At 44.1% G+C, this 144,179-nt stretch overlaps 1 long non-coding RNA gene across 1 annotated transcript; it reads left to right on the top strand.

Annotated features, from left to right (window-relative positions):
- The first annotated feature begins 34,535 nt into the window (after nucleotides 1-34,535).
- LOC146783899 (uncharacterized) lies at nucleotides 34,536-99,279 on the top strand. The gene is made up of 4 exons (XR_014970822.1): nucleotides 34,536-34,871; nucleotides 90,423-90,574; nucleotides 92,328-92,390; nucleotides 98,662-99,279. It is a non-coding gene; the product is annotated as an uncharacterized LOC146783899 (long non-coding RNA).
- The last annotated feature ends 44,900 nt before the right edge of the window (nucleotides 99,280-144,179 follow it).

Raw genomic sequence — 144,179 nt, 5'->3', positions numbered from 1 at the left:
TTTAGTTTTTTATTTTATTTTATTATAATGTTGGCACAATATTCACTCACAGAAGTCTTGGTTAGAGCAGGGAATGTCTTGTAGGGACTAGGAAACTGATATGCACTAGCAACAGGGCTCTAGCCACAGTCCCTCTCTTTCCAATATTTACTTATCACCCCTTGCACCTTTGGTAGAGGAAGAAGGTGCCAAAGTTGTCTCATATGCGGATGACACACAACTGATTTTCAATTGTGACAAAGGCACTGACTTTGACGAAACAAATATCAGATCTTGTCTCACAAAGGTATTCAATTGGCTCCAGATAAATCAGTTGAAGTGTAATCTCGATAAAACAGAAGTCTTGTTTTTTTGACAACCTGAAACATATAATTGGAGCACTTGGTGGCCTAAGGATTTGTCATCTCCGCTCTCAGCCAAGGAGAAAGTAAAACACCTGGACATTGTCATCGACAATGCTCTTTCCATGTGTTCACAAATCCAAACTTTAACGGGCGCCTGTTTTGGCACTCTCCACATGCTGAAAAAACTCCTGCCACTACTATCACTGGACAGTAGGAAGAGTGTGGTCCAAGCCTTGGTGACATCAAAACTAGACTATGTCAACAGTTTGTACCTTGAATGCCCGACTATATATTTCTCCGTAGAATCCTAAAGATCCCACAGTCTACACCCGCGGAAATTGCACATTCAGAACTTGGGATTCCATACATTACAGACCAGGTGAAGATCAGGCCGGTTATGGCATGGCTCAGAATTTGGGACAACCCTGAGGCGGAACTGAGTAGGGAAATTGTCACAGATTGTTTGCAAAGGGATAAGGGGATGCAAATCCCCTGGCTGAAATATGTCAAAACAACACTAGAGTCTATAGACCAGCATACTCTCTTTAGCAATCCATGTACAATGTCTATGACCCGGAAACCACAAATTAAAAAACTTTTGTTGGAAAAACTGGAAACTGACAGAGCAGCGCCCGCATTATTAAAGCGCTCAGTAGCGGCTCATTGTTTGCTCAAGAATGGGGAAGGGATGGAACCATATTTATTTCTGATGTACAATCAACAGGACAGGTTTTTAATGTGTCGTTTTAGGCTCAATATGTTACCCAATATTTTATCATATCCATCTGGTTTTACTGTAACTATTGAGCAGAAGGGTGCCTGCGGCTGCGACAATATGTCTCCGCAGGACACCCTTCATTTTGTATTATTGTGTCCTTTTTATCGTATTCCTCGGCACACGTTCTTGGTTGATATTTTAAGAGAGGGAAAATTTCGCCATGCCAAATCTGCATTACTGTTTCTTCAAAGAGCAAATGATATGCGCACTTTATGTTCAGTGATAAGCTTTTTAAAAGTAGCAGTAAGGTTAAGGAACACAAGAGATTAAGCAATGATGTATATAATATTTTACCCCTTTGTACGAATTGTATCAGTCTGGTTTGGTGTTGCTTTTTATTCTATTGGAGTTCAGAAATGTAAATTATATGAATTTTTTATCAAATGTATTTTTATGATGATTTTTAATTATCGAAATAAAGATTTACTGAACTGAACTGAATGCCCGACTATCTTGTCCAGGCCCAGCAAGTGGTGCAAAATGCGGCAGCCAGAGCAATTGTGAGACCCAAACCCAGGTCTACTATGACTCCCAACCTAAGGTCCTTCCACTGGCTGTGCATGAAAGAAAGGATCACATTCAAAGCTATGGTGATCCTTTTGAAAGCCTATTATGGAACAGGAGCCATATATCTAAACAAACACGTAATCCGCTATAATCCAACTAGATCCCTGAGATCTTCAAATGCAAATCTCACCCTCATACGCAAAATATGCTTAGCGCCTATGGGAGGAAGATCCTTTGGATTCCTGGGCGCACGGATGTGGAACAGCCTGCCAGAAACACTGAGAACAACTACAGATTTGCTAACTTTTTAGAAGAATCTTAAAACCTGGCTTATTTAAAAACGAGCTCTTTATCAGCGATCCGTCACCTACCCGCCTCGTAGCGCAAGGGCACTCTAGTTTGAGTAGCTGCACTATATCAAATGTGAACTATTTATTTCAATAATTACTTTTCTTTTACTGGGTGGCAGTAGACACTCAATGAATAACACATTGAGCTGATTTCTCGCATGGTTTTTGTTCGCAAGGGCATCCCTTGTGCACAGTTGTTACATAGATGACCGCCAAAAATGATCGTGGTGGAGGTGTGGGGGACAGTAAGGCATGATGGGAGAAGAGCAGGGGGTAGGACCGAACATATTTGAAAGGGAAGAAAGGAGCAGAAAACTTTGGGAAGAAAAGCCTGTCTACTAAACATGGATGATTCTGGCAACAGCAAGACATAGGGTTTCAAGCACTGGGCTACATGCTTTTGTTTTTTAATGTTTGGATTTTTTTAGGTCTTTTGTTAGACAAGATCTTTGATTTGACTAAATATGTATATGTAATATATTCAGTAATAGGGGCTTTCAGTCAGCTCTCTTCACCCATTGCCTGTTGTTGAGTCATTCCCATTTTGCTTCTCCCCCGACCGCAAACTGCACGGGTCATTGGGTCAACAGACTTCAGCCATTGGCAAACTTCTCTCTGAGTGGGATTCTGCTCTTTCAGAAGGAGCGCATCCACACACAAAGTAGTTCCTTTCAGTGCCAGGGACTACTTTTTGATACTAAAACATTTTTTTTTTTTTTACAAATTTGTTTTCAATAAACTTCACTCGCTCCACATCAGACAGACGGTCATTTTTAAAGCTCTTTGTGTTGTTTACAAAGCATTGCATGACCAAGGACCTGATTTTTTGGGAAAGAGCTCCACCTGGTATAATCCGGGTAGGTTGCTACGTTCTGCCTCTGCCATACTGGTGGTAGTCCCCAGTTTCAGGCGCATGAATTGGGGTGGTGGAGGCTATGTATTGGGAGCATTAAAAGGCTGAAATACTCTTCCTCTGTATAACAAAGCCAAGCTGAATCTTTTGGTTTTTAGGAAAGCCTTGAATGCATGGCTGTTTTCCTTTAAAGAAATCTCTTTCTGAGGCCTCCTTTTCTGCACCAAGACACATTTTTGGCAAACAAGCGCGCAAGAAAAATAATTAAAATAATCATTTTTTTTATGTTGGTGAGGGCCCTGCAGCTCCCCCCACAGTAACATCTTACAAAGACCATGACAAAACAAGACATGCGTTGACAAAACCGGACCTCTTGCTTTTTCCATTGCTTGTGATAGCAAAGAGTTTGATTCTGTCAGACAAGAAGCTCAGGGTGCTGGCATTTTCCACCAATGAAAAAGGTTCAATGTTAGAAAGCTGAGGATGCAGAACAGGGTTAAGCAACACACTCCCGTCCCGGAGTATCAGAGGAGGAGAAAGTGCAGAGTATGGCCTGGTGCACTTTTGTACCTTAGCAACTGTTTGTGATTGATAGAAAGTATGAGACGACTGTATATTAGAAGAACAGTTGAGGTTGGTTGGCAGCTTCACATGTCATGGTTCAGCCATCCTTACCTTTGGGGCTAAATGTAGAAGAGATATCTTGGTCACATGGGCAAGCCAGAAGGTAAATTCAGGTAAATCATGAACTTTGTGTGAATTACTTCAAATTAGCCCTTGAGTATATCGCCAAAATGCTGACGGTGTGTTTACATGCTGACTCAGCATGCCGATTAGGGCATTATTCACACAGTGAGGAGAAGTAGTATGGTGGATAGCTGCAGGGCACAAGTCCTTAAAAAAGAAGTGGAGGGACTAACCAGGTTGGGCACTATGCAAGTGAAATCATGACGTGCGCCATCACAGCGCATGTTGTCACGACATATGACATTGCACGTGACATCACAGGAAGTAACCTCACTGGAAGATACATTACAAGAAGTGACATCAGATATTAAGACCTCACACATATGTTTATTAGGTATATCATGAGTACATTTAATAGCGTTATGAGATTTATCAAATTAGATTTGGCGTTAGGGTTGTGCAAAAAAGGTGGCGCAATCCTGATGCAAAATCTGGGCCTCAACTAATACACTTATTTTTTTAAGCCCTGCCATTTAGAAATTGGCAACAAGGAGAAGCATGGTAGTAGTTTTTTTAAACGTAATTGGTTGCAAAGTCTACATTTTAAAATATTTGATTGGGTTAGGGCAATTGCTGTAAAGGTGCCCGGTAAATCTCAGGGAATAGTAATAATGATGCAATAACTCTGGTGGTTAATGCACTTGCTGGAGAGATCTGTGGTTTGTAAATTCCCAGATTTGAATCAAGGTAGTAGAAAAAGTAAATGTGTCTCCTGCAAAGCACATCATGTAACATGCAGATGAGAAATTTTAATTTTATGTAGATAGGTAAGTGGGTTACTGCTTTCAACACAGAGATCCTTTTGTTTCCTGCATTTCATAAATTGTAATCCTTGTAAAGTAGCACAGGGAGCTATGAAGGACATGTGCCTTCTACACCTTGTAATCCTGTCTCATGTAACTCATCTTGTACATTGATTTACACATGTACATGATTTATTGTCAATGTATAATGTGTATGTTATGTAAAGAGCTCTGACACCCTGCATTGAGTTGTGTAGCGCTATAAAAGAAATAAAATAGTGCTACTGAAATTGTTATTTGTGTAAATACTGGGACAGACCAGCACACCTGACATTATTACAGTGCAGCATCTCTTATATACAAATACTGAACAAAGGCAAAAGCATGCCTCTCTCAAGTACCTGTGAAGAGATAACAAGCTGTGGGCCTTTGCTTCCTCTCCTGGCATTTACATTTAAGTGTGAGGTTCCCGGCAGCATCCAGTCAGGATATTCAAACAAAAGGAGGCCTGATGGCCCCTTAGCTTCGGCCCAGCTGGAGGTGAGAAAAATCCTCCTTGATTCCTGCACGTTTCTGCTGGAAATAGAAAGCAGACAATGTACAGGCACTGCTGAACGTGTCCCAGTGTCTTTTTTTTCATTTTTAATTTCTTTATTAAGTTTTGAACACAGTGTACAGAACTTAAAAGACAAATGTTACCACTTGACAATTCTGACTGGACATATAATCCGAACATTCGATAGTAATGGTGTTTTGACACTATACATTGACTGACTACATTCTCAGTTATACATGCAGTTTGAAATTTATGGTCTAGGCATGCTTAGGTGTGGTAGGGGTCGGGCTACAACCCTCTCGCAAGTCCCCTCTGTCGTCCGGTCGGGCTCCCGCGTCACCCTCAACAATGGCCGCCTGCCCCAGAAGGTACGCCTGTAGGAGGGACCATATGTCGCGTGGGCAGGAGGAGGGCGGTAGCAGCTCGGCGTAGGTGTGTGTTAGACCTGGCACCTTGGCGTGAGTCTCTCTTCCACTTTTTGTCGCTGTGCCTCATGTGTTTTTATGGTGTTGGCCGCTCAGAGCACTGTGCCACTGCCAACCAGTGCCACAGTGCAAGTGCTCCCTATGTAAAATATAAATGTTGGTTGGATTCCATGATTGGCTTATTTGGTTTACTATCAGACCCCAGTAAAGTACACCAGGAGTGCCAGGGCGTGTAAAGACAAATGCCGCTGGTGGGCTTGCAGCACTGGTTGTGCCACCCACAGAAGCGGCCTGGTAAAATGTGTCTAGGTCTGCCATTGCAGAACCTGCGTGCAGTCTGGTACTGACATGCTGACTGGCAAGTGCACCCACTTGCCAGGCCCTAAACCTTCCCTTAACTTCATGTTAGTCACCCCTATGGTAGGCCCAAGGGCAGGGTGCATTGTAGCATAAGGTAGGACAAGCCCTGATGTGTGTGGCATGTCCTAATAGTGAATTACAGCCAGAATGGGCTGTTAAGATTGTTACATCCTATGATCCTAACAGACCCAGGGAACATGGTGGAAAATCGAGTTTAGTATGCCTGAACTCAGAATAATAAGGTACATCTTTTAGTAAGGTTTATTTTAATATTCTGCGTTTGCAAATGCCACTTTTAGAAAGTTGGCCTTTGCTTGCCTAACCATTTCAGCCCGCCTCTGCGTGATGTGTATCTGCTGTCTGGCTTGTGTGAGTGACAGGGCTGGGGAAACCCAGATGGGCAGGGCTAGGTAGCCTGGTGGTGAATAGAAAGATTGACATATAGGTGGGTGGGAGGAGTACACCAGGACTCTGAATAGGGCTGTGCTCTGCCACCACAATGCTGGCTCCGCCCCCTGTGGAGCGTCTGATGGCTCTGCCCTGCACCCTGAAAGAAGAAGCCTGCATTGCATCAACAAAGTGCTCCAGAACTGGACTGAACTAGGCAAGGGCCTCCCTGGCCTGAGAGAACAAAGGATTTGTGGTATAAATGTAGGAGCCCTGCTCCTAAGAAACTAGATCCTGTCCTGCCAAGAAGAAACCTCTGTCCGACCTGAAGGAACTGGAAAAGCTGCATGGAGGAGTACTGGGGATTGGCCTGCAGTGGTTGCCTTGCTGCTGAAGAAGAGGAAGAAAAGACCAAAGAAACTTTTATTTGACTTGTGCTGAAGATCTCCAAGGGCTTGTGAGTGAGCTTGCCCCCTGAACGAAGTCCCAGGACCAGTGGACTTCACCGCCGTGAGATCGCCTTGGAAAACGGACCGTTTTCCCCGCATCTTCGACTCGAACTGCTGCGTACGTCTCGCTGATCGCAGCATACCCCCTGCAAGCTGGTATCCTGCTGTCCGGCCTGAACAAAGCATCTGAGGCCCCTCTACGAGCCGTAGCTCGCACAGCAAAGGAAGGTATCGTCCGGCCTGAGCAACGCGACTAACAGGCCCCTACGAGCCGTAGCTCGCACCGTAACGGAAGGACTGCGAACCGTACTTGCTTTTATCCCCTACGAACCATACTGCCCAGCGTACGCTCCTTTACCCTTCTTTGGAAAGGCTGCGGTGCGTACGGTAGTCACGTACACCTCCCCTGTGCGGAGCGTACTGTTCGCTTGTACCCAGCGCTTTGAATCAAGATTGCCGATCTCATGGTACGGCGAGAACGCCGCGACGAACATTGAACGCACCATACCTACGCACCGTCCCCTGAAGCCCTGCACGCCCAAGGTTTAATGTACCGTAGTAAGCACCGCACCAGGAGGACAACGCACCGTACATCGCGCTTGATGTCAGCGCCGCATCCGTGACAAACTCACCAAAAGTAAAGGTACTGTGGGAGGCTGTAGGGGATCTGGCAAGATTACGCCCGATCTTGTATTGGAGGCAGCTCTGGTCTACACCAGAACTTAAGCATTATGCTGAGGGCTTTGCAGCAGTGATTAAGGCTGATGTTTTTCACAAGATCCAATGGTTGACCAAACGTAGATCATTGTTATGTACGCTTGGGCTAAAGATGCTATGGGATACCCCACATGAAGCTGTCTTCCCTAGTAAGCAAGCAATTAAGGAATTGTATTGGGCCTATGTGTCCGAACAAGCATGGAGAAAATCTGATGCAGGTTCTATGTCCGGTCGTTTTTTGGAGGTTAAGTCCCTCCCTATACTAGAATCATTTTGGGACATTATAACTAACCCAAGGGACAGGAAACTTTTTTTTCAACTGAGGATAGGCGCCCTCCCCTTAAGGTCTTTAACCGGGAGATGGAGGGGGTCTACTGATATTACCTGTCCCGCTTGTGGAACAACAAAGGAGTCCATTGGGCATTTCTTGTTTTCCTGCAAGGCCTATACTGCCCCTCGGCGCATTTGGTTAGCACCGGCTTGCAGAAATTTAAACATTTCCAATGGTACTGTAGCTATGAGAATCATCTCCACTAGTTCCTGTCTCCAAATGACTGTTGCAACCGCCAAATTCTTGGGTTGGGCATGGTCCATTAGACAGAGTACCATTGCCTAGGAGTTAACCGTCTAGAAGAATGTGATACTGGGATTGTGCTAATTTATTGTAACTATGCTTATCCTTTTTAAATTGATTGTTTTTTATGATGTATGATATTAACAATTATTGTGTGTCCTGCTTTTATGAGAAATTCTCGAATAAAGCTCTTTGAATGAATGAATGAATGAAAGGTACTGTGCCTGTTCGCACCGTAGGGCATACGCTTCATCCCGAAGTGCCTACAGTGCGTGTGAGACCCGTTCCCAAGCAGTTTTTACCACGTACGAAGCGTACGGATAGTAACGAAGCGCACAGAACTTTAAAACTACCCTAAAATCAAGGACTCTTTGTCTAATAAATATTGTGGGCCGTTTAAACGTTATCTGGTCTTGTGATGAGCCTAAATTATATATATAAAGTGTTATTCTTCTATATATCCCAGTGTGGAGTCCATTTGTGGGGTTGTCACTGAGTTACTGTGTGTGTGTTCACAAATGCTTAACCTGAACGCTCTGAGATAGGCCTTGTCTGCTCGCGCCAAGCTACCTAGAGGGTGAGCAGGGGTTATTGTTGGAGTGTACCCCCCTACCCTGACTAGAGGAAAGGTTCCCTGCTTGACACAAGTACCTACCTGTGCCAACCAGAGAACCCGGATTCTGACATTGGTGGCAGTGGTGGGATTTCGAATTTGCATTTGTGATACATACACAGTGATTGGTGAACGCCACATAGTGAAGGCAGACCAATAGCGCAACCACTTACTTTTAATTCACATTTTTTGGGAAATCGCCAGTTGTTAAAGAAATCATGCCTGGTTCAGTTGTTGTGGAAAGGGCAGCATCCCTCATCTCTGAAACTGAAGACGTGGAATGGGAAGAAGAGAGATTAGAGAGCTACACCAAGGCCCAGCTGATGGGCTTCTGCAGAAAATTCAAAGTCCCCACTGTTGGATGTAAGCTCAAAGTAGATCTTTGCAAGGTGCAGAGGGCCTGGATGGAGTCAAGAAAAGACTCTGATGAGGTGGAGGAAATTGAGCAGGCAGAGAGCATCGCTAGCTTGGGCAGAGGCCTGTCGCCAGAGGAGTTGGCCGACAGGAAGGAAACCAGAGCTCATGAGACAGAGATGGCGAAACTAAATGGACAACTGGCAATGGAAAGAAAAAGGCTAGAGATGGAAGAGAGGAGAAGCCAAATGGAGCTTGAGATGAAATTGATGGAGCTGGAGTTGAAAGCCCAGGGCTTGGGAAGCACTCCCTCTGGTGGCAGCACACCCCCAGTGCAGGTAGAGTCCAGAGTGTACATACCCAAAGATGTAGTGAAGGAATTTTTTTTAAATGATGACATAGGGCAGTGGTTCAAAGCCTACAAAGTAGCCATGTCCTCCCACCGGGTCCCTGAGAAGGATTGGGGAGCAGGGTTGTGGGGGCGGTTCTTGAGTGAAGGGCGGGACACACTGCTAGATTTGCCCTCAGACGTGTATAACTCTTACCCCCATATGAAGGATACTTTAATGGCTAGGTATGGGCTAACTCCTGAAATGTATAGGCAGAGGTTCAGGGGTTGCACTAAGATTCCCAATTGTACGTATGTGGAGTATGAGACTTTTTTTTTGCAGAGCACTGGATGGTTGGGTAAAGGGTAGCAAGGTTGATCATTTTCAAGGGCTTCTTGATTTAATGGCATGGGAGCACTTGTCCAGTAATTGTTTTCCTGAGCTACGCCAGCACCTGATTGATAGTAGGCTGACGAACTCTAGAAAGCTTGCTGAGGAGGCGGACTGCTGGGTCAGTACCAGGGTCCACAAGGGTCACGTGGGAGACTCTGCCAAGGGTGGGCAGGGTCCCCAGCAGAAGAGTGGGGGGGACAAGGGTAAACAGAGGGAGTTCCAGAAGAAGCCCCAAAGTAATCCCCAAGGGAACCAAGGGAAGGGTTCTCAGCCTCCCCCACCCCAGAAACCGACCGGGGCCCCGACAGGTACCCCTGTTCAAAGAGGGCCCCCAAACTGTTACAGATGTGGTGAGCTGGGTCATTTTGCCAATGATCCCAAGTGTCGCCAGTTTGGTAAGCCAGCACCCCCTGGTGCAACACCCCGGCAGACGGCTAGTGTAGCCCTGGGTGGAGAAATGGGTGTCAAAGGTGGGTGGGGTTCCGTAGAAATGTCCCTGGTCTCATTAGGAGACCGTGAAGTGGTCCCCGAAACCCAGCTGCCTGAGAACACTAAGAAATACAGGCAGTGGGTGACCATAAATGGCCATAGGGTTGTGCAAAACATAGGGTCGTTCAGCCAATCTTTAAATTTGGGCGCCCTTCCCTGGCCCCATGTGCAGGCGACTCGTCGTTTAGCTAGCAAGAGTGCAAAGGAGGCATATCTTCGCATTGGTGCAGCCAGGGCCCCGGTATAGCCCAGGAGTGCAACTAGGGGATCGTCAGGAACATGTAGCCCAGTCATCTGGTCAAGTGCCGTAAGCACCTCCAGCCAGTAGTGTCTGATGGGGGGGACAGACTTAAGCCAAATGGCGGAAATCTGCCCCTTCCCTCCAGCAGCGGTCGCAGCAGTCAGTATTGCACAGGTGAAGGCGCATCAGTAGTGCAGGTATGTAATAGAGGCAATATAAATATTTGTAGTGAATGTTGCGAAGCCTACTGCTGGCAGATATATTTCCAGTCTGTTAGCAGCAGAAGGACCACTGGTCATCTGAGAGGGAGGAGCTAAGTTCTTCCCAGCACGCCCTAATGGGGGGGGGGTTCATGTATGCAGTCGTTTTGGGTGGTGCGGTACAGCAACGATACTACATTTGTGGGGGTGTCTTTCTGGAAGAGAGTACGTCGGAGTCACGATGGGGAGCCCCTGTGGGAAACACGGGGTTAAAGCCCTAATGTCCTGCTGCAGGTGGATATAAAACAAGCGCTCCAGGGGGGTAGGTGGGGCATCGCCACAGAACTCGTCGCTGGTGCAGAATTTACAATTTACGTATAGCTCACCCCAAGTCCGAACAGGAAGTTTCCGAAGGAGTTGACAGCTACCACCTTCCTTTGTGACCGGGATGTCGTGTCTGCAATGGAGGGGCAGCAGGGGAGAGTATAGTATAGGCATGTGGAGGCGCCTGGCTAGGTCTCACCAGGCACTTGTGGTGCAGTCTGCTGTGGTAGAAGATAGATGTCTCGGAACAGCAGGGGCGCACAGATAGGCGGAACAGGGGGTCAGGTACCTGTCCTCAACTCCAAGGTGGGGCGTGTAAGGAGGTGGATTCACCCAATATGCAGCTTTGTGGGCCTGCGCGCAACTGAAGTATAATTCTAGGTCAGAGACTTCAAACCCTCCAGCGCTGTAGGGTCGGGTGAGAATGTCCCAATGCAGTCTAGGTTGCTTTCAACCCCAGGTGAGCCGGATGTGTTGGGTTTTCAGAGCTTTAAAAAAATGTCTGCTGGGGGTGTATGGGATGTTGATGAATAAGTAAAGCAATTTGGGCAGAACTATCATCTTTATAAGCGAGGTTCTTCCAGCGATCAGGATCGGTATGGCGATCCATCTAGTGATTTTATCAGTGAGGAGATTTAGAGCGCATCCATAGTTAGCTGCCATCAAATCATTACGGTTGCGGGTTATTACTATTCCTAAGTAGGTAACAGTGTTGTCACACCATGAAAGGGGGTAGTCAGGCGTGAACTGTGTGGTGGCATATGTGAGGGGAAGAATCTGAGATTTCACCCAGTTTATATTGACCCCAGAAAGGTGTCCAAAGAGGATAAGTAGCCTTAAGATGGGATTGAGGCTCTGTTCCGGGTTGCGGAGGTATAAGGTGATATCATCGGCGTATAGCAAGATTAATATTTGCCGCTCAGGGTAGATAAGGGTTTGTTCGCAGTAATGTTGGTGGATTTTGGCGGCCTGGGGTTCAACCGCGAGGGCAAACAGGAGTGGGGACAAGGGGCACCCCTGTCTAGTGCCTCTGGCTATGGAGAAGGTAAAGGGTCTGGTGCCATTAATCACCACGTTGGCCCTTAGGCCTGTATGTGGAGGTGAATCCATGCCAGAAACAGAGTGCGGAATCCCATGCGGTTGAGAACAAATGCCAGATAGTCCCATTCCAGGGAATCAAATGCCTTGGTGGCATCAGGAAAGACAGCCGCCGCATTTGTGTCAGGGTCGATTTCTTGTAGCACAGCAAACAAGGTACGAAGGTTGTGAGAGGTCCCTCTACTGGGAACAAATCCTGACTGGTCATGGAGGACAAGGGCAGTCATGAGGGCACTAATACGGTTTGCTATCAGTTTTGCCAAAATGTTGGCATCTACATTAATAAGGGAAAGGGGCCTATATGATTCGCATTGCGTCGCCGGCCTCCTGGGTTTCAGGAGGGATAATATGACCGCCTCTTGCATGCTCTGGGGGAGGATGCCCGAATCACAGGCCTCTTCATGTAACTGTCGCAAAGCGGGGATGAGTATAATGCGGAATGTTTTATAAAATTCGGCCGTGAGGCCATCAGGACCAGGGGCCATCCCAGACTGTAGCTGCATGATAGCAGCAATAATCTCATCCTCATGATGTGCAAGGAGAAATTCTCGTTGAGTGTCTCCAAGCCAGCCAATCGCTGTGTCTTGGAAGAATGAGGTGAAGTAGACAGGTTGTGTCCTGTGTGAGGTGTATAGGGTGCTGTAGCAGCATTTGAAAGTAGCAGCTATGTCTGAAGTGTTTCTGTGCGTGTGGCCTTCTGCATCAGTGATTTTGAGGATGGTGTTGGAGAATCTAGGCGGATGAGCGAGGGCTGCGAGCACTTTACCTCGTCTATCTCCCTCCCCATAACGGCGGGCTACGTGGTATTTCTTCCTGAACTTGCACTCTCTATTGGCTGTCTCCAGGTATTCTGTGAGTAGGTCTCTCAGACGAGATTGCAACTCAGGAGTAGGGGAGGATTGTATTTGTGTTCCGATATGTTTGAGGTCTGTTTCCAATTTACAAAGTGTGGTGCGAATAACCCTCAGGATTCCCCCACTCTTGGCAATGCAGATGCCACGCACGGTGACTTTAAAAGCTTCCCATATAGTGGAAAATTGTGTGACTGAGTGCTCATTACGGGGGAAAAAATCTGCAATTTCTTGCTCAAGTTCGGACTTGAACACAGGATCCAGCAGTGCTTGCGTGGGGAATCGCCAACACAAGTATTGTGAGTCTGCATGGGGTAGTGAGCGTGAGCAGCACCAGCGAGTGGTCAGAGTAGGTGCGTGGGAGGTGAAGGGCCCGGGACATCCATGTGGTCAGTCCTTTAGAAATAAGCCAGTTGTCAATTCTAGACCAGGAGGAGTGGGCGGAAGAGTAACAGGAGCCTTCTCTATCGTGCGGGTAGAGATTTTGCCAGGCATTGACAAGGTTATGGTCTGAGATGATGTGGTTAAGGGCGTGATGTGAATTGGAATAGTGGTGAGGTTGTGGGTGCGATCGATCTCATGCCGGGTCCAGGGTGACATTAAAATCTCCGCCCCACATAAAGTGCGATGAGCCGGTGTCCAAGATCTTCCCCCACAGGACGCGGACAAAACTCAGGGTTGTCAGTGTTCGGGCTGTAGCAGGAGATGAACATTATGGATTGGGCGACCAGTCTGACCCATGAGATGCTGTATCGGCCCTGCGGGTCAGTATAGGACCCAATAGGAGTGTAGGTAAGCGTGCGCTTAATTAAAATGGCGGTACCGCGTGCGTAAGTGGAGTATGAAGAAAAACAGCGATAAGCAGCCCATCTGGATGCAAAGGAGGAGGGTGCCGAGGGATGTAGGTGTGTCTCCTGGAGCGCAGCGCAGTGTATATTGTTTCGGTCAAGGTAAGTAAGGATGTGTTGGCGCTTGCGCGGGTCACCCAAGCCTCTCACATTCCACGTTAGGAAATTATAGCAAGAGGGACCAGGATGGTTCTCCATGGAAGCATGTTGGAGATATGAAAGAGACTGTAATAGTCTTGTCAGATGGGACAGCTGTATGTGCGGCGTCCTTATGTGTCGGGTGATCAGTCAGTTGCAGTAAATGAAACACCCCCCCACATCAGCAGCCCAATCCTGCGGTGGCATAGTCCCCTCCCCCTTCCGCAAAAACCCATGAGCTAAACTCCCAACAGGGGAGGGTAAAGAATATGCGGTAGTGGTACTAAGCCGAACCAGTGTAGGGGTTCCCTGATGGGTAGAGGCTAAAGGGCAAACCAGGGGCACCTTGCACAAGCGAGGGTGCTCGGGGGGTAGTAGAGAGTGTCATCATGCCAGTTAGCCTATGGGGGTGGGCAAAGTTTGGAATCCGCTGTGGCATCAGCCGCAAAGGTCCATCATGGATCTTGGAGCAGTTCTCGATAACAGATGCCGCAAGGCCAGCGCTAGGTTGAGGGGGTCTGCGACTGCCACAGTCTCCTGACAGAGATCATATAGAGCAAAGACATGGGAGAGGAAAGGGCCCAAGGAGTGACGCGGCCCACATTCTGCCCCCGAGGCATCTCCAGGATTGGTGGGATGGTAGGAGGGAAATGTCTGGTCTGTGGGTCGTTGAGGCAGAGGAAGGGCCAAGTGTGGGAACAATTGTTCAATGGGAATTACTTCAAGGGGTTCAAGGGTTGGTGCCGCCATCACTCTACATCAGAAACTTCAATGGAGCCAGCCAGCTGGCCGGATGGGGAGGCTCGATCCCCTGGTCATCTGGGCAAGGACTTCAGGAAGTTGTTGACTTGTTGGGGGTACGCAAAGAAGTGTTGCTTCCCCAGGTGTGTGACCTTGAGGGGTGCGGGAAAGAGCATCACGTAAACAATGTTCATTTGTTGCAGCTTTTTCTTGACTGGGAGGAATTTTCTTCGTGCCCCCTGGATGGCCATTGTGAAATCCGGGTACAGCGATACCTCTATGCCCTCAATGCGCAGTTGAACCTGTTCCCTGGACAGATGTAAGGCAACATCTCAATCCCGATAGTGAAGTAGTCTCACAATGATTGGGCCAGGGTGGGCACCAGGAACGGGCCGGGAAGCCAGCAAGCGATGTGCCCTCTTGATGATTAAGACCGCCGAAAAGGCCTCCCTGCAGAAGAGCGTGATCAGCATGTGTTCCACGTAGTCCTCCATTTTGCCCGTAGCGGTTGATTCTGGCACACCAAGGATTCGCAGGTTGTTGCGCCTTGAGCGCGATTCGAGATCTTCATTTTACTTTTAAGATCTACTCCATATCAAGAGTTTTGTTTGTGGTTGCGGTGGAGGTGTCCTCTAGATCGGAGACACGGCGCTCCGCCTCTTTGATACGTTCATCATGCCGCTCAACTTTGTGCGAAAGACTGTCCAGGCGAGTGTTCATAGTCTCCATTTTAGTTTCGATGGAGGTCAGGCTTGACTGCATCACTAAAAGGAGTTCTTTCAAGTCCAGGGTGAAGGTGGTGGATCTAGAGGCCGGGGCCCCATCTTGTCCGTCTTTGGTTTCCGCCCACGTCCTGGTAGATTTGTGGTCCTCGAAGGTGATCTTAGGCTGCCGCCCGTCGGGTTTCCCCATGATGGGGGGATCAAGACAGGAAGAGATCCACGGGAAAGCGGGCAATATGGGAGGGTAGGCAGCTGCAATATGTATGGCTGGGAGGGTTCAATGGGTCCCAAGGCCAGAGAGGAGTGGTGACTGGAGCGGCAGGCTTCGCTGGGTGTCTGCAGAATGGGGAGTAGCGCTAGGTGGGGGAGCACAGCCCACAGCAATTGGTGTCCACTCCGCTCTACGGAGCAAGCAGGAGAGGCAGGAAGTCGTAGCGAGAAGTGGCTGCAGCGTAAGGTCTTCAGGTGGCCAGGGTCTCCCATCCCCGGCGGCCTCTCCGCTCAGCCAGCGGCTGGGGGCCAGGCGGGAGTGAATCTGGAGGGGACAATCGTGGCAGCCACCAGGAAAGGGTAATCGGCTGCGTCGGCCCTTCTTTAGGTCAGGACGTGTACCAGTGGCGGCTGAGTAGATCCGGCGGTCTGGCCAGGGGTCCGCCGAGCACCAGGCAGAGCAGGGTGAGGCACCTGAGGGTGGCATACTCCTCGGTCAGGCAAGCTGGCTGTGCGAGGGCTGCAGAGCAAATGGTGTGTGGCACAGTGATGGGTGGCAGCCGCAGAATGCAACGGGCCCGGCTGGCCACGCAGCGTCTCCAGTTTAGTAGAGAGGGGCGGCATGTGCTGTAAGGGTATGCAGCTCACAGCGAGGCACAACCATGAGCACTTCTACCAGTAGAAGGGTAACCCAGCGGCCGCTGTCAGCAACAGTGGAAGTCACAGATGGTGGTTAGTCCTGAGCTGCCAATGTGAGTCTATGTGCCATTATGAGCGCAAAATAGCGCCAAGAACACAGGGCGACAGGATGCGCCATCCACAGCAGTCCGCCACCTCCAGCTGGCCCCAGACTAGGATATGAGTGGTGGCGGGGTGGAGATGTGGTCAGCAGTTGGCTCGTGGGCTGGAGGTGCTGCAGCAGTGGATCTCTGGAAAAGCGGCCCGCCTGCAGGCCAGGCAGGTGAGGGGGGACCAGGGTAGTCGCTATGGGGCGACCCCAAAGGCAAAGCACACTCACCCTGTGATGCAATGTGGAGTTATCTGGTGACTCCAGGCCGAAGTGGCAAAGCAGGCCCGCAGGATCACGGGAGGCCGCAGAAGGCCGCGTAGCCACGGGCGCCTCCGGGCCGGCCATCCGGGGGGGCGGTCCCAGTCCTGGGTCCACGGCGGTGAAGTCAGACAGCAGAATTGCCGGCAACCGCTGGCAGTCACAGTAATCCGGTGAGATCCGGACTGCAGTGGGCCAGGGGGCAGTCGCCGGCGTCTCAGGTCCCTTCCGGGTAGGCCACCAGGACAAGTCATGGGTGCAGCGGTTGCAGGCTGCAGGATACGGGCACCGGCTGCCGATCAGGCAAGGCGGGTCAAAAGCAACCCCCAGGCGCACAGAACGGCCCCCAGGGCAAGAACACTCACCTAGGGTTGGGTCGGGTAGGCTCCGCCGGCCACAGCAGGGTGCAGGCACCGCAGGATCACTGAGGGCCCCTCCTCCGCCGTTGGCTGAGCAGTGTGGCCTGTCAGCAGGGGCCCAGATGGTTGTAGGCAGCCGCGCGACTGCGGTGGCATGGTGACTCGGTCTCCACCGGGACTTCAGCGCCGGCAGCGGTGTACGGCAATGGCAGTCGTCATCTTAGCCCAGCTGGCCCGGGAAGCAGCTTGATGTGAAGGTGCGGAATTCAGCTGTGGTTTTTAGCAATTGTGGCAGCATCTGGTAAAGGGGATGTTCTGCTGTGCGGGCTATGCCATTTCCAGCGATAAAGGGCACCAGGTGAGAAGGATTATGATGGATCATGCCCCGAGCAGCAAGAACCTCACGCAAGTGTGGCCATCTTGCTTGACACCCTCTTGCGCCCCCAATGTGTCCCAGTGTCTTGCACGGGACACGTTCAGCATATTTCTGTGGGGCCCAACTTTTTTGCAGGGGGTATGGAGTCCACCCAGTGAAAATAGTGGGTGGACGCCGTGTACCAGAGTGTACGCCCGACTTTTACCCTGATTAGCTCCTTGTTCATGTGCCACGATGAAAGGCTGACCTTTTTTGGTGCATTCTCGGTCTCTTTGGTGACTTAGAGGCACTCTGTGGAATAAATATCTGTTGAATGGATTCGCCCAGCAAACGGCCATGACAGGACAAAAATTATGTCGGAAAAGGCACACAGTAGGTCAAAGGTAAACTGTTAACAAATAAAAGGAACCGAGTTACTATCTGACATATATTGCGCCGAGACTGCAGTATGGTTTATGTCACTATCTCTTTACTTCCTTCCCTCCCCCTACCCAGGTGACAATGACAGCAGTGTGTACAGCTGGGTCCATATGACTGTGGTGTGTATTTCTAAAAATAAACTGTTTCCATTACTATCATTAAATAAACTATATGTTGAAAATAATAGAACTTAAGTCACAATCTAACGTTTCCTTGTTTGACCAAAAAGTGAATTTTCTATATAAATGGCTATCTTTCTAGTTCCAAGGAAGGGCCTAAACTAATTATTCTCCACCCCCACACCCCCCTTCATGAAATAAAAAAACTGACTAGCGTAACATTTCAGGATTTAGTCTGTTCGAATGGAGCAGTAGACTGCAGCTTTGCAAAAATTAATAGCCACTGTTTTACCTATGATTCACTTGGTGGTATGCTATGGATCTGGTCTGGAGATAGTAGCTTAAAGAACTGTTTATTTCATGTTAAAATATGCTTTCACTATATTAGGGCCAGTTCAGGGGATAGATTGACCTCTTCTTTCAACCGAACCGAGAATAAAACATACCGTGTATTTGTAAAGCCCGGGTTTACACGTGGGCATGTTGTTTCTGAATAACAGATGTTTATTGTTATCCAACTCAATGGTACTCAATATGTCGACTTCAGAAGGATATATGGGTGGGGAGTCCCACAGTGATTTGAACCTTCGATCATGAGGTTGAACACAGGTCCTTCAGTGTATGCATTCGTCCACTGAACTACCAGACCCAGCCTTAAAAGATTATTGGTGTCACTCAGCAGCGGCCCGTGCAGGTAAGAGTGGTGGCCCGGTGGGGGGGGGGAGATTTCGAGGGACGATGTCCAGGAAAAATTAAATGAATGCTTTATTTTCCCTCATCATCGTCCGTCAAAACCCCCTACTCCCCACCGGTCCGCACCGCTCTTACCTGCACAGGCCGCGGCTGGTATCACTATGAGGCCCTGAGTACTATATGGTTACTATTGGCCACAGTAAATAGTTTGCAAATTCCAATGTTTTCCCTTATTCACTAAGGGATGTATTGAAATCTGCACTTGATACTCCTCTTCGTGCCGTATGGTTGATCTGAGGATGTGCAGGGGTGGCACAGGTGAAGTCACAAGGCAGCATTGACATATATACATTGCCACTGGAATTATGCGACAGGAGTAGACCAAACTATGTGGCAGGACTGACTAAATTATGAGGGGAAAAAAAAAAGTCAGATCATGCAGCGTAACGATCCACATTTTGTGATCCGTATTACTTCGTTATTAGGACATGTTTGCACATGGTACGGTCTGAGCAAACGATTCACCATATTATTATCACTTTAATGCCAAAGTGCAGCAATAAGCAATTGAAAGACCGGTCAACCTTCGCAAAGAGCCTTCTACTGCGCAGGAACTTGTCACCACGTTTTTTTTCATTTGAAACCCGTTTGAGTTAGAAACTTTCTTTTTTGTATAAATCTGCAGAAGATGATGGGTTATGTGGCAAAAGAGGCAAATCCTTAATTATGTGGAAAATGCCTCAGCAGAACAATCGCAAATTTACAGTAGTCCTGAACATATAGCCCTCTAAGGCCTGTAAATTTCAGTGTGTTTTATTTAAAGAAAGAAGAGCCTTTTCACACCAGCCAGCACACTTCCCCATGCTGACGTAGCGACTGAAAGCCAATGCATACGAGAGCAGTGGGTTTGCTTTGTAATGCAGGCAGGGCAGGCCAGTTAGAATGCTGTGAGGAGACTGCCTGGCCAGCCCTTTGGCCCCAGTTCCTGATTATAAATCCACCTTGCTGGGGCAGAAATTGTGATCAGGACACCTGTAAGGGGCATTTTGCTCCTTGAAATTCAGCTCCATCGGTTTCTTGAATCAGGTTGAGCGAGTATACAATATGTAATTAGATTTTTAAAAAATATATATATAAATCTGATTAATTTGGCCTCGGCTTATTTATACAGTGTATGTACTTCTGATAATTGTCCTCTGCTTCAGAGTACGGCAGACTGTCTACAATGTCACTGCCAGCCGTGTCATGGCGTCTCGCTTGTAAATCTGCCAACCCTTTTACGACAAATCAGCCCTCTCAGGGCCAATACATCACGGGGAAATATCCATTTTCAAGAATCTGAAATTACAGGCTTGAAATGCGCACCTTCTGCAATTGACATCTCTAAATTGATGTTTGACTTCCAACTTTTCTGTTTCCAAGACAACCAGCTTCCAAATGTGCGTTTTTGTTGTCAAGGACATTTCCTCCCAATCACATTTCGCTCATTCGTTACAATTGATTATTCATGTATATGTATGCAAGAGCTTTCTGAATATGCTCCCCGTCACCAGGCGGAGCCGTGAAATTCACAATACGTACGTTGTCCTTCAGAACTGCACTTGAATCAGACATTTTCCTTTGCCTAAATCATTGAAAATGTTTACACACCTCTGAATATTTTATTTCAGAGCTAATGCAAACCCAATGACACTTCACATGCCCAGAAAGTGAGATGGGTGAGTTTGTTTGAAGACAGACTTGCAAAAACGTTACATATACCTTTTGAAAGCGACATAACTTGCCTAGGGAAGCACAAACATTCCAGCAGCCATTATTTACCATGGTGATTTATTCATGGGAAATTCACGTAAGTTCTATTTACATAATTACGTAAATTTTCTGGAAAAGTAATCAACATTTTGTGGAAAATTATGTGAAATACAAAGCCAGCAGTTCAATCAATCCATCAATCAGGAAATTTGTAGAGCGCACTACTCACCCGTAAGGGTCTCAAGGCACTGGTGGGGGGAGGGGGGCGGTGCTGCTACTGCTCGAATAGCTAGGTCTTGAGTAGTCTCCTGAAGGTTAGTAGGTCTTGGGTCTGTCGTAGGAGGATAGGGAGGGTGTTCCAGGTCTTGGCTGCGAGGTAGGAGAACGATCTGGCACCGGAGGTCACTCTTCGGATGCGAGGGACGGTAGCTAGGGCGCGGTCGGCGGAGCAGAGCTGGCGGTTCGGGGAGTAGAAGGTGAGTCGTCTGTTGAGAAATGCTGGTCCGGTGTCGTGGAGTGCCTTGTGTGCGTGGGTGAGGAGCTTGAAAGTGATCCTCTTGTTGATGGGCAGCCAGTGCAGGTCTTTCAGGTGGGGTGTGATGTGGCTGTGTCGAGGGATGTCGAGGATCATGCGGGCAGAGGCGTTCTGTATGCGTTGCAGTCGTTTCAGCAGTTTGGCCGGGGCTCCCGCGTAGAGGGCTTTTCCATAGTCCAGCCTGCTGCTGACGAGGTCCTTGGTGACCGTTCTTCTTGTGTAGCTGGGGATCCACCTGTAGATCTTGCGGAGCATGCGGAGGGTGTTGAAGCAGGAGGAGGAGATGGCGTTGACTTGCTTGGTCATGGAGAGTGTTGAGTTGAGGATAAACCCCAGGTTGCGTGCCTAGTCGGTGGGTGTTGGTGCTGCTACCAGGGCGGTCGGCCACCAGGAGTCGTCCCAGTCTGAGGGGGTGGAGCCGAGTATGAGGACCTCCATCTTCTCCAAGTTTAGCTTCAGACGGCTGTTTTTCATCCATTCGGCGACGGCTTTCATTCCTTCACGGAGGTTGGTTTTGGCGGTGAGTGGGTCCTTGGTGAGGGAGAGGATCAGCTGTGTGTCGTTGGCGTAGAGGATGATGTTGAGTTCGTGTAGTCTGGCGACATGGGCGAGCGAGGCCATGTAGATGTTGAACAATGTCGGGCTGAGGGATGATCCTTGGGGTACGCCGCAGATGATCTTGGAGGCTTCGAATCGGAAAGGGGGATGGCGGACGCTCTGGGTTCTGCCGGAGAGGAAGGAGGTGGTCCAGTCCAGTGCTTTGTCTCGGATTCCTGCATCGTGGAGGTGTGTGCGTAGGGTGCGGTGGCAGACCGTGTCGAAGGCGGCTGATAGGTCCAGGAGGATGAGGGCCGTGGTCTTGCCGTTGTCCAGCAGGGCCCTGATGTCATCGGTGGTGGCGATGAGGGCCGTTTAGGTGCTGTAGTTGCTGCGGAATCCGGACTGGGATGGGTCCAGGATTTTGTTCTCTTCAAGGTAGCGGGTCAGCTGTTTTTTGACAGTTTTCTCGATGACCTTCGCCGGGAACGGGAGCCGGGAAATGGGCCAGAAATTCTTGAGGTCCCTCAGGTCTGCCTTAGGTTTCTTGAGCAAGGCATTGATCTCGGCGTGTTTCCAGCTCTCTGGGAAGGTCGCAGTCTCGAAGGAGATGTTGATGGCTTTGTGGAGATGGGGTGAGATGGTGGCGCTGGCTTTGTTGAAGATGTGGTGTGGGCACGGGTCTGATGGGGAGCCGGAGTGGATGGTGTTCATGATTTTGATGGTGTCATCGTCGTTGATCCGGGTGAGCAGGGGGGTCGCTGTGGGTGGTGACCGTGGGGCTTGAGGTGTCGTTGGCTGTCGTGGTGGTCTGGATGTCGAGGCTGTTGTGGATGTCTGCGATCCTGTGATGGAAGAAGGAGGCAAAGGAGTTGCACAGGTCTTGCGATGGTGGGATGTCGTTGGTGTTGGAGCTGGGGTTGGAGAGTTCCTTCACAATGTTGAAGAGCTCTTTGCTGTTGTGTGCATTGTTGTCGAGGCGGTCCTTGAAGGAGGTCTTTTTGGCGGATCTGATGAGGTGATCGTGTTGGCGCATGGCGTTTTTATGGGCTGCGTGGTTCTCCGGTGTCTGTTCATGGTGCCATTTCTTCTCTAGTTTTCGGCAGGTTTGTTTGGAGGTCTGAAGGTCTGCGGAAAACCAGCTGGCGCTCTTGTTGGTGCGTCTGTTGGAGGGTTCCTTGATCGGAGCGAGGGTGTTGGTGCAGCCGTCGATCCAATGCCTGAGGTTGCTGGCAGCGGCGTCGGGGTCGTGGGGTCTGTGGGTGGGCTTTGGGCGAGGGCGGTATTTAGCTGGTCTTCGGTGATTTTAACCCAGCTGCAGCGGGAGATCTGTTGGGTGCGGTGGTGCATGGTGGGTTTCCGAAAGGTCAAGTGGATGCAGCGATGGTCGGTCCAGTGGAGTTCGGTGGTGTGGCTGAAGGAGACGTGGGAACTTGCAGAGAAGATGGGCTCAAGCGTGTGGCCGGTGGAGTGGGGAGGGCATAGTGACAAGCTGGTTGGCGAGGTTGTCGATCAGGGTGGTAGAGCAGTTGGTGCTATACTTTAAAATAGTGCAAACCTGAATGTCATTTATGTGCTATCGGGGGTTACAGCTGAAACCCCTGGCACAGGATGCCTTTGCGACTCCCTGCCTTAGAGCAGGCAAAGTCTGTGCCAAGAACACAAGGGCTAAGGGCTCTGACCTCCTTGTTTTCTGCGCACGTTTTTACTACACTAATAATTAATAATATTGTACTATTCACTATTATTGTAATGAAAATGGAGCACCAGCAGCTGGACTTAGAACTTCACTGACAGCTGAGGTAAGTGAAAATGCTTTTATATTCATGTTGTGTGCATACTTGTGAGTGAGAGTGGGTTTGTGTGACAGTGGACATGTGTATGTGAGAGCAGGTGATGTGCCAGCATGTGTGTGTGAGTGAAAATTATTGAGTGAGAGTCAGTGACATGTAGTGAGTGAGAATACGTGAGATTAATTGTGGGGTTGAGTGAATCAGAGTGAGTAAGAATGAGTGAGTGAGAGTAAGAGACTCTTCAAGTGAGAGTGTGTGACAGCCAATGAATGAATAAGAATGTGTGAGCAGTGTTAGGGAGTATGAGTAAGACGAAGCATGCACAAGAGAAAGAGAGAGTGACAGTAAGTGTGTCAGTGAGAATGAGTGAGAATAAGTGAAAATGGGCAAGAGTGAGTGAAAGTGAGTGAGTAGGTATGAGTGAGTGAGTGAGTCAGAATAACAATGGATGTAAGTGGAAGCAAGTGTAATGAATGAGCAAGAATGAATAAGTCAGAGTGAGTGCAAATGTAAGAGAATGAGAAAATATGAGTGAGTCCGAATATGAGTGTGTGATAGTGATTGAATGGAAGTGAGTGAGACTAAAAGTGAATGCAAAAATGAGTGAGGGTGAATGAATGTGTGTAAGTGAGTGACAATGAATGAGAATGTAAGTGAGAATGTGTATGAGTGAGTGAATGTCAGGGAGAATGTGGTACTATTCCTGCAAATCCGCCATTGTTCTTGGCATACTGAAGGTAATTCTTGGCTTATAGAGTCACCAGAGGCAAAATACTGGTACTGGCATACTGGACGCAGTTCTTGGCGAGTAGGCACCTCTGACAAAATACTGGCACTGATAAAGTGGAAGCAATTCTTGGCAGAATGGACAGCATAGTAAAATACTGGTACTGTCATATTAGATCTAATTCTTATCACATGGAAAACCTTTGGAAAAGGCTGAAACTGGCAGAGTTCATGAAATTCTTGCCATGAGGCAACCATGGCAAAATGCTGGTGTTAGCACATTGGAGGTAATTATTGGCATAAGGAAGGATGACAATGGCTTAAAGGAGGGAGCAATCATGACAAAATTCTGGCCCATGTACTCTTTTGACATATGGTGTCAAAAGAATGAGGTAAACTCCCGGGAGCATCTGGCTTCATTGGCTTGGAACGCCATAAAAGACTTGAATATTTAATAAATGCCCCTTCAGAGGCTATGAAATTTGAGCAAATTTATGTGAAAATTGTACATCAAAATGCACTATGAGTTCCCTTAAAAAAACATTCTCAGAGGGAGAACTCCACTAGATCCCAACCCCACCCCCAGCCCCAGAAGAAGCCAGGCACACTCAATGTATTCATTCACTATAGTTCATGGTAAGTATTATGCCCCATGAAAACAGATATTTGTCTGTGTTATTGTGTTATATTAATAATACATTTATTACGGAACTTCAGAGATGTCAATTCCTGTAATTAGGAATAGAGCTATTTGACCTCACTTCCTGGGAAGATTCAGAATCAAAGGTCATATGATGTCACTTCTTATGATGTTATTGAGGACAAAGGTTGTGCAATCTCACTTCTGATACCCCAGGCATTTTGGTGAATTTGTAGACATGAGTGCAAAAATGCAGGTGACTCAACAGGGCAGCTACCTGTGTTCTCTTGGTTGTTCTGTGGATTCGCAGTGAATTCTACTGTAACTGGTATGTAACTAAGTGACATGGATTAGTAGCACAGTTTCAGGAATTTTGCATGACAAGCGTAATGCAAAATTACCAAAATGACATGAGATTACTTTGGAAGAATGGAAATTTCAACCAGGTTTTAGTAATATACATTCTTAGATAGACATGTGAATTGGCAAATCTCATTTATGGTTATCTCACACTTTTTTCACTTTAGAAAATATCTGAAAACTCTTCTTCTTAAAGAAGCACTACACCTTCCGTCAATGAAAAGACACCCCTCCTTCAACCCTAAGCAATGCTTCATTTATGAAAAAATATAGATTCTAAATGGTGTTCTAAATAAACTTGGCCTGGTACAAGCTCTATCTTCTAAAGAAAGTCAAACTGTTTCTTCTGGAAAGTGACTTCTGAACTGCTGATCGAGCCTTCATACTCTCACACCTGGATGATGGTAACGTACTACTCCATAGTCTCCCAGACTCCATACTGGCACTCTTTAGGGGCATCCTACATACAACACAATGTCTCATCCAGGGCCCAAAGCAATAAGATCATATCACCCCATCTTAGTGGGACTCCATTCACTCTTCTTGCTGATCTGCACCATCTTCAAAACCAGCAACATCATTTAGAAAGCCATCGTGACCAGCACCACTGCCTATCTTGCAGAGAAGCTCACCATCTTTGGTGGTGTTTGGAACACCCTCAGGCAAGACTCTATCAGACTGCGAAGTGTTGAACACTAACATTTCTGAAGAGTACGACACCAAAATGCATTAACCGTCCACAATGCATTGTGAATTGAATTTATGCTTGTCCTTGATCATGCACAGCGCTCTGCTGCCCTTTAGCTAGGTTCGCCTTATAGCACTACCATATACATACACACATACTGTTGGACTTTGCACTTTCTGCAAGATCATTCCCAAAGTTTTGCCTTCACCCTCCTGTTTTCAGAACCAGTCTTTGCTGGCTTTTCAGGCTCTGTGCATACCACTGCTAACCAGTCCTGAAGGGCTAGTGCTCTCTTCTATAAACATGGTGAAATTGGTTTACACCCAACTGTCACATTTAATTTACTTTTAGTAATGTGGTAATACATGTACCCAGGGCCTGTACATTAAATGCTACTAGTGGCCCTGCCACCCACTTAAATAGCCCTTTAAATATGTCGTAGGCCTCCCATTACAGCCTGTGTGTGCAGTTTGAAACTGCCGTTTTGACTCAACAAAATGAACCTTCTGTTAGGTCTAAACCTTTCTTTTTCATACATACAAGTCACCCCTAAAGTGAGCCCTAAACTGTCTGGAGGGCAGGGTGCAGTGTATTTAAAAAGCTGGACATGTACTCAATTTTTACCTGTCCTGGTAATGAGAAACTCTTAAATTAATTTTTCACTACTGCAAGCCCTACCCTCTCCCAAAGGATAACATTGGAGTTGCCTTATTGCATTTAATAAGCTCTAACTTCCAAATGGTAGCAGGTTGATAGTTGAGTTTGGTATTTAAAGAACTGTAATTTAAAGCACTCTGTAATAGTAAAGTCAGATTATTAGCCAGAATTCTGAAAATGCCACTTTTGGAAAGTGGCCATTTTCTTACCCTAAATTTGTGTTTCACTACAGCAAGGCCTACCTCTCCCACATAATAACATTGGGTTGTCTTATTGCATTTAATAAGTGCTAATTTGCAATTGGTAGCAAGTAGGAATGCCATCTTTGTTGTTTGAAAAATTGTAATTTAAAATCTTCTTTAATGGTAAAGTCGGATTTTAAATTACAATTTTGAAAATGCCACTTTTAGAAGGTTGGTATTTTCCTGGCCTAACTACCTGGTGCCTGCAACCTGTTCCTGGGTCACATGACTAGGTATAGCTGGCAGTTGGACTTTATTTATTCCTCACAGAGAGCCACACAATAGTGGGATTAGGTGTACCTTCACAGTAAGAGCTTGTAATCACTAGCATTGTTCATGCAGCCACCTTGGAGCCAGGGCAGGTGTGGCAGAAAACTGGAAGACTTCAAAGGGAATTCTCTAGAAATGAAAACTTCAAAGAAGGTACCAGGTACAAAAATAGAACCTTCAGACCCAATCTTCAGTACACCTCTGGACCTCTGGAATACTCAGAAGGACTGCTATGCTCCTCTGCCGGAAGGACTGCTACTCTGCTGTCCTGCTGCCTGAGTGACAGGACTAGACATGCATCTTGAACCCAGGACCACTGGAGTGGCTACAAGGGCTAGTTGGCTTGTATGCTGATCAGAGCCTCATAGACAGAAAGGGCTCCAACCACCAGGAGCCCAGCACCTGGACTCTGTCTGCTGTAAGACCTACCCTCTAGCTGGTACCACCCCAGTCCTGGGTCCTGGGAAGTGGGCCTGAAAGTGCTCTGCCAGCCCAGCTGTGGCCCTGTAAGAAGAACCAATGCAGCACAATGCATCTCCTCACAGCTGCATCATAACCACCCAAAACATCCCTAATGCCTGACTTTACATCAAAGCTCTCAGTCTCCTCCGAACCTCCACTGAATGACACATCCTCAATGCAGGCCTATGCATCGCAAGCCCCACATCTTCTTTGTAACTGCCTGTGCACTACTCATCTTCGAAGCAGAACTTCACATTGCAAGCCCCTCATTGACGGCATCATTGACGATGACACAGAATGTTACATCGCAGCCTCGCAGCTCCTCAGACCTGCTGCTGTGCGACGCAGCCTCGAAAATAAAGATCACGCAACGTTCCAAAACCGGGATTAAGGCACTCTTGTTCAGACATCTTAACTTGGTCCCTGTATCTGTGCCGTGTTCTATTGCAGTTGGCCTGAACTTGTGACTGTGTCCCGGTCCAGTGCGACCAAATAACCACAGTTGACACTTTGTGCTTCTAGGCACTATTTTGTTCTTAAAACTTTGAAATTGCATATCTCCAGTTCTACTGATTAAATATTTGTCTTTCGGGTCTCAAATAATTTATTACATTTGTATCTATGTTTCTAATTAGAGAGGGACATTTCTTGTGTTATGTTTTTACTTTATTGCTCTATAAGTGCTGCATACATACTTTAAACCTTGCCTTCAAGTTAAGCCTGTCTACTTTGTGCGAAGCTACCAGAGCACTAAGCATAGGTTAATTTAGGGTTTGCTTGTGTTTTATCCTCACAGAGATTGTGTTCAGTGCTTGAGTAGGGTTACATCCCCTTCAATCATTAATCCAATTTACAATACATACATACCTACATAAATACACACATACATACTTGAAGGGGTTCACATTTTTTCCTTGAAGGCCTCTGCAGGCAGGAGAAAGCTGAATACCAAAGCTGCCTCTTGTTAATTCCATCTCATGCCTCTTTCTTCAACCACCCTAAACATCCTGATTCTTTATTTCACTCTTACAGATTCCTTTAATAACCTACTTTATCCCTTTGTCGCTGTTTCCCTAACTTTGTCTTCCTCTTTGTTTTTACTTTCTCACCCTTTCTCTCTCTTGATTTGGTTCAAAGTCTACTTTAGAAAAATGAGTCTTATTTATTTTTTTGTTTTGAAAGGTTTTATATAGTGTGAACATGACCCATCAGGGTATCAGAGCACTGCACATGAAAGCAAGCAATATAACCGGGAGAAGATAAAGAATAGCCTAGGTCATGGGAGGTAAACAGCAGTATAAAATGCATTGTAGGACATTACAAACAGTGCAGTAAACAGGAAGTACAGTATGTGTGTGTGGCTATAGGACTATTATTGCAAGTAGCTATTCAGGAGCAACACTTTGACTTCATTTTTGAATGTGGCGATCAAGAAGTTAGTTCTGATTTCTGGAGGATGATAGTTCCATATTCTTGGGGCAAGACCAGCAAAGGATCAGTTGTAAGTCTTAGTCACTGTATGAAACTGTGTTAGTGGTCCGGGGGGAGAACCCCTTCTCATGCAGAAACCACAATTCTTCCCAGGGTGAAGTCACACCAACCCTAAATTACCTGTGCTCAACCATCAGGTAGATTGACACAGAACAGTCAGGCTTAAATCAGAGGCAGTGTGTGAAGCATTTGTGCAACACTTAAAACAGTAACACAGTAGAAACACAACACAAAAGGATTCCACAACAGATTGAGAAAGATAGGGTAATGTTTAATAAGTAAAACAAGACCAAAATGACAAAAATCAAATTGGTAGAACAGGAGTTATCCAAGTTTAAAGATGTTAGTAAAAATAGCACCAAAAGGCACAAAGCGCCAAGTGTGAATATCTGGTCACATTGACCTGGGACACAGTAACAAGTTCAGGCCAAGCAGGATGGAGCGCTGATCGGCTTTAGGAAACCAGTTAGGCCAGCTGAACAAAGTACTGTAAATTCTGGTTTGCGGAGCATTGCGGGAAACTGCGTCGTAGATGCATCACCCAGCTGAACCGATGCGTCGGTTTTGAGGTACAGCAAGGCTGCCGTTTGAGGTCCTGCGTCATCATTGAGGATCCTGTCAATGACAGCTTTTCAGCGCTGTTCAGGGGAGCTAGAGAGAGGAGCAAATATTTGTAGATGGAGCAAGCATGAGCAACTGAAAGGGGGAGTTTCACCACACTATCAATAAAACCGGTCATTCCGGTTCTGCCTCTCCCTGACCCTGTGCATTCCACATCCTCATTAAAGCTGTAGAGTGAAGAAGTCTAAAGCACTCATACACAGGCCACTTGTGGTGACTTGTGCACCCTGTTCACCTGGGCCCCCTACTAGGCACTGACCTACAGCTTCTATGCCTCTATGCCTCTATGCCTCTGAAAAAAGCCACAGACCAACAGTGTCAAGCTACTTCACTGCAGTTGAACCTCACAACTCTCCCTCCAATGCCGGGCCAGATAACACAATAGCACTGAACAAGGAAGACCTCCTCTCCTTGCTTCAAGTTTTCAACAGAGAACTCAGGGAATAATTAAAAGCTGACCTCACCACCTTCCTTGAAGCCCTCAAATCTGACATTAATTCCAAGCTCTTCTCACTACAATGTGGACTCTGGGCACCCACACCATGGATCTCAACTCATAGCACCAAGCCCTGGAGCGTCACACTGAGCAGATGGAAGACACCATAGAACAACTACGAGACCAGCTTACCACAACCCTTCTGAAATGTGAGCATTTAGAAAATCACTCAAAGTGAGACATTTGTAATCTAGAGGAAGTAGTCAAAGACCCAAATCAGGAGGCCTTTTTGGTAGGCCTGTTTTCTGAGATCCTGGGGGACAGCTCCACTGTGATTAAGGTGGATCAGGTGCATAAAGTTAGTGCATCTACTCCTGGAGAGGGGAGGCGCCCCCACGATGTTCTAGTGAAACTCCACTCATTCAAGGTAAAGGGCTCGATTCTACAAGTAGCTCATAAACTTGATACTGTCTCTTCAAAGGGACAACTTGCTGCCTCTTTCAAGACATTGCTGTTGCCACTCTATCTCGCAGACCTGAATTTCAACCTGTCACTGATAAACTCCATCAGGACCATATCATATACCGATGGACCTACCCCTTTGACTTTTCATTTGAGTGTCAGAATAAACTTCACCACTTCGTGACGTTCGTCCTGTACACCAAGATCTTTCCCTAGTGTGGAGGACTCGGGGGAGACATTCACAAGATGGGCAACTAGCTCAACTAAAGGGCAATGGCTAACACAACGCCATTCGAAAAGACACGGAAAACATGGATCTATTAGCAGGAGGACAGGAGCTATGAGTGTCCACTCTTAGCAAAGACCTTTGCAAAGACTGCTCTTTTAGGCCACCCATTACAACACTACAGTCATAAGCTTAACGGTTACTAGCTCACTTATGAACATGGTTGACCCTCTTGCTACACCCAGTGATACTTCACTGCTAATCAGTCTTGAACCAAGTTTGCAACCTCTAGAATACTTTAGCAGTTCAGAATCCAAACACGGAATTCCAATATGTTAGATCTGCTTTCTAATTGTTTTCTATTCTTGTTTATGTTTATGGTACTTGAGGGAATACTATATCATCTGATGTGTGGGGGGCGGGGGGCAGAATCTGCAGCCTGGTCTGACGTTCCCACATTTGCATGAGGGTGAGGTGGTGAGAGATTCTTACCAGATGTTTTTTGGGGACTCCAGCATATATTGGTGACAAACTGCTCATATGGTGTTAACAACGGTATCGGGGAATGTTAAAGGATTAAACTCAGAGGGCAAGTGGCATAAACTTTGGAAATATCTTTTAGACTAGAGGTAGGATATCATAGCATTACAGGAAGCACACCTTAAGCGTAAGGAAGACTAAAGATTACATCACAAAGCTTATCCTTCCATTTATAAGTTTTCTGCATCCACCAAACACAATAGAGTCTCCCTCCTTTTTCACTCCTCTTTAAAGTTGGAGCCAGTGGGTAGTGAGGTGGATAAAGAAGGTCGACAATCGTGATGGTTAAGGGCATTATCAGGGTTAGAATGTCTATGGTGGCCTCGATCAATGCGCCCAAAATGGGTCTGGTGTCCCTTTTCCACTGACTCATTTTCCTCCTAGGTGGATTTGCTGAAGGGCTGATCATTTTGATGGGGTACTTAAATCTTACATGGGTTCTAGACTTAGACAGCTCCCACTCAGGGGCCTTTCCCAAAGCTCTGAAATAAGCCATCCTTGATATGGGCCTGGTAGATGCATGGACAACTATCCATCCCACAGATTGAGATTACATAGTCTTTTCCCACTCCCATTGCACAAATATTCAGCTGGACTATGTTTTCTCACTCAAGCCCTATGCCACTCTTTTTAAGAGGCCAGATTCCACTCTATTTCACTTACTGCCCACGCTTCAGTGGAGATAATGTTATATTGGACTGCCCCACGGCCCAAGTTCTGAAAGTGGTTCTTTCCACTGTCCTTGACATGGGACTGCCACTTCCAAGAAGAGCTACGTAAAACTGTGAAAGACTTTTTCTCACTAAACGATCCCCACAGCACTTACCTTTCCATTACTTGAGATGCAATCAAGGTGGTAACACAAGGGAAATGCATTTCATTGATGTACACTTTGTCTCAGCAGAAAGCACAGCATAGGTTATCCCTTAAAGCTGAATTACAGGCTGCTGAGCATACCCATAAGGACTCCCACGCTTTAATACTGCCAAGGAAAGACACAGCTTTACGGAGTAAACTTTATGCTGGATACACGTATAGAGCCCAATTGACTTTATTACGCCTCAAAAAAGCAACAATTAAACAGGGGAATATGGTGGGGTCACATTTAGAGCAACAACTTGGCCACCTTCATACTGGCTCTGGGGCTATGGCTACTTCCAAAGAGGATAAAGCTGGGGCATTTTTAAATTTTTACAAGCAACTATACACTTCTGAACCTCCAGATGAGTCAGCTCAGATCTGGAGAGTCCCATTAGCAAAGGCCAAGCATAAGCCGCCATTAATGCACATAAACTCCATAAATCGTCCCGACCCGATGGACTCACTGCTCAATTCTACAAAATGTTTAGCTCCAACTTGGTACCCCATTTGACTGCCCTATTTAACTACATAGCGGAGTCCCACCGAGTGACCCTACAATGGGTGAAACACTGATATCAGTCATACCTAAACTGCGCAAGCACTCCCAGGCTTGTGCATCATATCGCCCTATTGCACTATTGAACCTAGATGTCAAACTTTATTTCAAAATCCTGACCACTAGATTAGAAGATATCATGCTGGACCTGATCCACGCGGATCAATCTGGTTTTATGAAATAGCGCCAGATGCATGATCATTTGCGGAGGTTTTATTCACCTGGTCAAAAAAGCTACTAAAAACACATCCCATTAGTCTTTTTTGCACTCAATGCTGGAAAAGCTTTTGACCAGGTGGATGAAACCTTCCTGTTTCACACCCTTTGAAAGTTTTGCTTTGGGGAAAAATTCATAGACATGATCCCAGCAAACTACGCTCATGCGCAATCCTGAGTAATGGTAAATAGGGGGGTTTGGATGTCTTTTACTTGGAACGCAGCACAAGATCGAGGTGGCCCTTCCCCAGCTCCCATTTGCTTTATGTACCGAGCCCCTGGCAGCCAAGGTGTGGGCGACGGCGTCCATCCAGGGCCTTACGTTTGGCTTAGTGGTAAATAAAATATCTATGTTTACAGATGACATCTTGGTTTCACCCCCGGACATCCTTGACGGCCCTGCAGGCTGAACTGGCACATTACAAGGCAGTGGCAAGTTTTTGCATTAATCTCCACATTATTTCCTTTTAAACCCTAACTCTCCCTGCTACTAAGATGGAAGTGCTACAAGCTCCTCTCCTTTCCATTGAGCCAAAAAAGACCTAACATACCTCGGGATTAAGAGCACACCTGAAGTGACTGATGTTAACTGGGCAAACTACCTTGCACTTCTTCAACAGCTTAAGGCAGATCAAAAACAGTGAGCACCCTTATATTTATCCTAGATAGGCTGTATAAATGCGATGAGGATGACTGTCTTGCCGAGGTTATTATATCTCTTTCAAGGACTCCCCATTCTGATTGACCAAGACTTTTTCTCAACACTTCGGACCTTGGTTACACAATTTTTTTGGCAGGACTGCAGGTCCCAGCTTCCTTATAAAATGTTGACTCTACCCAGAAATGCTGGTGGCCTGGCATTTTCCAGACTTTCCATTATACTACAAAGCGCCCAACTATGGGTAATATCAGAGTGGTCATTGAGGGAGTCAGATAAACACTGGCTACATATGGACCGAGCTGTAGGTGATAGATCCATTTGGGATGTCTCATGAAAACCAAAGCCAGACAGACCACTTATCGCCTATCTGAGTAAACCAACCAAGACCACCCTTACTGTGTGGGATGAAGTGAATCGCTCTGCAGCATGGGCGACTTTTTCTTTGCCTTACACCCCTATCCACTTTAATTCGGCCTTTCCACCTGCACTTCAGCCCGTGCCTTTTGACCTCTGGATGGACGGGGGCTGTCTTACCGTATCTAACCTTTTTCACAGCTGGGAAATCCTCACCTTTAAAAATTATCAAAGAGACTTTCCCTACCAGATGCTGAATGATATCGATAAAACATTTGGTACTTCAGTCTGAAATGAAGTTGGCAGCCACTAGAGACCTCTCTCTCATTGAAACGCTTGTTAGAGGGACCAAGGGCCAAAGGGTGACATCTTCTTTCTATACTCACTACTTACCACTATCTGTGTAGCTAAACCCCGCCACATACCCAGATTCAATCATTTGGTAGGCATGAGGGAGGCACACTACAAAGTGCTGTTTGATTGGTATCTGCACCCTACCAAACTCAAAAAGATCTACCTGACTACGGTCGACTTGTGCTGGAGGAGTTGTGTGCTCCTTGGGGCTTTAAACATATACGGTGGGACTGCCCCATTATTAAACCCTTCAGGGCCAAAATGTTAGCCAAATAAAAGAAGTTCTGAGTATCCAATTCCTAATAAGCCTGAGTTCACCCTTCTGGGACTACGCAACCATATACTAAATCACCAAACCTCTGGAGTCCGTGTCATCATGTGGCCGTTTCTGGGAGCAGCTAAGACTGCTCTGGCTACCTCTTGGAAGAAGCCTGAGGCTCCCTGGTTGTCCAAGTGGCATGCACAGCTCTGGCAAGCTTTAACCATGTAACAGATGGCCATCATTCCCTCATCATTCCCTTACGAAATTATAAGAACTGGAGCCCAGTATTCTCTGTTTGCACTCTTGCAATTTCCCTTGTGCCCGTGCCCGAGTAGCCACTACTACCACCATAGGATCAGCTTGGGGGAGTGAAACTACAACCCCCAAGCTGCAACGCGAAGCGCCCAGGAGGCGCGTCACTAGCTTGTCACCGCCAGCGCCGGAGGTGCCTTAAATCCCAGGCAGGGCTCACGCAGCGTGGGAGCCCAGTACTCTCTGTATGCACTCTTGCTGTTTCTCTCGTGCCCGTGCCCGAGTAGCCACTACCACCACCAAAGGATCAGCTTGGGGGAGCGAAACTACAACCCACAAGCTGCAACGCGAGGCACCCAGGAGGTGCGTCACCAGCCTGTCACCACCAGTGCCGGAGGCACTTTAAATCTGGGCAGGGCTCACGCAGCGCAGGTCACACACGGGCATGCCCCGGCCGCGCCCGGGCCGCGCCCGGGCCAAGGGCGGGCCCGTCTGCACCCGTCCGCGTCAGGACGTGGCAGGGCAGGGCCAGCCTCCATGCCTGTGCGATTGAACACGACGGTAAGGAGCCTTCTGTTTGTTTTGACCACTGCTACCACCATCAAACATGGGCAAAAGGAAATTACCTATGTTAGGAGGAAAATTACCCCCTAAAACTGCCCCGATAACAAATTACCTAAAAAGTGCAGTGGGCATTATTGACAGCGAAATCGTACAAGTTGAGGAACAACTGGCGGCTACCAAAACTGCACTTAATGCCGCGATAAGGGACAATGTATTAGAGGGCGAGGTTGTACGACGATTATGTGCGCATGAGAAGGGTGAAAAGGTCAAGGAGAAAGGACGTAGCAGAAGTATTGACCCTGATTCTGAACACTCTTATGGACAATCAAAAGGGCAACTCAGCCCCTGTGTGTTTACCTCGCCATTAGAGATTTAATTGTTGATTAACGTTACATTACCAATATCCCCTCCGGCTAAAAAGAAAAAGAATCAATCGGCAACTGTCACCATCTCTTTGATGGAAGAGCAGGTTGAGGGGCAGGCAAATAAGCATACCCCCACCCCTACGATAAAACTTAAATCTAATAAAAGGAGGGTTACCAAATCTGCTTTTAAAAGGGATGATTGTAAAAAGGATAGCCAGGTGTAACCTGATCATGAAAAGTTGTTTACAAAACTCCACAGTAAATTAGATAACATCGAAAGACGTCTTATGACTGAAATTAAACCGCTACAGAAAGATGTGGCTTTTTTAACAGATCTGGTTCTTAATAATCAATCGCCAAATACTAAAAATAAAATATCTGGTCCTGGATTAGATCGAAATTTACCCAGTAGAGACATGGAGGAAAGGGACTGTGTAACCATAATAGACAAGGCTGTACATAGAGAGTTACACAAGACAAATATGCCAAATTTGACCAAAGAAACTTTAGCGCGACCGGTCTTAGGTCGGAGATCGGATAAACAAGTTACATCCCATGATAACCCTCATTCTGCAAGGGAACTCAATACTCCGCCCCTCTCTAGTAGAGCACTACTTGGTGAGGATGAACTTAATCGTAAAGTACTGTTTAATCTTCCGCCTCAGGCTACACCATATGTCATTGTTTTAAAAAATGTTCCAAAAGTTAAATACAAACCAGAGAGAAGCGTACGATATTTTAAAAAACCAAGTAGTTCACTGGTTTGTCAGAAATAGTGTTGTCGGGGCGCATATCCTCTATCAAGACAGAATCATGCTAAGGAGAGTTGATTGGGTGGGCGATTCTAGAAAATCATGTGATGGAGAGTGTGTAGTGGTTAACTTCCGAAATCGTAAGTTGGTGGGCAATTTGTTAAATCAGTTTGTGGATAATTATAATGGATTTTGTCTAGCTACAAATGATCGTATATGGCGGTCCCACTACTTGGTGAGGATGAACTTAATCGTAAAGTACTGTTTAATCTTCCGCCTCAGGCTACACCATATGTCATTGTTTTAAAAAATATTCCAAAAGTTAAATACAAACCAGAGAGAAGCGTACGATATTTTAAAAAACCAAGTAGTTCACTGGTTTGTCAGAAATAGTGTTGTCGGGGCGCATATCCTCTATCAAGACATAATCATGCTAAGGAGAGTTGATTGGGTGGGCGATTCTAGAAAATCATGTGATGGAGAGTGTGTAGTGGTTAACTTCCGAAATCGTAAGTTGGTGGGCAATTTGTTAAATCAGTTTGTGGATAATTATAATGGATTTTGTCTAGCTACAAATGATCGTATTATGGCGGTCCCACTTGTTTTCTTTACAAACCTATTCCAAATAAACACTCTATAAAACAGATCTACCAACTGATGTTAAATTTCCCTCTGTATAACAGATTCTCTCCACTCCGCAGATCTAGCGAAGTAGACTGACTTAGATGGATAAGGGGTGACCATTGGAGACTGAACTTGGGTGATAACGTTAACTCTTGCTCTCCCGATATGTATATAACTACACAACCAGAGGGGACGGGTGAAGTGGATCATATGCCTGTCAGTGAAGATATCCCCAATGTAATAAATTTGACCATTAATAACGAACTAGAAAATCAAGTGGCCTTGGGTTCACAAGAGGATATGGTTAAATTACATACTCATCTTATTAGACATCCACTAAAGGGTGAACAGGAGAGCGGTGGGCATTCGTTACCCACTGGCAAAACATTTACATTTATGACCTGGAATATAGCGGGCGTTAAAAGTAAACTTAAGGACGAGGATTGGCTAAAAATGTTAGATGGATATACGATCATCCTAATCCAAGAGACATGGTGTACTGAGCGTTTCTTTATAGATGGCTTTCAAACGATCAGCACTTATGCTAGGCCGTCAAGTATGGGAAGAGCAAAAGGTGGCCTCGCTATTCTGATTGCGATCACTTCACCTCTAACCTTAAATAAAACCTTTGATTCGTCCGAATACTACCAATTTTTGGAACTTCGCTCGCTAGAAAGCCAGGCATTTGTTGTAATACATTTTTATAATAATATTTTTGATAAAACAAAGTGTAAAGTAATGACATCCTTGGAAAATGATCTGGATACATTTTTGAAGGATGTCAAAGGGGATTATAATCTTATTTGGGCGCGCGATTTTAACTGTGTTAAGTTTCCTCATGAGGTGGGTGAACCCTGCCGGTATTATTATGTTTTGGGGGACAGGATTCCACACTTTGCACTTTCCACACGATGGGTAAGGTGAGACAATTAACTATATGATGCATAAATATGATCTATCTGTCTTGGAACCAACAGGCCCTGATGGAAGATATTCGGTACCCTTGTTTGTAGGAAGTAGGTCGTCCTCTAACATAGATCATTTTATTCTATCCTTTAACTGCTGTAACCAGGTGATTTCTTCTTATATTGCAAACAACCTCTTTAGTGACCATAATCCATTAACTGTCACAATCAGGCTAGATGTTTCCTCTAGAACAAGAGGCAAACAACTGGATGAAGAAATTACTACTTATGGCAATAATGGAGTCTCTAGTAAATGGACAGGAGTGAATCCAGTAACTTTTATGGAACAGTCTATAGGAAAATCACAAGGTGATATTGACATTTGTCTCGAAGCCTCTTCCACTGTCCCGGCAAAGGTAAATGCCTTCTGTAACATCACCACCTCTATTGCCAGGGATCTTACAACTAAAAGGAAAAAGCAAACGTGCAATATTAACCCTAGATGGTTTAACCACCTATGCTCAAAATTAAAAAGAGACCTGAAACTGGCGCTTAAACAAAAACTAAGAGATAATACTAGTATTCGTACAGTGAGGAAAGATTATCATCATGCCCTAAAAGAAAGGAAAATAGAGATACATGAGGGGTGTGGGAAAAATTAACCCCAAGCAGCAGCGATGAATGATCAAGTGCTATTCTGGAAAACTGTAAATCATCCTTTTTTCAATGAGAATATATATACACTAAAATGATGTACATTGTGCAGAGAGTCCAGTGAGACCCAGGTTGGTATACAGAGGCAAAAATAGATAGTACAACTGCTCTATTTGTGGTAGTGTGGGTGAGCAGTTAGGCTTATCAGAGGGTAGTGCTTAGCATTTGTTGTCCTAACAAAGGCAAGAAATGAGATAGACACTCAGTCAGCAATCTGCTTCCCTCCCTGCGAAGCTCCGCCAGGTATCTGCTGCCTCTACAGGTCCACTGACCCTTACTGGTTGTGTTTGAAGCCCTTTTTTGCACTTGAAGACTCCTGTTTGCACCTCATCCCTGGTGGGCTAGTGGGGAGCATCTTTGCTCTGTTGCTAGTCTGCCTTCTGTCCTTTGCTTTCAGCCTCTGCTCTTTCTGCCTCTTTTTCTCCTCTGCCGTATTTTTGTCGTTTTTCCCACTTTGCATTTGCTGATACCACTTTGTCAATAACACATGAGTAAATCCAAAAATCGTCTGTAGCTGGTTGTATTTTTCAGTTGGTCTATTTGTAAAAAAAAATCAATAATTAACTGGCAGGACCTTGGTAAAGTCCTTGAAATTAGTGGTTAGAATTTAAAAGTATTTTTCTTTAGTTTGGACAAAGAGTATTTATTTTGTTAAGGTTTTTATCTCTCCCAAAAAGTTCCTAACTTCAGTAGAAATAATAACTGACACAGCGAACCAGGCTCAGGAGCTCGACCTGCCCCCTTACTTGGAGTTATCCTACTCCTCGTTACGGGCTTTCTGTAAAGGTTATGGTATTAAAACTGGTTCTCATGCTACCATTGATAAGCTTAGAAGACTTTTGGCAGAATGTGACAGGGATCATGCAGTGGATGAAGATGTGTCCCCTGAGGATCAGATTGATGGTAACCCTTCTGAGGAGGTTGCACAGTCCCTGCACTCAGACACTCAGAAGGAGCCCTCAGAAGAGGAGCTTGCTCTAGAAAGATCGGCCAGGAGGTTAGCTTTAGAAGGTTAACTCCTGGAAATAGAGAAACAGAGAAAAGAGATGGGCCTGGAGGCAGCAATTCCATAACTAGGGATGGATTGTCCCCAAAATGAAGATTGTGATGATATCACTATGTGGTTTATTGCTTTCAAGAGAGCTTGCATCAGTAGAAAGGTAGCCAAGAAGCATTGGGACTCTCTCTTGTGGGAACTGTTCTCTTGTAAATGCAGAAATAGAGTCCTGACATTGAATGAGGCAGATGCTTAGTCTGATGACCTAATGAAGGGTGCCCTGATCGAGAGTTTAGAGCTCTGGACTCACCACTGAAGAATATAGAATCACATTCAGGGAGACTCAAAACACCCAGATATGGTCATGGGTTGATTTTGTAGACCTTGCAGTTAGGACACTAGGTGGCTGGTTAATAGATAACAATGTGCAAGACTATTATGGGCTTTATAAGTTAATCATGAAAGAACATCGGTTGAGTAATTGTTATGAGGAGAAGTTGCATCAGTTCATGGTAGACCTAGGTCCAATTTCCTCTCAAGAGTTGGGAAAGAAGGCAAACCACTAGGCCAAGGGTGACCAACACTACCACTGGTGGAGATGACAAAAAGAAAGAGGCTAAAAAATCCCCCCAAAGGGAAGAATCATGACCAAAAAGATAAAAACAAAAATGAGCCTTCTAAAGGTCCCCAAAAATCTGTTCAAGGGGGAGGGCCCTGAAACTCTTCACAGTGTAAGGGTGGGTACCAGGGTAAGAACTGGTAACCCAAAAAGGTGTCATGACTGTCAGGCTCTTGGACACTGAACTGGAGGCATTAACTGTAAAAACAAAAAAAATGCCTCTAGTGCACCTGCAGCAAATGCAATAGTAGGTCTCCAGAAGGGATCACAGGTGGGCCGTGACCATGTCAAGGAGCTCAATCAGGCAACTCCAGTCACAGAGGGTAGGGTGGAAGTAGCTACCTTGCTGTGTGGCCCACTAATCTGTAGCAATAAAGACAACAGCCACATAGTAAAGGGGTTAGAGTTGAAGCTCTGATAGAAACTGGTGCCAGTGCCACCATGGTGATTTAGCAACTTGTATCCTCAAACCAGTACTTACCTGGAGAGACGTATACAGTCCTCAATGCTGCTAATCAAGCTAAGGTGTATTCAATGGCGTTAGTGTCCTTAGAGTAGGGATGTGTTACTGACCACAAACGGGTGGTGGCATCTTCTGCGCTTCCACTACAGTGTCTGATATGGAGTCCTCAGCATGGGCTGAGATAGAAAGAAAAACTCATGCAGAGGGTGTGTGTAAAAACAAGAGCACACAGTAGGATCCAGGGTGAAACTGAAGCATTGGAGCCTGAGACTAAGGCCTAACCTTCCAAGAGAAAAGGCAAGAAGGCTGGGAAACCAGCTTCCCAACAGAACCCAGACCAGGCCCTCTCTCCTCATGGAGAAGACTTATCAGCCCTAGGGGGAACTGAGCCCCAGCAGTTTTGACCTTACATGGCCGAGCTCTTGGACCCAGGGGGACGGGGAACAACCTTTACAACGCAACTTTTACAACGCACTACACTTACAACGCATTTTTTACAACGCAAAATCCATTACAACGCATTGCATTACAACGCATGACACTACAACGCATTTTTAAAAACTACCTTTACAATGCATTCCATTACAACGCATACTACCTTTACAACGCATACCATTACAACGCATAATATTACACTACACTATCCAACACTTACCCTACTGTTGCACCCCCTGGAGTTAGAATAGTAATTTTTACCCCTATACTATCCAACACTTACCCTACTGTTGCACCCCCTGGAGTTAGAATAGTAATTTTTACCCCTATACTATCCAACACTTACCCTACTGTTGCACCCCCTGGAGTTAGAATAGTAATTTTTACCCCTATACTATCCAACACTTACCCTACTGTTGCACCCCCTGGAGTTAGAATAGTAATTTTTACCCCTATACTATCCAACACTTACCCTACTGTTGCACCCCCTGGAGTTAGAATAGCAATTTTTACCCCTATACTATCCAACACTTACCCTACTGTTGCACCCCCTGGAGTTAGAATAGTAATTTTTACCCCTATACTATCCAACACTTACCCTACTGTTGCACCCTCTGGAGTTAGAATAGTAATTTTTACCCCTATACTATCCAACACTTACCCTACTGTTGCACCCTCTGGAGTTAGAATAGTAATTTTTACCCCTATACTATCCAACACTTATTAAGTAATTTTTACCCCTATACTATCTAATACTTACCTTAAATGCAATTTAATATTATGCGTTGTAATGGTATGCATTGTAAAGGTAGTATGCGTTGTAATGGAATGCGTTGTAAAGGTAGTTTTTAAAAATGCGTTGTAGTGTCATGCGTTGTAATGCAATGCGTTGTAATGGATTTTGCGTTGTAAAAAATGCGTTGTAAGTGCATGCGTTGTAAAAGTGTGCGTTGTAACGACATACATCCCAGGGGGACCCTCTAGGGAAGATCTGTGCCAAGGGCAGAGGACCTGTCCCACTCTTGAAAGTCTGATACAGGTAGCTACTGATCAGGAAAATGGAGATGTCAGTGGCTCCCACTGGATCAATTGGGAGGAGGGACAACTGTACACTGAGTCCAGAGACCCCAAAGCTGGTGCCTCTAGTGGAGTGGTAGTGCCTCAGTAGCTTAAAGAGATTCCCCTCACATTGGCCCATGACATCCTTCTAGCCGGGCATCTTGGCCAGACCAAAACATGGAGTAGGTTGGTGAACCACATATATTGGACAGGTATGCCCTAGAAGGTGATGGAGTTTTGCAACTCCTGTGCCTCCTGTCTGTCCAGTGGCAAGACCTGTGGCTACATTGAGGCCCCCTTAATTCCACTTCCAGTGGTTGAGGTTCCCTTTGAAAGTGAACGGATTGGCATTGTTGGGGCCATTGTCATGAAAGAGATTCATACTGGTAGTAGTGGATCATACTACCAGGTATCCTGAGGCTATTCCCCTTAGAACTACCACTGCCCCTGCATTGGCTAGGGCTCACCTTGGTGTCTTTACCAGGATGGGTTTTCCGAATGAGGTGGTATCAGACAGAGGTATAAACATTATATCTGCTTACCTAGAACACAGGTGGACTGAGTGTGGAGTGACCTACAGGTTCACTTCCCCAAATCATCTGCAGAACAATTGTGTTGCTGAAACGTTCAACAAGACATTGAAAGGTTTGATTGGCGGACTCCCTGAAAAACTCAGAAGGAGATGGGATGCCTTACTACCGTGCCTGCTTTTCATCTATGGAGAGATGACACAAAAGGGTGTACAGTTTTCTGCCTTTAAAATTCAGTTTCGTCATCCTGTAAGGGAACTATTGTGCGTTGTGCAGGAATGATGGGAGAAGTCTCTCAAAGAATCTAAACAGGAAATTGTGGACTATGTGCTTGGCCTTCGTTCCAGAATGGCTGAGTATATGGAAAAAGCAAACAACAATCTTAAGGCGAGCCAAGAGCTCCAGAAGCTCTGGTATGATCAAAAGCCGGCCATGGTGGAGTTTTAACCAGGGCAAAATGTGTGGGTTTTGGTTGGAGTCCATGGCTCCTAGGGCCCTCCAGTACAAATGGACTGGACCCTACCCTATCCTTGAGAGAGTAGGGGAGGCCACATATTTGGTGGACCTTGGCACTTACACAAATCCCAAAAGTGTCATCCATTTAAACCACCTTAAACAATATCATGACAGGGCTGAAGTGACCATCCTGATGGTCACAGATGAGGAGCAGGAACCAGACAATGAACCACTCCCTGACCTACTCTCAAACAACCCTAAAGATGAGTCATTTGATGGAGTGGTCTTGTCAGATACCCTCACTGCCCAAGAGCAGACTGATTGCAGACAAGTCCTGAATCAGTTTGCTGAGATCCCTGGTCAGACCAACTGGTATACACATGACACTCACCTCCAGTCACAGATCAGGGTTGAATCTATCATTGTTCTTTAGCTTACTTCACTGCTCCAGTTCAGACCCAGCAATGTACAAATCCGTCTTGACCCTGTTCCTTATGGGAACAGTCCAACCCCAACTGCCAAGCCAGGTCTTGCCTGGACCAGAAACAAGCATCCTGGGACAGGTTTCGGGGTAACACCCCTCATCAGAGGAGCTAGCTTGAATCCAGTGGCAAAGTGAGCAAGAGACCCATGTCTGGGCATAGCCTGCTAACTTAGGGTGAACAAAGCAAACGCAAGGAGATGATGGACGGAGTGCTGAAACTTTTCAGGCACTCAACCCAGTCACAGATCTGGGTTGAATCCATCATCGTTCTTTAGCCCACTTTGCCACCCCAGTTCAGACCCAGCCATATGCAAATCAGTCATGACCCTGTTCCTTATGGGAACAGTCCAGCCCAAACTGCCAAGCCAGGCCTTCCCTGGACCGGAAACAAGCATCCCGGCCCGGTTTCAGGGTAACACCCTTCATTAGCCCGGTTAGCTTGCATCCAGTGGCAAATGGAGCAAGGAACCCATGTCTGGGCATACCCTGCCAACTTAAGGCAAATAAAGCAAACACAAGGAGATGATGGACAGCCTGCTTGTCAAATTCATTTGACAGGCAGTCTGATTATATTAAGGAGAGCATCAAAGCTGAAGTGAGCAAGATGTTGTAATTGGGAGTCATTGAACCATTTGAGAGCCCCTGGGCCAGCCCAGTTGTTTTAGTCCTCAAACTTCACACACAGGGTGGAAAGAAAGAGATTAGGTTTTGTGTGGACTATAAGCGCCTTGATTCAGTAACCAAAACGGATGAACACCCAATTCCCAGGGCTGATGAACTGATTGACATGTAAGGGGCAGCCACATATCTGTGAATTTTTAAACTAATATCAGGATTCTGGCACATAGGTCTGACCCCTGGGGGCAAAAGAAAAGTCTGCATTCTCAACCACAGATGGGCATTAACAGTTACTGTTATGCCCTTTGGAGTAAAGAATGACCCTGCCACCTTCCAAAGTTTGGTGAACAAAGTCCTTGCTGGGTTGAAATCCTTTAGTGGTGCTTTTCTTGATGATGTTGCTGTTTTTATCTCCACCTGGCAAGAGCACCTGATCCACTTTGGCAAGGTAATTAAGGCTCTGAGAAGTGAAGGCCTCAGTAATAAGGCAAGCAAGTGACAGAAAGGGCAGGGCTCGTTTGTGTACTTGGGCCACCTTGTAGGTTGCGCGCAAGTTCAACCCTTATAACCCATGATCAAGACAATTCTGGACAGGGTAGCTCCAACCACCTAGACCCAAGTCAGGGCATTCATTGGCTTGACTGGGTACTACTGGAGGTTTGTCAAGGGATATGGGTCCATTGTGGCACCCCCCACAGAACTAAACTCCAAAAGTTGCCCAAGAAGGTTAACTGGACAGTGCCCAAGTTTTTGCCGGGAACATGAAATGATTTTGAATGAAAGTGCACTAAGTCCCTGCTAACCAATTTTCAAGTAATGTACCACGATTCGCACAACTTCAGCAACCCCTGTAAGTCATCGCTAGTAAATGGTACCCCTGGTGCATAGGGCATTTGGCCTGAAGAGTGTCCACTAGGGCTGCAGCACGAATTGTGCCACCCTATGGACCCCTCACCAAGAGAATGCAAACTGCCATTGCAGGCTGTGTGTCTTGGTGCAGAGAAAACTAAAGAGTCAACATGGCACACATCCTTGTGTGCCATTCGCACAGACACTACATGAAGTATAGGTAAGTCACCCCTACTGCATATCTTCCTGCCCTATGGCTGGGTGCGCTATATGACATGTGTGGTCATATCTGCCTGAGCAGATATGACCCTACAATACCTAAGTCCTTTCTTAAATATTGCAAGTGTGCAGGGAAGACTTACAGAGTATATGGGCTGGAAACCTGCCATTATGGGTTGCCCAGCACCATGGTGGCTTCACTGTATCCAGGGATGTTTGATACCAAACATCTCATCTTAATAAATCCACACTGATGCCAGTGTTGGATTTATTGAAAATGCACACAGGTCACCCACCAAACACTAGTGTAGGCTCTGAATATTAATTCAATTTCAATTCAATCAGCTTTATTCAATTAAGATAAATAATCATAAAAGCACAATACAATTTTGGAGACAATATATGCAAACATTAGTTTATAAAATTCATAGAATAGGCGTGCAAGTCAAAGCAAATAGAATTAAAAAAGTGTGAATTACATCATGATTGAATTTCTACATTTTAAAACAAGCTTTAAAAATATTAAAATTGAGACAGTCAGCTGTTCTTCTCCTAATGTTTGTAATGCAGGACCATATTGTCTTAAGCCCCTATTTTTTAAAATTGGCAAAATCCACCTATGCCTATTATGAGAGTAGAATTTACAAAAGAACAAAACATGGATAGTTGATTGAAAGGACACATCATCACATGGGCATTTACATAGCTCCTTTGACCAGCTGTTATGAACAGGAAAGGTAACGAGCCTATGAAAACTGCCCCATCTCAAACAGGTCAACAGAAATCTATTATGTTCTCTTGTAAACATATTTAGATAGGGCTGAAGTCTATCAACTGCCACCATTAACTGATGCGCTTGTACCGAAACATTTTGGAATTCTGTGTATCTTCTCTTACTATCCAAATAGTGTAGACAGCTAATTTTAAGTTCTTTCCTATTTACATCTAGTAAACTAAGGGGCTTCAAAAAATATTCAGGGTGGCCAAGGTTACCAACAAAATGTTTAATGTACTCTAGCCAACTAATCTTCCGCACCCCATCCAATTTACCACAGTCTATGAATATCTGTCTGTTGAGCTTCAGCGAGTTGGAGGTCCAGATTCTGTACCACTGGAGTACAGGTTGAATTTTACATATGTCCACTATATCAGACAAGCCCAATTCAGTCTGGCAAATATAGGTAGAGGTGCTATCCGGGACAATCAATAAAAATCATAAAAACCTGTTCTCAATACATTGGAGTGAATTAACATTCTCGTGACCCCAAATATCTGCCCCATAAGTAGCTATTGCGATGCATTTTGCCTTATAAATCAGAATTAGAACCTCTGGATCCCGTTTCCCCAGCTCCTTACTAAAATTAAAAAGTGCGGCTACTGCTTTAGAAAACAGTAGCCTCCTGACCTTAATAGCCTGTGTCCATGTCCCCCTCTTATCAAAAAGTATTCCCAGGTAAGAAAAGGTTTTCTAAGAGTCAATACGTTTCTTACCTATTGAAATGGGTCTAAAATTTGTATTTCATGTCCCACATTTCATCACAAAGGTGTTAGAGATATTAACATTTAATCCCAGTTTGGCCATGTAATCAGCAAAACAATCAACTAGCCTCTGCATACCTACCGGGGTACGAGACATCAGGACCGCATCATCAGCATACGTTAATGTATAGGTCTCTTACCCACTTGTGGAAGGTCCTGACACTCTTTCCCCAGCGTACTTCCCAAATCATTAATATATAATATAAATAGGAAGGGTGCTAGCACACATCCTTGTCTCACACCCCTTCTCACCCTAAAGTGCTTAGTGCATTCCCCTCCCACCTCATAGCAAATCCTAGCATTTGCTCCCGCATATAGTTATCTCAAAAATGAAACTATCGATCTTTCCACCCCCATATTAGTTAAAATTCTCCAGAGTTCCTCGTGAATTACAGAATCAAATGCTGCAGTTAAATCTACAAACGTTAAATACAACCTTCCCCTTTTGGCTTTGGTGTATTTGCCAATCATCATGTTCACATTTAACTCCTGGTCAATTGTGCCCATGCCTTTGTGGAAGCAATACTGTAGGTCACTAAGGATCGAATGATCTACCGCCCAGTCTTGTAGCCTTAGTAACAAGACTCTGTCGATAATCTTAATTGTTGAATTGAGTAAAGATATCGGCCTATAACAGGCTAGGTCTGACCTGTTCCCTTTTTTAAAGATGGGGACCAGGGTTGATTCATACCAGGAAGATAAGGGGCCGATTGTGCTGCAAGAGTTTAAAACTTGAGTTAAAAGAGGACCCCATAGTAAAATATTATGTTTAAAAAGATCGACTGGAATGCAATCCGGTCCAGGTGCCTTTCCTCCCAGGCTCAATTCGATGGCTAGATTAACCTCACTCAGCTCAAATTTCAGATTCATATCCTCTGTAGATTGTGTAATAATCGGATTGACATTTATCAAAAAAAGATTCCTTTCTGTGTATTACTCTTTTAGTTGGTGGCCATGAGGCCTACGCATTTAGATCAATAACCTTTGATTTTTGACTGTGACACCGGACAAATATTATTACTCCAGACTAGAATTTACTTTTTGTTACTCTCAAAAATTTATTTTTCATCGGAAAACACTTATATTCAATAAAATCATATTTTAAAATTGCATTCAATATTTACTCTGATTGGGTGCTCTGGTACACTCTTATATATGCTATCTAACAATTCCGTATTACGGTATCTATCTCAGAGTCACACACAGTTCAAATCATGTACTTTCAAAATTGCAAATTAAATACTACACAAATACATTTCATATGCTTTAAAAAGTCCCACTGTCGACGCGTTTCGGTGCATAGGTTACAATAGTAGCACCTTCCTCAGGACGGACGAGAATTTAAAACCAAAGTTTTGTTTCTAAAAAAGAGAATGCATATAATTAATACCATTTCCCTATGGAGAGTTGATTCTAGTTCTGGGCTATGCTGTTAATGTCACTATTACATGTTGTCTACCCTAACTTTAAGTGTAGGTGTTGAAGTCCTTCTGTGGGTGTTCAGGACGACTTTATCACCTCTCAACTTTTGTGATTTTAGACCACTTGCATCATAGTCAGTGGAGTCATAGAATTCAACAAAAAGAGCATGGAGTTATTTCACCATACTTTTTGAGCCTATTAGCCTATTCTCATGCTCTTAAGCAAAACACTTACTTTTAAAAAGTCACGTTGACACATGTTCAATGGTGTCTTAAAGCAGGTACGTCTTTCGATATGCACCGCCTGTATTCAGTTGTTTAGCTGTGCCTGTAAGGTACATAGATAATGCTATATACTTCAAATAATGATGTCATGGCACTGGTGTTTACAATATGATTCTTTTGCATAGTCTTTACAGAAAATACTTGCATTATAGCTACAATGCCATCCTAAATACATAATACCATTTTCATTGCCTATACTTGCTTATTTCTCCCCATTGGGGCCAGCCTTAATATGGGTCGTGTTAGTCCTGATATTTATTAGGGAGATGATTACAGACTTTCATATTACTATCCTATATTTCTTGGATATGGTGGGGCAGAAATCTGCAGCACTATCTAATCATTCTGTCCCATTCCTCTCGACCGTTAAGTCCTAGATAATAAGATTTAAATTTGGACATATAAAACTGTTCTCTCTGTTTACGTTTTTTGTTTAAATCTCCTCCCCTTACTGAAATCTTGATCTTTTCTAAAATGAACCACTTGATGTCATCCATATTGTGGTTTTCAGATGTCCAATGTTCAACCAAAGGAGCATCCTTTCTTTGGTTTCTTATTGCTGATCGATGCTCCGTGAGCCGTAGACGCATTTCACGTCCGGTTTCTCCAATGTAATATTTGTTACAAGGACACAGCAGTAGGTACACTACATTAGATGTGCGACAATTAACATGTTCGTTCATCCAATGAGTTATACCGTTGATTTCCAGTTTGTCGGTCTTAATGATGCTCTTACAGTGTGAGCAAGACCCACATGGCAGGTTTCCCCTAATAGGAGTATTATTTGCAATATTCCTTAGTCCCCCACTCTTTGGTTCTTTAAAGGTATGCACTAAATGATTCCTGATGGTCTTGTTCCTCCTGTATGCATATGTTGGTTTAGCCATTGGTGTCACTCCTACCTTATTCAATATGCCCCAGTTCTTGTTAATCAGGTTTTTTACCTTATTACTAAAGCCGTTGTAGTCTGATACCATTATAATTCCATCATTACGATCATTCGTTTTTATCGATGTCTCGAACAAACTATCACGGTTATAGTACTTGGCGCGCTTATATGCTTGTTTTATTAAGCGCTTAGGGTATCCTCTCTGTGTCAGGATCTAGCCCTCGCGCCTGCCTAAAGAACTACAATTTCCAGGTTCCCGGGGTGTTGAACTACCGATCCCAGCAGCCTTTGCTGCCGGACCGGATATAGAGGAGCAACACGGGAAAAACGACGTTCGCGATTCAGAGAGACTAGCGGGAGCGGCTGCTCTCGTTTCCTGAGTATCCGAGTAGCTGTTTTGGTTCCCTTCGCTACTGACGGGTGCACGTTTTGGTCCGAACCATAGTACGCGCTTGAAGCTGCGCGGCGTACCTTTTGCTGAGGGAAGTGTTTTCCGGAGTCCGGTTACGGTTCAAGCGTAACGAGGTGAGAGCCCTGCAAGCGGATGCTTGCGCGGGGGGAAAACTGACTGCTGTTGTTTGCTAATTGGAGACAGAGAGAAAGTAAATACAAGTGGCGGAGTGTAAGGGGAATAACTTATTTTAAAGAACAAAGGTCCTTGGCATAAGAGGAAATGATACGAATGTTTCAACATAGACTACAATGAGCACTATGGAGGTTCTTCCAATGTCCAGCCGGACAGAGGAATATTTATTCAGGCAAGATAACAGGATGGGCAAAATACAAAGCACAACAAGGATGGCGAACGGCACAGTCCTGTACCGAGCGTTAGAAAAGAAGGTGTAGGGAGTATAGACACAAGAAGGAAAAAGCAGGCAAAAAAGGGAGAGAGAGAGCAAAAGGCGGCTTACATTTACATACTAATACTGTGTAAGCTCAAACCAACAAACAACGCACTCATTTTGTCGCAGTGGTTAATTAGTGGTGTTTGTTACAAAGGTCGACGTTTCGATCCCTAGCTCTCAATACTATGGGATCATCATCAGGACTAGAAATTGAACTGTTGCCTGATAGATAGTGTCAAGGAGCCTGTAGGGTAGTAAGACAGGAAAAAAAGAAACAACAAAAAAATGATAAATAAACAATAAAGCAAGTCCACCTTACTAAGAACAAAACTAGTCAGGAGACCGTTAGAGGGGTGTGACAATTCGCTACGTGAAAAGGGTGAGTATATGTACATGCGAGAATACACATGCGGTGGAAATTGGCAACGTTGTTGGGTGCTGTGGCGCACATAGTCAAGATAGAGGGGGTCAATGGCGGTGAGGAGACAACAGGAGACGTGAAAAGTGCCCATAATGATCAGTGGGAGAGGATGCTAACGATGCGTGACCAATTAAAAAGGGGTAGGATGTGTGTCCTACCGATGGAGGAGGATAAAAACAGAATTGGTGAAACGAAGGGGATGGCGCAGTGCTGTTGGGAGCGAATTAGTGCTGGCGAGGCGAGATCCGTGCGGAAAAAGGGAAACAGGGCTCATATGTGGAGGAGGGGTCTGTGCTAACCTGGAGACCAGCTCACAGTGGAACTAGTAAGGCTCGGTGGGAGCCAGGGACAACTCGATGGGTGCCTGGGGTACGTTGGAATTCCGCGATGCTGGAAAGAAGGATCTCCGTGTTCGTGTTAAGGGACCGTCGGCGACTGATGAACCAAGCGATCAGAAAGACTGGAGCTGGGAAAGGCAAGGAAAATATTGGCAGGGCCCCAACCAAAATCGACTGGTGATTTCCGGGGCCGTTTGAGGAACGGGCTTACCTTAAGGATACAACCAGGGCGCAGGGGGCCAGAACCAAGTGTTCAAGGGCCTGCGGTGGACAGTCTAGGCAGCGGAAGGGGCTGCCGGGTAGTGCGGGACCGGAGCTGGGGGAAAATGGATTAAAGTGATTATATGGGAGAGCACATAGTATGCGCTCTGGCGGCTGGCGTTTGGAGCAAGGCTTACCTCTCAAGGAGTAGCTGGCGGCCGGAGGGAGCAAGAGTCTGCTTCTCCGTTGGGCGTGATAGCAATGAACAGGTGGGACTGTGGGAGTTATGAGGCGGGCCCGGGGAGTGGGCGAGAGCAAGGAAGGACTGTGATAGAGAGCGAGAAAGGCCGGCGGCCATGATGGAGTGGGAAGGAAAGTGAGGGGCTATGTGAGCATGCTTATCGAAATAGCGAAAATGTCACTGGAAGATGGGAGAAGCCGTAGAGCAAGGGTGCACATAATTAGCGAACACATTTTACTTAGAGGTTGAAGATAGCAAGTGTCAACATGGAGGAAAAAGGCAGCTGAATGTTGTTTGCATAATATTACAATTCAGATTTAAGCATGGAGTTCCAACAAGGGTAGTCAAACCAACTTAGAGTGACTGGAGCGAGGAAAACAGGTGATTCACAAATCGCACATGATTACAGTAAGGATGTCCAGTCTTCTGTCCTATTAAGTCCATTGTTGATAGAATTAAACAGAATGATTGTTTTTAGTTCCTCTCTGTTTAAAAGTTGAGCCATATTGCCACCTCTTGGAGGTAACTTCAGTGATTTGAGTACAGTCCAGCGCAAATCATCTTCATTGTGATTGGCCTCAGTGAAATGTTCAACCAGGGGGGCGTTCTGTGTATTGCATCGGATACGGCTTCTGTGCTGACAGATTCTGGTCTTGATTTTTTGGGTGGTCTGTCCGATGTATATTTTCAAACAAGGGCATTGGATAAGGTAAATGACATTGCAGGAATTACAATTTGTGAAAGCTTGACAATGCACTGTAATGTTATCAAATGTGAAACTTTTTCCTTCAATGGTGAACACACAGACATTGCACGTGCCGCATTTGGAATGACCAACAATGGGGGACAGACCCCAACTGGCAAGGAGAGTAGTATTGGGAGCGACAGGTAATGCAGCCCTGACCAGGTGGTCCTTCAGATTCTTGCTTTTCTTGAAGGCAAATAGTGGTTTGTCAATAGTGAGATTCCCTGCATTTAGAATGGGCCAGTGGTGCAGTATCGTTTTTCTCAATTTGTTGGATACCAGAGAGAAAGTGGTCACACAGGCGATTCTCTGCAGTTCTGTTTTGGGTTTAGGAGTCAAAAGCACCTCCCGGGGACAGTACCAGGCTCTTTTTGAAGCATTTTTTACGATTCTTTTTGGGTAGCCCCTGTCTTTTAATTTGGAAGCCAAAACAGCTGATTCTCTGAAATAATCAGCCCTACAGGAGCAATTTCTCCTTATTCTCAGAAATTGAGAGTAAGGCAATGAATCCCTTAGAGCCCTAGGGTGATTGCTGGTGTAGTTTAAAAGGGTGTTGCGTTCTGTGGGCTTGCGGAAGAGGCGTGTGAGTAGTTCACCATTGTCATGGAAAATCGTAAGGTCTAAAAATGCTATGGAGGCAGTGTCAGTGGTGATGGTAAAAGATAAACCAGAGCAGTTGTTGTTCAACCAATGTAAAAATTGGCGTAGAACATCGACGTGCTGTTTCCAAATGATGAAGATGTCGTCGATGTATCTACGCCAAAACACGATGCCTGGGAAGAACGGATTGGAGGAAGTCAGAATAACATTAGTCTCCAATTGGTCCATAAAGAGTATTGCCAGATTTGGGGCAAAAATAGCCCCCATTGACGTACCTTTGATTTGTTGATAGAAGTTGTTATTGAAGCTGAAAAAATTACGGGTTAAGCAAAGTTCAAGAAGCTGTAGTATGAAAATGGTGGGGACGGCATGTGGGCGTGGACGTGAGTCTAGTGTTTTTTGGATTACCAGAAGGGCAGCAGTCTGAGGGATATTAGTGTACAATGACTCAACATCCATAGTACACAGAGTTTCAGTCACAGGATCGAATGGATGATGCTCAACCATGTTGATCATTGCCATCGAGTCACGGACAAAGCATTGAGTGGTGGGGATAAAGTCTTTAATGAAGAAATCTACATAAGAACCCAGTGGTTCTAAGATTGAACCGCAGGCAGAAACAATGGGACGGCCCGGAGGATTTGAAATATTTTTGTGGATCTTGGGAAGCGTGTATATAACGGGTGTACGTGCTGACTTAACGTTGAGAAAGTTAAACTCCTTTTTGGAAAGGAAGCCAGCGTGGAGACCCTCTGTGGTTGTCTTGAGGATCAAACCCTGAATCTCTTTAGTAGGATTCGATGCTAGCCTCAGGTAGTGTTCTGTGTTGTCAAGTTGGCGTTGGATCTCTGATATGTACGCTGTTTTTTCCTGAAGCACTATCCCACCACCTTTATCTGCACTTTTGATTATCAAGGAGTCGGTGTTCTTTAACTGGGTGATAGCTTGTTTCTCGTTGCGTGTAATGTTGAATGGGATGAACCTTTTGTTATTCTGTAGATTAGAGAGATCTTTCAATAGCATTTTCTCAAAGGTAATTACCTCTGGGGGTACCATACTGGCTGATGGTGAGAAAGTGGATGGGGGCCGGAAGGGAGTATTGGCCACTTGATCTGGCATAGGGTGCAGTTGAAAAAACGCTTGTAGGCGAATGCGCCGGAAAAATCTAAGAAGCTCAGTCTGTAAGTCCATGAAATTGGGTGGAATTGTAGGGACAAAGGATAAACCTTTTTTGAGGAGAGAGAGTTCGTAGGGGGTCAATGAGTGAGAGGAGAGATTGAAGATGGGAATCACATCAGTATGTTGGTTGGCAGAAGTGTCTGTCATTACCATTGGTAAAAATTGTTGCGTGTGCGTCTTTCTCCTGGTGGATTGTACCACCGCTGAGTTTTCTTCAGAGTGTAAGGGGAAGGCATCCTCTGCATTACCATCACGAATTAATATTCCCATACGGATTACAAGTGCCAAGGCGGAGGGTAGTAGTAGATCACTACACCCTACCGTGTTTGGAGGGGTCAAGGTCCAAAGGGAGTAAAGGCATGCAATCGGCGCATATGGAGTAATACACGCCGGAATTGATTATATATTGTTTTTGTCCTCATCACGCCTGAGCTGTTAATCAGGAATGATCACTATGCCGCAATGAACTTTAACTGAGGGAATACAAAGGGGTCATAGTAGTGTCTGAGTGAGGGTAGGTTATGTATGGTAGCCTTGCATACAGTTGAGTTGAAGGGCGATCTCTCATTTCCAACTAATGGGTGTTTATGTCCTATAGGGAGAGGGGATACCAGGAGTGTTCCATCGAAGTGAAGCTTGTAGACAGAGAACTTGCAGGTGAATCATCCTTTGTGTTAGAGAGATATTACAGAGCGAAGTATGCATTCCTTGTATTAATCCTTTTGTCTTGTTTTTCCAGCTTCCTTTCCCTGCTGACCCTTCCCTATCCCCTCCCAGGGTTTTTTCCCCTTTAGGGGGGTTTTTCCCTCGCCGTATCATCTAAACACCCTGTGTCAATATACTTCAGGGTGTTTGGAAGGTCCGGAGGTGGAGCTTATTGCTGCGTCTGGATTCCGCAGGATGAAAACCTGACAGAATCCCCAAGAATTGAGTTCTGCCCGATCCAGTCGCAGCAATAATGGCGTCCATGGAGGAAGTGTTACATGCGTTGGTTCTGGTACAGCAGGAGTTGGCATCGGCTAGAGCCGAAACTACTGCGTTACGAGACAAGGTTGAACAGTTGTCTAGAAACCCTTTTAGTGCTTCTTCTTCTGCCTCTTCCATTCAGGTGACAGTGCCCCCGCCCATTCCTTTGGCTACCCCGAAAGGTTCTCAGGCGACCCTCGTAAGACGCAAGTGTTTCTAACACAGGTGTTATTACACTTCTCGTGTAAACCAGCCTCCTTCCCTAACCATCATTCACGAGTGGCCTTCGCCATCTCCTATTTGGCGGGAGACGCCGCCAATTGGGCGGTGCCATTGGTTAGGCGTAATGATCCCATTTTGTCAGATTGGCCAGCCTTTAAGGCGGAATTCGAGAAAATGTTTGATCGGAGAGCCACAACCTTTAGTGCGGACAAAGAACTTTTGGAGTTACGGCAGGGAAGGACGGAGTTGATTACTTATCTAACTACGTTTAACCGATTGGTGGCTGAGGCTGATTGGCCAGAGGAAAAAAGGATGTCGCTCTTTTACCTAGGACTAAAAGAGGAGTTGAAGGATGTAGTGGCCCAAGTGGACCCTCAGCCAACAACGTGTGTGGACATGATAAATTTGGTGTTGCGCTTAGATAGTCGTATGACAGAGAGAGGGGGTAGTAGGAGACGATGGGACAGAGGGTCAGGCCTGCCAGAGCGGTCCATTCGTAAGACATTGTGAGGGTCAGAAGACAGTCCTGAACCCATGGAAATCGGAGCACTTAGAGCCCAGTTGTCCAAAGAAGAGAGAGAGGTCCGGAGAACGCAGGGTCTCTGCATGTACTGCGGGAAGAAGGGGCATTATGTTAGAGAATGTCCCTCAAAACCCAAAACCTCTGGGGCCAATAGATTTAAGCGCGTAGCGGTCTCTTCCCTAGCGGTAGATAAAGTACAATCGGAGAACCACAGACAAGGGGAGGAGGGAGATCACGAATGGAAACTCACCTCGCTATCCACCATCGGGGTAGGGGAAACTGAGTCGCATCTTGTCGTTAGCATGGCGCTTGAATGCGAATGTGAGATCCATCAGGTTGCGGTAATGGTAGACTCAGGAGCAACAGGCAATTTTATTGATGAAGGCCTGGTGGCCCATCTGGCTTTACCCCGTGTTCCCAGAGAGAATCCTGAGGAGGTCTTAGCGGTGGATGGACAGCCGCTGAAATCCGGTCAAATAACGGAAAGAACCAGCGAGGTAGGGCTCTCTATTATGGCGCAAGGGAAGACTCATGCGGAGATCTTGACCTTAAATATCATCGCAGCCCCTCAATACGAGGTTATTTTAGGCATGCCCTGGTTGCGTAAGCACAACCCCGTGGTTGATTGGAGAAAGAAGACGCTCCATTTTGTGCCTGAGTTTTGCCAGGATCACCTGTCACCCGGTCCTTCGAGGCATATATCAGTGTTGGCTACTCCATACCTGGCCGCCACGGCAGTAGAAACCAACGTTCAACTCCCGGTTGAATACAGTGGATACAGTGATGTGTTCAGCGAAGCAAAAGCGGAAACGTTACCCCCACACCGGGAGTACGATTGCCAAATAGATTTGGTGGAGGGGGCTACCATTCCAACTTGTAGAGGGTATGCTTTGTCTGTACCAGAAACTGTCCATCTAAAGGAGTACCTAGACCATTACCTTCGCTTGGGTTTTATTAGACCTTCTCGATCCCCTGCAGCATCTCCCATTTTTTTTATTGCCAAAGCCAATGGGGATTTAAGGGCGTGTGTTGACTATCGCGTCTTGAATAAGAACACCGTACGCAACCGTTATCCTCTCCCCCTCATCTCGGTGTTGCTAGACCAGGTGAGGGAAGCAAAGATCTATACCTGTTTGGATTTGCGGGGGGCTTACCACCTGGTCAGGATACGTGAGGGGGATGAGTGGAAGACGGCTTTCAAGACGCGATATGGCCTATATGAATATATGGTGATGCCGTTTGGGCTTTGTAATGCCCCGGCGGCTTTTCAGTTTTTTATTAATGACGTGCTGAAGGAGTATGTGGATCGTTTTGTGGTCATGTATATAGACGATATATTGATATACTCCCAAGACGAATCTTGTCATGTAGAACATGTGAGCCGGGTGTTGGAGAGGTTAAGGAAACACCAGTTATATGTCAAACTAAGCAAGTGTGAGTTCAGTGTACATGAGGTGGAGTTCTTGGGGGTAAACCTCACTCCTAAGGGGTTACAGATGTCGGATTGGAAGGTGAGGGCGGTGCAGGATTGGCCGGCCCCAAAGAACGTGCGTGAGGTGCAAAGTTTTTTGGGGTTTGCCAACTACTACCGCCGGTTCATCGAGCAGTTTTCCAAAACAGCGGTTCCCATAACCAGGCTGTTGAGACAAGGGGTCTCGTTCGTATGGTCCTGGGAGGCCGACGAGGCATTCACGACATTGAAGCGGGCGTTCACCACGGCTCCAGTGTTGGCGCATCCTGTAACTGATCATCCGTTTGTGGTGGAAGCCGACGCTTCGGAAGAAGCGATAGGGGCTGTTTTGTCTCAGCGTGATGCACTCACTGGCTGCCTCCATCCTGTAGCCTTCCTGTCAAAGAAGTTGAGCCCTGCAGAGGTTAACTACACAATAGCCGAAAAAGAACTTCTGGCTATCAAGCGGGCCTTTCAGGAGTGGCGGCACTATCTGTGGGGGGCTCGTCAAGCAGTAACTGTCTACACCGACCACCGAAACCTGCAGTACATGACCTCAGCTAGGCATCTAACGCAACGACAAATGCGTTGGATGCTTTTTTTTGCAGAGTACAACTTTGTGGTGACCTATAGACCTGGTGTCGACAACCGGAAAGCAGACGCATTGTCTCGACAGGTGGTGCCCGGGGAGAAACTCGAAACAACTCCTCAGGCCATTATTCCAGCCACAAAGGTGATATGTGTGGTCCGTGCTGAGAAGTTTCTGGATGCGGTTAGGCGTTCCAGATCAGTGATAGCATGGGAACGGTGGGCGGCGAGTAAACCAGGCAGGAGGGCGCGACAGGGGCTGCCTTTTCAAGGTGAGGGGCTGTACCTGCCCACGGTGGATCTACAGAAAAAGGCTTTCGTTTGGTGTCACGTAACGCCCATGGCAGGTCACCCAGGAGTTACCAAGACAGTGCACCTGCTACGGAGGTACTTTTGGTGGGAGTCATTGGCAAAAGACACCAAACTGTGGGTGAAGGAGTGTGATGTATGTGCCAGAGCTAAGGGGGAGAACACCAGAATGAGAGGCCAACTAATGCCCATGCCCACGCCGGTTCGACCATGGCAGAACATAAGCCTAGATTTCGTAACAGAGTTGCCTATGGACAAAGGGTGTTCGGCGATATAGGTGGTGGTGGATAGCCTAACCAAAATGGGTCATTTCCTTCCGTGTACTAATCTTCCCACAGCTAGTCAGACCGCTAGGTTACTGGCTTCTCAGGTCATCCGGCTACATGGCCTTCCCCAGGTAATAGTGTCTGACAGGGGGCCACAGTTTGTTGCCCGCTTTTGGAAGACCTGGTGTCAGGCATTAGGAATAGAAGCCGCTCTTTCAACAAGCTTTCACCCACAGACTGACGGGCAGACCGAAAGGTTAAATCAGACTCTGAAGAAATACCTGCGGTGCTATTCCAAAGAAGCACACGACTCATGGGTGGATCTGTTATGGTTGGCCGAATTGGCTTATAACAATGCCTGGCATGGTTCTACAGGCATGTCACCGTTTAGAGCCAATTATGGGTATGAAGCCAACACCTTACCCATCGACATCCCTTCGGCAGTCCAAAACCAGCCCACTGTGATGGCTCACCTACGTAGATTGAGGAGGGTGCATAAGGCAGTGCACGCACATGTAGTGAAGGCTAAAGAGGTGTACAAGCAGTGGGAGGATAAGCACAGGATCCCCAGTCCTCAGTTCCAAGTGGGAGACAAGGTGTGGTTGTCCACCAGATACATTAGGTTCAAGTTGCGAAGCATATTTCATCCACGCTTCATTGGGCCCTATCCTATAGTGAAGCAAGTCAATCCTGTGGCCTACAAACTACGTCTGCCGGGATCACTAAGGATACATCCAGTGTTTCATGTACACCTACTAAAGAAGGCCTTTACAGCCCAGAGGAGATGCCCCCCACCGGTGCACGGTGAAGGAGGGATTGAATATGAAGTACGAGCTATACGTGATTCGAAACTACGTAGGGGGCTGCTGTGGTACTTGGTCTCCTGGAAGGGATATTCGGTGGAGGATGACTCCTGGGAGCCCTGGAGTAACGTGCACGCCCCAAGAGCTGTTGCATCATTCCACCGGAGGTTTCCGTCTAAGCCTGGTCCTAGGAGGCGCATGGGAGGGGGGCGTACTGTCAGGATCTAGCCCTCGCGCCTGCCTAAAGAACTACAATTTCCAGGTTCCCGGGGTGTTGAACTACCGATCCCAGCAGCCTTTGCTGCCGGACCGGATATAGAGGAGCAACACGGGAAAAACGACGTTCGCGATTCAGAGAGACTAGCGGGAGCGGCTGCTCTCGTTTCCTGAGTATCCGAGTAGCTGTTTTGGTTCCCTTCGCTACTGACGGGTGCACGTTTTGGTCCGAACCATAGTACGCGCTTGAAGCTGCGCGGCGTACCTTTTGCTGAGGGAAGTGTTTTCCGGAGTCCGGTTACGGTTCAAGCGTAACGAGGTGAGAGCCCTGCAAGCGGATGCTTGCGCGGGGGGAAAACTGACTGCTGTTGTTTGCTAATTGGAGACAGAGAGAAAGTAAATACAAGTGGCGGAGTGTAAGGGGAAGGCATCCTCTGCATTACCATCACGAATTAATATTCCCATACGGATTACAAGTGCCAAGGCGGAGGGCAGTAGTAGATCACTACACCCTACCGTGTTTGGAGGGGTCAAGGTCCAAAGGGAGTAAAGGCATGCAATCGGCGCATATGGAGTAATACACGCCGGAATTGATTATATATTGTTTTTGTCCTCATCACGCCTGAGCTGTTAATCAGGAATGATCACTATGCCGCAATGAACTTTAACTGAGGGAATACAAAGGGGTCATAGTAGTGTCTGAGTGAGGGTAGGTTACGTATGGTAGCCTTGCATACAGTTGAGTTGAAGGGCGATCTCTCATTTCCAACTAACGGGTGTTTATGTCCTATAGGGAGAGGGGATACCAGGAGTGTTCCATCGAAGTGAAGCTTGTAGACAGAGAACTTGCAGGTGAATCATCCTTTGTGTTAGAGAGATATTACAGAGCGAAGTATGCATTCCTTGTATTAATCCTTTTGTCTTGTTTTTCCAGCTTCCTTTCCCTGCTGACCCTTCCCTATCCCCTCCCAGGGTTTTTTCCCCTTTAGGGGGGTTTTTCCCTCGCCGTATCATCTAAACACCCTGTGTCAATATACTTCAGGGTGTTTGGAAGGTCCGGAGGTGGAGCTTATTGCTGCGTCTGGATTCCGCAGGATGAAAACCTGACACTCTGTGCAAGCTTAACTCTAAGGATGGCTGCGTGTTTTTCATAACTGGATCTATCGCTGCAGTTACGCCTAATCCGTAAGAATTGGCTGAAAGGTATCCCATCTTTCTGGCATTTAGGGTGGTAGCTGGTATGGTGAAGCAGGGTGTTACGGTCTGTGGGTTTTACGAACAATTCTACATTGAGGACTCCTTCTTTTTCATGGATCCTGATGTCTAGGAAGTCTACTGCTGATTGACTTTTATTTGATGTAAACTTAAGATTTGGATCCCCACAATTGATCCATTCAAGGAAGGTGTCTAAATCCCTTTCTGGACCGTCCCAAATAAAGAAAATGTCGTCTATGAATCTAGACTAGCACTTTACATTCTCAAAAAAGGGACACATTTTGTTGTAGATATGTTGGGTCTCAAATCTCCCAACATACAGGCATGCCAGGCTGGGAGCACATGTGGCTCCCATACTGGTGCCCTTGATCTGGCAGTAGTGATCTTGCTTGAATAAGAAGATGTTGTTTTTTAGAATTATATCAATGCATTCTATGATGAAGGTGTTTTGTGCAGTAAGATCCCCTGCCTCATTTCCCAAAATGTCCTCCATCATTCTCACAGTATCTTCTTGCGGGATATTGGTATATAATGCTTCGATGTCTAAGCATACCAGCCATTGGGTATCTTTATTGAATGCTAAACCCTCAATTTTAGAAATCATATGGGTGGTATCTTTTATATATGTGGGTAGTTGTGTGACCAAAGGCTGGATGAAGTGGTCCACATATTTGCTGAGAGGCTCAGTCAAAGATTCAATTCCTGACACTATAGGGCGCATTGGGGGGTCTTCCAGGTTTTTGTGAACTTTGGGCAGCCCATATAGTGCTGGGACCTTAGGGTTCTCATTAATTAGGAATCGATATTCCTCTTCGCATATTATATTGTCTTCTTTAGCGAAGGTTACAACATCTCTAACTTTTTTCTTAAGACTGTCCCATTCTCTCACACTACTGCATTTATAGTGTGTCTCATTATTCAGTAGTTTAAGCATTCTGTTTTCATAGTCTTCAGTGGTTAACACCACTATGCTCCCTCCCTTGTCTCCTGGTTTTATGGTGATATCATCACAGGATGACAAGGGCTTTAGTGCCTCCCTTTCCTGTTTTGATAAATTGTTTTCAGTCCATACTTGTGTATCTAATAGCTTCTCTAAACCTGTAGTCACGGCTTTCTCAAAGGTATCCACCTCTTGTCCTACCATTGCTGTATTGGGTGTCCAGATGGATGGTGGTTTAAGGCCCGATTTATTAGTGGTCTTTCTACTCTCTTTCCCTTCAAAAAACTTTTTTATTCTGACTTTTCTGAATAGGTCCCTCACATCCCTTTCTATGTTAAATCTACAGCCTATTGTGCTGGGGGCAAAACCTAGTCCCTTCTCTAAAACACTAATCTCATGTGTTGTGAGTATTTTGTTAGAAAGGTTTATTATTGGGGCTTTAAAGGTTTCTTCCTCTATTTCTAGTCTTTGTATGTGGACCACTTCATCCAGCCTTTGGTCACACAACTACCCTCATATATAAAAGATACCACCCATTTGATTTCTAAAATTGAGGGTTTAGCATTCAATAAAGATACCCAATGGCTGGTATGCTTAGACATCGAAGCATTATATACCAATATCCCGCAAGAAGATACTGTGAGAATGATGGAGGACATTTTGGGAAATGAGGCAGGGGATCTTACTGCACAAAACACCTTCATCATAGAATGCATTGATATAATTCTAAAAAACAACATCTTCTTTTTCAAGCAAGATCACTACTGCCAGATCAAGGGCACCAGTATGGGAGCCACATGTGCTCCCAGCCTGGCATGCCTGTATGTTGGGAGATTTGAGACCCAACATATCTACAACGAAATGTGTCCCTTTTTTGAGAATGTAAAGTGCTGGTCTAGATTCATAGACGACATTTTCTTTATTTGGGACGGTCCAGAAAGGGATTTAGACACCTTCCTTGAATGGATCAATTGTGGGGATCCAAATCTTAAGTTTACATCAAATAAAAGTCAATCAGCAGTAGACTTCCTAGACATAAGGATCCATGAAAAAGAAGGAGTCCTCAATGTAGAATTGTTCGTAAAACCCACAGACCGTAACACCCTGCTTCACCATACCAGCTACCACCCTAAATGCCAGAAAGATGGGATACCTTTCAGCCAATTCTTACGGATTAGGCGTAACTGCAGCGATAGATCCAGTTATGCAAAACACGCAGCCATCCTTAGAGTTAAGCTTGCACAGAGAGGATACCCTAAGCGCTTAATAAAACAAGCATATAAGCGCGCCAAGTACTATAACCGTGATGGTCTGTTCGAAGCATCGATAAAAACGAATGATCGTAATGATGGAATTATAATGGTATCAGACTACAACGGCTTTAGTAATAAGGTAAAAAACCTGATTAACAAGAACTGGGGCATATTGAATAAGGTAGGAGTGACAAAAATGGCTAAACCAACATATGCATACAGGAGGAACAAGACCATCAGGAATCATTTAGTGCATACCTTTAAAGAACCAAAGAGTGGGGGACTAAGGAATATTGCAAATAATACTCCTATTAGGGGAAACCTGCCATGTGGGTCTTGCTCACACTGTAAGAGCATCATTAAGACCGACAAACTGGAAATCAACGGTATAACTCATTGGATGAACGAACATGTTAATTGTCGCACATCTAATGTAGTGTACCTACTGCTGTGTCCTTGTAACAAATATTACATTGGAGAAACCGGACGTGAAATGCGTCTACGGCTCACGGAGCATCGATCCGCAATAAGAAACCAAAGAAAGGATGCTCCTTTGGTTGAACATTGGACATCTGAAAACCACAATATGGATGACATCAAGTGGTTCATTTTAGAAAAGATCAAGATTTCAGTAAGGGGAGGAGATTTAAACAAAAAACGTAAACAGAGAGAACAGTTTTATATGTCCAAATTTAAATCTTATTATCTAGGACTTAACGGTCGAGAGGAATGGGACAGAATGATTAGATAGTGCTGCAGATTTCTGCCCCACCATATCCAAGAAATATAGGATAGTAATATGAAAGTCTGTAATCATCTCCCTAATAAATATCAGGACTAACACGACCCAAATTAAGGCTGGCCCCAATGGGGAGAAATAAGCAAGTATAGGCAATGAAAATGGTATTATGTATTTAGGATGGCATTGTAGCTATAATGCAAGTATTTTCTATAAAGACTATGCAAAAGAATCATATTGTAAACACCAGTGCCATGACATCATTATTTGAAGTATATAGCATTATCTATGTACCTTACAGGCACACCTAAACAACTGAATACAGGCGGTGCATATCGAAAGACGTACCTGCTTTAAGACACCATTGAACATGTGCCAACGTGACTTTTTAAAAGTAAGTGTTTTGCTTAAGAGCATGAGAATAGGCTAATAGGCTCAAAAAGTATGGTGAAATAACTCCATGCTCTTTTTGTAGAATTCTATGACTCCACTGACTATGATGCAAGTGGTCTAAAATCACAAAAGTTGAGAGGTGATAAAGTCGTCCTGAACACCCACAGAAGGACTTCAACACCTACACTTAAAGTAAGGGTAGACAACATGTAATAGTGACATTAACAGCATAGCCCAGAACTAGAATCAACTCGCCATAGGGAAATGGTATTAATTATATGCATTCTCTTTTTTAGAAAGAAGAACAAAACTTTGGTTTTAAATTCTCGTCCGTCCTGAGGAAGGTGCTACTATTGTAACCTATGCACCGAAACGCGTCGACAGTGGGACTTTTTAAAGCATATGAAATGTATTTGTGTAGTATTTAATTTGCAATTTTGAAAGTACATGATTTGAACAGTGTGTGACTCTGAGATAGATACCGTAATACGGAATTGTTAGATAGCATATATAAGAGTGTACCAGAGCACCCAATCAGAGTATATATTGAATGCAATTTTAAAATATGATTTTATTGAATATAAGTGTTTTCCTATGAAAAATAAATTTTGAGAGTAACAAAAAGTATATTCTAGTCTGGAGTAATAATATTTGTCCAGTGTCACAGTCAAAAATCAAAGGTTATTGATCTAAATGCGTAGGCCTCATGGCCACCAACTAAAAGAGTAATACACAGAAAGGAATCTTTTTTTGATAAATATCTGACACCCAGTCCTTTCTGGTCCCTGGGAAACTCTCTTTTTTTTTAGATTGTTCTACAGCTCTTGCAGCTGGAGAGTGGGCGCTACCCTATAAAAGGGACACTTTACGCACGTTTGGCTTCTCAGAAGACCAATTTAAACAACTGATAGGGGATTTATCAAAAACTATTAATTCCATGACATTAACAAAAAACGATGATGAGAGGTGGAATAAACTTTGGAACCTAAAGAAAAAAATGATACGCACGGAATTACATTCTGAGTTTATCATTCAGTATTGCAGGAAGGGCATTCTACCTGTAGGACTTCAGATTAGAAACGAACCGGGTTTATTCGTGAATAATGAGAAGTTCAAGGAAAGCTGGACACTAATCGCGAACAGATGTAGTCGCGATTGGATGTTGCTCATAATAGAAACCGCACAAGCCATTATTATAATAGAAAGGGAGGAGATCGAGACCCCTGAGAAACAACTAAACGAAAGCACAGCGCTAGATGACGCGAAGAAAAAATTAGATGAAATAAAGGAAGACATTAGCGGCTATCAAGAATATATGATAAACAAAAAAACAAACAAGCTACGTAAAGACATAGCTAACTACAAAAATGAATCTGTGTATCCATATATTCAGAAAGACTATTATGAGCAACCAGCACCTACAGAGTACAATGGTAAACAATTTACCTACAATAGGAATAGGTACCACAGGAAGAATGTGACATTCTCCGATACGTCATACAACAGTTCTGAATCAGAAGGGGAAAGAAATCAGGAACAACGAAACAGAACTGACACAAGAGAAGGAGGTCAGGCAAACAACAGGGAATACCAACCAGTTTTTTTAGGGCAGCAACAAAGGCGCCAACAGAGAGGATTCAAAGCCCGGGGGAGGGGCCGTCAGGGCAACCAACAAGTAGCGGGAACCATGAGGAGACCCTACATGCGGACTCGCAGCCACAAAGATTGGGAATAGAATTAGAACACCTGACACCCCCAATACAAAGACTAGAAATAGAGGAAGAAACCTTTAAAGCCCCAATAATAAACCTTTCTAACAAAATACTCACAACACATGAGATTAGTGTTTTAGAGAAGGGACTAGGTTTTGCCCCCAGCACAATAGGCTGTAGATTTAACATAGAAAGGGATGTGAGGGACCTATTCAGAAAAGTCAGAATAAAAAAGTTTTTAGAAGGGAAAGAGAGTAGAAAGACCACTAATAAATCGGGCCTTAAACCACCATCCATCTGGACACCCAATACAGCAATGGTAGGACAAGAGGTGGATACCTTTGAGAAAGCAGTGACTACTGGTTTAGAGAAGCTATTAGATACACAAGTATGGACTGAAAACAATTTATCAAAACAGGAAAGGGAGGCACTAAAGTTCTTGTCATCCTGTGATGATATCACCATAAAACCAGGAGACAAGGGAGGGAGCATAGTGGTGTTAACCACTGAAGACTATGAAAACAGAATGCTTAAACTACTGAATAATGAGACACACTATAAATCCAGTAGTGTGAGAGAATGGGACAGTCTTAAGAAAAAAGTTAGAGATGTTGTAACCTTCGCTAAAGAAGACAATATAATATGCGAAGAGGAATATCGATTCCTAATTAATGAGAACCCTAAGGTCCCAGCACTATATGGGCTGCCCAAAGTTCACAAAAACCTGGAAGACCCCCCAATGCGCCCTATAGTGTCAGGAATTGAATCTTTGACTGAGCCTCTCAGCAAATATGTGGACCACTTCATCCAGCCTTTGGTCACACAACTACCCTCATATATAAAAGATACCACCCATATGATTTCTAAAATTGAGGGTTTAGCATTCAATAAAGATACCCAATGGCTGGTATGCTTAGACATCGAAGCATTATATACCAATATCCCGCAAGAAGATACTGTGAGAATGATGGAGGACATTTTGGGAAATGAGGCAGGGGATCTTACTGCACAAAACACCTTCATCATAGAATGCATTGATATAATTCTAAAAAACAACATCTTCTTATTCAAGCAAGATCACTACTGCCAGATCAAGGGCACCAGTATGGGAGCCACATGTGCTCCCAGCCTGGCATGCCTGTATGTTGGGAGATTTGAGACCCAACATATCTACAACGAAATGTGTCCCTTTTTTGAGAATGTAAAGTGCTGGTCTAGATTCATAGACGACATTTTCTTTATTTGGGACGGTCCAGAAAGGGATTTAGACACCTTCCTTGAATGGATCAATTGTGGGGATCCAAATCTTAAGTTTACATCAAATAAAAGTCAATCAGCAGTAGACTTCCTAGACATCAGGATCCATGAAAAAGAAGGAGTCCTCAATGTAGAATTGTTCGTAAAACCCACAGACCGTAACACCCTGCTTCACCATACCAGCTACCACCCTAAATGCCAGAAAGATGGGATACCTTTCAGCCAATTCTTACGGATTAGGCGTAACTGCAGCGATAGATCCAGTTATGAAAAACACGCAGCCATCCTTAGAGTTAAGCTTGCACAGAGAGGATACCCTAAGCGCTTAATAAAACAAGCATATAAGCGCGCCAAGTACTATAACCGTGATAGTTTGTTCGAGACATCGATAAAAACAAATGATCGTAATGATGGAATTATAATGGTATCAGATTACAACGGCTTTAGTAATAAGGTAAAAAACCTGATTAACAAGAACTGGGGCATATTGAATAAGGTAGGAGTGACACCAATGGCTAAACCAACATATGCATACAGGAGGAACAAGACCATCAGGAATCATTTAGTGCATACCTTTAAAGAACCAAAGAGTGGGGGACTAAGGAATATTGCAAATAATACTCCTATTAGGGGAAACCTGCCATGTGGGTCTTGCTCACACTGTAAGAGCATCATTAAGACCGACAAACTGGAAATCAACGGTATAACTCATTGGATGAACGAACATGTTAATTGTCGCACATCTAATGTAGTGTACCTACTGCTGTGTCCTTGTAACAAATATTACATTGGAGAAACCGGACGTGAAATGCGTCTACGGCTCACGGAGCATCGATCCGCAATAAGAAACCAAAGAAAGGATGCTCCTTTGGTTGAACATTGGACATCTGAAAACCACAATATGGATGACATCAAGTGGTTCATTTTAGAAAAGATCAAGATTTCAGTAAGGGGAGGAGATTTAAACAAAAAACGTAAACAGAGAGAACAGTTTTATATGTCCAAATTTAAATCTTATTATCTAGGACTTAACGGTCGAGAGGAATGGGACAGAATGATTAGATAGTGCTGCAGATTTCTGCCCCACCATATCCAAGAAATATAGGATAGTAATATGAAAGTCTGTAATCATCTCCCTAATAAATATCAGGACTAACACGACCCAAATTAAGGCTGGCCCCAATGGGGAGAAATAAGCAAGTATAGGCAATGAAAATGGTATTATGTATTTAGGATGGCATTGTAGCTATAATGCAAGTATTTTCTGTAAAGACTATGCAAAAGAATCATATTGTAAACACCAGTGCCATGACATCATTATTTGAAGTATATAGCATTATCTATGTACCTTACAGGCACAGCTAAACAACTGAATACAGGCGGTGCATATCGAAAGACGTACCTGCTGTAAGACACCATTGAACATGTGTCAACGTGACTTTTTAAAAGTAAGTGTTTTGCTTAAGAGCATGAGAATAGGCTAATAGGCTCAAAAAGTATGGTGAAATAACTCCATGCTCTTTTTGTAGAATTCTATGACTCCACTGACTATGATGCAAGTGGTCTAAAATCACAAAAGTTGAGAGGTGATAAAGTCGTCCTGAACACCCACAGAAGGACTTCAACACCTACACTTAAAGTAAGGGTAGACAACATGTAATAGTGACATTAACAGCATAGCCCAGAACTAGAATCAACTCTCCATAGGGAAATGGTATTAATTATATGCATTCTCTTTTTTAGAAAAAAGAACAAAACTTTGGTTTTAAATTCTCGTCCGTCCTGAGGAAGGTGCTACTATTGTAACCTATGCACCGAAACGCGTCGACAGTGGAACTTTTTAAAGCATATGAAATGTATTTGTGTAGTATTTAATTTGCAATTTTGAAAGTACATGATTTGAACAGTGTGTGACTCTGAGATAGATACCGTAATACGGAATTGTTAGATAGCATATATAAGAGTGTACCAGAGCACCCAATCAGAGTATATATTGAATGCAATTTTAAAATATGATTTTATTGAATATAAGTGTTTTCCTATGAAAAATAAATTTTGAGAGTAACAAAAAGTATATTCTAGTCTGGAGTAATAATATTTGTCCAGTGTCACAGTCAAAAATCAAAGGTTATTGATCTAAATGCGTAGGCCTCATGGCCACCAACTAAAAGAGTAATACACAGAAAGGAATCTTTTTTTGATAAATATCTGACACCCAGTCCTTTCTGGTCCCTGGGAAACTCTCTTTTTTTTTAGATAATCGGATTGACTGCAGGTTCCATCTCTACCATTGGTGTGTGACCTGAGTTGCTCTACAATTTTTCAAAATGCTCCAACCACTCAACCTCGCTAATGGCTATCTCAATCGCAGCCCTATCTTTCTCTATCAAAAAGGGCGCATTGACCACCTTCCAGAATGCAGAGGGGTCCTTTAGCTTTGATGCTATCTGTAGATTCCGCCACGCTTCATTTTTAATAGTTGTTTTCCTTAGCTTTAAGGCCGCGTTATATTCTCTACGCGCAAGCCTAACATCCTCCACAACTCTAGGCTTTGAATATAGTGTTTTCTTTAGCTTGGCATGGGCCTTAGAACATGTTGCATCAAACCTACCATGCTTAGGTTTATTAGATTTACTAAGTGTCACAGACATTTCCTGCTTAATGTACCTTGAAATTGTCTGGAACCCACAAATGATATCTTTGTTCATAGTACTTACATCTAAACAAGCCTTGACCTCCTCTTTGCAATTTGTAATAACCTTCCTTGTGAAAGTATCAGAATTCAACTCGTCCCATTTTAGGGCATATCCATTTTGCCTAGATACGTTAAGGTTCTCCATAAATACAGATGTTTGATCAATTATATTTCTCTTAGACCTAATGGAAATACTCAAAGGGAAATGGTCACTCACCGATATATCATGTGTGACAAAATCCTTCGCTCTCGTAGCATACCTGCACGACATCAGAATAAAATCTATTGTTGAAGATTTCCCCTGCCCATTATAAGTGGGATTAAAAGGCACGGGGTTAGAACATAACGTATTGGCAAAGCCCAAGTCTGTGTCGAACATAATTTCATTTAGAAAGTCCCCACATTTATTATGTGCAAAGTGCTGAAAGCGATGGTCCTTATCCCATGATAAACCACAACACCCGCAATCTACATGGTCACAAATATTGGAATTAAAATCTCCTCCCCATATAATACACACTTCTCTAGGCGATTCGGCCTGAATGTTCTGTACAGTAGTGTTGATATAGCTCTCTACCTTCTCAAATCTGCTGAATGGAATATTGTTGTAAAAGTTTACCACCAGCAAACAAAGTGTCCAAATTCAGAAGGCTTGACACATAAAACCATAAACCCCCCTTGGCTCTCCCATAAGATGATGGAATAGCAGGGCTATGAAAAGTTCTGAAGCCATTTAAATGTATGGGGTCCAAGATCCAGGTCTTTTGGACAGCTAATACATCGAACTCATTGACGAAATCAATCCAGGCATGATCTATCACCTTTATTTTTAGCCCGGCCACATTCCAGAAACATAGCTGATGACAATTCCTCCTATCTTCTCTCTTTGAAATAACAGGTACTCCTATGTTATTTATCAATGGAGTTGACTGAAGGGACTGTTCATTAAAGGTTTAGTAGTTAATTCCATATTAATGGGGCTGAAGATTCCCACTCCCTCCTCGGCGTCATCATTATAGGCGTGAGTCTGTCCAATACTAGCCCCATTTAAATCTTCTATGTTATTATCGGGCTGAGATTCAAGAGACCTATCAGGGCTAAAACTACTAAGAATAGGCGAAAAGGCATGGTTCCTGGAGTTATGTGTGGTTAGTCAATCTACCTCATCTAAATTATGGAGAGCCTCGAAACTGTTATGAACCTGGACATTGTACTGTTGTTTATAATTTACTGAATGGGGAGCTATATGTGTCATTGGGTGAAAATCACATGTAGGTTGGTAAAAATAGCCAAAGGGGAGAATGTTTATGCTAACTTGTGATATGTCCTGTTCGCCACCCCTAGACAGAATCATTTGCACAAACCGAGGGTTGGCAAATGTTAAAACCACACAGTCGCCACTTAACCTTTTTTGTCCACGCCCTACCCAACTTATCCTTCTCACCATCTTAAATTCTGCAAATAATTTCTCGGAGTGACCTAACTTTGTGCCTAACCAACCTAAACTTTTATTTCTCAATGAAACCCATGATTCTTCAGTCCCCTGAGGCAGTGTCGGTACATTAGCTAAAATCATAGTATATGGCGTGGCTGCCGGTGGAAGGTCCAGTATGCTAGCTTTATGGGAAGTTGCCTGATTAGCCCGTTTGGAATACACTCCAGAATTACTCTTATCAACAATTACCAAAGGTTGTGGACCAAGATCTCATCTTTTTGTTAATGTATACCTTTGATGGGAATTTGTCACACCAGAGCTCTGGCAGTTGAACAAAGGTGATGGTACTAGCGTGTGGGGTTTATGCAAGGGATCAGACTGTGCAGTACTATCACTTGTCATGCCATTACCTACAAAGGCCCTCTTAGACATAGTCCCCTTTGGTATTGCAGAGCTCTTTAACAGGCCCACTTCGTCAGGAGACTCTGATGCCTTAGTCAATGAAGACACCAAAATGTCTAAATGAGTGGCAATGGTGGAGATAAAATCTCTAATGTACTTATCTAAAGACTCCAATGTGAGTTTCACAGATTCTAATTCATTATTCAAGGAATTTCCACTTTCCACTACCAACATGCCCCTAGTCCTTTGTTTATATTTAGATTGGATCACTTCTTTCTTTGCTAATTTTTTAAGAGCTTTACGTCTAGAGAGTGATTCCCCAGAGACCGAGTTTATAGAGGGGACAGGTATAGAATTACATTTCATGGACGTTTATCTGGAGGCTGTAACACACTTTCCTGTTCACAGCCTGAAATATGATCAGAGATATCTAAAATGCAGCCGTTTACTTTGCCTTCATTTCTTAATGGGCTTAAGTGAGGGGGCGGCACAGTGGATGAAGATATCAAAGGGCCTACTACTGTGGCTCCCGCCACATTCTCTCCCTCTGTACTTAATTTCAGTGTATTGATAACTTCCTCCACCAAACTAATTTGTTTTTCTATGGTCCCCATCGCCCCGGTCAAATAATTTAACAAGGTCTGCCTGGGGCCTTCCACCGTAGTTGTTTTAGATATACCCTGGACATTCCTTTTCCTCATTTCGAACAGATTAAATGAGGCAATGCTCAAGTGAATTTCAGAATACAGAAATCAGTGGACTCGTTTATATGTGTCACACCCCCTTCCCAAACAGAACAGAGGCTCAGAGCTTACAGCTTCTGAACTTTACTAATCCTGGGATTCACCGGTTTAATGTCCACAAAAAACAGTCTTGATCACCCCATATACATAAACCACATATTAGAAAATGTTTTAACAGTTTCTTACTGAACCAAGGGGCCAAGAGGTGTGGCCCGGCCTCTTCCGGTCCAAGACTGGCGTAGACGGGCCCGTTTTACCCGTGCTGAGACCGCGTGCGTCCCGCGTAGCGTGACCGGCTCTGTGAACTTGTAATGTCCTCCAGGGAGCATCTGTAAAGTGCTGCAGTGCTCTCAGGTTTTAGCGTCCAGGAGAAAGTGCGATGTGCTGAAGCGTTGCAGAGCGGTCACCCACGTTACACGACCGGCTCTGTGAACTTGTAGCGTCCTCCAGGGAGCGTCTGTAAAGTGCTGCAGTGCTCTCAGGGTTCAGGGTCCAGGAGAAAGTGCGATGTGCCAAAGCGTTGCAGAGCGGTCACCCACGTTCCACGACCGGCTCTGTGAACTTGTAGCGTCCTCCAGGGAGTGTCTGTAAAGTGCTGAAGTTCTCTCAGGGTCCAGGAAAAAGTGCGATGTGCTCTGAATAGCTTTAGCCATCCTGCCACCACCAGACATTGTTCGGACCTCATGGAGTGAGAGCCTTTTCTCTCAGAGGACGGGAACAATGCCTGTTCTGGGTGGAGGTTCTTCAGACCTCCTCCGGCTGGAATGGCATCCAAAGGTAGAAAGCTTCAAAGGGAAGACTGCCTTTGAAATGTAACCCAGGCATCTCCAGTTAGTAGAGGGTGCCAACCCCCCTGTGCTGCTCCACGTTTGGCAGGAGGACAGGCAGGAACATTAGTTAGATTAAGAGGTGTGTCCACATTCAGCCAGCACCACCCCTAAGGTGGAGTAGGTGATGTTGGCTCCACTTTCCAACTCCTCCATCTTGCCTTAGAGATAATTAGCCAACCAGGGTCAGGGTTATACCCACTACCCAATGGAAGTGGTCATAGGTGGGTGTAGTCACCCTAACGCTAGGTAGCCAATTGGCTATTACTTGGTACTCCCTTTAACACCCTTCAATGTAGCATTTAGGTGGCACCCCTGGGCCCTAAAATCAGATCTTGCTGACCTAAGAAAAAGAAGGACACGGAAGAGCTGCAAAGAGCAAGCAGAAAAGGCTGTGTGAATGACCTGGCGCCAACCCTGCCGGCCCCTCTTTTGTCTCAAACTCCTGAACCAAAAGCCAACTTGTCCTGCAGCTGTACTCCAGAAACCAGGGAGGCCTGCCTGTCTTTGACAAAGAACCTGGAACTCCCTTGGATTGGTGGAACCAGTCTCCTGCACATCGCAGGCCAAGTCCAAAGCAACAACAGAGTGGTCACCGCTGGGTCCATTGAGGTGGTGACCCACAGGCAACTGTGCTCCAAGAGTGGTAGCTGGCTCTCACTGGTGTTCCTAACCCCTACTTCATTCCCACCTACCTCTAGCCTGTGTGGTCCCTCTCAACTGCATTTGCCACAGCAAGGTTTGTTGGTAGCCAGTCCGACCACCAACCCCTTCGGTCTTCACTGAAGCAAGAGGGCACTCCACAGCATGTGCGACCAATATCGGAAATGACCCCGCTCTTGTGATTTTGCAGTTTGTGTGTGGTGGCATCAATTGAGTGGCAGAAACCGCCTTGGCATGACGGCCATTCGTTAACAGACCTATCAAGATGCATTTTTATCGAACCAGCCCCCCTGGTTATGGATATGTTCATGTGTCCACGCATCCAGCATCCCTGGGCAAGGTAATCAAGAACTGTCTGTTCCGCTCGGGTCCTGGGATCCAAAAGACCTCTGCTCTGAAAGAGTAGAACTCAAATACAACCCAAAGTGCTGTTGGCAAAAGATTGGCAAAAACCTGTGTGCTTTTACCCACAACTGCGACAGTCTCTGATTGACAGTCCTGTCCAGTACCGCAAAAGTCTGTGTGCTTTTACCGCCGACTACAACGGTCTTTGATGGACGGTCCTGCCCATCACCCGATTCCCTCCATTGCCTGCAATACTAAATGGTTTGATGGTGACGCAGGTTACCGCCATGTATTCTACATTGACCATCTCGATAAAATCTTGACTATGTTTTAGGATTTTCTTCTGTAACTGATTTCTACTGCAACTGTTTTATATTGTATTTTTGAAACGCAACTGCATAATAATACTGATTTTGTTGCATAAACCAAATATAAAGATACTTGTTATTTTTGCAAATTGGTCTCGGATTTATTCTTGAATGTGTGGCTCATTGATTGACTGTGAGTACACCAAATTCTTAGCACTACTCTCTGATAGGCCTAACTTCTCGTCTATACTACCACAAATAGAGTGTTAGTACTATCTACTTTAGCCTCTTTATACCAACCCAGGTCTCAAAAGACTCCCTACACAGTGTACTTTATTTTAGTGTACTATTTAGAGAGCCAGTTTCGCAAACAGACCCACTCAGAGACTCACATACCCACTCACACACTCAGAGACCCACTCAGACTCATTCACCCACTTGCTGACCCACTCAGAGACTCATGCACACACTCAGAGACTCATTCACCCACTCGCAGACTCAATCAGATACTCATGCACCCACTCAAAGAGTCATGCAGCTATTCTCAGACCCACTTAATGACTTACTCACTCAAGCGTTTTTTGCCACGTGCTATATTCACAAATGTGTCATGAAGCTCAGTGCCACTCTTGTGTAAGGTCGCAATGACTTCATAAATATCGCCGACATTTAAAAAAAATACTTTCACAGACTGTTGGAAACTGGGCATTTTTGCGGGTGCCACCCCATTTTGTTCCCTGTTGTCTACTGCTAGATGCTAGTTTTTGACCCTGATAGTGCACTGGGACCTGCTAACCAGACCCCAGTGTCCGTGCTCTTTTCCCTAAAAGTGATGTGAACTGGTACACCCAATTGGCATGGAACTTTGCCCCCTTGTGGTCCTAGTGTATGCTATCAGTGGTAACCAGGGCAAGGGTAGTAAAGGGATCACCAGGGCTGCATCACTGGGTGTGCCACCCTGTGTGACGCAAGTAAAAGTGTGTTTGCAGGTCTGCCATTGCGGGCCTGCATGAGCAGCCTGTCTGCTTGAGAGTAACTCTGCACACATCATGTTCTGCAGAGCCACACCACTACCTTAATGTAAGTAAGTCACACTTAAGGTTGTTCACCTAAGCCCAGGAGGTAAAGTGCATTACATTGAAGGCGTGGATATATATGGCTGTACCTATATATCCCCACAGTAAACCTGTAAAGCAGGTTTTTGCTGTAAGTGACCAGTAGTCAATAGATTAAAATAGGCTGGCAACCGAGGAAATTTGAAATAGCCAGCGCCTTTATGGAATGACCAAATTGTATGATGTTTGGTGTCAAACACCATGCTTCTTCACCCCAACACGGTTCCCTTGTTGAAGGCAAGCTGGCATGGACAGGGGTGCAATCCTGAGTGGTTCCCCCCTAGGATACAGTGAACCAGAGCCTTGGTGGGCATCCTGACTGTTTGCCGCCAAGATAAGAGTCTGCTCTCGTGGTGGGATGTGCTAGCACTTCCTCAGTAAGGAGACAAAGGTCTGGGCTGGAAGAAGGTTTCATCTCCTCCTTCCCAGGATGGCCAGTGTTTACAGTCATCAAGGCAGTGAGCCTCAAAGGTTTTCACTGCCCTTGATGTGTAATTACCTAGTCACCCACTCAAGGACAAATCCCTTCAGGCAAGAAAATTAGTTATTCAGGAGGCGTACACCTCTTTAAGGCTAGCCCTTCCTTTAGCGTCGGCTAGTAGGTCAGTACAGCCAAGGAAGGCTTCTGCCATGTTGGAAGACCCTAAATTAGAGCAATCTGGATAGAAAGGTGACGTACAAACACAGGATGTTACCACCTCATGGTCAGCAACAGGGACCCGGAGCTCATTGGCCACTGTCCCTCATGCCCTTAACATCCCCTAAACTAGGACTTAAGGGCTCCCCTGACACCAGAACCTCAGTTCTGACTTTAAATCTGAGAAAAGGTACAAAGAAGCCGTTGACACCTACAACAGGACTTTGGAGTGTACAAATCGAGGGCACTTAAGCGCACTGAAGAGACCATACACTGGAACCATGTGTCTGATGTTTGTCCGTGGCAAAAGATCCTTTCTACCAGCAAGAGGGACTCCAGTAGACAGAAAAAACGGAAGCAGGATCCCATGGATTGGTGTGACCAGTTCCCTGCAAGCTTCATGAAAATGAACATGCTGTGTGACAAGAATTGCAACCCACTGGGCCTGTGGAGCGTAAGCCTGAAGGAAAGTGGTGTCCTGCAAGACCGGAGTGGTAGGTAAACGTTCACCAAGTTTCAAGTTGCTATTCCACTCTTGTCCACCTCCAGTCGCCAAAGTAACCGTGGACCAGTTTACTGTGAATTTGCACATTATTTTAAATATCTGCACTCCTTTTTAAAGCGCATTTGCACTTCTCTGTTTCCCCTACCTGACACTCCTCCATATAAGAAGCAACCTTCCCGCCCCGCTCCCCGGTCCACAAAGGGTTGTCCCGGTTGTGTGGAGGGAGCAGGTGGCAAACAAGGTCTTCACTTCCGGGTAGGAGGCGGGGGGTCAGCGTCATACGGTCAGCAGTCTAGCTGCTTGACCTATTTGAGGCAAATGCAGTATGCGACGTGCAGTGGACGTGCAACTGAAGTAAGGCAGTCATTACTGGTTTCTCCTCTAAAAAAGGATTTTAAACTATATTTTACCGCAAATTTGCACATTATTTTAAATATCTGCACTCTGTTTTAAAACGCATTTTCACTTCTCTGTTTCCCCTACCTGACACTCCTCCATATCGGCAGCAACCTTCCTGCCCCGCTCCCTGGTCCACCACAGGTTGTCCCGGTTGTGTGGAGGGAGCAGGTGGGAATCAAGATCTTCACTTCCAGGTAGGAGGCGGGGGTGCGGAGTAATACGGTCAGCAGTCTAGCTGCTTGACCTATTTCAGGCAAATGTAGAATGCGACGTGCAGTGGACTTGCACAGCGGGAGCGCCAAAGGCGCACCAAAGGCAAGTCCATCTGCGCCCGTGTGTGCCTGGCCTGGACCAGGGACCATATCCCCTGTCTGTTCTCCCGCAGGCAAATGTTTTTACTCCCCTGACTACCTTTGTCGTTTAAGGGGGTGGTAAAGGAACGCTGTCTCCACTCTTTGCTCCCATCTAAGATCAATATCACCTGTCCCCATTGCCCTATTAAATTTCGTCCATCTTTTGAAGTCCAACCCTCTGTGCAGAAACATGCACCTTATAAATGTCGGTATTAAACTGCAGAGTGCTCCCCAAACATGCTGCTGAAATCTTTTCATTACTGGAGGAGGAGGTCCCTGATGCTTTATTACTAACCGAAATCTGGTTCAGCAATGAGTCTGACCCAGTCCTCATACAAACTCTTCCTTTAGGCTACCTTATTCAGTGGCTAGACCACAAAAGCGGTAAAGGTGGCAGGATTGCTATTATTTATAAAGATGTGTTTAAATGCCTTGTCACGCTTGATCTTTTACCTGATTGTGAGAATTTTGCCTTCTCATTAAGCCTCTCACCTATTCACACATTCTCGGGCATACCCCCCCCCCCCACCCCCTGAGCCCCTGGACAATTTCTTAATGCATTTCTTGAAATTATTGCTAATCTAGCTGGCTCCCCTTCCAACTTCTCGATTTTAGGAGACCTTGACTTGCATTTTGATGACCCCACTAACTCTACTGCTTCTGAGTTAGCTAGGAATTTTTAAGCACTTCAGTTTAGTTAAAATGTTTCTGGAGCCACTCATGTTAAAGGTCATCGATTGGACCCTTTTTTCACTAATAGTGAGGAACTCTGAGTGGGGGCACCAATTCCGCTCCCATGGTCAGACCATCTACTGATACCCCGGTCATGGGATTTTTCCAGTCCACCTTTTTCATTTGGTATGATTAGCAACCAGGAACGCGTATGGTCTAAGCTTCCCCTAGAACAGTGGGTTTTAGCGCTCGATACTACCAGGCCTCACAGCAAATCAAACCCTATTAGGGCCAATGATAAGTTTAACAAATGGATTGAGCACTCTTTAGATCATGTCCTCCCTAAACAATCCGTCAGCAAAAAAGTTTGGTCCAAGACCTCTCCTTGGCATTCTCATAAGCTCCGGGAGAGAAAATATAAAAGGGACAATGCAGTGTCCAGTAAACAAGAATACAGGGAGGCTATTAAAACCTATCAAGCTGAAATTAAATCGGCACAATCTGCCTATTATGGGGACAAAATCAGCCCCCCCGTCTAAGTCTCCACATGAAATTTACTGCATTGCCAAAACTCTCATCACACTTCCCCCCCACAAGCTACCGCCAAAGGTACCCTTGCCTGCTGTAACAATTTGGTGGAGTTCTTTGACAAGAAAATTCACGACATATATCTCACCTTTTCCCTCGCAGATGCTCATAATGACTTAGCTCCTGCGGTTATCTCCCCTCCCTGTAACTGAAGTGTTGTTAAAGCACATCCCTCCGCTGGACCTTCAATCCCTAGAATCCATATCGGCTCTGGTTAAATCAGGCTCCCCTAAGGATCCCGCCCCTCCTCAGGCTCTTAATTTAGCTACAAAAATAATTCTTCCAGTGATTAATTCTTCTATTTCTCTGGAGTTGTTCCTCCGTCCTGGAAATGTGCCATGGTCAAAGCACTACTTAAAAAACCCAAACTTGACCCGGAGCACCTGGGGAATCATCGACCCATCTCTCTACTCCCGGCGATCAGTAAAATCCTTGAGAGGCACGTTAATTCAGTGCTATCCGGGTTATTGGAGCCTAACAACCTACTTCATTCCTCTCAGACAGGTTTCCGGACCAATCATTGGACAGAAACAGCTCTTTTAGTGATGGCTGAGGAGCCCAGGAGAAGTTTGGACCAGGGTGGTACAGCGGCTATCATTGTCCTGGACCTCAGCTGCCGCATTTGACACCATTAACCACAACATTCTGACTCTCAGACTTAGGATTCTCAGAGTGAATGGGGGTGTTATCACTTGGCTTCAGTCCTCCTCAGAAGACAGGTATTTTCAGGTTTTCGTAGGAGATGTGATCTCTAAGCATATGTCTCTTAGCTGTGGTATGCCTCAGGGATCCTCCCTGAGCCCTACATTATTCAATGTATATATGAGTCCGCTGGCAGAGATAGTCTGTCCACTTGGCATAAAACTAGCTACATATGCTGCTGCTACACAACTAGTTGTAGTCCTAAAAAACCCAGAAAACTCACCCTCCAGCTTTGGCCCCTGTCTGGAAAAAGTAGCTAAATGGATGGGATTCTCCTGCCTGAAATTGAACGGCGATAAGATGGAGTTTATGCTTCTAGGCAACTCTCCAGTCCTCAATATTAGGCTACTATGGCCAAATTGTCTTGGCCATGTTCCTGCACCAAAGAACGAGGTCAAAAGTCTGGGCTTATGGTTTGATCTCTCCCTGTCATTTGACTATCAGGCGGCAAAACTTTCATGCACATGCTCTGGCATTTTGAGGATGCTCTGGAAAATCCTTCCCCTTCTCCCATTCCCGGCAAGAAGGATAATGGTCCAGGCTTTGATCCTCTCACGCCTGGACTACGGGAATGCGCACTATCTGGGAGCCCCCCAAGTCACCACATCTAAGCCTCAGGTCATTCAAAATTGTGGAGAACGTCTGCTCCTTCAGACCCCTTATCGTCAATCTGCCAAGCCTGCTCTGAAGTCTCTTCATTGGTTGCCTATATTGAAGAGAATTAAATTCAAGGCTCTCTGCATCATCCATGAGTCATTCGGGGGGAAAGGACCTCCATTAAATCGATCATTTGCTACCCCTTACTGTCCTAACAGAAGCCTCCGTTCGGCCTACCTCGTGCTCACCATAGTTTCAAAAATGAAGAGATCAAGAAGTGGCGGCTGCTCTTTTTCTTACCACGCTTCTAGGATCTGGAATGCCCTACCGCCCCACATACACCAGAAGTCCAACCATTTGCCTTTCCCCAAACTCATTAAACCCTGGCTTTTCCAAATCACTGCCAAGTAATGCTGTCTTCTCAGTCCACTGCCGCTGAGAGCACTGGAATGCCTTAGGGTAGCTACGCGCTCTATAAAAGTTTTTTCATACATTCAAGTGGATCCCGTTCAGTGTCAAGGACAGCCAAGTCAATTCTACACCCGAACTTCCTGGGCAAGGTAACAAAGTAACAACTGTTGGAACTTGCTCTAGGGACACGCATGACCTTATCCACAAGAGGATTTGTTTGACCTCACCCTGCAAGTGACCGAGTATCACCTGTGCTTTCCCCCAGTGACTTAAATGGGACCAGTTTGAAAGATTTACTGCATTTATTTTTTAACACTTTAAAAATCCACAGCTCCGGTTGTATGTATAATACAAAGTTCATTTTGGTGTCTATATTTATACTAAAATAAGGGCTATTTTTATAAAATTGGTGTTGGATTTCTTTTGAGTTGTCTCAATTATTTATGTACCCTAATGGTACTGTACAATGGTTAACACATGTTCCCCAGTAATGCCTGACTGCTCTTTGACACACTACCAGGACTGAGCTAAGGATTATTATTATTGAATTCAAGGAGCATCTTTGCCTATTGTGAGAATATTTCATGGAAAGGCCTCCCAGCATACAACATAATATTCCACCTTGCAAACAGACTCATTCAGACACTAATGCATTCGATCACAGACAAACTCATACTCTCTTATCCCGACTCACAGACCAACTCAGATACTCAGGCACCCACTCACAGATGCACTCAGAGACTCACACACCCTCTCACACACCTACTCTGAGACTCACATACCCATTCACACTCACTCAGAGACTCTTGCACTGACTCACATACCCACTCAGAGACATGCACCCACTCAGAGACTTATGTATCCAGTCACAGACTCACTCACACACTCACCAACCCACTCAAAGAACCACTCAGACACTCACACATCCATTTACAGAACCATTCAAATGCTTGTGCACTCACTCACTGACCCACACAGAGGCTCACGTACCTACTCGGAGACCCAGCGACTCTGCATCTACTCACACACTTACTCAGAGACTTCTGTACCCACTCACACACCTACTCAGAGACTCCTCCACCCACTCATAGACCCACTCAGAGACTCATCCACCCATGCACAGTCCCACTCAGACACTCATGCACCCACTCTTAGACCCACTCAAAGACTCATTCAAGTCAAGTCAAGTTAAGAATGCTTTATTCGCCAACTTAATGTCATAAAAGTAAACATTACATTCAAAACTACATTTAATTTTAAAAAGAGGCCATCCTAATATCAGCTGGGTAGGCAACTCATAACAATCCATGCGAAAAATGAACTTAATGGGCAGGATTCAAAAATACAAATACGCAGACAGTGTTAAAATGCAAAACTACAAATGTCTTTTCCTATAATCCATCTTGTGATGCTAGAGCTCTGCTAAGCATACAGTACAAATATTATATAAAGTGCAAAGTGCAGTTAAACAAGCTCATAAATTTAAATAACACGTTAGTCCTCAAGATAAAATTTCAGAGTGCAAAAGGGCAAACATATTAAAACACGAAACTTCAAGTTTCTCTCCCTATAATACATCTTAAAGTACAATTTTTTTTATAAAGTGCAAAGTGCTAAAACGATATAATCCAAACGGGGTAAGCTACGATATTTCGTTCCTAACGACCATATAGGGTGCCAAGGGCTGCTCTACATACAATATAAAAACGTTATATAAAGTGCTAAGTGCATATAGGACAAACTCAAAATTTTAGGATGAGCTCTAAAATCTTAACACATTATGGGCCTCCATATAAAAACAAATTTTAATCCTCAATATCACTTTAAAAAACCATTTGTTTCCTACGCCTAATGGCTCCAGTTAAGGAGCTTGCCACTCCAAAACAGACCAAAGGGGATGCTAACATCTGAAGATACAGTGGGGCTGGCTTGACTTGGACAAAGTGACAATCTCTAAGCAGTGGTAGTATAAGTTTATTGCGTAAAAGGACATAATAATTACAAAAAAAGACAAAATGAATAATATCCTGTTCTGAAAAATTGTCACACTGACATGGTTTCATAGTGCCAGGTTTAGAAAAACCCTGAGGTACAGATAAAAACCAATGAGCCATCTGCAGACGAAATCTTGTTAGGATAAAACGATGGAAAGGTTTGCCAACACTTAGTAAGTAAGGTTGGACTTGATTGTTCATAGATAATGTAACATAGCGTCTTACAGATGGTTTTTGCAGCTCCTCTTTTTCACTCAAACCTTGGCGCTTAGACAAAAACTGCAGTATAATATTTTTAATTAAAAGTTTATCCATGGGTTTGGGGCTTAAAAATAAATCAGGGCGACCTAGCCAAGTTGTAAGTTCCTTAGATACCTAAAACAGGGGATGTGTTTGGCTCTATCTAATGCTAAACAGTCAGTAATTATTATTTGATTTAAGGTTTTAGTGGGACATGCCCAAATTCTCAACCATCGCATCAGTGGAGCCACTGCAATCTGATCTGTGATGTATCCCATCCCTAGTTCGTCATGTATTATATAAGTGGGCGTAGAAAACGGAACTGCCAAGACCTTGCATAGAAATTTGTTTTCCTCCTGCTGAATACCTCTCCCTTTTATGTATCCCCAGATGTCACTACCATAGGTTGCCATTGAAATGCATTTCTCCTTGTATATCTTCATCAGGGCTACGATAGGTGTGGTCCCTAGTTGTTTAGCAAAATTTAGTGTAGTCCCTGTAGCCCTTGCAAGGGTATTCTTTTTTTGCGTGATTTGTGGGCACCATGACGAGTTTTCGTCAAAAAGTACCCCTAAATAAGGAAAAGTTGGGACCTTTGTTAGCTCTATCCCTTTACAATAACATTTTTCTTTTTTTGGGACTTTTCAGGGCCAATGGACATAGTATGAGATTTTTTTAAATGTATAAATAAATCTAAAGAATCCAGAAAGACTATGAAAGCATTAAAAAGTGATTGGAGGCCCATTGCTGTTCTTGCTAATATAACCATATCATCTGCATATAATAATGCAGGAATCATCTTGTTATTTTTGTGGATAGCATTTAAAAAGTCCACCAACTCTGGTTCGAGGCCGGTTTGCCCTCTTTTACTTCTGTGCTCCTAGCGCCGGGAAACCCACGGGCGCGCTTAATAAATTCATATATAATAATAATAATAATAATATCCCTCAAAATGGACCACAACTTTGATCTGTTGACACAGTCAAACGCTTGCGTTAGATCCATTAATGCCAAATGGATTGTTCCTTTTATTGCGATGGTGTACTTGCCTACCACTAAGTGTAGATTTAGACATTGGTCCAAAGTCCCTTTACCTGGCCTAAAGCCATATTGCAGGTTGGAAATAATATTACGGTCATCCAACCATGTCGTTAAACGGTTTAATATGACTTTTCCCATGATTTTGGCAGCAGAATCTAAAAGTGAGATTGGCCTGTAACATATAGGCTCATCCCTTGCACCCTTTTTAAAAATAGGAACTATAACTGCTTTCCCCCAAGATACTGGGTATCCCTGAGAACACCCAGCATTAAAAACATTAGTTAAAATGCTTACCCATACAATTGGATCAGCTTTATATAGATCGGCAGGTACCCCATCGGGGCCTGGGGCCTTTCCACCAGCTGTAGCTACAATGGCATCATAAACCTCTTCTACCCTGACGAAAAGTGATGTGCTTGTTTGTCCACCCTCCCTTAACTCCTCTGTTGCTGTCAAATTTGCATCGCTAAAGATGTTTCCGAAATGTGATACCCATTTATCTGCTGGAACCAGACAGTCAGTATTTAAATTTGGAGTTTCAGAAAGGAATGGGCTGTTAACTACCGACCAAACATTTGCACTGTCTTTAAATATGCTTGCTTGTTGTAGTGCATCCCAGGCTTGGTCTTTAAGCTCCTTCTTCCTATTTTTAAGTGCTATCTGATAGGCTTTCCTTTTATCCCTAATTTCTATTTTATCTCTTGGGATCTTTTTAGGGCTAATATAAGCTCCGTATGTTTTGCCGAGCATGCTCCATTAAACCATTTAACAGCCTTCGGACGTCTAGATCCACCAATAATTGTGAGATCTGATTGGATCTATTTTGTTAATTTCTCGAAAGCTTTTATAGTGGAGCTATCCCGTTTGTCAGAGTCTAAGCAAAGCTCAATTTCAGAAGCAAAGACTGTGTATAAATTGGTTAAAAAATGTGCTGGGGCAATCCTTTCCCATTTTAGCCTACGAGCCTGATCTTTAGTACTGATATTAATGTTTGTCAGGCAGGAATCTGATTCTCCCTCTTTAGTGGTAGGAAGTAGTATGTTAGCCACAAGCGGGTTATGGTCACTTAGACTTGACCAATTAACCATTAAATCCTCGGTAAAAGGGACTAACGAAGCCGACATTAAAATATAATCAATAGTGCTAGCTCTACCATTTTCTATATAAGTAGGTACTGGGGACATATTTTCCAGCTGTGAGAGACAACATGAATTTTGACTTGCTAAAATACTCTCAACAACATTGCCTGAAGATGTGTGCTCAAAATGATGTAAGGGTAAATTAAAATTTCCCTGATCCTTATTTGAAAAACATTTAGAGAAACACTGATGAGTATTGAAGTCCCCAAGAATTATTATTTCAAAATTGGCTGATTTACCCTCCTCATAATCTGCCAAGAAGTCTTTTAAATCTTGCAAGTGTTCCAGGTCATGCCCTCTGGTGAAAGAATTATAAAAGTTTATCACTAGCACAGTTGGCCGATCCTTAAAAGACAGTTCCACTGCCAAAATATTCTGAGTCTTACAATTAACCAAACATGTTTTACAAGTGAGTTTAAGTGAAAACATTAATAATCAAACCTCCTCGTGCTCAGTCCATATTTGACGGAGTGGCACATTTATGAAATGAAGTAAAACCATCTAAATAAAACAATCATTTGCGTCCTAGGTTTCCTGGAGGGCAATAATAAGGTGTAAAGCTAGAAAAATATCCCAACATAGATTTCCTCTTTTAGCCCTTATGCTCATTCAGTAACTCACAGACCCACTCAGAGACTCATGTACCCACTCACAGACCCACTCAGAAACTCATGCATTCACTCACAGACCCACTTAGAGACTTACAGACCAAAGTGTTTCTTTTCCATGTCTGTCATTCACGAATGAGTTGTGATGCTCAGTACAGGCCCTGTGTAACATTGCAATGAATTCACGAATATCACTGAAAATATGTATTAAAAATACATTCACAGACTCATTCAAGACACTCATGCATTCACTCAGAGATGCACTCATACTATCTTATACCCATTCACAGACCCGCTCAGACACTCATGTACCTACTCACAGACCCACTCAGAGACTAATGCACCCACACACAGACACACTCAGAGACTCATGCACCCCCTCACTGGCCCATTTAGAGACTTACACTCCCACTCACACACCTTCTCAAAGACTTATGCAGCCACTCACAGACCCACTCAGAGACACATGTATCCACTCACAGACTCACATTTAGTCACGCACCCACTCAGTTAGATACTTATACAGCCACTCTCATACTGACTCAGAGACTCATGCAGCCACTCACAGACCCAACCAGAGACTCATGCACCCACTCACAGACCCACTCAGACACTCATGCATCAACTTACAGACCAACTAAGAGACCCATGCACCCACTGACAGACAACCCCAAAGACTCATTCAGCCACTCACAAAGCCACTCAGAGACTCATGTGCCAACTCACAGACCCACTCAGAGACTCATGCACCCACTCACAGACTCACTCATAGACTCATGCAACCACTCATAGACCCACTCATCCAGACACTCATGCATCTGCTCACACTCACTCAGAGTCTCACCCACCCACACACACCTATTTTGAGATTCAAACAGCCTCTCAAACACCCACTTAGACTTATGTATCCACTCACAGACCCACTAAGACACTCACACATCCCTTCACAGACCGACTCAGACACAGATGCATGCACACTCATGCACCCATTCAGAGACCCAGTAAGACACTCATGCACCTAATCACAGTCCCACTCAGACACTGGTGCTTGCACTGACAGACCCACTCAGAGACTCATGTACCCACTGACAGACCCACTTCAAGAGTCATGTACCCAGTTAGAGACCAACTCAGAGACCCATGCACCCACTTAGAGACATACTGAGACACCCATGTACCCAGTCACTGACCAACTCAAACACTGATGCATGCACTCACAGACATACTCAGAGACTCATGACCTACTCACAGACCCACTTAGAGACTTACACACTCACACACACAGCCACTCAGACTCTTGCTCCCACTCACAGACTCACTCAAAGACTCGCACATCAACACACCCACTCAGAGACTCATGCATTGACTCACAGACCCACTCAGATACTCATGCGCTCACTCACACACCCACTCAAAGAAGCATGTATCTATCCACAGACCCACTCAGAAACTCACACAACATCTCACAGACCCATTCCGACACACATGCATCCCCTCACGTACCCACTGAGACACTCACTCTCCCAATCACAGACCCACTTAGAGACTCACGCACTCACTCAGGAACCCACTCAGACATTCACAGGCCCATTCACTTATCTACGTAGAGACTTATACCTCTACTCACAGATCGATTCAGATATTCACATACCCAATAACATGCGTAGAGCATTTAGGTAGATGTGAATTTTTTTTTCACAACAAATTTTATTCGTTTTTGAAGGTACAAAGTGGGCAATGCCCGGCAAGTATATTACAAATGATGCAGGGTTATACAGTACCCGGTTTTATTGTCTCATGACAAGTTTGCCTATAGAACACCAGGCCGAATGAGCAACAAACGACACCGAACCCATCCAAATATACATACATGCAAGCTGTTAAAAGATAAAAGAAAAAACAAGACTGTTGGTAAAACATTTGTCTTACTATGGTATCAGCGTATAGTTGTGAATTTTTAATGTGCTGGTGTCTATTGAATGTCTGCTTTTGTTGTGTATTCCAGATGTAGTCACAAATTTGAAAAACAACAAAACAAAATGAGGATTCAAAAAGAAAATGAACCTAAACTTAAGAGGGCCCCTGAAGACAAGATGTAAGGGGGAGAGAGGCAGGGGAAATACTAATTATAAAACAACAAAAACTCCCCCTATTAATTTTTCATTGGTAATTTATCCTACAGATTATAAACAAACCTCATTTGACCACAGAAAATATTTGGATTTTTAGTTTATTAGATATCAAAAATATAGAAACAATGCATGAGTATGTTCAATGTACTTCATACTTGAAGGCACTCAAGATACTGAGTAGGCCACTGCTTCAAAGAGCCCTAATAGATTATACATATACTCGCTCCTCACAGAACAAATTTGAACAATAAAGATACTAAACAAACTATAACAGGTAAAAAGGAAGAAGAGGGGAGAAACAGACCAAATATGTCACAAGGTTATACAAAAAAATGCAAAGACATTTAAAAAACAAACAGGATTACAAATAACAAAGGAAAATGCTTCAGTTCTGAAGGTTGACACACTAAGCGCCTGAAAATAGGGTGGCTCTGAGAAGAGCTTTTGTGTTTGTTGTGTGTAGATAATAACTACTCATAAAACAGGATGCATGTGTTTCAAGTTGTTGAGTAACACCTAGTTGCCTTTCTCTGTGGAATTAACTCCATCGTTTCTATAGATATCATCCATGTCAAAGCGTAAGTTGTTGTTGTAGATAGAGCTCATGTTATGGTTTCTGAGGAATGCAGAAACAGTTTTATTGACATGTGTCCTTGCTTTGTCTATCTATGGGCAGAATTTGTTTGATAACTTCCATTTATGCCTATGGCATATGTTAGAGTATACCAAGGCAGTCTGAGGAAAAAGTACCATTAATTGAGCAAAGGTATCCTTCATTCGGATTTGCAGTCCTACCCCAAAAAGTGTGCCTGGGTCATTGCTGCCACAGTGCACAATCATGATGTCTGGGTGTTGGCAATCGGCAGTGCGTTTAACCATAGGCAGCAATTGATGCCACTTTAAACCCTCGCTGGCCAATCCAAGTAATGTCTACATTAGACAAACCTAAGTCAATGCCACTCTTTCTACCACACTCTCTAGCCCAAAACACAAAGCTGTGACCCACAATCCATACTCTAACCATTTTGAAGGCAATGAGGAGTAGCACACAGAAGGCTGGAGCTGAATGAGACAGTTTTCAACATGAACGGCAGTTCAAATGGAAGACAGGACCTGGTTTAAAAAAATTAATTATTGGATGGTGTAAATATGCAGCTTGATAAAACTTGTTAGTGTCTTTAAAGGATAGGTATGTAGATCTGTGATTGGCTCTGGTAAAAATAACAAAATGTATTGAAACTTGGAAATGCTTCCAATTCTGAAAAGTCAACCACACCTGCTGATGTTCATTTTGAAACTAATATGTTGCTTCTAGAATGTGTTGTGAACGTGTGGCCTATTGTTTCAAGAGAGTGTTCCAAAAGAGGTTGCTATAAACTCAGCTAAGAGACTGTGGGGGGAGGATATTAAAGAGACTGTAGTGTATTACTTAAAGTTGAAGTGGTTTAGACTAATTATGTATGAAGCAGGGTTTATTTTCCTACTCAGGAGTTTCTTATGAACTGTAGAGTCATTGTAAACCCTTAAGAGTACAAAGCTAAACATGTTTTTGGCCCATACAGCACTTATGTATGCAGTAGTAACCAAGCCAGTAGCACAAACAGTTATATACACCAACGCTCACTAATACAGCCAGTAAGCAATCCATACAGCCAGTTCCATGCACATATAGAGATCCAAAAATATACTAAGACAGCTAGTCACCTAGCAACATAGTCACTTACACATCCAGCGGCACACCCGAGAGGGACTGATACACTTATTTAGATATGCACTGAAGTTCTGACATTTCTAATCACCCCTGCAGACAAGTAGTCCTTTAAACATGTGTTGGGATTGCTAATGCAGAGCTTGTTTGTGCAGTTTTACTGCTAAGTCGAATTGCCATTTAAAACTACTTGCCAAGCTTTAAACTTACCTTCTACTACATTTAAGTCACCCCTAATGTAGGGTATACATAGATCATGGGGCAGGGTGCAATGTACTTAAAAGGCAAGACACATACTTTGAAGTTTTAGTAAGTCACGTGAGCACTTCCAGGCCCATATGTCAAGATAAACATCCAGTGTCGCACACATACTGCAACTCACACACATGTTTAGAAAACCATAGAGGCACTTACCCACCCAGTCAGACAGAAGCACTTACACATTCAGTCACATGTCAATACAGAACTTATGTATCCAGCGGTAACAGTGATTTAACCTCTCAGTTATATGTATCCCAATTCTCAGTAATACAGCCAGTAAGCAATCCATACAGCCAGTTACATACACATATAGAGACCCATAGAGATACTAAGACAGCTAGTCATATTGTGACATAGTCACTTACACATGCAGTGACACACCCAGAGACAGACTTATATCGATATGTAGTGAATTATTGATATTCCTAATAACCCATGCAGACAAGTAGCCCTCTAAACATATGTTGGGCCTGCTACTGCAAAGTTTGCATTTAAAATCACTTCCCTAGCCTTAAACTCCTTTTTTTGTGTACATATAACCACTAAGATAGGCCACTGGTAGATGTACAGTGATGCATAGACTGACACACCTAGATACACACTTATGCACACACTTACATACCTAAGAGCACACTCATGTATACACTACAACACCCAGGCACACATTCATGCATACCCTGACACGCCCAGGCACATTCTCATGCATACACTAAGATAGACAGGCACACAATCATGCATACACTAACACACCAAAGCAGACACTGATGCATACACTGACACACCCAAACACACACTTATACATGGAATAACACAGGTACATAGTGATGCACACTGAGCCATTCAAAAACCCGGGTACACACTGATCGTTTTACTGACACACCCAGGTAGATGATGCAGTTGCTGACTCATCCAGATACGCTCTGATGCATACAGTAGTATACCCAGACAGACACTGTTATACGCATACATACCCATGCAGACAGTGATGGATATATTGACACATCCAGGGACACACATATGCATACACTAGCACACCAAATGGCACACCTATGCATACACTGACACACCCATTCACACACTGATCCATACGCTATCACACCCAGGCACACACCTAGGCATACACTGGCACACCCAAGCACACATTGTCATCGCATATGCTGAGGCACCCAAGCACACACAGATCCATACAGTGATACACCCAGTCACACACTGATGCACATGCTGACATAGGCAGGTACACACTGATTTAAACATGAAAAGTAACACACTTAGAGTGGCTATAACATAGTGACAGCTGTTTATAAAGATACTTAAAGGTTAAAATATGTAATTTAATAGTATAGTATGAAAAGCTAAATGTATTGATTTGTTTTTTCTTTCCAGACATCTACTTCTGCTTACAAACGAATAAACAAAGAGTTACAATGCAGACAAAGATAGAAACAAGAAACAAACCAATGAAATGGTACTATCTCCTTACAACAGAGAAAAGGGGCAAAATGCAGACATGGAGGTGAAAAAGAAATGGGCTGCTGGTAAGAAAACAAAGAAGTTTCTTAAAATAGTATATGGAAAACTGCAAAGTGAGCAAAACCAAGGTAATAAAAAGGGAGGTTTCAAATCAGCTAAGAAAGGAGATAAACTAAGTGACATTAAGAGTAATAAATCGTATAAGAAAGAAGATAGTTTAACAAGAAGACAAAGGCAGTTTAAGGAAATAAGAGTCAAAATGTTTCGTAGTAGGGTAATTCAAAATCTCGTACAATCTATAAAGCTGTGTGAAAGGAGAAGAGAAGCAGTCAAACAAAAGGAACATGTTGAGACTGTATTTGATAAGGCATTTTCCCTTAAGAGGAAGCTATTTTTTTTTATTCTGATCAGAATGAGAACACTGGATCAAACATTGATGTCTATGAAGAAATGCAGCCAAAAAAAGACTTGTGAATAGAAGCAACTTCTGCAAAATTGTCAAAGGTGAATGTAAGCATACGTACAGTACTATGCCTTTCTTTAATGAAGAAAGCTACTTCCTAGAGAACACATTAGTGCATGCAGTTGAAACAACTAGTCAATGTTGTGAAGTTAAAGATGGCACTTCCATTGTAAAAGAGGAGATAGTTCCTAGGAATATTGAGGAAGTGATAGCTGAAGAGGTACAAAGAAGATGTTGACGGGCCTCTGTATACAAACGAAACTGCAGCAGTATTTGCAGTGTTTGTCAGGAATCAATTGATATACTGAGAACTTTCCTACGCGAGTTTCCATGCAGAAGTCTAAAACAGAAAAATGCAATTTTGCAAGGAATAAATCCATGCAAAATAGAGAAGTATAGTAATTTACATGAACATTTATTAGCATGTCTATCACAGAAAGTGTGCCAAAGCACCTTTCATCCCTTCAGAATGATAAGTGTTCATCACTTCAGAATGCAAAACTTAGTTATGAGACTTTACTGTGTGAAAACTCTTGCCCTATGTTTAGGAGAAATGAATAGAGCTCTTTTGCATGGTACAATGGCAGGGATAGAAAAAGTTTGTGAAGATTTTCAGTTTTGTTTCTTTGGCCCAGAAGAACAAGAGTATAGGAAAAATGAGGAATTGGTAGGTGCAGGGGTAGGGGAACAGGACACAGGTATTAGTATTGATAACTTTACACTAGAGATTACAAAGTTTAACACAGTTTCTTCAGAGAAGCCAAAACGTGTTTGTATGTGTTGCTGATATACTCACTAGAAAAGCCAAACTCTCAATGTTGTTCTGTACTCAAAAACCGAGCAAAAGAACAGAGAGATATGTGGCAAGAATTTGGTGTATATGTATTTGTAGAGGAACGCTTTGATTTGTTTACACAGCAAATTATGTATATATTACTATGATAAGTTATAGAATAAAAAAATGCCAGCCCGAGAGGTACATAACAAGCTCGAATTAGTATCACTTCCAGAAGAACACTGAGAATTAAGGGCCTAATTACAAGTACGTGGCCATCGAAGCGGCATCAGATTCCGCACCCCACAGTTGGCGGTCCACCCGCCGAATTACGATGTTGGCGGTCTGTTGAAGGAATGACCACCAGAGTACAGTTAATGTTGCCAGCCATTCGCAGACCACTGCAACGGCAGTAGGGGTAAAGAAGCTGTAAGAGAGCAGTACAGACACATTAACTGCTGTCGGAATTACAAGTTGGCTCTCTGTTGAGCTGACTGTGGTGGGAATACTGCCTGCATCGAGTCAGCTGAATCACAGGCATTGGGTTGCATACTCACCCATTTCTTTTTCTTTCCTACAGTCTCCCCATTCACAGCAGAATCTTGACCATGAAGGAAATGACCCTGTTGGTGCCAAAATCCAGGTAAGTCTGTTTTGCATTATGTACCTATTGACTGGACTGGGCACATATGGTCTGGACTCCAGAAATAGGAACGTGCTCTTAGTACTTTTTTTTCACATGTGTAATACTCGATTTGCAATAGCAATCATAAAAACACAGTACAAATAATTAAAACAGTTAAAATTCTTCAGTGCATACATGAGCTATCAAGAAGCTACAAATTCATTTATAAGTATAAAACACCATTGATAAAACTCTAGATGAATCGCAGCATACATTACAATTATCTAAACATTTCAAATACAGTAATACTTGTCTAGCTTTTTAAAATTTAAAGGCAAAAAATGAGAGACATCTAATAATAAGGGAGAAATTGTTGTGAATGAACAGTGTGGGGGCTCACCCTAATAAAACAAACAAAATCCTCAATTTTAGGGTCTGCTATTTTGGTGGGAAATAATGGGGGCCACCTAAAACCATGAATCTAATCATCATCATCATAAATATCTTTATACAACTTGTGTATACAATCTTGGAAAGCACATTAAAATTAACATATATAATTGAAATATTACTATAACACAGTATTAAAAGTGTTATCACAAATTAGCAAAATACACCCCAGCCAGAAACCAGGGAAAAAGCAGCAGATTTTATGCGAATCTAATAATTCCAGGACATTCATACGTATGGCCTCGGGTTTGATAGCCCATCAGTAGTACCTCTGGTATGAATTAATATTCAAGTAAGGATTTACTGATGAATTATCTTCTAACACACAGAGCATGAACCTAATATTCACATTATTCACTTATACTAAGCAGTGGAAAACGCTTCAACATTCAATTCATACTTAGACAGCCCTGATGAATTTCAAGTTATCTAATTGAACAAAACGTGTTGGTTGGATGTTTTATATGGGAATTAAAGATGATAAAATAAAATAAAAAGGAACACCTATCCCCATGACTGTTTGCTTTGTCATTTTAGATACAGAGAATACTGGTGCCCCATTCCATACTAAGTACAATTTCTTATTCTGTGGAGCAGTTGTACAGAACAACTGCAGGTACAGGAATTGTTGTTCATGGACGAGTTGACCAAAAGGAAACAGAGAGTGAGGTGCAGCATCTAATGTCCACCGTTGTGGTTGTTTAGTGGCTGGTTTGAACAATTCTCATACAATGTATACACCCTTTTCAAGCAATAGTTCATATGGAACCAAAGACAGGAAAATTACCACTGACAGAGCTACAGAAAGGCCTTACAGGAAGAGTTGTCTACTTACCTTTAGATTGTAAATGCAATATTGAAACGGTAGTGCTAGAGAGAGATATTGATTAACCAATTATCAATCTAGTAAATGGTGTGCCTATGAAGATAAAAAGAATCTGGCAAGAGATAGTGGATGTTAATAAAGTAAAAAAGTGACATTAAACCTGGTACAAAATAATATTTATTTACATTTTTTTGATGTTGTTGAAGATGTAACTTGTATGGAGGATGAAACATTACCATCAAGTGGACAGATTGAAAAAGTAGATCGATCCAGATCAGAATAATTTTTTTAACACTACAGCTTCCAGCCACTGCATTCTAAAGAAGTTATTAGTAATGCTATTGATTTCTTTCAAATTTAAAATGTAAAAGGAGCTCCCATGAGTGTGTGGGATAAACATTTAGAGGCTCGCTGTTTCCCACAACTATTTCTCATTGTAGCAGGTGGCCGCTATGATGATCGCTCCATACAAATACCAGCAGCTGATTACAGGTCAACCAGATTATATTCAGAGGATCCTAGCTTTCACCAGTGCATTCCATACATATTCCATCTTCTATTTGAAAGTGACTTGTCTGGACTATCACATGCTGGAAACCACACACTGAAGACAGGAGTTAACCTACAAAATCTCTCTCCACTCCACTGCACTACACAGCACTCTACTTTATGACACTTTACTATACTGTATGATACACCAAGGTACTCTACTTCACCTTATGCCACTCTACTGCATAACATAACACTCCACCGTATTACAGTTTACTTTACTCTATCCTACAGGACTCCACTTAACTCCACTCCACTGTTGGATGCTTTAGCCCACTGTTCAACACTCTGCTCTTTGTCAGTCCACTGTATGATACCCTAATGTAATTTATGCAATTCTACTCTTCAAGACTGTACTACAGTCTATGCCGGTATATGACACTTTTCTCCACTCTTTGCCCATCCACTCTATGCCACTGTAATACACTGTATCACTCTCTAGCACATGCAACTCCACTCCTCTTTATGCCATGACACTCCATTCCATAACACTCTCCTGCACTGTACAACACTGAAGCACTGCCCACTGTACAACACACCATTCTTTGACACTATCATGTACGACACTACACTCTATGATACTCTGCCACTCTACTGGATGACAATCCACTCTGCAACACTGAACTGTACGACATTTTATTGAACTGTACTCCACTCAGTGCCAGTAAATTGTACTATACTTTTCAACACTATGTCTCTATGCCACCGTAAGACACTATACTCAACGGCACTTCATTCCACTCCACAACACTCGACTCCACAGCACTGCATTTAACAGAGCTCCACTGTACAACAGGCTACTCCACTCTATAATACTCCGCTCCACTATAAAACACATCACGCCACTCCACTGTGAAACAATTTACTCCACTATATGCAACTGCACTCTACTCTACTCCACTCCATTCTACTCCACTCTACAACACTAAACTCTATGACACTAGACTGAACGACATTGTCCTCACTGTACTATACAACACTACACTTAAAAACTCTCAGTTAAATTACACTTGCCACACATATTTATTACAAATTGATACCATTTAAATTCAATGAAAAAAACGTTAAGGATAAGTTATGGTTAGGAAAACTCTATTTATTCTTTCAATACAAACCCAACTTAAACTATACAATCATTAGGCATTTTACAGTAATAGTTACAACTTCAATGTATAATGTACCACCAACGGCTTACATTTATAGATTAGGCACAAACTTAAATTTAGTATAAATCGTGGATCTCTGTGCACAGTCTTGTCACCTCACTCGCCACACTACATTAACAATAACTCACAACTCTATCATGCACTGTGTTCTCAAACATTATGTCCTTTAAGATGTCCTAAGTGCTGTTGTGAATGCTACAATTTCACATGCTATGAGTTATGTAACTCTGGTTGAGTAGAATTTGAGGAGTTTTACTCTGCAGAATTTTGCACAGTTACACAAGATTACATGGAAAACCATGAGTGGGCGAAATTGAATGCATCGCACTGCTCGTGCTGATTTTTAGCACCGGGAGCTTGTTCTGCACTGCAAAATCACAGCACTACGTGGCGCTCCAGAGGGCACTGCTTCTTTCTGCTGCTCAGCAGCTTTCTCAACGTGAACGGTCATAAACTGCCGTGACCGCCTGAATTGAGCAATCACCCCGAGAGGAGTTCCAGCACCCAAAAATCGCATTAGACTACGCAAATTCTCACTTGCCAACGGCGACCTGAGTGTGAGGAAACATTCCACAATGTGGTGGTTGGTGGAACATTGAGTGGGCAAAACTCCATAAACTCCACCGGCAGAGAGGAATTATTCACCCTCCCCCACATATAGTATCCAAGGGTATAACCAGTAGGCCTGGGCTAAATTTCCGTTCCGCTCATGAAAATTGCGATAATTTGACATTTTCGCGTTCCGCGGAGAGCGCGAAAATGTCAAAATTTCCGCATTCCGCAGCTTAGTGATAATTTGTTTCTTGCTCGCGCTGTAAAATAATACATTCTCGCGCGCGCGCGCGATCGCCTTACCTGAATCCCCGCGTTCGCCGACAAGTTTTCCCGATCCGGTCGCGTTCTCCATGAGATGTTGGATTGTTGGTAGCCATTTGCGCTGTCTTGCGACAGTTCGCGCCCGCATTAATGTCATTGGTTGCGCGATCACGTCTTTCTTCTCGCGATCATGCACCGCGAGAAGAGTGAAAACAAGATGGCCGCGCCCGCGAGCAACCGCATGGGTAAGTTGGCGAGCCGCGACCACGCAGAAAATACCGCGAACGGGCGGGAAAAAAACTTCCGCATCTTCGCGATATTTCCGCGTGTTTGCGGAGATTTTTAACATTTTTGCGATCATTTGCGAAAGTCACTTTCGCAAATTCCGCCCACCCCAAATAACCAGTGCATAGAGAAAGGTGAGTGTTAGACCTGTCATCCTCAGGGAGGTTTTTCCCCATACTTTTTGACTTTAATCTCTCCCATTTTTGCTGATTCTTTGTTGGCCTTAAGAGCACTCAACTCCTGCTAGTGGTTCTCCCCTAAAAATGATGACATTGGTGTATACCTGCTTGGCATATTTGATTTTCTAGTAAGGCCCTTATAAAGTGGCATAATATTTACCCAGGGCATGTAAGTTAAATGCAACTATTGGACCTGCAGCACTCATTGTGCCACCCACATAAGTAGCCTTTCAAACCTGTCTCAGGCCTGCCATTGCAGTGTCTGTGTGTGCAGTTTACTGTTACTTCGACTTGGCAATTAAAACTATTTGTCAAGCCTTAAACTCCTCTTTTATTACATATAAGTCCCCCACAAGAAAGACCCTAACTAAACCTAAGGGCAGGGTGCTATGTAAGTAAAAGGTAGGACATGTACTTTTATGTTTTGCCTTGCCTGGTAGTGACAACCAGCCTATTTAGCTTTTCCCTACTGTGAGGCCTACCTCTCTGATAGCCAACATTGGAAACTCCTTAATACACTTTTAAGCTGTAATTCCTGATGTGAGAGATGAAGCTTTTTCATGTTTCATATCTTTGGAATGGTAATGTTACATACTGCTTACTGGTGAAGTTGTATTTAACATTACTACATTAGAAATGCCACTTTTAGAAGGTGGACATTTCCCTTCACTTACTGCTCTATGTGCTTGATAGCCTGTCTCCAATACACGTCTGGGGTGAGTAACAGCTATATTTTGCGCATTCCCTATAGACAGCCACATATACAGAAAGGCGAGGCTTATCTGCATTCTGAGCACTTATCTGAGTGAGAGGAGTAACGATTTGTGCCCGATGGCAAGGCCCAGAAAAATGGCATCTGTGGCACCCTCATAGCAAGATGAGTCAGCAGCCTTGTTCCCGACCCCGGGGGTTTGTGGAGTGGGCCTGTAGCCCCCCAAGGAGGCCAGTCCCTCCATGGGACCCGAAAGAGGGGAGGATAGGATTTGCCCAGCCGGGCCCATTAGTGGGGGTGGATGGGCCACCGAGTCCCAATCCACATGCCTGAGGTCCGACAGAATTGGAGGGCCTGAAGTTCATGATAAGTTGGTCCCTCGCCAAGGGGTGGAAGGTTGACCCCTAGCGTCCCCAGAGGCAGGAGGCAGAGAAGATTGTCTGGCCCAATAGAGTGCTTGGTAGGCCGGACTCTGCCTTCTGTGAGTCCCACCCTTGCCTGAGGTGCCTTCTCCGAGTTCTGGGCCTCAGAAGTGGGTTCTGTAGGTGTTTTGCTACAAAACCAATGCATCGTCACCATTGCGCCGATCGGAACTGAAGCATTGCCCTTGGATGCCAACTCAGAGGCTGTTCAACGACAGCTGCTGTACAGCCTGCACAGCTGGATGATAATGTTCTGTGCGGCTCGACAATGACGCATTACCTTCACTTCAACTAAGCTCAACGATGATGCAGCGACCCCACTGTATGGAAAAGATCGACGCATTGTGCCCTCAGCGTCGATGCTTTGTTCCATATAACGTACCTTCTCAGTGGGCCCTGAGTGGATCCTGTAGCCGGCCTGCCCTCCATCGTAGTCAGCTTGAACTTTGGACCTGCACCTGTCCCTCGTCACCTCAAGTAACCTTTTGACCACTAGTGACTTCTAAGCACTGTTTATGTATTTAATCTCCAAAAATTCATATCTTGAGTCCTACTGATTGGACAGTCTCCAACACCATAATAGATACGCTGATTTGGTAGTGATACTACTCTGGTGTCATTAGAGCGGAGAAAGAATATACAAACCTGTATCCAACAAATGTGTGTTGTAACTGTTCTGTCTGCTTGTAATTGTGCAGGTCGCAATTATATATATTGTCTCAATTTTATCTTGTTTTAGTTCAGGGATTTAGTCTAGTTATCCCTAATGACTGTTTTTTAATATATTCAAATAAATGAACTTTTAACTTTTCCATATTTTGTTGTATGTATTTGTTAAGTTATAAGGTACATTATTTTATACCTGTTTTTATTTGTGCCTTAAGGGAACCCTTTCTCTTACCCAGTGGATACTCTGCCAGGACCAAGGACTGCTGTGCTGCCACAAGGACTGCCACTTTTCTAGAGTTCTGCTCTAAAGGAAATGCTGCCATGCTGCCCTGCTGCCCTCTTGTCTGGGTGAGGAGAGACTGAACCTGCCACTTCACCCTTGAACCCAGGACACCAGAATGACTCCAAGGGCTAGTCTGCTGGCCTCTTGATCTGAGTCACAGAGACATAAAAGGCTCCAGAACATTCTGCACTTGTCACTGGACCCAGCTGCAGCAAGTTCATGAGCTCTAAGGGATGCCCCTCAGGTTCTGGACCCTTGATGTAGCTCAAGGTAGCTACCAAGAGCTGGCCACTCACACCACGAGTCAGTGCCAAGCTGCATCAGCTTGGTTCTTGGTGCCCCAGGATTGACTGCTCGGAGGGACACCAATGCAAGGCTCCTGCAATGCCTGTCCGGGGTGACCAGCTGGCTCTTTGTGCTATGCCAACAGCCTCCTGTGATGCTCTCCCTGCTCCTTGCAGCCTTATTCAATGTGAACAGGACTCTTGGAACGTACTTGAGAAGGTAAACTTCAGCAGGCCTAACCTGGTAACGGTATACGACCTGTGTTTTATCGCAGTTGACCTGAAAGTGTGACTTTGACCCAGTCCAGCACGACCAGATATTCCGAATTGACACATTGTGCTTTTTGGCGCTATATTTCAGTTAATGTCTTTAAAATTCATAACTCTGGTTCTACTGATTGGATTTTTATCATTTTGTTCTTGTTGTATTAAATAATTTTTTCATCTATGTTTCTAAACTGATGAGGCATCCTTTTGTAGTCAAATAAAGTACAAACGAACTGCCCTGCCCAAACTCATACAATAAGGTGGAAAATCTTGCCTTTACTTGGGATGATCATTCCCCATATTTGACCTAGCTTTAATGTCAACACCATACCTTTAACAAAATATAAATATTTTTAATGAGAGGATATACTTGCAAATTGTTAATATATACAATAATAATCACAGATTCAAATAAATAATTAAGTATAAATCTCTCTTCTTCAACAAAATAATAAAAGAAAAATAAATCTAATCAAAATCTCACAGACCCCCAGCAGTCAAAACAACCTCATCCAAATGTTTCCACAATCACGCCACTCATACACATACCTCTATCATACAACCAACCAAAATAAATATATGCAAAAATTGCGTCAGCAGGCACAGAAAATATCACCTAAAATTCAAACATGAAACAATTCAATACAAAAAGTATATGATCAAAAAATGATTCTATGATCAAAAAAGCAGATTCTTCCTGTGTTTTAAACAAAAGAAGAAGATTTGCATAACATTCAGTTCGATAGATAGTACAAGGTTAATAAATGTCAGCATGTCTTGTTTCCCAACATTATCTATTTTCGCAATGATTCCATTAATCAAATCAAAATTTCCTGGAGTTCCTGCTGTAATCTGTGGCGAAGCGCTTTTCGGTGACCACCCCAATATCAGTAACACCTTCTTCAGGGCGCTCAAATCAAATATTCTCAAAGACATATCTATATAAATAAATAAACAAAAAATCTAAAACTGAGAGATTACATTGTAAGACTTAAGAAACAGGACTCTGTGCCTCTTATGCTGCATGTAGCAACAGGTCGAAAACAATCACAACATTAAATAAAGTTGTAACCAAATCAACAAGCCTATCCAAAGCAGTGACAAGAAGACACAAATAGCAAGAGGACACAACCCGCACACCAACGAATAAACACCCATATCTCCAATGAATAAAACATATGCCCAGTGAACATGCAAAGTTATCTCACAGTGGTAGAACGACCCCTACACCATAACCTCTAGACAGACCACCCGAAGAATTTGTTACCGCTTACATGTTCCTCTGTTTACGGGGGTTCTCTATCACAGTGCCTTCATAGTCGTAATAGGCTAAATAGACATCCTTATAAGCACACACTCAAAAGAGGGGCCACTCGCTCCTAGAGGAGAGGACGGTTAAAATACCCATGGTTAACACATACTGTTCAAAAATAGAACCTGGTCTCTCATAATCTGGTTCCTACGCGCAAGGCCCTACCTCAAAATATAGTCCAAATACATTCAATTAGTAGAGTCTTACCAGCATTCACTAAGGTTCAAAATTAAGGTGGAAAGATACTGTTAGGTATCAGGGGAAACAACCACTCAAACGATGCAGAAAAGAAAAAGACAGAGATGTAGATGGGGTCAAGAATATCCTGGTGCCGATGGTGTAACTGACACAAAAAGGAATGAATAGTAAGTGCACACACAATGTTACAAGTATTTATTGTCTGGATAAAGTCATGCCAGAATGAAATCAGTGTTCAGGGCTCAGGGCTAGTAACAGCCAAACCTCCGGCACACACCCGAAAAGCTCAGCTTAGTGTAAAAGATTTCTTCATAGAAACACGTATATCCAAAGCAGTGCAGAAGTAATGGAATTAAGATTCAATTCAATTCAATTCAATAATCCTTTATTCGGTACATAAAAAATACCATAAAAGTCCATATACAGTTAAAATCAGTAAAATACGGTTCATAACACATGGTTGAAGACAATTGGCCAAAAAAAAAAGATTAACACTCATCATCCAGTGAATCAGCATTCTGCACCAAACTCGACCCGGAGGTCAACACAAGAAGCTAACTTCAACGTCATAGTAGCTGGAAACAGCCTGATAAACAAGCATTGACATAGCCAATAGGTCTCGCTTTTGGGACCTTATTCGTGTTTAGCCAGAGCTATTTGCTTTGCAAATGTGTTTCAGCTATGTAGCTGGAATACTCTCACCCTGCATGTGAGCCGTCGTGCTTGATAAATCCCTAAAACACCACATATACCTGATCAAGAGAGAGTGAAGAAATAGCTATACAATGAGACAATCTGGTATACGCCACACCATGCTTACAGCCAGGTCTTAAAGAAGCTGTGAATTCAGTTATTGTCATCAAGTATTCTTGATTAGGCGGGCAGACGAGTACCTACCAATGCTAACCTAGATACAGCACTCTAAACAATCCAGCTTTCAGTTTTTTTTTATCCTTTGTTAGTTTTATATGGACATTTATATTCTGTTCATGGCAAATGTGCTTGTGATTGCTAGCTAATTTTATAATGATAATTAATTGTTGAAAAAAAATTCATCAAAAGGTTGGTGTCTGATTATAGCAACCAGTTTGTTTTTTAGAAGATAAATGAAGCACAGAAAGGAGGGGGTTTCCTGAGTTGCTTTTACTGATTAGTTAATTTACCACCATGTGTCCAATGCATCATTACTGCATGGTGCTCTTGCTACCTATGCCAAATATCTGTGCATAAATATGCAATCTGGTTGCCTGCCTTCTTCTGAAAACACTACACCCAAAGCAGCACACATCTATAAAAACGCTGAATGCTATGTAACATAAAATACTTCACTTGCATTGTTAAATACATTACGTTGGGTCATGGATTTAGCAGCATGGCATGGCCACTAGGGAGTTATTTTCAAACCAAATTTAGCATGGCTGCACTTTGCTTGGAAAGCATCTGTCAGGTCTGCAAAATCCATTGTTCTATTGGACTTGTAGATAAGTAACGCCTGCTGTGTGGTGAGTGGTACTGGAACGACTGCATGCGCACCAAATGTTATTTACTCTGTTGCAATGTAATGGGCCGTGCCGAAAATGACGTCCCTTAATTGCTGTTTTTTCCTACACAAAGACACTGCTTTTTAGACCGAGGTGTTTATTTTTGAGAGTCACGTACCCCAAAATAAACAGTGAGGAACAGAACGAGAACACAATTACAGGTTTTCGTCTGCCGCTTATTGGTTTCTCCATCCTTTCCAGTCAGGGGGGCCCTGTGTTCAATATGTGGTGAGCTCCGGTCCGGCAGCGAGATTGGATTTCTCAAGAATGCTGCTGTAATTAAGAGGAATGGAGCTCGCAAGAGCCGCGGGAAGACCCTGGAGGCGGCAGAATTGAAACTGGTGTAAACTGTCTGTATTCGTTTTCCTACCCTCCTCCCGAATACCATATATTCCAGCTGACATGTTTACAGCTATGTTGCTGAACTTTGATCTTTACATAATGTGCCCCGTTTGGTCTATGCGGGTTATTACAGAAAGTACATTTTGTGTCAACAGAAGATGTCACGTGCCTCTGAACAGCTCTAGCGGCCAATTGTGGGAGGGGTGGGGGGAGTGAGCGCGATAATTGCTAACAGATGGCTCCCGCAAGGGAAACTCCAAACACGTATGCGTTGCAATTGAAAGCAATACAGAGCGTGCACGTTTTTGGGCAAAAAAGCAAATCGATTCCAAGAGGTCCCCTAATATGCAACGCATGCGCGTTGCGTAGGCGAGGCCTAAAAAACTATCAAAGAGGCATAGAAATCAAAATAGGACAAAGGTGAATACCCAAACCGCTCGTCCAAAGGAAACCTGGCCGCCATCTTGGAAGGGATAGAAGGAAATGAAAACCAGAGATCAACTATAGGACCAGTAAAGGAAATACAAATTACACATCAATTAAATCCCTTAAGATGGAAGTACACTGCAATATGTTCCCTCAAAACAAGAGTGACCATCTAGGTAAAGGTTAACTTTTGGAGGCATGACCTCCCTTTGAATCACAATTTATATTTTATTAATGCAACCAGAACCAAAATAGCCTCTCAGGGCAAAAGGTCGAAAAAAGGCTGGTATCTTAAAGAGGAGTACATCTGAGTAGAAAGATCTAAAAATGTCAGTAAAGGCGTCTGGAAATAACTCAGATCAAACTGCGTTCTCTCATGGTATTCACTCATTCAGACCCTCTCTGAACATATCTAAAAAGATAATCCAAAACACTTCTCTTTTTTTACAATGTCTTATGTGGTTCCTCCCTCTAGATGGTGAAATCTTCTCCATAATGGTCCACCTTAGTTCTTTCTCAAAGTGCCCTTGCTCAAACCAGTGCTGGACCAAAGGTGCACCCTGTCTTTGGTTACGGATATTCAATTTATGCTCTCCGATTCGAATTCTTATTTCCCTGCCCATCTCTCCGACGTAACCCAGGCCGCAGCGACATAAGATTAGATATACAACGTTGGGGGTCCTGCAGTTCATCATATCTCATAACTTGATAGTCTTATCACCCACAATTGGTTTGTTCTCAAAGTAATCGCATTGTTGCAAGCTTGACATGAGCCGCATCTGTGGTTGCCCTGTACAGGGTTAGTTCCAGTGATAGATTTTTGGACAAATTGTTCTTGTTGAAAAGGTCTCGCTCTCACTAACAGACTCCTTATATTTCGGTTCTTCCTAAAGGCAAACAATGGTTATGGCAATTTAAGTTCTTCCTCATTTAGGTTCAATAGATGCCATCGTGAATTGATTGCCAGTCTTATTTTTTCATTCAATAAAGAGTGGCGTGTAATACAGACTAGTTGTTCTCTGTCTGGCGGATTCTTGCTTCAAACATAGTCTCTCTATTATAGTACTTAGCCCTTTTGTATGACTCGCCGATAAACCTTTTCTGGTAGCTTCTCACCAGGAGTTTTTTCTTTAGAGTTTTAGCATGCATCATAAAATCCTTCACATTCATACAGTTTCTATGGAGCTGTTGAAATTGACTAAAAGGTATACCTTGCTTCTGACATCGTGGGTGGAAGCTGTCATAATAAAGCAATGTATTTTGGCAGTTGGTTTAGTATAGAGAGACACTTTAATTTGTTGGTCACCCTACTCACTACACACATGTAAAAACTCTACTCTTTCTCTACTCCAGTTAGCAGTAAATTTAAGCTTACTGTCACATAGATGGATCCATTGGATGAACTGATTAAGATATTCCTCATCCCCTTGCCAAATAAAGAAAATATTATCAATAAAACAATGCCATGTGCGTATGCTCTCAAAAAATGGTGCAATCTCATTGTAAATATACTTTGCTTCAAATATCGCCCATGTAAAGGCTAGCTATACTAGGGGCTCAGGTCTCCGTCGAATTCAAAAAAGTTTTCATTCAGAACTATGTCTAGACATTCCAATAAAAATCCATCATTGTGTCTACCTCTTTTTCTCTGTAAGTAATCCTGGGTGACATCTTGAGCCTTCGCTTGAGGCACATTTGTATATAAAGCCTCTATATCCATTGTCACCAGTATTTCTCTGTTCTCATTAAATAGAATACCCTAAATGGTAGAGCTCAAGTGTCCTGTGTCTTTTAAGTATGATGGCATTTGGCATACAAGAGGTTTCAGAAAGACATCAATATATTTGGCAAAGGGTTCCATCGCTGCGCCTATGGTAGATACAATAGGTCGCAGCGGCGGATCCTGAATGTTTTTTTGAGTCTTAGGTAACCCATATATAACCGGAATGCATGTATATATCAGTGTGAGGAATTCTAGTTCCTTCTTACAGATAATCCCTGCCGCATCCGCTCAATATTCTTTGCTTCACTCTTTTTTCCGGGTTACTTCTGATGGTAGTATAATGTTCTGGTACCTCTAGCATTTGTTTAATTCTTTTTTGTTTCATTCTTTTCTTACAATCTTTTGTATCAAACAATACTAATCCTCCCCCTTTATCGCAGGGCTTAATAGTAACATTGGTGTTCTTTTTTAACTCATTCAGAGCCGTGTTTTCCTGTACTGATAGATTTAAAACAGGTCTGGGGGTATATGCGGTAAACAGATTAATCTTATTCAGGACAGCTTTCTCAAACATTTCCATTTCCAGTCCAAACTGATTAAGACCAGGGATAAAACTGGATGGAAGTTTGAGACCAGATAGATTTTCTTCACACCTTATTTCTCTGTTAAGGAAAAATGTCTTAAGTCTGATACGTCTAAAACATGAGAGCATATTGCTCATAAGTTCAAACTTGTCTATATTTGTAGTAGGAACAAACGAAAGACCTTTAGTAAGTAGTGTTTCCACTGGTCTATCAAAAGTCTCTGTAGAAAGATTAAAGACAGGAATGTTATCTAACTTCTCCAGTATTGTTGCCTTCTTGTTTGGAGATATTGCTGAGGTTGATCTGGTTCTACAAACCACACACTGGGTTGATTCCGGAATACATCTTTTGTGGTGTGTTTTCACTATGTTACTATTTGAAGTGTTGCACACATGCTTTACACATTGCCTCTGAGTTAAGCCTAACTGCTCTGTGCCAAGCTACCTGAGGGTTGAGCACAGTTTAATTTAGGGTTTGCTTGTGCCTAACCCAGGCGAGAATTGTGTCTGCTGCTTGACCAGGGCTCACACCCCACTCAACCAGTAAACCAATTTCTCACATCCGCTGTAGGAACCTACCAGGCTGTGCACAATGGTAGAGTGTCACGTTCAGCTGACACATATGTACACACATGTGTGCACACATCCTTATGTGTAACCAGCCCAGTGTCCCCTAGGTCAGCTACGCCACAGTGGCCTTGCACTATAGGGCAGATACTGGGGGTAACATTGCTTAATCCAATTACCATGATTGAACCATGAGTTAGACTCAGGTAGTGAGACTCACAATAATGGTCTAAAAACCGGGTGATCAAAACCCCAAACTTTCAGTAATCTAAATAAGCGAAACCCTCTTGCAGCAATCACATTGGAAAAAATGCACAGCCTCAGTTTTTTATATTGGTTTCATCTCACTATATGGATCCGATTCTTCAAAATTATATCTCAACTATGGGGCTAACAACACAATCAATATTCATAGGTAACTCTTTAATATCTCTGAAGGAATCAAAAATGTATGGACATTTTGTCAAATGAAACTTGTACCATATTCTGGCATAAATCACATCTCAAGCACGTTTTGATGTAGTCTGTACATTCCATATTCTAGAGGTTGCTGACCTGAATTCTAATGGCCTAATTCCTGTTTATGAGCACTTGTGCACTGTATCAAGGCCCACTTCTGCTTCGCAGTTCATAAATTCCAATATATTCATGTAAATTGTTAATTCCTTTCCATAAACATAAATATTTTAAAGCTAACAAGCCTTTGCATCAGAAAATGCAAATAAAACAGATGGTTGGATTTCTACGGAAATTGACTTGGAACCAGGCAAGAAGCTCAACATCTGCCAGAGTGATAAAATATCAACAACATGAGCTGGGACAAGTTTGTACATTTTCCAAAATACAAACTAGAACAGTGTTTGCATTTAGCTCGTCCAATGTTAGCAGCCCTTCTGGATCCATTAACTATAATGTTTACTTCCGACATCTATTCTGTTGGTTATACACTACATAATACTGCTTTACTGAGAAAATACAGCAAAAGTGCATTCAAATATGATTACAGCTAAAACTAATGGAACGCTTACAAACACATTGGGAGGGATTGGTAATGAGTGCACGTACCATATACCATAGGAATACTTGTTCAAACCTGTCTGACTAATAGTTTAATAAAATTAGCGTATATTTGACACTTTCTCGGGCAAAACAAAGCCAAGTCGTGTACTAGTGCACTTAGCACTCTGTCTTAATATAGAACAATGTAGGTGTATTGGAAGCACGCGCAAACCTCTGTAACATAAGTAGGTTACTGAAAGTTACTAGTGCCATTTATCAGTACCATTAATAACAACAAAGAAGACCAACAGGAACATGATGTTCTGGACAGGATCAGTGTGAAGTGCATTGGTGACTCTCACCTAGGCATGAGATGAGTGCATAGCACCGCCACACTGTGCAGTGTCAGATTAGTCAGAAACACTGCATGATAGTTAGTTGTGTAGATAGTTTGACTTGAAAGCTATGGAAGGGGCAGATCAAAGTGCTAAGGCTGAGCTCCCACACTGCATAAACGCAAAGTCCCACAAAAAAAACCTCATTGTCTTAGGAGCACCCTTGGACACTAAGAAATACAGAAAATACATGTATAATCCTTTCCAATGAAAAAGGGAAAATGTCAGAACTCTTCGTCATTTCATCACATTTTTTAATTTTCCAACTGATAATATTTAGATCTCTTGATGCGAAATGGGCTGATTGTTTCTTTTAAAACTTCTTCCCTACCTCTTATTTGTATGTTTTGTGATCCTTTCTAATAGAGGTTTTGCAATTTTCACTGGCTTAATTTGGACCCTTCAGGTTCTTTATTTCCTTTCTGTGATGCCTTTATGGTTGTTGCACATTTACCACATGTGAGTGAGGTGGTCATCACAAAACAAGTTTACCTACAAGTGTTGAGTTGGTTGTTCCTCAGTTACCTCTCACAGCAAGACTTTGACCAGTCTCTGCCAAGGCCGAGCGCTCCTCTTCATTGCAAATATATGTTTTGGTTTAAAGGCCCAATCCAACCTGAACTCTTCCAGAACTCCAGCTGATAATCTTGAGACAATAGCGCCTCCTTTGTTAGACTCAAGGTTTTGACTCCTAGATCCTGCAAAACTTGAATATCACAACCCCTATATACAAATGACAAATGAACAACACGCTTATGTGTCAGTGAAGTAAAATGCCACATACATTTAGGAATGCATCTTGAATATGTTTTCTCCAAATTGTCATTGATTAGTAATTCTTGCAGGTTCAAATAATTTTTTAAGTTTTCCTAATGTCTTTAGTAACAATGACACCTAGTGTTTTCCATTATTTAATTTTTTTTTTTTTAAATCATTTTATTTATCCCTTTTCCCTCAGCTGGCTCTGTGCAGGGGGTTGATGCTACTCCGCCATAGCGGTGGAGCCACTGCTGTTATTGCCAGCAACCTCCAAGATGATGTGGTTTCATGTGACATAGTGCACCAATCTAGCATTCAGTGTAATCCTGCATGCCACATTTCATGTGTCTAATTATCCTACTGGAGCATCCAGGGGGCAAAGTCTGGCCTTAGAAAAGTTACTTTTCTTGTAAAATGACCACCATTGAATTTGATTTTTAATAAATATTAAACAAAGTGGTTGAAAGAATACTGTAGTTTATACCAAACCAAGATTACAAAAAATGTGTACTTTAGTTTCTCTCATATAAACACAGACAGCCCTACACATGAAAATAGATTTTGTGGGCTAATCACAATAGGAACATGCCAATTTCTTACATATTCTACTTTTAAAAACTAGACACCCTACCTTGTGGGCTAGAAGGCATACATAGGGGTAACATATTTAACATTTAAAAGTAAGTTCCCATCCTGACTAAAATGGTTATTTTGACAGGTTTAGCTGCAGGTTTAAAAGCTACAGCAGTCAGGCTACACATGAAGGCCCAGGTCTGTGTTTTCCTTGTCAGACTAGTGGATGGCACAATAAGTGCTGCAGCCCACAAGTAACATTTACCTTTCCCTGTCATTGGTGTATTACCTGCACCATGTATTATGGCCTTACTGGAAAGTGAATTATTGTGATTAGTGAATTTTACTGCGGTTTAACAGCCACGGCACATGCACTGGAGACTGGTCAACAGTGAATCAGAATGTAAAGTTAAAAAACACAGTAATAACTGTGAGTACAGAAAGGGGATGGTCATGGAAAAAGAGGCATTTTCTAGCAGTGGATATGGCACAAACTATACTTGAAGAGTATCGGCGGTTCCGTGATCCAGGAACTCGGAGTGTCATGGAGTCGCTTATCTAAGAAGTATCGATGCTCAAAAGATTTCACCAATCGAAGTGAATTTCGTTGACTACACTTGATTTTCGAAGAAAACTTTCTCTTCTACTTTTGGTGACTTATCGATGAATTTCCCGTTATATTCATTCTCACTAATTTGGACACTTGAGGAGACTTGTTGCTTAAAAGCAGAGTGATCCAAAATCGACATTGTGACTATCGTTAGGTTCGGGACTGGATTGAACCACGTTCTGATCCTTGCCCTGAGGAAGCCCGCTGTTGGGCGAAACGCGTTGGCTGTTTCTCTGCTGCTTGTTCAACCTGCAACAATTAAAGAACCTATTTTTTCTATTTGAATACGTGTATTTTGAAAAATGCTATGTACCATCATTATTATTACTCTTTGAAGTGTTGCCTCTCTGTCAAATGATTTTTTTATGGCACAAATTTGGATGTCTAAGGATTCATTGTGTCTCATGAGGTCTGCCTTTCCTTTTCTTTCTAGTTTCATTGTCTAAGGACCTGTAGAAAACCTTCAATATCAGACCATCCCTTTATGTTTCTGATGCTGTGCCTCAGGCCGTGCTCTCTCATTTCTCAAATAGTCCAGGATTTTTAACTTTGCATTTGAGAGATTACTGAATATTATTTGTTCAGTGTTGGAAAGTGATTTATTATTTAGGGTGAACAACTGTCCAGCTGAATGGAAAAAACACCATCTGCTAACTAGGGTGAAACATGATCTGGGTTGCTTGTATTCTGGTTTATGGAGGACCTGACCTGGCAGTTCAGGTTGGACTGTTCCCACTCAAGCAAGGTCAGGACTGAATTGTATACAGCAGTGTCATAATTAAGGAGGCATGGTGTGCCAAATAATTATGGACTGGGATGTGGCCTAAGCAGTTACCAGTGGCTGAGATGAATTCAAGCATTCCATCAATTTTTTGCATACTCTAGTTCACGGGTACTCATAGTACGGCCCGCGGGCCACCAGCGGCCCGTCCGCCCTCCATTGGCGGCCCGGCCGGCCTTTATTGGTGGCCCGTGGACCTTGTCTTGCCATATGCCTGTTACTTCCTGGAAGTACGCAGCATACGCACTGAATACGTTACCATTACGAGCCCGCTGCCCATCGCCACCAATGTTGGCTACGCCCCTGCTGCCACTGCATGCAAACTCATATCCACAGGCTGTGACAGTGAACCTGAAAGTGGGCATAACTATAAAACTTCTGAACTCTGTTATACATTTTCAGTGCTGTGGACTTTAATGTTGTGCACCAGGGAAAATATTGCTCGCAGTTGACTTTTTCCCAGCTGGTGGGCCACCAGAGTCAGAGACACATACGGGAAGCAGAATTACTCACAAAAGTTGGGATCGTAAAAGTCTCATATTTTTGCAACCACTCCTCATGTGTTTATGCAGTTTGTGGTGTTCTGTTGAGCAAACCTTGCCTAGCAACTGTAAGGATGGGTCTTCAGGATAAAAGGGAGGACTACGTTGTAGTGAGGTCCCGTGTGGGGCAGGAGGGGATGCACTGGAGGTCATGGACATGGAGGGGTGACACTAGTCACTTACAGGTGCCTATCCTTCCCCTGGGCCACTCTCAGAGTAGATGGTGATGCTGGCTTGTAGTCTCTCCAGTACAACCTCTTCTCCTAGGCTGTGCGCTCCTGCAGCCATCTTCTCTGTTTACTGCTTGCTTCTGATTAGCCCGCCTCTGTGACATCACACACGGCACCCGGCGGAAAGCACAGGCCCTTTAAAAGTCAGCTGTAAGCGCTTTTACAGCTGACATTTAAAGGACCTTTTGGGAAGCTTCCTGTGTCCGTCGTGACGACGTCCTCTCCGCCCGCAGCCGGCAGACTCGGAGAATCTTGCCTGCAGCCTGTAATCTCCCAGAGAATCTTCACTGCCTGAGGGCATCCTCTCCGCCACAGCCTCTTCTCGCCCGGGAGCATCTTCACTGCCTGAGGGCGTCCTCTCCGCCGCAGCCTCTTCTCGCCCCGGAGTCTCTTCTCTGCCTGAGGAGATCCTCTCCTCGCCGCAGCAGCCTCTTCTCAGGACGCAGCTTGCACTTCAACTTGGTCCACAGCCCCTTCTTCGCCGCTTGGATTTGGCCAGCAGCAGCTCCATCAGCACATCTGCCTCCATCTCCACGACCAGCTTGATTTCTATCGCCCTGCAACACCAGCTCCACCTGCAGGTTGATCTTCGCACCCTAAGATGTAAGCACAGGATCCTATTTAAGTATGTAATATGATGGTCTCTCATCCGTTTCTCCATTTGTCTCTTCCTTACTTTCCCCATGTGTGACTCTTTCACCCGGCACCTTTTCTCAAGACTCTCATCATCTCTCTTTCTCCCCACCTGTCTCACAATGTCCCCCGACCCCCTGTCTCTGGGTGTCTGCCATGTTTATCTCTCTCCATCTTTCTTATTAATTGTACAGGAACTACATGGCACAAAAAGCTGCAATGTTTAATGATTAATGAGTGCTATTGTCTGATAATAAAAAAATATTATTAAAATGTGCTCCTTGTAGTTACATCTGCTTTGGAAATACAGAATTGTCTAGTAATGTTTTGAAACAGTGGTGATTTTTTTTCCATCTAGCCCTGCCCCTCTGACCCCCCCCCACTGACCTCGCCCCTCCGGTGTGGCCCTTGGCCATTAACCACACTGTAAATTTGGCCCCCGAGAGAAAGTTTGTGAGTACCCATGCTCTAGTATGTTGCCCTAAGTGGGACGGGTACACAGTATCACTGGAATCATGCTATACCAGGCTGTGGATCCCTAACTAGACTGAAACTGGTCCTGAATTGCTTGTATTCCAGTCCAGGGAGTACCTGGTCTGGCAATTTTGGTGGGACTGTTCCCACTGGGTCTGGGGCAAGTTTGATTTGCATATGACTGGGTCCAAACTGAGGTGGCATGGTGTGCAAAATAATGGGGTACTGGGATGTGACCTGAGTAATTACCAGTGGCTGAGATTAAGTCTCGCATTTCATGAATTCCTTTTTTGTATACATTAGTGGGCTGCCCTAACTGGGACAGGAATGCCCAGACATGGTTCGCGTGCATGCTATGTCACTGACATCATGCGATACCTAGCCGTTGAGCCCTAACTAGGGTGAAACCGGTCCTGCATTGTTTGCAATCTGGTTCATGGAGGACCTGGCCTGGCAGTTGAGATGTGACTGTTCCCACTGGAGGAGGGTCAAGACTGATTTGCATACAGCTGTGTCATAATTAAGGTAGCCTGGTGTGCAAAATAATGATGGACTGGGATGCCCAGACGTGGATCTCGTGCACACTGTATCACTGGAATCAGGCTATACAAGGCTGATGAGTCCTAACTAGGGCAAAACTGGTCCTGGGTTGCTTGTGTTGTGGTTCAGAGAGGACCTAAGCTGGCAGTTCGGGCTGGACTGTTCCCAGTGGAACAGGGCCAAAAGAGATTTGCATATGGCGAAGTCCAAATTGAGGTAGCATGGTGTGCAGAATAACAATGGATTGGGAAGCGGCCAAGTTATCACCAGTGACTGAGATTAATTTGAGCATTCCATCCATCAATTTTGTTTTGCATACTTTAGTGTCCCACCAAGTGGGGCAGCAGCCATCACAATGAATATTCTGATGAGCTTACATAGCTTGTCCCTGCCCATTCAGTTTGATCCCTCAATCAAAGTGGTCTAATGTGCAGGTCCTTGAAGGAATATCACACCTAATTACAGGCTGGGAAGAGCTGACCAGTAGCTGCAAGCTAACAATAATTAGTCATTGTTGCACAGGCGACTGAACATAACTTTTTGAAAGTTATATAGCTTAGGTAGTAAGAAAGTGTTAGAAATTGGGTTTCTGGTTGGCTAGGGTATGCACCTAAGCCAGGCAGAACTCATCAATCTAGTCAGGGCAAGTAAGTAACACATCAAAGATAACCCGAGCTCACCCCCTTGGTAGCTTGCCAAGAGCTGTCAGGCTTGTCTCAGAGGCAATGTGTAAGGCGTTTGTGCAACACACTGACAACAGTAACACAATAAATGTGCCACAAAAGAGACTCCACACAGGCTTATATAAAAATATATATAGTATATTGTGCATATAAAAAGAAATAAAAAATGACAAGTTCATGAAAACTATGCATATTAGGCAAACTCTAAGTCAGTACTCATTATCCTGACAATGCAAGAATCAAAATGATACACAGTAGAACTTCAGGGCATGAAATGCAAATAAGATTGGAGTAAGAAAACACTTAAATACCCATATATCGCCATAAGGACATGGGTAACAAAATATCACCCAAAACGCATCAAGAACAGTGAGGAAGTATGGGCCTCAGAACACCTGCACTCCTACTAGCAGGGTTACGGTAATCACTTTGTCCGGCCTGACTGAAATGAATGCAGTTATGCGGGATAAAGAGGACACATTAAATGCAGGGAATTACCCGCATGTAACATCCCATTCATGGCCTTACACAATAGGTTAGTTTCACTTCATCCAAAGCTAGCAGGTCTGAGTAGCACCTAGTCAAAAATAACAGCAAGGTGCTCCCATAATAGCGATGCTCAAGAAAGAAAAGAAAATGCTGCGCTCCCTTTAAGGTTGTTATGGTGACTTTGAAATCCAGTCTGCCAACTACCTCCGTCATTGGCAGTGGGAGGAGTGGATTGCCACTGAAGTCCATTCCAAGTGAGGGACATCACAAGAAGGCTGGTGGCTTTACTTCCACCCTGCCGGGTGGACAAGGCTGAGCAATACCCAAGGTGTTGTGGTACCGGCAGTGCTAGCGGGGACTGTAGCTAGCAGAGCAGGGGAGTTCAATGCGGTTCAGTCCCAAATTTTCTGGGCACTGCTGATCCCAGTGCCTAAAAGTTAGGATAGCCTGACAGTCTGCTTTAGGGGCATCCATTCACAAGATCACCCTCCCTCCTCAGTCATGAGGTGTGGACGTAGACAGCAAAAATGTGCCTCAGAGAGACACTGCTTCCTACCAGGTCATCTATTGCTGTCCACATGCAGGGGGGCCGTGCCAGAAATAAGCACACGCTGCTTCTCCTGACAGAGTGGGGAGTGACTACCACATGATCTTCCAAGCCGGGTAGCCTCTATCGGCCCTCACCACTTGACCTTAGGCTTCCTTGGAGAGGAAAAGCTAACTCTGGCGGTCTGAAGCTTCCCCCGTTACTCTGGGAACATGTCCTCGGGGACATGCAAGCCCGTGCAGGTGGATTCCCGTGAGGCAGTGATGAGTGAGCTCTTCAACAGGTGCAGGGCAGGCAGTTTACACAGCACTGATGCGAGGAGTAAAAACAACTACGTGGTTGCAGTATACAGCACTCACCATGCGCTGGGGAACAATGAAGCCCTCTGGCAGAAATTAAGGTTGGAGTTCTCCCCAAGCACTTGTTAAAAACAAAGAGGGTTCCACGGCCAATTCTGGGCGGCCACAAGTCCCAGGAGAGCACTGGGGACACAAAGTAGGCAAGCAGGTCAGCTCATAAATGCCAATACACAAGTGGTAGTACCTCCTGCAGTCTGCAGTAAACAAGCAGCAGGCCAATACAGCTTAGTATTTAGCAATAATGGCGTTTTTTCCTGGCAGCTCAGCAGTGTCCAGTGGGAACACAATCAGGGAGCAGCTGGCATCAGAGCAACAAACCGAAAAGCAATCCAGTGAGTCCTTTAGGCCATCCAGCAAGTAGCAGGAAGCAGGGCAACAGCAAAATAGCAGTCCAGATGAGTCCTTTAAACAGCCCAGTAGTCCTTCTAACAGAGGTTTGGTTCTAGATCCAATAAGGCTCTGGCATCATAGGGTCAGAGCCCCTGTACCTATACTCAAAATGTCTTTGATGTAGAGGTTACTTCAAAAGAAACCTCACAAGTCCCCAACACCACCTTTCAATCCTAGCCCTTGCTCTAGACACCAGTAGGGGGTAAAGAAGCACTTTGTGTGAGGGTGGGACACAGTTCATACAAATGTAAGAGTGTTTTGCCTCCCTCTCTCTCATCCCAGAACGACTACCAGTATGCAGATGGCTGCAGATGCCTCTCCTGTCACACCCAGCCCAGGAAGACTATCAGTATGCAGATGGATGCAAATACCTCGCCTGTCACACCCAGCCCTCCCTGTGTTGTGGATGTCTGGAAAGTATGCACAAAGTGTAGCTGTCACCCTGCCCTAAACGTGGATTGGAGTCAGGCTGTAAAACACTAGAGTTATAAGCAAAGAGAAGATCCCACTTTCTAAAAGTGTTCCAATTCATGTAGAACTCACATTGTGATCGTGAGACAGATGCCGCAGAGGTGTTAAACAAGAAGTCCATTTTCCCTTTTCCTCTAAAGAGGCCGATCTATCTAATACCTTTGTCCCTATAGAAGATATCTCATTTGGGAATCCCAGTTAACTCCTGAGTCTTTGATTAAGGGGTCAAGAAATAGTACACGGTCTATGTTTGTCCCGAAGATGGTCTTATTGACCTGATGCACTGGAGACTGAAACGTCAATGCCTAATCCATTCTTCTTTTTAGTGATTGTTAATTGATTTATCCTTGAATGCTGAGTCTATGTATAGGACAGACTCAGTGTATTGTTCAAAGAAGATGGATAGCCATACATTGATAACCAGGATATCTCTACATATCTGACTTACATGCTTTCTGTTTTCAATTGTTGTCGAGTTTTTTCATTATTATTTCTGTACCCCCATTTATCTTTTCCTTATTTATGGTATTTGAAATATATACTTCTACTTTGGATCACCCAGTTGTTGTAATTGATTTACTAATCTATTTTGTTTATGAGATGTCACTTGTGTTAGATATATATATCACGAGTAAAATATTTATATATATATATATATATTCACTTAAAAAACCATAGGTTTCACACATGTTATAGTTAGGTGGATATTTCACTCGTAAAAAACCAATGAAATACCCCGTTATAGTTAGTTCAGATAACTATAACTCGCGCTCCTGCAATCCACTGCTCATGACGTCATCAGTGGCATCACTCATGACATCACTGATGACATCATCCTTGTGATAGAGTGGCGGTCGCGCGAGTTATAGTTATCTGTACTAACTATAACGGGGAATTTAATTGGTTTTTTACGAGTGAAATATCCACCTAACTATAACATGTGTGAAACCTATGGTTTTTTAAGTGAATTTGCAAGGTTTTTTAAATGCTAATTCCTAACTATAACGTGTGTGAAACCTATGGTTTTTTCAGTGAATTTGTACGGTTTTTTAAATGCTAATTTATTTATGTATTACTTTTTTTCTTTTTTGGTTTTTCACCGTGCGCGCACGGTGTGCGCACCCCCGCGATTTAAAAAAAATAAAAAATAATGTTCTGCCTTCGGGGTCCTTCAGGGACCCCCTGACAAAGGCTAGGGGGTAAGGAACTCTCTACCCTGCCCCCTTTTCACGTTCGCCACCTTCCTTTTTCACTCTCGCACTGAAAACAAACAAAATGGCGGCAGACACTTCATGATTTCGACCGATTCGAACGTTGACTAACATGTAACCACCAATCAGAATTACGCTCGCGCACGTTAGGTTGCTCGCACGGTGCGCGCACGGTGCGCGCTTATAGATATTTATATGCTTTTAAATGCTATTTTCTCAGGAACTACTGAACAGATTGACACCAGACCTGCAAAAGGCACTTCCCTGACCTGAGGACTACCTCTCTGCCAAATTTCAAGTAATTCTGTTCAGCCGTTCGGGCTGTACCTTCGACTAAAGGTCCTATGGAAAAATGCATGGGGAAAACGCGTTTTGGGACCCCCCTTTTTTCTCGGCCCCCGCTTGACAAATCACCCCGAGACTTTCAGGGTAGGAGCTGAACGGAGCGCCCCATTAGTTTTGAAAATTTCGCGAGGATTCGTCAACCGGCGCCAAAGTTATTCAAAATAGAATTTTCAGATTTCCTATGGAAACTCGGTCCTAACTATAACTATCTACTGGCGACCGCCAGTAGATAATATATATATATATATATATATATATATATATATATTTATATATATATATTATCTACTGGCGGTCGCCAGTAGATAGTTATAGTTATGACCGAGTTTCCTTGGGAAATCTCAAAATTCTATTTTGAATAACTTTGGCGCCGATTGACGAATCTTCGCAAAATTTTCAAAACTAATGGGGCGCTCCACTCCGCTCCTACCCTTCAAGTCTCGGGGTGATTCGTCAAGCGGGGGCCGAGAAAAAGGGGGGGTCCCAAAACACGTTTTCCCCATGGATTTTTCCATAGGGACTTTAGTCGCAGCTACAGCCCGAACGGCTGAACAGAATTACGTGAAATTTGGCAGAGAGGTAGCCATAAGGTCCGTTTGGTGCCTTTTGCAGGTTTGGTGTAAATCTGTTCAGTATTTTCTGAGAAAATAGCATTTCTATACGCGCGCAGCGTGCGCGCAGGGTGCGCGCACTCGGCCGTCCGCGAGCGCACTTCTGATTGGTTGTTACATCTTAGTAAACATTCGAATCGGTCGAAACCAGGAAGTTTCGACCGCCATTTTGTCTCTCGCACTGAGAGGGGGGTGAAACACAAAGGAGAAAAACATGTAAAGGGGGCAGGCTGGACAGTTCCTGACCCCCTAGCAGGGGTCAAGGGGTCCCAGGAGGTCCCCCAAGAGCAATTAAAAAAATTGCATTTTTTTCGGTAAATCGCCGAGTGCGCGTAGCGTGCGCGCACTATAGAAATGAAAAAAATTCCGCTAGGTTCGCGCAGCGTGCGCGCACGGTGTAAATGCTTACAAATAAAATTGCATTGTCAATCCTCCCATGTGCGCACACCGCGCGAAGCGCAGTGTGCATGCATGGCTTATCAACAAATAACAGTTTATGCCAAAACCCTTAACAACAAAGCGTATCATGTGTCCTCCTTGTGCGGACGGTGCGCGAAGCGCACCGTGCGTACATGGCCCATTAAGCGTAACGTGGGCGCGCGGTGCGCGTAGCGCACTGTGTGCCCACCGTGCGTGCACGGTGCGCAAAGTGCACCGTGCGTGCACGGCACTAACTGCGTAAAGTGGGCGCGCGGTGCGCGAAGCGCACCGCGTGCTCACCGTGCACGCACGGAACGAACTGCGTGAAGTGGGCGCGCGGTGCGCAAAGCGCACCGCGTGCCCACCGTGCGCGCACCATGCGCGAAGCGCACCGTGCGCGCACAGCACGAACGGCGTAAAGTAACTTAGCATTTAAAAAAACGTACAAATTCACTGAAAAAACCATAGGTTTCACACACGTTATAGTTAGGAATTAGCATTTAAAAAACCTTGCAAATTCACTTAAAAAACCATAGGTTTCACACATGTTATAGTTAGCTGGTCATTTTCCTTGTGAAAAACCAATGAAATTCCCCCGTTATAGTTAGTGCAGGCAACTATAACTCACGCGACCGTAATCCGCAGCCGATGACGTCAGATATTACATCACTGATGACATATGTGTCTTTCTGGAAAAAAAAAATATATATATATGTATAGCTAAAAAAAAAAGGAAGAAGACATGGGTATATAAATGTGTAAATACAGTGATGTAATATCTGACGTCATCAGCAGCGGATTACGGTCGCGTGAGTTATAGTTGCCTGCACTAACTATAACGGGGGAATTTCATTGGTTTTTCACGAGGAAAATGCCCAGCTAACTGTAACATGTGTGAAACCTATGGATTTTTAAGTGAATATATATATATATACATATGTGTGTGTGTGTGTGTATATATATATATATTCACTTAAAAAACCATAGGTTTCACACACGTTATAGTTAGGAATTAGCATTTAAAAAACCTTGCAAATTCACTTAAAAAACCATAGGTTTCACACAGGTTATAACTAGGTGGACATTTCACTCGTAAAAAACCAATGAAATTCCCCCGATATAGTTAGTTCAGATAACTATAACTCGCACGCCCGCTATCCACTGCTCATGACGTCACACATTACATCACTCATGACATGGTCAATGGCATCACTCATGACATCACTGATGACATCATCCTTGTGATAGAGTGGCGGTCGCGCGAGTTATAGTTATCTGAACTAACTATAATGGGGGAATTTCATTGGTTTTTTGCGAGTGAAATGTCCACCTAGCTATAACCTGTGTGAAACCTATGGTTTTTAAAGTGAATTTGCAAGGTTTTTTAAATGCTAATTCCTAACTATAACGTGTGTGAAACCTATGGTTTTTTAAGTGAATTTGTACGGTTTTTTAAATGCTAAGTTATGTATTTATCAAATGTTTTTTCTTTCAAGGTTTTTCACCGTGCGCGCAACGTGCGCACGCTTTGGGCGCACGGTGCGCTGCACGCACCGTGCGCGCACCCCGCAATTTTTTTCAAAAATATTAAACTGTTTTTTTCTCCCTTGGGGTTCCTTCTGTGACCCCCTGACAAACGCTAGGGGGTCAGGAACTGTCTTCCCTGCCCCCTTTTCACGTTTTCCACCTTTTTTCCACCTTTCCTTTTCAGTGCGACAGACAAAATGGTGGCCGACCCTTCCTGATTTCGACCGATTCAAATGTTTACTGACATCTATCAACCAATCAGAATTCTGCTCGCGCACGGCACCGTCCGCGCACAGTGCGCGCACAGTGCGCGCCCCATTAGTTTTGAAAATTTCGCGAGGATTCGTCAACCGGCGCCAAAGTTATTCAAAATAGAATTTTCAGATTTCCTATGGAAACACGGTCCTAACTATAACTATCTACTGGCGACCGCCAGTAGATAATATATCATATATATATATTTCAAATACCATAAATAAGGAAAAAAAAAAATAATTACTGAAAATATTTCCTTCTTTACTAAATACCTAATCAGCATCTTTACCCATTTCACTTTCTAAAAGTGGCATTTCTAAAAGAGTAATGTAAAATCCACCTACACTCTAAGCAGGATTTGTCACTACCATTCTAAACGTTCAAAACATTGCATTGCTACTCTTTTCAGTTGAGGAATTACCACATAAGCATGTATAAGGGAATTCGCAATGCTAGCGTATGAGAAGAGAAGGCCTCTTAGTAGAGAGAAATAAATAGAGTGTTTGTCTCTACCAGGATATGTCACACAATAAACGCACATGTCCTTCCTTTTACCTACACAGCATCCTGCCCATAGGGCTACCTAGGACTTAACCTTTGGGGTGACATATATGTTGTAAAAGCAGAGTTTAAGGCTTGGCAAGTAGTTTTAAATGCCAAGTTAAATGGCAACAAACTGTGCAAGTAAACACTTCAGTAGCAGGCCTGTGACAGGTTTGAAAGGCTACTTCTGCGGTTGTCACAATCTGTGCTGCAGGCCCTCCAGTAGCTTTACATTTACAGGTCCTGGGTATAAGGTATGAAATCAATCAAATACTTTATTTTGACATGAATGCCATAAAAGTTTCCCATGTTCACAGTTCATCACCAGTGCACAGTATATGAAACTGCAAAGGTAAACCTTTGATGAATATAGGTATGCATTAGTAAAAAGACAATACGTTTGCAGATAAAAGCTTAAAATGCATTAAATACATATGAACACTGATATTACGGTTACAATTTTGAGATAAACTAAGATAAATAAGAGAGCCAAACAACCTATTTAAGTCAGTACTATCTAGTGTTCATTAATACCTCTCGGTGTCATATAGCTCAATTATTAGACACTCAATAAAACAATATGGGAGAGATATCCAAGTGCAAATAGATATTAGCCCTGTCATGGTTTCCAGGTCCACGGACCATAAAAAGTGCAAATGCCTACAGTACAAAGGAATTAAGGTGCTTACCATAACACAGATAAGGTATAGCACTTTACAAGGGAGAATCATAAATAAATTAAATATGCCAAACAGGTGTAAACCAATCCTACCATGTGTTAGGGGTGAGAGCACATGCACTTTAGCACTGATTAACAGTGTGAAAGTGCCCAGAGTCCTAGAGCCAACAAAAAGAAGGTCAGAAAAATATGAGGAAGAAAGCAAAACGTTTAGGGATAACACTGCAAAAAGGGCCAGGCCCAACAGTAAGAATGAGACTTTAGCAAAAATTGGATTCCTAAAAATAGTTTTCTGTGGGGGTTTCCTACATTATCATCTAGAAATAGTCAATTAATCTGCTTTACTAGTATTTCCTCTAAGAATAGGTAAACGCAATAATGTGAATATAGCTTTAGTTGATTTATACACTGTAGGTACACGTTAACATTAATTTTGACATCTACTTTATGAGCAATACGGTACTTTTAGGAGGGCCTATTCAGCACATAGCAGTAGGTCTTTGGGCCTGTAAGAGAATTTATTTGCAAACCTCAATCTTCAAACATGAGTGCTTGCAGACTGCAGGTGACCAGGCCTTAATGGAGACCTGTGTCACATTTTCAGGATCACAAAGAGGATGGCTCTTCAGTCCACATTTGACATTTAATTTTAAATGCCATAGGTGTCGTTTTTACATCATATACAATGGCCTTATCATAAAGGTAAATATGCCAAATCTAGTTTTAAGCCAATCTCAACTATGTTTTTTGTCAGAGCTCATACCTTTGGTCACCAGATAGCAGTGTCACAGTGCTAGAGTTCAAAATTACCAGATGAGTCCTAAAACAGAACATTGAACCAAACCTATCCTTTCATTTGCCGAAAGGTGCACTGTTTTCTCAGAAGTGTCTTTCTCTGTATATCTCTATATGTCTTGGAGCATTGCATAAGTTCATTTCGGCACCTCTACTGACTACAGCAACCTCAGATAGAATCTTTGCAGGGAATATGTAATCGTTACTCAGCCTGAGCCCATAGGACGCTTATGGTCACCTAAAACATCTAGAATGGAGAACTGTTTTTCTGTATTTGACAATGCCATACTTTTGAAATTGTGAGCTTCTTTTAATGCAAAATCCTTAGCTTGCTCGAAATACATTTCTTATAAGGGCCAGATTGCTAGATGCCAATTATAGAGATGTGGGACTATTGGATGTGCCCATTTGTGTAAGAGGTTTTGATTGTACTCCTCAAGGCACAGTGTATTACAGGGATAGCGTGGTAAGCCACAATATCATAAAATTCTTAACCTACAGTACACAGATCTATGCAAAGAGATTGGTTGAGGCTCTGTCAATGAATATTGAGAAGCCCCCCAAGGAATCCTTTGTGATGCTGAACGTTATTGGATCTGGAAACTGCATATATATATATTGTAGTTTTGTGCAATATATCGAAAAATACTCTGAATGAAGATAAGTGTGATCCAAACCAAATTGAGACAAATGTGCAGGAAAGGTGTGAGGCCAAGACCCACATTAGGTAAATGCCTGCCCAGCAGAATGAACGATCATTTGCCGACTGGCAAAGATACATCTTGTGGTGACTTCATTAGTTGGTTGATTTGGAGTAAGAAACAGATAGGAAACTCTAACACTGTGTCTTATGACATCCACCAGACCTAACGTATGCGATTACTACTCTCCAAGGGTTTTGCAGAGAGCAGAGCCTATGGTAGCTTTTCTCTCAGGAAAATTGGAGTCCTTGATCTCTAAAGGACGCAGAGGATTGAGCAGGCAGAACAGTCACTATCTGTTGACATTTCTCATTGCCAATCATTACTCTCCCTATGTCCCTCAGGCAAACATTCAGTGGGTTTGAGATTAAAACAAATGATCCAAAGATCATTGATCTAACGTGCTTCAAAATCTTTTGATCAATTGAAAGGATCACTAGTGAGAGATTGCTCCACCGGGTGTCCAGCAAAGCCCCTATGACAGCACAAATCCATTGCGAGAAATCACTGCTTGTTCACTAAGGTATCAACTTACTACAAAGAGTTTACAAGTCTCTGATTTTGACAGTAGAGTTGTGAGGATGGTTTCCATTCAGCAGCATCTCAGTGACAGTGAGAAGCTGCTATGTAATCTTTGGTTTCCTTTTCAGTTCCATTCTAGAAAGCCACTGGAGGTAGGAGAGGAAAGGTACAAGGCGGAGTAACCTCCCCTTGGTAGTTCTGTACAGTAGGTACAAGGGGACAGGTGTTGTGTGTGATTGTGACATCACAGAAGTAAACAATCATTTTTTGTGATGGGCTCATGTGATGCCACTGTAGTCCAAGGCAACCATTGCTTTTTTGCTTTCGGGGTCTGTATCTAGTCACAAGGGCGATGCACACCATACTTGAAAAAATGCAAGTTCTCAAATTCCTATCAGTCCAAGGCATATAAAGTCAAAATCACTGTTTGAAAATTATGGGATTATTAAACTCCTCCTAATCCATCCAGGGTGGTGTAGTATTGTGCTTTAATTTACTGTTTGATTTTACAATACATTTCTGTTATGATGCATTAGTATTTCTTTACTCTCTTTTATGGAATGTTTCCTATGTTCCACATTCCTTCTCCAGTTGCTAGGAGAAAGATCAGAACCTCTGGGCTTTCTCCTGAGCAACTGGTGTTGGCTGTGGGTCCTGTACATTTGTATTTATTTCCTTTGAATAAATACTTTATGAGGCAATCAACACTGTTCCTGTCTCTTGTCTTCTACCCCAACACTACATCTGGTACAAGGAGTGGGGTAGAAGCTTTTTGCCTCCTACGACTCGGACTTCCTTGCAGAGCCGTTATTTTCGACTGCTGCCATTGGACCCACCAGCCTGATTTCATTCTAATCATTCTGCAGGTGCGTTACTTCATTTTCTATTTTAGGGAGAGTTTGCCCAGTCCTGCGTTCCCTTTCCAACTGTTTTTTTTTTTTTTTTTAAAGGGAACATTCATTTAACGCGCTCGACTTTACCTGCTTGAGCGCCTTTCTTGCTGTATCACGAGTGCCTTTGTCTTCGCGCTCCAACGTGTTCGTCATCAGCTGCTCCAGGTCTCACGAGCGCCTTTATCTCAAACCTGGTCACAAAAACCCTATTGTTTTGGGAGGGATAACCATTTTGGCTCTATCTGATGTTCCTGATAACATTGTTTCAGACCTCATGCACACATTTCCCAATGTTTTTAAGGATGGTATTGGTAATTTTCAACGGTTTGAACATGAAATTAAACTTTTAAAAAATGCTACACCTGTAATTCATAAAGTCAGACCCGTTCCCATCACTCTTCGTTCAGATTTAAAGATACTACTTGACAAACTCACTGAGGTGGGTATCATCATCCCTACTGATTCCTCAGAATGGGTTTCTCCCATCGTTTTAGCTAAAAAAAAAATGTTTCTCTTCATCTATGTGTGGACTTGAGATCTCTGAATCGCAATATTTTGGTTGACAACCATCCACTTCCACACATTGAAGAGATGTTGGCTAATATTGGTGAGGCCAAGTACTTTTCCACCATCAACCTACATTCTGCATACAACCAAATTCCCCTCACTCCTGCTTCATAAGAGTTTACCACTTTCATAACACTTTTTGGTGCTTTCAAATATCTAAGACTTCCCTTTGGCCTCGCTTCGGCAGCGAGTGTTTTTCAGAAAGCCATGGACAATTTATGCAATGTTATTAAAAATGTCCAAGCTTTTCAAGAAGACATTCTTGTTTTTACAGAAACTAAAGAACAGCATTTGTTAGTTCTTGATTAAGGTTTAAATATTCTTTCTTCCAGGGGGATTACCATTCAATCTGAAAAGTGCAAATTTTTAGTACAAAGTTTAGACTATCTTGGTCATTCTATCACACCCAGTGGTATTAAACCTAAGTTCAGCAACATTGAAGCCATTCTCAAAGCGCCTGTACCGACAGAGAAAGATTCTTTGAGATCTTTTCTTGGTCTCTGTGAGTTTTATGCTCGTTTTGTTCCCTCTTATGCCACTGCTGTTCAACCCCTAAGGCAACTTCTTAAAAAAGGGATTACATTTCTATGGAACGAAGAGATTGACCATGCTTTCACTGATCTCAAGCATTAAGTCTCCACTGCCCCTGCACTTAGTCCTTTTGTTCCAGGTCATGACTGTCTCATTTATGTTGATGCCAGTATGAAGTGTATTGGTGCAGTTTTTGGTCAGAAAGTTAAAGGCAAAGAACTTACCATAGCCTTTGCCTCTAGAGCTCTTTACCAATCAGAATCACACTACAGCACCATCGAAAGGGAAGCTCTGGATTGTGTTTATGCGGTTCAGAAGTTCAAAACCTACCTATGGGGCTGTTCTTTTGAAATTTTGACTGATCACAAACCCCTTGTATTTTTACTTCAAGGGACCGGTCTTGGCAAGGCTTCCTCTAGATTAGTGTGTTTGCTCTCTAAGTTACAGGAATACCATTTTACCATTAACTACATTCAGGGTGGTAAAAAGTATTGTGCAGATTGTCTATCTCGCATGCCTTTATCTTCTGACTCTGATCTGAATGACAATTATGAATGTGTTGTTGCTGTTTTGGATGCTGTTTCTTATTGCAAAAATGTAGTTTCTGAAAAAGACTGGTTAGATGCTCTTTCACGGGATGAAATTCTAAAGAAAGTAATGGAATACATCAAGTCTGGTTGGCCTCCTTTATGCAATCTTCATAATGACTTGAAACCTTTTGCTCAAATTTCACCTGAACTTTCCATTGAGAATCAAGTCTGTACCAGAAAAGGGAAATGTATTCCACCTCTTCATCTCAGAACACGTCGCATTAAATTGGCTCATCAAGGACATCTGGGCACTACTGCTTCATGAAAGATCTTTAAAGAGCACTACTGGTGGCCCACTATGAACACCCAGGTTTCTTCGTTTATTGATTTGTGTCCTCAATGTGTCATTTATGATAAGCATTGGAAAACAACTAAAGAACCTCTACATCCTGTCCCCTTACCTGATGGTCCCTGGATTAAAGTGGCACTGAATTTTGCTGGTCTATTTAACCTTCTTCCATCTTGTATCAGGTTTCTCATTGTTCTCATTAATTATTTCTCAAAATGGATTTATTTCTCATTTTTTGAATCTGCTTCTACACATTCTGTATTACATTTTTTACGACATGTCTTTTGTCTTGAGGGTACTCCTAAAGAATTAGTTACTGACCACTAACACACACTTTACTTTTTCCCTCATGACGAGTTTTGTTTTGGAATCTGATATTAAACACCTACAAGTTGCTCTTTACAGTCCTTCTTCTAATGGACTTGTCGAAAGAGCCAATCGCTTCATAAAAGAAAGTATACAATCTGCCCTTGCTTCTGGATCTGATGTTGTTTGTTTTCTTAAGGACAAAATCAACGCCTATCACTCCACACCTCACTCAACAACTGGTTTTTCACCTTTTGAGTTGTTGAGAGGCAGAAAATGTAAATCTAAAAGTTTACCTGCTTGGCTTGATTCTCAAAAAATATCCAATTCCTATGATGCCTTATCATTAAGGAAAGATGTTTTATGTAAACAAAAATAACAAGAAGACTATTTTAACTCTTCTAAGCATGTTTCTGGGAGAAATTTCTTGGTTGGGTCTTGGGTTCTTATCAAGAAACCTGTCTGAGTTTCTAAGGGAGTATCCATATTTTCATCTCCATGCACAATTCAGCGTGTCACCAAACGTTCTATCCTTTTACATGGATGGTGGACTAAAAACATGCTTGTTCCTATCTCCAACATTCAAAAGAATATTTATTTCAGATCACATGCATCCACTTCTGATTGTTTCCCTTTTGTGGATGACTCCATTTTGTTTGAATCTAAGGTTTCCAGTTCGCGTTCTAAAGGAATTTCTACTGATTCAGATGTTTTAGTTGATGTTAATATTCCTTTTTCTCAGGATGCCAATGGTTCACATTTTTTACCTGTTGAACATGTTAGACCTACTGCTCCTGTGTCTTCTTCCCAGACGAGAACACCTTCTCACTCCACTGATGATTCTGTTGTGTCAGAATCTTCTGTTTCAAAATGAATTACTAGACTACCTTCCTGTTAATGATTTTGTTTTATCGTAATTTGTTTTTATGAGGGGGAAGGTGATGTAGTATTGAGCTTGCATTTACTTGCATTTACTGTTGGATTTTACATTACATTTCTGTTATGATGTATTAGTATTTCTTTACTCTCTTTTATGGAATGTTTCCTATGTTCCACATTCCTTCTCTAGTTGCTAGGAGAAAGATCAGAATCTCTGGGCTTTCTCCTGAGCAACTAGTGTTGGCTGTGGGTCCTGTGTATTTGTATTTATTTCCTTTGAATAAATACTTTATGAGACACTACAGGTGGCATGGCCTCTAATGCAAGCAATGAAACTGGGCTCCCATAAGTTGGTCTTATAGTAAAATACTTTAGCGTTAGTGGCACCCAGTGCAACAGTGTTTGTTGGCGTCTCCCAATAACTACGTTCGTTACGGATTCCCTCTCTACCACCATTTAAGAGTGCCCCTCAAGTCTCCATAACCAATCTCTCTCTCAGATGCATTTAAAATTTTTTATACTGCTGTTGCCAGTCATACCAGTGAAGGGTGCCAGATGACTTTACTTCACACACAGAGACAATCAATCATAGGTGTGTAGATTAGTGTATAGGAAATGTTACATAAAATAGAGGAATACAAGGTACAGGTGTCACGTCACCCATTCTGGTATACAGTATAGTTTAACAGGGCTTGGTCTGGAGAAGCACAAACTCTGAATCTAAAACTTAATCCCATGGTCGGGTGTTCTTTCTAATAATCAGAATTGATTTCTATCCAAATGAACCCGTTGTTTCCAACATTTGGATAATGAAAGGCGGGGTAAAAGCATAGCGCTCAAATCCATGCCTTGCAGTTTTTATGCAGCTCTTTGGTGACATTTAATAGTTCACTGTTTTATGTTAGGATTATACTGTATAAACTGCAAGTCACAAAGGGATCTCTCTGGAAAAAACAGTAACCCACTCACCTATTTGTATCATATGCGCTTTGTGATCTGAATGGTACACGTTCTTTGCAGCAGGCACACTAACCCTCTGGGCTACCTTCTCACGAGCCAAAACGTCCAAAGGAGAAACCTCCACTCGCTCTCTAAGAAGAACATTAATCACCAGAGTTATCTTGACATTTATATTTTTGCCTGTAAATTTCTGGAGGACAGGAATGCAGCAGCAGGTTCTTTTAAAAACCACACAATTCTTCCAAATAAGACGCCTCACCCGAAGTCAGCGCCCGGTGCGGTTGCACCGGTCGCACCGCATTAGAGCCAGCCCTGCACACAGTAATTGGGGCAAGTGTGCTCCTAAAAATTCTGGGCCCATTGCCACTGCACCTGCTTTACCAGTTGTTATAGCTACTGTCCTGAATCCAGCCATACTAACATCTTTTTCTTGTTTTGTTTGATCTCCAGGCACATATCAATATGATACATCTAACTTGGACCTAAAACCAAGTTGGAGCGGTAGTTTTATTCATGTGTTAATATGCATTAATATCTGACATTACTAAGATTAGAATGTAGTCTTAATACAATCAATATTCGAGAGAAAATTGTTTCTTTTTGCAACACTTCGTTAACGCATCATAATAAAGCATATAGGGGCATATTTACAAGGGCATTATCGCCGCTTTAGCGGCACTTATTGCCGCTAAAGCGGCGATAATTTCATCGCCCTATTAACAAGGCGGCGCTAACATGCATTAGCGCATGTTAGCTGCCTTTTTTTTGTAACGCCACGCATCTTAGCGATATACATCGCTAATGAGATGCAAAGTAGGCGTACCTTCCGGTAACACCATGACAAAAAGGTTGTGAACATGACATCACGTTATTTACAACGCGGCCCCGGAACCACGAAGCGATGATGAAAGCCGCGCTAACCGCGGTTTACGCCGGATCCTTACGCCTGGTCAAAACTTGACTTAGGCATGTTTTGAATGGGAGGTGGGTTCTTTGGTTACGTCCACACTCCCCTATTATCAAGCTTTTTATTAGCATGTGAAATCATTGCTTGATTTCACACGCTAATGATGAATATTGCCGTCTATCGCAGGTTTGTACATCGCCTGTGAGCAAGGCATTGTAAATATGCCGCTAACACGGCGATGTAAACCAGCGATAGGCGGCGATATTCCAAATCGCACTAAGCGTGATTTGCGATGTTTAATGCGAAGCGTTAATAATATTCCCCATATTTCTTTCCCTGATGTATTTCTTTAGTATCACAGAAATACACAAAATGTCGAATTGTAGATGGGAAAATATCCACAGATTTGCCTTCCACAGAGCAATTTCTGCATACGAATATTTTCTGATTTAAAATGGAAGATACATAAAAAGCACAGAATCCTAACCTAATTTTAACCGACCTATGATCAGATATTAAAACACCATGTGATTGTTTTCCACTGTGAAATGAGTCCAGAATTGCAGAAGGTTGATGATACACAATTTATTTTTTAATTTTCAACTGAGGTGCCTCTGCTGGCAGAAAAATCCAAAAACTAATTATGTTGTTCCTTGATCACCTAACATAATCAGCTCAGTAATTCCCAAATCTGCAGTTTATCTTTTCTGTGTTTTTTCATTTCCTAAATGGAGCCCAGAAGCCCCATTGCCTTGACAATAATATTTATTGTGTCCAAAATGTCATTTTATGTCCGTGGTCAATTGATTTGACTGCTCAGTTATATGACTTCGTTTTCTAATGGCGCAGGAGCTGCTGTTAGTTCCAGGACCACTGTGATTTCCGTAGTTAGAACCTAGGGTTGTGACATCACAGCAGAAGAGAATAACATTCGGAGTGTGTTGTTCGGTGAGGGAAACACAATACTCCGAGTGGCGTTGTTAGGGTGTCACGGGCCCTAGTGGAAGGAAGGAACTGGACACTGGCTGCTGTTTGAACTGCAAAATACGTCAATAATCAACGTTCAGAGTGCCCCTCAGGCCTCTAGGCCCCGGTGTCACTACACCTGCTGCACTAATGGGATCCACGCCCCTGAATCCTTCTATTGCAGTTATCTGCCTCTCTTAATGGTTAGGGATGCTCTGGTCAATTACTTCTTAGCCTGTGTATTTTTTTTTCCACGCTGGTACCGAGGTGCAATACAGATCATGAATAAATTAAGGGCCTCATTTATGAAAAGTGACACATCGCTGCGAGAAAACAGCCCTGCGTCACTTTCCATTGTGCCCTCCTTGCGACACCCATGATGCATCATATTTACAGTATGACGCATCATGTCGCAAGGAGTTACAGATACGTCAGTATTTCTGACGTATCTGTAGGCGCAGAAATGACGCATTGCTGGAGTGTGTCACAAAAGTGACCCAACTCCAGCAATGGGTCATTACACATGGGCAAGTCCCATGTAAAAAATGTGCCTGCGTCAGTCTTATGCCTGCTATGAGGCAGGCGTAAGATATTGATGCATATGCATCCTAGAAGCGGCGCAGTGAAATCCTATAGATTTCACTGAGTCACTTCTACGACCCTTTCTTGCGTTGGAACAACCCCCTGCATACATTGGGGCATATTCACAATAACTGGCGCATCCCTGCATATCAGCAGGGATGCGCCAGTTATTGTGCGCAACAGCTCCACCACCATGGATGCGCCGCATTTACAATGCGGTGCACCATGGGGCAAAAACGGCACAGATGCGCGACGCATCTGTGCCGTAAAAGTGGCGCATTGCTGGAGTTGCGTCGCAACCGCGACGCAGCTCCAGCAATGGTTTGGGGGCCCTATCTTGTTAATTCTGCGTCAATCCTTACGCCTGCTTCAGGCAGGTGCAGGGTTTTGACGCAGCATGGGCCTAAAAGTGACTGAGTGAAATCTTGTAGATTTCACTCAGCCACTTTTAGGAGGCGTTTCTGCGCCGTAACGCCCCCCCGTGCAGGAACGCCTACATGTGGCGCAGGGCTTTACAACGTGACGTATCTCCCAGATGAGTCACGTTGTAAGTACCCCGCACCATGACGCAGGATTTGCACCGCCGCTGCGTCACAAAAGTGACGCAACAGCAGCGTAAATGAGGCACAAGGGGCTTGTAAATCTGCCCCAAAATACCTAGTGCAGGTATAATGTGGTGCAGGGGTTTACAAAGTGACGCATCTAGGTAGATGCATCACTTTGTAAATATGGTGCAACAAGGCTAATTTTTTATGCCGCTGGTGCGTCACAAAAAGTGACGCACCGGTGGCCCAAACGTGACGCAAGGGCTCATAAATAAGCCCCTAAATGTTTATAACTCCAGATATATTCACGGGGATCTAAAGGATCTAGGAGAAGGATCGCCGTCATGTCAGCATTACCATGGCCGATCAGAACTGAACAAACTGTTCAGAGGAATCTTTATCTGACCCTTGGTTGCTTAGCACAAGTAACTAGCAAGGCCTTTGGCAGAGAATACTGTATGTGATACATTTGCAATAGCACCCATTCAAATTCTAGTTAAAAAATAAGAAGCTAGAATAGCCAAAATAATGTAGCTAAAGGAACAACATTTAATACAACATCAAATTAATGGATCAGCAGTTTAAATTAAGAAAAATGTTTTATTAAAAAATACAGCAACCAAGAATTCAATTTAACTCTATAATGCGTGGTTTATCGGACCTAGTACAATTCAACACCAGCTGGAGATGGAGTGAGGTCAGATACAGGCTTCTGACTCACCCTTATAAAGAGCCATGGAGGACTGGGACAACACTAAAGTATCTTATCAATCAAGGAAGGAGCAGCTTCAGGCAAGGGTTTGCAGTTAATCCGGCACAAATATTGTACATTCGTGCTTCAGAGCATTTATAAAGGTCAAAAATCTTCTGTAGCATAGGACTGAAATTTTTGCAGGTTCCACAGGGTCTCAAACTTCTTTGAGTGGACAACGTCAGAAAATGTAGCCTCTAAAGTTGCATCTTATTCATGCTTGCTGCGCACCTAGGTACAGACATGAAAACCTACAGGGAAACACATATTATGGTGTTCATAAACCTCGAAACGTTTAGTGAATTCAAATGAGTCCCTTGTTTATTGTTTAAAGTCATGAAACCTCTCAAATGTACACAATAAAATGTCCATAAGGACCTTCTGTACTCTCCATCCTTAGAAGTGACATGCCAATCACATACTGGATTCTTCTGGTCAAAACCTGCAACCATTTTTCTTTAGAGGTCATATAGAAGCTACCTTTGAGCAGAGTGCAGCTCCAAAGATGCAGGTTAAAGCTGAAGATACTCTGTTTATAGGTCTTCAACCGATAGGATATCTTCCTGCAAGTAGATAGTCTTCACTATTCTGCCCCTTTACAATTATTAAAGGGTAAACTCAGACCTGCCAACCAGACACTCCATTTCCAACACTTTACTATATTTCAATAGTGTACTACCCAATTGTGAAGAGACAGACTTTGTAAGTTTGGTGTCTCTGGAATCACAATTTAAAGTCCAAATTTAAAGTGAATTCGAATTGTAAATTGCAATTCTGAAAATACCACTTTTAGAAAGTTGCCATTTTCTTACTTTATCCATTTGGTGACTGCTGCCTGTCTCTGATCGCATGTCTCCAGTGGGTGACAGTTGGGTTGTGTGCATTCCTCCTAGACAGCCACACACAATGGGAGCTTAGGTGTGACTTAATGGGCCGTCTTAGCAGGATGGGGGGAGGAGCTGGACCCAGATTCACTTACACCTGAATAGGCTGTGTCCTGTCCCCACTCACAAGGCTGCATACCCCCCCTGTAGTGAGTCTGGAGCCATAGCAGGAAGGGAGGACCTCTGTGCACTTCAAATGCCTGTCTTTGAAGTATGCCCCATTTCAAAGGCACAACTGGGTATAAGTACTGGACCTCAGTTACCACCACTTCTGGGCCTGTGAAGACTCTTCCAGGAAGAAGGACTGATGTGCTGCTGAAAGACTGCCACTCTGCTGAACTGCTACTTTGCTGAACTCCTGCCTCACTGTTCTGCTCTGCTGCCTGCTGTTCCCCTGCCTAGATGAGAAGGACTGGACCTGCTTCACTTGAACCCGGAGTGACTCCAAGGGCTAGCTGGCTGGCCTCCTGATCTGAAGTCTCATGAACATAAAATACTTCCAAGCTTCCTTCTACACCTGCACTCTGCCATCTGTCACACTGCCCTGCAAGTGGTCCCACCCCTGTCCATGACCCTTGGAAGTGGGCCTAAGGTGCTTGTTCCAGCATTATGAACGCATCCGCAGTCGACCTGACACATCGCGCTGCTGTGAGGATCAGAACCGTCGAGTTCGCTCCAGACAGCAGCACGATGTGTCTGGGCCGATGCATGCCCCAGAGGCACTGCGCTGGTTCTGGTTTTTAAAGGCCCATGCTGTTGACTTATGGTCTAAGGAGGTTTGGAAATACTAGGGTATTAGTAAGGGTGGAGGTCCTCAGGTAAAGAAAGGCCATGGTACAGATGCTACAGTAGAGGTAGATATTTGACATGGTATTTAAAAGTAGGACATATAAACGTTTACCTTTTAAATATGTCCTTACACTGACAAAGTTCTAAAAGCTATTTGCACTGTAGTAGGGTTAGCTATTTCATAGGGAAGCTTTGGGAGACAGTATTAAAGTTAATAATCACATCTCAGCACAGGAACTGGCTACAGACCTCATTCTTGGACTTTTAAAAATATTTTTTGCAAGCTCAAGTTGATTGGTAAAGTAAGATTTTGTACGGAATATTTTACAAAAGGTAGTTTTAAAAATACACCTTTTACTTGTCTGAAGCCTTTAGAAGCCCATTTGCATGAGCATCCCACTGTTACTCAGAAGCTGATAAGCTCCTTGATGAGAAGCAAACCTGTTCCCAGAGCTTAGACAAAGGCGTTTGATTGGGGAGGTGTTCTGTTCCTCTGACTTGATGACCATCTGGGCTGTGCCCAGGAACTTAATTACCTTTAAAGAGCCCTACTCATTCACAGGATAATGTAGCATGACCTGGTCCTGCTCCATTCTTAGTCTTCTAGTCAGCCAGGCACCAACCCCAGTAGAAGAGGATCTGCCTCAAGAACTGGCTTTGAGTGACCGTAGAGGAGGAGTTTCCCGTTTTCCTGGCCACATCTCCAGGGTGGAGACACTGCGGGATTGTTTGCAGTAGGGCACAGATAAAAAGCTGCAAAAGTGGGAACGGTTACCCCTGGTAACTTTTTCTCTATTGGTTAGAAGGGTCCAGTAGTCCAACTTTCTCCTCCCCCACTCATAGGCTAGTGTTAGGCATAAATGTGACACCCCTGGGCACGCTCTTCAGAACACTAATAGACCTGTGGTAAACAGAACAAGGCCTGCACCTGCTGATGAGACCTGTGAGAAGCCTGAAAGACTGGACCTGCTCCCACTTGCACCCAGAACAAAGAAGTGGACTTCAAGGGTCATCTGTCTGACCTCCTGTTCAGCTATAGGGACAGAAATCCTGAAAGAAGCCCTTTATCCTGAAAGAGCCTTGCCGACCAGTTCCAATTGGACCTGCCCTGGACCCTGCTGGTGGCTTCTGTTGGAAGTGCTGTTCCCGAGGTCCTGGAACCCTCGGCTTGTGTCAGAGTGTAATCCTCCCGTCTAACATAAAACCTGGGACTTTGAAACGTTTTGCTAAATTTATGCCTGGAGAAGCATTGAGGGACCGGTACCAATCCGTCAGCGAATCCACCCAGGGTGTATCACCAGTGGGCCTGACTACACCACGACTATCCCTATCTTCTTCTCCGCAGCAGCAAATCAGTTTCAACGGGACTGATGCTGACTGGCAGCCGACGACGCCAAACTCTCCTTGGCTACAGCCTTAAGCCCCATCTAAAGAAATCCGACTTCCAGAAAAGAGTTTAAATCCTAAGTTAGAAGGCTTCATTGGGTCCAACGACGAGCAGCATTCGATTGGCGTTGACTAGTTCCTGGGCACAAACTATGGACTTTTCCTCTTCCCACCGTCATTGACAGCTTCACTGTGATCTCATCGTCCATCAACCTGTCAATGCTGAGGCATTTTTAGATACAGCTCGCAGCCTTTTTCCGCAGAAGACTCTCCTTCATTAGAAAGTGTGAATGTAACTTTGCGATTGAGACAAACCTGACCTGTGTATCCAACCCACACTACAACATAGTTGGCCTCAAACCAAACCCTTTTCCAACCAGTTACCTGGGGTTTGCATTTTTTTGCTTTCTGGCACTATTTCTATACCCAGATTTTCTAAAGTCACAAACCACTAAGCCTGGGTGTTCGCCAAAATTGTGCGCCCACCCGAGAGAGGTATAATGAGGAGAAATATATTTATTTCCTCTCGTTACTTCTTTTTTGCATGTGTGCTGTACTGTGCAGCAGACATACCAAGTAGGATATGTCCCTAAGGATTGTTTTTGTGCAGGAAGGTATCCCTTGCTGTACAAAAACAATCGTGACCACAACATCGTCATGACACAAAGCTGACTGCCACAAGCACACCAGCACAAGGAGAGAGCAGAAGTGCACCATATCTTAGAAGGTATGCTTTGAACTCTTTGCTGGACCTAATAAGAATAGTGACATTATTACCCACCCCAACTAATAATCCACTTTCTCACAGTAGACAACTAGCGTATAGGTAGGGGTTGAGGCATTAGTACACAAATAGGAGGGGAAGTGGTGAAGAGGATGTAAGAGTGGGTAGAAGAGATGGGTAAATAAAAAAAAACATTTGAGGGAGTTGAGATAAGCTGATAGCCTGCAGGAAGAGCAATTAAAAAAGAAAAGAGAGTTGATGGGGTAAGAGGGCAGCATGGAGGTAAAAGTGATCATGAACAGAAAATAGATGCCCCATATGTTTTTACTTGAAGGCCAATTACCAAAATGAATCTGACATCTTACGAAAACCATTCAATTGAAAAACATTTGTAGATATTTCAATAATTAGTAAAGATGCATTTCTGCTTTCTCTTTTTTGCGCAATATAGTCCACTGTGACTAATTCCTACTGCTGTCTCTAGTCTCACCCTTTTTATCTTCCTCTCCCTCAAATAGTGTGACTTACTCTCCCAGTTGTCACAGCGTTAGAGTGAGGGCAGCAGCTTGGCTAGTATCCAGCATTTCCACTCCATTAAAACTCTCCTGGCTGCTCCCATTAACTATGATGCCTTCGGCACCTGCACTAGCTGACAGACAGTCCTCTGAATAGGACCCAATACCCAGCACAATAACCTTCCCATATAGATTACACACTTTCCTGCCACAGACCACATCTTTTAACCTTATTCTAAGTTCATAGATTCACCCTGTATGAACTGCTAATGGATTCTGTGGGCACGATGCCACCTTAACAGATGGGTTGATGCTTAGCTATGCTGGAGAAGCAATATGATAATTAAAGAAATGTAATCCGTGATTTGCGAACAAAATCAATTTTCCTTTGGGACAGTGGTGATTTTAGGTACACAAACAGCCAAATAATACATTCCAGAAGCATAATTGTTCATCTAACAGAAAATGTACCTTTGTAAATTTGTCTAAAGCTAAGAAATATATAAGAAAACTGGTGTACTCTGAGTAATATGATTAAAATATTGACTGCATTGCCTAGAGGTTTCGTCCTTGATTATTGTATAGGTTATAGTAAAATGATGTGTCTTTACAGAAGTAGTGTACACTCATTTTCACTTTTGCACTCTAAGCTAGATTTTCATGCCTATTTTCAATCAATCAGGGGGTTTTAAAGCGCAGTTACTCACCCGAAAGGGTCTGAGGCGCTAAGGGGGGTGTACGCATCTCCTAGAGGTTCACAGTGATTCATCAAAGAGTCAGGTCTTGAGGTCCTTCAAGAACTTGGAGAGTGTTGGTGTCTGTCAGAGGTGGAGAGGTTGGGTGTTCCATGCCTTGGCCGTTAGGAAGGAGAAGGAGCATCCTCCTGTTCTGGTCTTCTTGCTGTGTGGTACCTTTGCAAGTGAGAGCTGGGCTGAGCAGAGGGATCTTTAGGGTGTGAGGAACAAGAGGCGGTGGTCAATGTAGGCGGGTCCAGTGTTGTGGGGCATTTTTGGGCGTGGGTGAGAAGCTTGAAGGTGATTTTCTTCTCGACGGGTAGCCAGGGTAGTGTGGTGTTGGCTGATGTGGCAGTGGCGCAGTGGGTTGGGGACTAGTCTGGGGGTGGAGTTCAGGATGTTCTGGAGTTCGCGGGTGAGGTTCTTGCTGATCCCAGCCTGGAGTGAGTTGCCATAGTCCAGTCTGCTGCTGATGAGGGCATGGGTAATGGTTTTCCTGTGTTGAGGGGAATCCAGTTGAAGGTCTTTGGGAGGAGGCGGAGGGTGTGGTAGCAGGTAGAGGTGACAGTGTTGATCTGGCGGTCCATTTTGAGTTCGGAGTACAGGATGATTCTGAGGTTGCATGCGTGGTCCATCGGGGAGGGGGATTCCCGAATGCGGGGGGCCACCACGTGTCACCAGGCGTCGGGTGTGTGCCCATGATGAGTACTTCGTTTTTTTCCATTTTGAGTTGTAGGCAGCTGTTCTTCATCCACCTGGTGACTGCTTCCATTCCTTCTTGAAAGTTTTGTATGGAGATGTTAGGTTCATTGGATAGAGAGTGGATGAGTTGGGTGTCGTTTGCGTGTGATACGATGTTGAGTCCGTGTGATCTGACGATGGATGCTAACAGGGCCATGTAGACGTTGAACAGGGTTGGGCTGATGGAGGATTTTTGGGGGACTCCGCAGGTGGTTGGTGTGGGTTCGAAGAGGAAAGGAGGGAGTCTGACCCGCTGGATTTTGCTGAAGAGGAATGAGCGGATCCAGTCGTGGGCCTTGTTACAGATTCCTGCGTCGTGGAGTCTGCGGGCTAGAGTGCGGTGTGAGACTGTGTCGAAGGCAGCGGATAGGTCCAGGAGGATGAGAGCCACAGTCTGTCCTCTGTCAAGGAGGGAGCAGATGTCATCTGTCGCGGCGAGAAGGGCGGTTTCAGTGCTGTGATTCTTCCTGAAGCCTGATTGGGAGTCGGGGATATTGTTTTCTTCTATGAAGGAGGCGAGTTGACAGCTTTTTCAATTACTTTTACCGGATACAGGAGTAAAGAGATTGGTCTGAAGTTTTTGAGGTCAGTGGGGGAGGCCGAAGGTATTTTCAGGAGACGGTTGATCTCGGCGTGTTTCCAGTCGTTGAGGAAGGAGGCGGTCTCCAAGGAGCGGTTGATGATTCGTTGAAGCTCGGGGTGATGATGTCTGGAGCTCTGTGGTAGATGTGGTGGGGCAGAGGTCCTTGGGGGCCCCAGGGTGGGTTTACTTCATAGTCTTCAGGGTGTCTTCAAACCCCGAAACCGGTCCTAGGATGCTTGTTTCCAGTCCAGGGAGGACCTGGCTTGGCAGTTCGGGCTGGACTGTTCCAATGAGACACAGGGTCAAGACTGATTTGCATATGGCGGGTTTCAAACTGGAATGGCATGGTGAGCAAAAAAACGATGGATTTAGGCCCAGATCTCTGTACTGGGGTGAATGTATGATATTGTTCTGCATTCTGTCCATCAAGTGTTGTTTTTGCATTTGTCACTCCGAGTGGGACGGGTATGCCTAGACGTGGGTCCCGTGTTCTCCATGCCACTGGAATCAAGCTATTCTGGCTGAAGAGGGGTGAAACCCTGAAACTGGTCCTAGGATGCTTGTTTCCAGTCCAGGGAGGACCTGGCTTGGCAGTTCGGGCTGGACTGTTCCCATGAGGCACAGGGTCAAGACTGATTTGCATATGCCTGGGTTCAAACTGGAATGGCATGGTGAGCAAAAAAACGATGGATTTAGGCCCAGATCTCTGTACTGGGGTGAATGTATGACATTTTTTCTGCATTCTGTCCATCAATTGTTGTTTTTGCATTTGTCACCCCGAGTGGGACGGGTATGCCTAGACGTGGGTCCCGTGCTCTCCATGCCACTGGAATCGAGCTATCCCGGCTGATGAGGGGTGAAACCCCGAAACCAGTCCTAGGATTCTTGTTTCCAGTCCAGGGAGGACCTGGCTTGGCAGTTCGGGCTGGACTGTTCCCATGAGGCACAGGGTCAAGACTGATTTGCATATGGCTGGGTTCAAACTGGAATGGCATGGTGAGCGAACAAATGATGGATTTAGGCCCAGATCTCTGTACTGGGGTGAATGTATGACATTGTTCTGCATTCTGTCCATCAATTGTTGTTTTTGCATTCAGTGGTGAGGGCGGTCCAGCTGTCAAGTGTCAGCTGCCTGGTTTAGGGAACTGTAGGTAGGTTGTAGGTTGTCAACATGTAGGTTGTCATCGTCGAAGTTGTCAAAGATGCTCTTGATTTTATGATGGAAGAGGGCGCTGAGTCTGTCGCAGAGGATCTGCGAGGGTGGGATGTCGGTTGTCTGACTCACTGTTGGGTTCACCGAACTCTTTGATGATGCCAAAGAGTTCCTTGCTTTTGTGGGCATGGGTGGAGATTCTGTCCTGGAATACTTTCTTCCTTGAGTATCTGATAAGCTTGTGGTGGGCGGCAGTGGTTGCTTTGAAGTTGTTGAGGTCTGTTGTGGTTTTGGAGTTTCTCCATAACTTTTTGAGGTACCTGCAGGTTCTTCTAGATTCTTGGAGTTCGGTGGTGAACCAGCTGGCTCTCTTGGAGTGTGGGTTGGAAGTTTTCTTGAGGGGGGCGATGGTGTTGGTGCAGTCGGTGAACCAATTGTTTAGGGTATGGTGGCAGTGGTTGGGTCGCTGTCTGAGATAGTGGGGGAGGAGATGCTGAAGGAGGCAGTGAGCAGGTCGTCAGAGATCTTGTTCCAGTTCCTGCACTGGAGCTGGTGTGGACGTTTGCTGGTGATGTTTGTTTTGAAGGTGAAGTTGACGCAACTATGGTCCATCCATGGGAGTTCTGAGGTGGGGCTGAAGGTGATGGAGTTTCCTGCTGTGAAGATGGGGTCAAGGGTGTTTCCTGCTGAGTGCATGGGTTCTGGTACAATCTGTTTGAGTCTGATGTTGAGGAGGCTGTCCAGGAGTGAGGTGAAGTTACGGTCTTGGAGGTTGTCAAGGTGGAAATTGAGATCTCCCAGCAAGGTGTAGTCGGTGGAGGTGTTGGCTTGCAGGATGATGATGTCGGTGATGGAGTCAGGGAAATGTGTGCGGGGTCTGGGGGTGTAGGTGTAGGTCTGTAGGTTAGGGTACCTCGGAGGGTGGTGATTGGGTTGGTCTTTATCTAGAAGTGGAGGTATTCAATCAGTTCTGTGGGCCCGTCGGTGTAGGTGCTCAGTCGGAGGTTGGACTTGAGAGCGATGTCGATGCCTCCTCCGAGGCAGTTGGGGCGGTTGCTTCCAGTGTTCTTGTAACCTTCAGGGACGGCGATGGCGATGTGAGGTCCTGAGGCGGCATTCGTCCAGGTTCCGGTAAGGAAGGCGACCTCAGTCGTGGTGCTGTCGAGGAGGTCCCAGATTTCCATGGTGTGTAGGTGGAGGGAGCAGATGTTGAGGAGGATGCATTGCAGGGTTTGGGGTGCGATGAAGTTGTTGCTGGAGGTGGGTCCTTGGTCTCAGCTAAGGAAAAGGAGTGGCAGCAGTGGAGGCAGGAGAAGGGTCCATGGGTGTCGACAGGTGAAAAGAGCTTGCAGTTGTTCTTGCCGATGTTGAGTGCGTAGAGAGCTGTAGAGCTGTAGAGCTGGTGGGTGGGAGGACCAAGGTTACTGGTGCTGATTGCGGTAGGGTTACGGGCAGGCACAGGCAGGCTTGCTTTTGGCATCCGCCATTAAGTAGGGGGCCGGGGCAGAGTGGGACAGCTGGGAGGAGGTAGTGGGAACACTCAGGAGAGGGGTGAATGGGGCAGCAGCAGCTGGGGAAAAGAAACACTGCAGAACAGGAAAGAAATGAAAAGGCTGAGAAAGGGAAAAGTAAAAATGACAAAAAAAAAAGAACTGCAAATGCCAAACGGAGAAAAGGAGACTGCAAACAAGCGGGCAGGCATGAGCAAGGGGCGCAGTGGTAGGTACAGGGCCTCGAACAGCAGTCAGCAGCGGCAAAAGGCACTCACGGTGGAGCTGTTAGCTGGAAGAGCAGTAACCTAACCAGAAGGTCAGGGGTCTTGCTCGCCCTAACGCACAGAAGCCGCAATTAAGTGGGAGTCAAGAGAGGACAGACAGCTGGGAGGCGGGAGCGCGAACACGCGGGGAAATGGCTGTGGGGGCAGCAGCGGTAGGAAAAAAGAAACGGCATAGAATGGGAAAGAAATGAAAAGGTTGAGAAAGGGAAAAGGAAAAATGAAAAAAACAAAAAGGAAAAAGGAGAAATGTAAATGCCAGATGGAGAAAAGGAGAATGCAAGGAAGCGGGCAGGCATGGAGCGCAGTGGTAGGTATAGTGCCTCGAACAGCGGTCAGCAGCTGCAGAGGCACTCACGGTGGAGCTGCGCGCTGGGAGAGCAGTAACCTCACCAGAATGTTCAATTAAGAGGCTAGAGTTTTATGGATGTTCTAGACACACTATTGGTTTAACTTAACGGGGTGCTTATTTTTTGTAAGTATGCAGAAGAATTTTCATTGAGGTTCGAATTTTTTAGAACGGATTTTGCCATTTGGGGCTTTACTGGATATTGTTGTGATAATCGACAGCACAGGGATTAAGAATATGTTTTTGTCTGTGTCATTCAGGTGCCAATTTCTGAACTTTTTTGGGGGGGCTGCGGGCGGTGCTTTCTTTCTAGATTGAGACCGATATTTCTTAAGTAGGAGACATGAATGCAGTGAACACCGAATTTTAGAAAATAAGTCTAGCACAGGACTTGGAAGTGCTTGTGGATTATCAGCAAGTTTGAGATGGTATGACATCTGTTTGGTTGTTGTGTGAGACTGCTGAGTGTTAATATTTATTGTTTCTGAGTTGCTGTGATTGATTTCAACAGGGGTGTTAGTGTGGCTAAGATGTTCTAGGCACTTGTGTGTAAGGCAGCATGGAAAGTGCCTAGTGAGTATGGCTGTTGATGTCTTGGAAGAATTAAGTGTGATTGTGGACAGTCAATCAGAGAAGGTTTTTTCTAGACCTGGGCTAAAATTTTGTTCCGTTCGCGGAAATTGCGATAATTTGACATTTTTGCGTTCCGCGGAAAGCGCGAAAATGTCAAAATTTCCGCATTCCGCAGCTTGGCGATAATTTGTTTCTTGCTCGCGCTGTAAAATAACACATTCTCGCGCGCGTGCGATCGCCTTACCTGAATCCCTGCGTTCGCCGACAAGTTTTCTTGATCCGGTCGCGTTCTCCATGAGATGTTGTATTGTTTTTAGCCATTTGCGCTGTCTCGCGACAGTTCGCGCCCGCAGTGACGTCATGCATCGCGCGATCACGTCTTTCTTCTCGCGATCATGCACCGCGAGACAACTGAAAACAAGATGGCCACTCCCGCGAGCAACCACATGGGTAAGTTGGCGAGCCGCAACCATGCAGAAAATCTCGCGAACATGCGGGAAAAAAACTTCCGCATCTTCGCGATATTTGCGCGTGTTTGCGATAATTTGTAACATTTTCGCGATAATTTGCGAAAGTGAATTTCACAAATTCTGCCCACCCCTAGTTTTTTCCAAGAGTGAATCATCTCTGGGAGGGAGTTCTTTGAGTGGCCTACGAGATAGAGTTAAGGGAGACGATTCACAGATGCTACAGGAATACCTCTGAGAGGTAGTGAAACAGATGCCCTTATTTGAGTGAAGCAGCCTGAAGGGACTCTGTGAGGTTTCCACCAAAGAGCTAGATATATGAAAGGTGTTTTTTGCCTATAAACTCCTGCCGGATTTTGAGGTCTATCATTAACTGAGTGAGAGAACCAGTAGTACAACAGAAGCCTGCTAGCATTCACAGAAAAAATGCATTGGTGAGAAGATTTTCCCCACTGCCACTTGGAGATGGGAAACATCTGTTAGACGGAAGCCGGAATCTTGTTGTGCCTTCACAACGCTGGCAATAAAACAAAGTCGTCATTAGCATTCAATCATTTAGGTCGCAAGTCGTTACAATGACTTGGTTTTAGGAGGTGCATAGGTGGAGTGGTGTTGAATTTTAAGCCCAACACCCTTACTACTGCTGCGCAGACTGGAGTTGGAATAGTAAATTATACTACTCCAAAGTCCAACTTCTGTTGGCTAAGAACGTGGAAGTAGCCAAACACCACATAATTGATGTTGATTGAGAAACACTCTTAGGGGCATATTCTCAAGGAGCTATCACCGAGTAATCGGCACTTTAGCGCACCCAAAGTCGCGATAAATTCATCGCCCTATTCACAAGCTGGTGCTAACAGCCCATATCGCCCGTTTATCTGCGATAGCAGTCGCAAAAAACATCGCCACGGATGACCCCAGCAACTATTGCTAATGAGATGCAGAGTAGGCGTTCCTGAGCAAAAACCCGCGACAACATCACACCTCAACATTCCCAACAACCAGCCAGGTCGGCGATAAGAACACAAAACAGGTGATAGCCCTGGTGCAAAGTCGGACTACAACCTGCACCATCAAAGGGAGGCCCAGACCACAGCCACACATGAAGAACAACAGATGCCATGAAGCCTACACCATGCATCCTGGAGCCCCGAGAGGGCAACAACACCCACTGCCACCCCCTCCGCATCACCCCCCCGGTGCCACACCCGGGCACCCCCTACCTCCCCCGGACCAAGAGAATGCACATCAACGTCATGAAACATGCACAAAATCATTTGCTTGCCGCAGAATCACAACAACTAACAGCCATGTGAGTACGAAAAAAGCAGAATCAATCATCCACCATTGATAGTCCAAACAAAACATCACAATCAAATTCCACACCAAACAACTATTTGGTAGAGTCATGGCGAGTCATCCCTGGATAATCTGCAAGTGACAGCCTTTAAGACAATATCCCAGATAAGAAGATGTTTCAGGCACCCATAAAGGACAGAGAGAGAGAGAAAGAGATACAGAGAGAGACTGAACAAGTAGCGCAAGGACAATCGTGCCCTTGGCACATACATGCCAACTGTTGCGTGTGTCTCGCAATTGGTGCACCCAAAATCTAAGGCCTGGCAACAATTTCAGCGCGAAGGCCATATCACATTTCAGAAATGCAAGCAGTAGTCAGACCAAAA

This window comes from Triturus cristatus, chromosome 11 (genome assembly GCF_964204655.1).
Source record: "Triturus cristatus chromosome 11, aTriCri1.1, whole genome shotgun sequence".
Classification (NCBI taxonomy): domain Eukaryota; kingdom Metazoa; phylum Chordata; class Amphibia; order Caudata; family Salamandridae; genus Triturus; species Triturus cristatus.
Note: the sequence above shows the minus strand (reverse complement) of the source record. Positions and strands in the feature narration are given on the sequence as shown.